General features: G+C 46.4%; 3 protein-coding genes across 4 annotated transcripts; 2 read left to right on the top strand and 1 right to left on the bottom strand.

Moving 5' to 3' along the window:
• Positions 1-6,185: 6,185 nt before the first annotated feature.
• Positions 6,186-48,883, top strand: TMC7 (transmembrane channel like 7). Of its 2 annotated transcripts, XM_066576249.1 has the most exons (16): positions 6,189-6,268; positions 22,868-23,099; positions 24,285-24,433; positions 26,452-26,613; positions 27,095-27,177; positions 31,085-31,230; positions 33,197-33,344; positions 36,083-36,256; positions 37,870-38,027; positions 39,661-39,778; positions 40,662-40,759; positions 42,927-43,110; positions 44,161-44,291; positions 44,374-44,529; positions 45,593-45,671; positions 45,768-48,883. In XM_066576249.1, the coding sequence occupies exons 1-16, from the start codon at positions 6,247-6,249 to the stop codon at positions 45,828-45,830; spliced, it is 2,103 nt and encodes a 700-aa protein (XP_066432346.1). In that variant the 5' UTR covers positions 6,189-6,246; the 3' UTR covers positions 45,831-48,883. The 2 variants fall into 2 exon arrangements, with proteins under 2 accessions (XP_066432347.1, XP_066432346.1); XM_066576250.1 differs by lacking the exon at positions 22,868-23,099 and having other exon boundaries at positions 6,186-6,268.
• A 3,538-nt stretch (positions 48,884-52,421) lies between these two features.
• LOC136576717 (uncharacterized) lies at positions 52,422-80,038 on the bottom strand. The gene is made up of 14 exons (XM_066576248.1): positions 79,882-80,038; positions 77,335-77,425; positions 76,244-76,438; positions 74,281-74,333; positions 72,067-72,175; positions 70,657-70,696; positions 70,447-70,589; positions 68,190-68,363; positions 64,457-64,529; positions 63,657-63,812; positions 61,599-62,752; positions 59,665-59,813; positions 53,547-53,616; positions 52,422-52,889 (listed from the first exon to the last, which is right to left on the bottom strand). Exons 1-14 carry the CDS (start codon positions 79,932-79,934, stop codon positions 52,677-52,679), a joined length of 2,673 nt encoding a protein of 890 aa, XP_066432345.1. The 5' UTR covers positions 79,935-80,038; the 3' UTR covers positions 52,422-52,676.
• Positions 80,039-80,211: 173 nt separating this feature from the next.
• COQ7 (coenzyme Q7, hydroxylase) lies at positions 80,212-87,810 on the top strand. The gene is made up of 6 exons (XM_066576247.1): positions 80,212-80,500; positions 82,722-82,918; positions 84,667-84,781; positions 85,179-85,318; positions 85,465-85,533; positions 87,105-87,810. Exons 1-6 carry the CDS (start codon positions 80,428-80,430, stop codon positions 87,180-87,182), a joined length of 672 nt encoding a protein of 223 aa, XP_066432344.1. The 5' UTR covers positions 80,212-80,427; the 3' UTR covers positions 87,183-87,810.
• Positions 87,811-118,788: the final 30,978 nt, after the last annotated feature.

Here is a 118,788-nt window from a genome sequence, read left to right as displayed (position 1 = left end):
CTTATTTTTCTCTTAATGCACCCATGATTGTCAATGGAAATTAACGGAAAACGCCGCGAAAAAGGTGTGAAAAACGCAGCGAAAAAGGTGCGGAAAACGCGCGAAAAAGGCTGCGTTTTTCACGCATGAAAATCGGCAACGCCAGTGGGTAGGCGCCCTAAGGGTGCCTACCCACTTGCGATTTTTTTTCCTGTGATGTTTTGCGTTTTTTCTCAAGAGCAATTAGTATAGAATGTGTTCTTGTCCATCTGGGGGTTTTTTTCCGTTTCGTGGGGTTTTTTCACATAGGAACTGTCAGTTGCATATGTCTCCTTATTTTTCTCTTAATGCACGCATGATTGTCAATGGAGGGGTGCAAAAAACGCTGTGAAAAACGCGCAAAAAACGCAGCCGAAAACACGCGAAAACGCCGCGTTTTTCAAGCGCGAAAATCGGCAACGCAAGTGGGTAGGCGCCCTAAGGGTGACTACCCACTAGCGTTTTTTTTCACTACGAAATTCGCAGTGTTTTTTTTTCTGCATGGGGTCTATGGGACTTGTAATGTTAAAATCGCGATCGCGCAAAATCGCGATTTACCGCGTTATCGCAATTTTGCGCAATCGCGATTTTAGCTTTACATGCACCATAGCCCAAAGACCCCTGCAGAAAAAAAAATGCTGCGAATTTCGCAGTAAAAAAAACGCTAGTGGGTAAATTGAAAGATCGCGATTTTAACATTGCAAGTCCCATAGACGCCTGCAGAGAAAAAAATGCTGCGAATTTCGCAGGGAAAAAAAACTCCAGTGGGTAGTCACCCTAAGGGCGCCCACCCACTGGCGATTTTTTTTCCTTTGCGTTTTGCGTTTTTTCTCAAGAGCAATTAGTATTGAATGTGTTCCTGTCCACTGGCGTTTTTTTTTCTCGGTCCGTTGCAATTTTTAACATAGGAACTGTCAGTTGCATATGTGTCCTTATTTTTCTCTTAATGCACCCATGAATGTCAATGGAAATTAACGAAAAAGGCACGAAAAAGGCACGAAAAAGGCGTGGAAAACGTGCGAAAAACGCTGCGTTTTTCACGCACGAAAATCGGCAACGCCAGTGGGTAGGCGCCCTTAGTCAAATGTAAAGTATGAAAACCCCTACAAACACTGCATTTATTTTATTGTTTTTTTCCCCACTTTTGCTGCGTTTTAGGACTTCTTTACCTGACTGAATTTACGAATGTTTTCGCGTGCATAAAATGCAGGAGAGCAGGAATTTGAACAGCTCTGAACAATAATTGTCCCATGTAAATGGGCCAGGAACCGGGTTGTTTATTATTTTTTTTCCGACTATTTAAACTCCATGCTAATGCGCGCAAGTTTGAAAAAGAAAAAAAGCACGAAGATAGATACAGTAAGAATACCCTGCCGGACGTCTTACGACAACGGAGCTGTACAGCCTTCAATCAGAATGTCTTTAGACATCAGACAGTGGATTGGAAAGGGTTAGGTATACATCTACAGTCCCAAATTTTGCTGCATCTTTAGGCGTGTCTAGAAGAAAAATTCTGCAAGTATGAAAAGTCCCTGAGCCTGGGTTCTCACATGCCGGATTCCCGGCGGAAATCTCACGGTGTGGCCGCAGCGAAAAAAACACGAGATTTCCGCCGGGAGAAGCGCTGCTTCAAAACCCACGGCACTTAGCTGCGGATTTTGAAGCGGCCTGGCCGCTTGCTCTTCCACTGCGTCCGGCGCTCCCATAGAGGAGAGTGCGGCCGCAGTGGAAGAAGAAAAAAAATTAATATGCTGCGGCTGACGAATCCGCGCCCCAGCGCCGGCTTCTGCCGGCTGTGCCGCGGCGGATTCGCTGTCCCATGTGGATGAGATTTCTGAGAAATCTCGTTCATATGGCTGGCTAATCCCGGGATTAGCAGCCGCAGGTGGATTTGCCGCTGCGAAAATCCGGACGGAATTTCCGTGGTAAATGTGCCCCGTGTGAACCCAGCCTTAAGGTGCCTTCACACTTTTTTGAGCGATGCGAGAGTGAGTGAAAACGCAGAATTATGAAACCAATGTTTTTCAATGGTTTCCTTCCCATTTGCGATGTTTTCACAAAAATCGCAGCATGTCCTATCTTTTAACTTTTTTTCCCCTCCATGTTTCCCTACGAAGCTTTTTTTTTAATCACATTGCAAAGCACAAACTTGCGATTTTCATGTGATGCGATGCGTTTTGAACATTCAAAATTCCTATTGACTTTTGCGTTAAAAAAATCACGTGAAAAAAATGTGCAAGAAAATCGCAAGTGGCAGTGATGTTTTTGCGAAAAAAGGCAACACTGATGCTCAAATATCACGGGTAAATAGTCGCGATTTTGACGCAATTTTTTGCAGCGATATCGCGATCGCCAGTGTGAAGGAGCCCTTAGGGTATATTTATGCATTCTGCATATGAAACGGATTTTGATGAGGAAATCTGTGTTAAAACCTATTACAATCCGCCTTCAGTGCACGCAGGTAGCGATCCTACAACTTGTTCATATGTATTGCATTTTAGGGCTCATGTCCACGGGGAAAATATGATTTAGGATCCGCAGCGGATCTCCCGCACGCAGATCCGCACCCCATAGGGATGCATTGACCACCCGCGGGTACATAAATACCCGCGGATCGTCAATAAAAGTGATTTAAAAAAAAATGGAGCATGAAAAAATCTGGACCATGCTCCATTTTCGTGCGGGGCTCCCGCGGGCTTCTATTGAAGCCTATGGAAGCCGTCCGGATCCGCGGGAGACCTAAAATAGGAATTTAAAGCATTTACTCACCCGCAGCGGGCCGCGAAGCTCTGCTCTTCCTTACCGCCGCATCTCCCTTGCTTCGGCTCGGCGGATGTGCCCGGCGCATGCGCGCGGCACGTCGACGACGTGCCGGCGACGTGCCGCCGGCGTCAGGAATTCATCCGCCGGCCGAAAATGAAGATCCGGCCGTGAGGAACAGCTGATCTTCGTCGCCCGCGCCGGATAGGTAAATTCTTTTAAATTGCTATTTTCGGCGCTCATGTCCGCGGGGCAGGAGGGACCCGCTGCAGATTCTACATGGAGAATCTGCAGCGGATCTGATTTTCCCCGTGGACATGAGGCCTTAATCTGTGATGCGGAAAAAAAGGAGTGACATGTCACTTATTAGTCATGGAATCGCCAAGGACAAGTGCCACGGATGATAATACAGCTAATCCTTGTGCAAATCTAGGGCAGAAATCCAAGCGTTAGCCTCAGATTTCTGCTGCGGCTTCTTCTAAAAAAAATTACGCCAGATTTACTTAAGGTACTCTTTATTGCGTCTTTAACCATTTATTACTTTCTGGAAGGTGGTTTATTAGGGCTCTTTCTGGATGATACTATTCATCGGGGTACTCTCTGGAAGCACTGTTTATATAGGTGCTCGTTGGAAGGTGTTGTTTAGTGACATACTCTCTGGAAAGTATTCTTTATGGGGAAACCCTAGAAAGACCCTCGAAGGAACTGCTTGAAGGCATTGATAATGTAGGTGCACTCTGGAAAGTGCTATTCATTGGAGCACTTTCTGGAAGGTACTCTTTATTGGGATGGTTTCGGCATACTGTCTAGACGGTGGTGTTTATGGCGGCACCCTCAGGAAGGCATTGTTTATGATGGTGTTAGAACTGTTCATATGGGTGCTCTTTGGAAGGCACTGTTAATGAGTTGTCTTAGAGCCCACTCACACAGGCGAATGCAAGTTGTGCCCAGAATTCTTGGTGCGACTTGCATTGGACAATACACGGGCACACTGTAACAATCCTGTTCTGGGTTGGAGACTCTTTGTCGTAACTGGTGCAGATTGGTAGCGTGTTTAGGGAAAGCCAGAGGTTGGTACATGGGTAATATCGGTTGCGGTACAAGAGGAGCAGGCAGGTAGCGGAGTCAGGGGGAAGCCAGAGGTTAGTACATGGGTAATATTGGTTGCGGTACAAGAGGAGCAGGCAGGTAGCCGAGGTCAGGGGGAAGCCAGAGGTTGGTACATGGGTAATATTGGTTGTGGTACAAGAGGAGCAGGCAGGTGGCATCATCAGTGGAAGCCAAAGGTCAGTGCATGGGTAGTATCTGTTCACAGTACAAGAGGAGCAGGTGGGTATCGGAGTCGGAGGAAGCCAAAAGTCAGTACACAGAACATTGGAGCAAGAAGATGAGGAGCTTGATTACAGACTGGGAGCTCAATAATCACACAAAGTAGGTAGGTACAGGGTCAGGCTTAACTAGGAAGTCCAATTAGAAACAGGTTGAAATTAACCAGGAATTGGGTTGTGGAAAGAAGGAACTGGGCCATGATTGAGCAGAGGAGCTGTTCAGCAGGCGCTCCTGAGTTTGAGTCCCGATACACACATTTGTGCGCTGTCCAATACCCGCGGGCAGTAGATATACACTCATTGTCAAAAAAATATCTACCATTGAAACTTCATGTGTGATTGTAATGTTGACAATACATTGTGTGCTACAATATCAGAGCAAATATGGTGGAAAACTAAACAGGGCCAGGTTTACATTGGAACAGGGGGGAGCTAATCGGGACCTAATAGGAAGCTCAGCTCTAATCCCCTGTTGGGCCGCCTCTAGCTTAGATGGGATAGAGGCAGCCATTCTATTGGTCCACACTTGCTGGAACTAAGCCTCTAGATTGTGCAAACTCCTAGGCTTTCAGCGTTGGGACGTCCCATACATGTTCTATTGGCAATAAATCTGGTGACCGGGCAGCTACAGAAGTGTGACAATGTCGTGGGGACATTCCTGTGACCCCCTTGTGTGCGGCCGAGCATTATCCTGCTGGAAGATGCCTCCTGGAAGCCGCCATGAGAGGAACACACGTGGCTGTAGGATGTCCTGAACATATCGCTGAGCTGTCATTGTCCCTCGTACCACTACTAAGGGGGCCGACTGTCGTATGCGATGGCCTCCAGACCATCACACCAGCAGGGGGCAGTGTGCTGCTTCACAGCAAAGGCAGGGTTGAGGCGCTCAACCCTAGATCTCCAGACATGAACTTAAAGGGGTTGTCCTGAGCCAAAACCTCAAAATTTACTATTAGCCCATTCCCCCTGTCACCCCCCGGCATAAAGCAGCCCTTTAAAGCGGTTATAAACCGCTTTCCTACTTACCGTTTTGAAGAAAGAATAACTTATAAAGTTCTTCTTCCAAGATGGCGCCTGTGATGTCCCAGGGTGCGTTCCACGGTGCACCGCGCTTCCAGGAGGCTTTCATGTGCGCTCCCGAGACGCCGGTCACGTGAGCAGGTGACTGATGTCATTGGTGGAGGCGTGCACTTGTACTGAATGAAACGGCGCTCCCGTGCAGTGATAGCTCGTCTGCGCATGCGCAGACGAGCTGTATCGCACGGGCACGCTGGAGCGGCTCGTTCACAGCGGGGAGAGGACAGTCTGCGCAAGCGCGTCTAAAACAGACTGCTGAGGAAGAAATTAGACGGCTCCATGGCGACGGGGATGCAGAGACAGCGCGAGGACGGAGCAGGTAAGTGAATAACTTCTGTATGGCTCATATTTAATGCACGATGTATATTACAAAGTGCATTAATATGGCCATACAGAAGTGTATAACCCCACTTGCTTTCTCGGGACAACCCCTTTAAGACATTGTCAGTACCCAAACTACAGCCGGATTCGTTGCTGAATACAACCCGCTTCCACTTCATAGCAGTGCAGATACGGCACCACTGCAGGCAGGTGTCAGCGGCTATTCACAATACAATATGCTGCCATTTTTTAATGACAGAGACAATAAGTCTATCTGATAACGTGTATATCTAAGGTGCTATAATGGGTCTGCGAGGAGAAACCCAGGAACAGCACACGGATGGCAATGTGGCCGCGGGAGCCGGCCCTACCAGGTGTGAGGTAATAACAGTATGCTGTAGGACTACCAGCGCTGGGCTGCAGGCTGTACTCCCTACTGCCAGCCCTCCGCTGTACATCAGTACAGTCCTGTCACATGTATCACATCCGCTCCCCTCAGGTGCTCGCTGCACGGTCACGTGCTTTATACTCCGGGCTTAGAACTTCTAACAACTCCTCCCCCACCTGGACTAGGACCCGCCCTCTCAGGAATCTCAACCAATCAGACCGCTCACCGATCGCTATGGCAACTAAGGTGTGGGAAGGGGAGCGGAGCGCGGGAGGGGCTCAGTGGAGTCCCGCCTCCTCCGCCTGGAACAAGTGTGGAGTCCCCAACAAGTGTGCAGCGCACAGCCCGGACACGATGGACAGCGAGGCTGATAACGGTAGGTGGCCGCGCCTCACTGTACGTCTGCGGTGTCACACGCCGGTACTGTATATACCGGGGCTGTGGCGGACTCCTTACGAAGCTTCATACAGTTTCCTATAACGTCCCCTTTGAGATTAGTTTTGAGGGGTTCATATGAAGCCCCCCCCCTCCATGTGCTGGGGGCCGCAGCGTTATGTCTGTATCTCCCCCCCCCCCCGCACATGGTGGCCTCTGGGGGGGCTGCACCATCCTACTGTATACCAGCTGGCCGCGCTGTAATGCTGGGGGTGACGCTGTAAATGGGGCGAATGTGGAAAGCAAACTAAGCCGCATTTGTTTGATTGTGAATTGGCGCAGAATTTAAAGGGGTTGTCTCGCGAAACCAAGTGGGTCTATACACTTCCGTATGGCCATATTAATGCACTTTGTAATGTACATTGTGCATTAAATATGAGCCATACAGAAGTTATTCACTTACCTGCTCCGTTGCTAGCGTCCTCGTCTCCATGGCTCCGTCTAAATTCGCTGGCAGCTTGCTTTTTTAGACGCGCTTGCGCAGTCCGGTCTTCTCCATTCAGCACGAGCCGCTTCAGTGTGCTCCCCGCTACAGCTCTTCTGCGCATGCGCAGACGAGCTGTCACTGCTCGGGAGCGCGCTGGAGCGGCCATTCTGCACCATCCTCTGTTAGAGGAAGGTGCAGAAACTGGAGCTGCCCAGCGGAGAAGCCCAGCCCAGCCCAGCAGCCCCGAGAAGCCTCCCAGGTAAGTGATGGGTCGGGGGGGGCTGCCGCTGCGCCGGGGGGGGCTGCCGCTGCGCCGGGGGGGGCTGCCGCTGCGCCGGGGGGGCTGTCGCTAGGCCGGGGGGGGGCTGCCGCTGCGCCGGGGGGGGCTGTCGCTAGGCCGGGGGGGGCTGCCGCTGTGATGGGGGGGCTGTCGCTAGGCCGGGGGGGGCTGCCGCTGCGCCGGGGGGGCTGTCGCTAGGCCGGGGGGGGGCTGCCGCTGTGAGGGGGGGGGCTGTCACTAGGCCGGGGGGGGCTGCCGCTGCGCCGGGGGGGGCTGTCGCTAGGCCGGGGGGGGCTGCCGCTGTAATGGGGGGGCTGTCGCTAGGCCGGGGGGGGGGCTGCCGCTGCGCCGGGGGGGCTGTCGCTAGGCCGGGGGGGGGCTGCCGCTAGGCCGGGGGAACTAGCGCTGGGCTCCGGGGCCTTCACCTGGGCTGAGGGTCTAGCGCTGGGGAGCCGGGGGCTAGCGCCGGTTACCTGCTGTCTGGTCGGCGGCTGCGGGGCGTCTGGTCGGCGGCTGCGATGCGTCCGGTTGCCATGGAGACACAGCTGGCGGCGTCTCGGGAGCGCGCACGTCGGGCTGCAGCGAGCGACGGGGAAAGAGCCGGCGGCCATCTTGAGGAAACTTTTATAAGTTGCTGAAACGCTGGAACGGTAAGTACGAACCAGCTAGAAATGTCATTTACAGGGGGGCTTTGTAATGTATGTTTAATGGGGGGGACTGGGCAAAAAAAAAAAATTAACTGCTTCCTCGAGACATCTCCTTTAACTCTGAGGAATTCTGACTGATCGGCGCAGTTACATCACCGACAGAACGGCGGCCGAGGACGGGGCGCTGCTCATCCATCAGTCTGCTTCTGCACGCAAAAAACTGAATGACTGATCGGTCCGTGTGAACAGGCAGAATCCATGATGGCGGACCGCCTGCTCATTGTGAGGGGAGGGATGGCTGAATGACCCCCGGCTCCGCCGCCAGCACTAGCGATGCTCGCTCCGTGTAAACAAGCAGAATCCATGATGGCGGACCGCCTGCTCACTGTGAGGGGAGGGATGGCTGAATGACCCCCGGCTCCGCCGCCAGCACTAGCGATGCTCGCTCCGTGTATACAGGCAGAATCCATGATGGCGGACCGCCTGCTCACTGTGAGGGGAGGGGTGGCTGAATGACCCCCGGCCGCTCCGCCGCCAGCGATTGCGATGCTCATCCCTGTGTAAATGCGTAGGGCCGATTATTGCCGCGCCCGACAAGTGGCCCTCTGTGAAGCGGCCCGATGTCACGTGGGCCATTGTGCATTTTTCACGCGAGGCTCTCCTCCATGGCGACCTTCTTTCTTCTGCTTGGCGGATGTGCCCGGGGCGCCGGTGGCGTGCTACGCACATGCGCCATGCTGTATTTTATTTAAACTCCAGCTCGTCCACAGCACAAGCGCAGTGACCGCTCCGTCTGTGCCGCGGATCCGGACGGCTTCCATTGGCTTCAACAGAAGCCGCAGGAGGCGTCTGTGCAGGAAAGCCGCATAAAAATGGAGCATGCTGCGGTTTGCAGACCATGCAGAACAGTCTGGGGAGCAGCACCCCATCCAGACTGTCTGCACCCTCTGCTTGTTTTTCTAGGCTCCTCCTCCACAGGAAGAAGGCGGAGTTTGGTGCAAATTTTACCAAAAAATCTGCATCTCATTCACTTGAAATCCACATTGTAGATCAGGGAGAAGGGACGTCCTTTTTAAGGTAGACTCGCATGGAATCCCACTTAGAATTTCCGCACGTGGATTTTGCCCCTTTACGAGGACTAAATCCGTGTGACGATGCGCAGCAGTAACGCTACATTCACGGGCGAGAATCTCACAAATGTACAAAACTCGCATAAATATGAACTTCATTTTTTTGTATGCTGTCACTTTCAGAGAAGTTATGCATTTTTGCATGAAAACCGCCTGGCATCTGCTGGTAAAACGCACGTTGACAATTGCGATATCGCGCTCGCCCGTGTGACGGTAGCCTCAGTCTCTCTTTCTTTTTCCCAGCTGGAATTCCGGCTTTTCTTTCTGGTCTCCTAGCAAGTGGTACACGATTACGCCGCCATACGCAATGTCAATTGCCAAGGACTGCGGGTCGCACGCATCCATAGGCGTCAATGGAGCCCATCCGCGCGGAATCCATGATGAAATAGAGCTTGCTGCATTTTTATCTTTCTTCCGTTCATGGAACATGTGTCGGCGTATCACCACGGACACCGCTCACCGGAACCCACACTTCAAATCCGGACGTATGACACCGGCCTCACACTACATATTTGGACACGGCGTATTTTATTGTACTTTTTGTGCGCGCAAACAACACACAGCCGTGCTCGCAATCATAGACAATTAGTGTAATTAGTCCGTTGCGTGCTCTTCCCCTTCAGAAATGCGCAGGACAATAGAGCTGAGTGTTTTTGGTTTTTTGCGTGCACAATATGTACGTGCAGAATCCGCTCATGTGAATGAAGCCACTGGAATCCATAGGTTCTATTCACTGCGTATTGTGCGCAGATGTTTCATGTGATTCTGGCCTAATGGCTCTATTTTACATAAGAGATTTTTTTTTCGCTCGTAGTGATGCTGCAAAGCGCAAAAAATTGTAACATGTCCTTTTTTTTTGTGTAAATCTTGCCTGATAATGGCAGTTGCACATGTGCGATGTACCGCACATTACACACTTGATTTCCATGTTCGGTGCAATGCGAGTTGCGCCCGAGAATCTCGGGCTTGGCTTGCTATCGGCCATGTAAATATGGAATGTTTCCAATTATTGAATGAGAGCGTCCACCAGACAGCATTTTTACGCCTCTTTCACACAAGCGTTGCGATTTTCCGCCCACCCGCATCGCGGCCGATAATCGCATGAACGAGAGAAAGGCATGACCAAATTGCGACTGAATATTACATTTTCTCGCCCATTCAGATGGCCAGGTATGGCGTATATATGCTGCAGGCCGTAATTCTGTCAGCAGCGATGCTAAACTCTCTCCCCCTCCCTTTGCTGACTGATTGCGGCAATAGAAGCGACCATAGAAACATATGGGAGCTGCCGGCAAAGGGAAGTGTGTGTGTGTGTGTGTGTGTGTGTGTGTGTGTGTGTGTGTGTGTGGTTTAGCAGTGTGAGCCCCTCTCTCTCTTGCCCGCAGCTCTCATAGGCTTCTATGGTTGCTGCCAGATGATCGTGGCCAATAGACAGGGAAAGACCTATTTTTTCTGGCGCTGCGTTAAGTGGCCGTCCGGAATCTGTAGCACATGTGCTATCTTGGCTGGCCGAATTTCTTTTTTTTTTTTTGTGCCAGAAAATCGCCCATCTGAACAAATGCATTAGAATCCGATGCTTTAGATGGTCGTAATTTGGCAGAGGTTTTATCGTGGAAAAATGGCCGCGATAAAACATTTGTGTGCATAAGGCCTTAAAGTGACAGGTTGGCTTTCCACAAGCTTGGTGGAGGGCAGTCACAACCTGTGAACTCTAGCCTTCCGGACAGCCATTATGTATGAGCATACATCATCTGAGTTGCTCAGATCTATGTGTGATGACTCAGTGCACCCAGACAAATAATGGATTAGGCTAATTCAATAGGTTTAAGGCATATTGAAAACCAATGTCATAATAACCCTGAATGCCTTACATAATCCGTCTCCACAGAAGTAACAAGAGATTATACAAGCACAGTTCCAGAGAAGTTGGGCTGCCGTATAAAATGGAATGCAATGATTTGGAGATCCCACATAACCGTATTATATTTACAATAGAACACGAACACGCATCACAAGGTGAAAGGGAGACGTCTTTCATTTCATTAAAAAAATTAACTTCTTTAGAAATTGATGGCAGCAACACCTCTCACAAAAGCTGGGACGGGGTTACCAAAAGGCTGGAACAGTAAATGGTATTACCGAAAAGCAGCTGGAGGGTCCATTTTCTACCGAGTCACATGACTGTATAAAAAGAGCATGTTAGAGAGGCAGAGTCTCTCATACGCACAGATGGTCAAAGGTTCGGTATTATGTCACCACCAGAAGTTAGGGGTGGCGACATAATACAGCACTGTCAAAAAATGTTAACGCCCCCAGCTTTGGATTGGCTAGGGACGTGTTTTGTCCACGAAGTGCCGTCCTGAGGACTGCGGCACCAGGAGCGTCTGCGGCGCGGGCGGATTGCCACAACCTGTGAGTGGGGGATCGGCATTGGCTGAGCACAGAGATGGCGGCAGACTGGACCGAGCAGGCAGCCACCGCTTGGCATGCACCACACAGGTGGCAGATGGGACGGAAGCCTCATCCGCTGGGCGGCCGGCACCCATCACACACAAGTGGCGCAGGACCCAGCACAGCAGCGGCGCAAGGGACAGAGCACAGGCATGACAGGTGGGAGCTTGCCGCCTGCCTCACCTAGGGGGAGACAGCAGGAGCTGAGGGGAGAGAGCTGCAGCAGATTTCACTGGGCTGGGGCGAAAGCAGGAGCCGAGGGCAGAGAGCTGCAGCCAATTTTCATAGTGCCGGGGCGATGCCGTAAGGGGAGACACCAGGAACCCAAGGGACACAGCAGCAGCGCCAGGGCTGCGACCGTAAGGCAAAACACCAGGAGCTGATGGAAGACACAGCAGCGGAAGGGTGAGCTAATCAGACACCGGGGGCATGACCTTGTGTCAAGCCCTAACACTTAGCTACACCCACCGCATCCGGTGGTGTCAAGAAACAATACCCAGAGGTTCACCAATCCGTGAAAATCACGTTGCCATCCCAACAGTAGATGATGTGGGAGAGCTGGTATTTATCATTTACCACCAGCTTAAAAAAATAAAACAAAACACCATTTCGAGCCTTTTCTGGCACCGGAGGGTGTATGGAATGGGCCCAAGAGCCAAAGTCTACTCTAAACCAAGTGGGAGACGGCTCCGTGTCGGGTGCCGATGGCTGCCTTGAGCCAAGTGAAGGCTCCTATGTCTGCCATGGAATCAAGGCTATTAAGCCTTGCCTGTGGCTGGATTTAATAGGCTTATGGTAAGACAATACATGTCTTACCATACAGAAGTGTTGCAGTATGTTATACCAGCGATCAGATGATCGCAAGTTTAAGTCTCCTATGGGGCTATATGTAAGTTTAAAAATTTTAAAAACTCAAAACTTCCCTTTTTGACATTAAAAGAAATAAACGTAATTGTCATTGCCCCATCCATTCAGGTCCTCACTGTAAACCTGTTTTTTTTTCTGGTCAGTGATCGTTGTACATTAAAGAGAACAAAATTCCGCAATGCCAGATTTGTAGCTTGTCTTTGTCACACCATCTGTTAATAAACATGTCAAGAGCGAACAAAAAGTCACATGTACTCCATCATGGTGCCAATATAAACTACTGCTTGCCCTGCACAAAACTAGCCCATAGGCCGCCTGCAGACGGCCGGGTCGGATCCAGCGGGATGCGGACCTGTGCCCCTGCTCAGCTCTGCGGCTTACCCGCTCCCGGCATCTTCTCTGCTCTCTGATGCGCTGGCTACCTCCCAGCCGGTGCATGCACAGAGCGGAGCCGGCAAGTCTCTGACATTTCTGTGCGGGCCTTGCGAGACCCGCACAGAAATAGAGCATGCTCCGACTTGTTTTCTGAACGTGTTTGCACGCGGACAAATCATGGATGTGTGCATCGGATTGCATTATCTAATGCAAGCGGGCTCGGGCGGTAATTCTGCGGGAAATCCTGTTGCGGAATTCCTGCCCGTGTGCAGGGGCCTTACACAGCCCACCGACAGAAAAATAAATACTTTGTCTAGCAAGTGGCAACAAAGTAACTTTGTTTAAAAGTAGTGAAAAATCAAAAGTTATATAAATGTGTGCGACTGTTTTTGTATTGACCTGCATAATAAAACTAATGTAATTTTAATTGCACCATAAGCACTGTAAGTGAAACCCACAGACCAGTGACACAATTATATATTTTCCATTTTACCTGTGCTTAAAATTGTAAAGTTTTCTAGTATGTTAAATGGTATCATTTATAATACCACATGCTAAAATATTATAGCACTTGGAAGGTGAAGACAAAAAAAAACAATGGAAAATGGCTCGGGAGTGAAGGGGTTAAATACTTAGACGAAAATGATTAGTTTTAACCGATAATTCCTGCACTGTTTCATCTATATTATAGCTGTAATACGCTAAATAATTTACAGTGTTTCTGTAAATGCTTTATAGAAGGTTTGATGGTGGTCTGGCTCATCCCTGAGCCTCTTACAGAGAGGAGGGCATTGCTGCCCCCGGTGGGGTTTTCATTCAGAATGGTTATGATGGTCACATTTGCTGGGGCCTGGCAATTGTCATGTTCTGATCTTATGCTGCAATGTGGACTTTCTAAGCCACGATCTGTTCGATGCAGGCTAGATGGGGTTGTGGAGTCTATGGAATCCCAGGGTCTTAATTTTTAACCCCTGAGAAGAGGTGTGAACAGTGTGCAGTCCCCCAAATAATCATGGATTGGTGGCAGTAGCCCTATCATAGCGAGGTGTGGTCTGAAGCAGAGCCAGGGGTTATCACCAGGAAAGCAGGTGGGAGTCAGGACCAGAAGTAGTGCCTTAGGTGCCTGGTATGGTAACTAACAAGCAAGACAGAAATGTTGATCAGACCAGGAGTAACACTACGGGTCAAAAACAGGAGCAAAAGCCAAAATGGCAATCCAGATGTACAGGAACAAGGAGCCTGGAAGTAGAGTCCGATCAATGGTTCTTATCACCATGGAGCGGTACCATAAACTGTTCTGGTGCTGCTCAGTGAGGTAATGGGGAGCTGGGGGATGTATCTTTTTACATTTTATACTTGACCGCTCCACCAGTGTCTTTAAAAAAAAAAAAAAAGACACCCCCTCCGCCTCGTCGCCTCACCAAACAGCACCGTAACTTAATCACTAGGTAACGTGATAGGGTAGTTACCTGTTAATTATGCTGCCAGACCTGACCTCATCCTTAGGTGCCAGCTGCGTTGACAGAATTTAGGCAAGGTGCTGCAGTCTCCTACTGAGAAACTGCGCTAGACCTAGGTGAGGTGACAGTAGCACCCCCTCTTACAGCCCATGCCCAAACTGATTTCATGAGGCTTGAGAGGACACTTCATATGGAACCTCTTGTTGGAGCATTATCATCCTCTCTAGGAATCCAAGATCTTTCTTCCAGGCCATATCCTTTCTAATCAATCAAATAATAGTTTCCAGCGAGCCCTCTAACTATCCAAGATTTGCTTTACCTTGAGATCAGAGTTTTCACTAACCTCTGGATCTTGGTGGAAAATCTGTCGACCAGAGAACATGAGACAGATGGAAAGTGTGGCAAACATTGCCTGAAATGTCCTAATGGAACGTGGAGCGCGCTTATATGACAGAACCTTTTAGATGCTCCTCATTGAGAGCCAAACTCGGTCTCCTGAAAAACAAACAAAATTCTGAGACCCGGCTGTCAGTCTCTATCAGCACTCATGACTGAAGCCTCATTTAGACACAGAGATTATCGCTCGAAATTCGTTATAACGATAAAAGTTTTTTGCTTTTAAAGACGGACGTTTTTTTCCTAACGAAAAGTGTCAGAAAATGTCAAGCTTTTCAGTCATTGTATTATCGTTGTGTTTGCATTGAACACTCCCCTAAAATCGCTTAACGATGTCATTTTAACCAAACGAAAAACAAATGACGGAACAATGAAATTTCAGTGGACTGAAAGATGAACGAATCTTTAAAGAAAACTTTACGACGGGCGCAAGATGGGCAAGATGGACACAATGATTATCACTTAAACGATGGCTTTTGAGTGAATTTCAAGCAATAATTGTTGCGTCTAAAAGGTCCTCAGACGAATTAGAGGCAAGATTAGGAGCACACTCTGTCCAGGGTAGCGGTTCCCGCCAGTTGTCTTCATGGAGGCTTACTTGGATCAAGAGAAACTCTTAAAGGCTGGGTTCACACAGGGCGGATTTGCCGCGGCAAATCCGCCCGCGACCGCTAATCTCGGGATTAGCCAGCCATGTGGACGAGATTTCTCAGAAATCTCGTCCACACGGGACGGCCAATCCGCTGCGGTAAGGCCGCCTGCACACGAGCGTTCCGGATTCCACTCGCGGATTTTCACGCGCGTATGGTACCTAAATGTGCTTGCGGATAGCTGCGGATGCGTGAAAAATCACGCGCGGATATACGCGGATGTGTTGCGGAAAAAAACGCGCAGAAAAATCCGGAAGACACCCTTATTGTAAACCCAACCCCTAGAGAATTGCCCATTCCCTGGAAAACAGCTTAAAAACCAACACCCAGATTCTGTTTTGTCCCTCTTGCTTGTGCGAGCACCGTTAAATTATTCTGGCAACATGCTTTCACCCGGTGAGCAGATGTCTTTGTGGGCATGGTTGATCCATGTAACTTTTTTCGGACGTACTGCGGTAACGGAGGAGGAAGAGCCCCCCAGGAAAAAAAGGAGGTACTGGGTGCACCCTGGCTGGTGTCTGCTGGCTGCTCTCTGCTAGATGAGGGGACTGAAAGGACAGATCTGCAGTTGAAATGTGCCTGTGAAGCTCTGTGCTGTGTGCTGGGACGCCTCCTACCATGCCTACTTCCTGTAGTCATAGCAACCAGTGACTCCATCTGCAGCTGCACTCCGGATGTACTGAGTGAAAAAACGCACCCATTCACTTGTATTGGAGGCTTCACGCGCATGATCCGACCAAAATTAGCACAGGTCGCAGATTTTTTCACTCGCGTGAAAAAACGCGATACACATCCGTCCGTCTGGGGACAACTGCGGATCCTCATAGGAGTATATTGGCTGCGGTCTGGGGCGGATTATGTGCCTAAAATCACGCGCTTGAAATTCTGCTCGTGTGCAGGCACCCTAAGTCCGGCTGAAGCCGCGGCTGCCGCAGCCGCGGTTTCAGAAGATGCAGCATGTCTATTTACCTTTCTTTATTTATTTTCGTTGCGGCCGCGCTCTCCTCTATGAAGCGCCAGCCGCAACGGAAAAGCGAGCGGCCGAGCCGCTTCAAAGCCGCTGCGGCTTAAGCTGCGGCGGTTCTCCCGGCAGAAATCTCGCGGTTTTTGCTGCGGCCAAGCCGCGAGATTTCCGACGGGAATACGCCCCGTGTGAACCCAGCCTAAAGATCTGGTTGAGTTGTTTGGTCTGACCATTAATTTGGAGGTGATAAATGGTGGAAAACTCCGGGGATGTTTTTAAGGCTTTGCAGAATTTTGACACAAGCAAATTGCCACTATATGAGACAATATGATGTGGGACGCTGTGAATATGAAATTCCTCCTTGAAGACATTCTGAGCCAGCTCTTGTGCTGATGGTACTCTAGACAGCGGTACAAAATGTATCATTGTAGAAAATCTGTCTACAGTCACCAAAAAAGTTGTAAAAGCATCGTCGGGAAGTAAATTGGTAAAGTCCATAGAGACTTTTATCCATGGCTCAGACAGAACAGACGAGGGCTGTTTGAAGACCCAAAGGTGCTTCTCTGGAGCGGTTTAAACTGGGTACGTACGGTGCAAGATGAAACAAAGTCCTTGATGTCATGTCTGCAATGGGGCCATCAGCGGAAATGGGAGCAGAGTTCGCAGTTGTGCTTGGCTCCAGAATGGCCAGACAATAAAGATGAATGAGCCCTTGTTGTGAAGACCAGGAGACAAGGGATACTTCTGGAGAGATATTGGTCGGGACAGGATCCTTGGGAAAGGAGTCTGAGGTATTTAAAAGAAAAAAAAAACTCTCTTGCCCAACAGTTCTTTAATGCCACACAATAGGTGAGGATGAAATGGGGCCCAATTAAGTTTGAGGATTAACTCTGTGGGCAAACTGAAGCTATTCCAGGATTTTATGGTCAATGTGATGTTCGCAGTAAACTTGGCACTCCAACAGCTATATATAATGTGAATGTCAGTATATGCAAATATCATGGCTTTGATTGGTCTCTTGTTATATATTTGCAAGTGATGTTTCATTTTTTTCATGCTGGCTAGAAACGAGCCGGAAGCTTTTTTTTTTTGGGGGGGGGGGGGGGGGGGGGCAGGGGACGACGACCTATTTTGTTTTTTAATCAGTTAAAGGAGAATTTTAATTTTATCCTTGGATGTGCGTGACTTCCTTTATTTTCTGAGAAGTTCTGCATAAATTGACACTAGTTTGCAAAATTGAGGAGACTGAAGAGCCTTAAGAACTACAAAATGCAGATAGGTTTTCAGAAATCTCGCAAAGTCTCTCATAAGAAATAATGTAACTCCATAAGGGTAGTTCTTGCTTGAATAGGCACTTTTCAGTTTGGTGTATAGGGAAGTCAAGAAGCCATACTGACTCCAAACCCACATACAAAGTTATCGGAAAAAACCTATATGGCCAAGATACACCAGAACATATTGGCAAAGGATATTTCAGAAGATGCCATTAACAAAGTGCTGGAAGACCAAATGGGCTGCAGAAGCCAACTGGCATCACCACATATTTGTAGCTTTTGAAGTTGGTCTTCCATTCGTCTCCCTCTTTGACCCAGATCAGGTAGAAGGCTTCCTGAAGATCTAATTTGGAGAAAATAACAAGACTCATTAATGTGATCATACTTCTCTGAGACGGGTGAAAAAGGACAGCAATACTTTTATTCTGATTATGCTGTAATCTTATTCATGCATCGATAGCCAACACAAGGTCTTGGGTAACAGTCTTTTTCCTAACAAAAAAAACATCAGGTGAGAACTGTTTCTGGATGATCCCTCTCTTGAAATTTGCTTTTGTGTTGGTGGACATCGCCTCAGACAAGGACAGAGGGTAACCTTTACATTTGGGGGTATCCTCACCTGAAGTGATAGAGAGGGTACAATCATAGCTGTGATGCTCTGGAAGGGTCTCAGGCTCGTGTTTTGGAGAACACATCCGTAGAGTCGTGTTATGGTAGAAGAACTTGGTTGGTAGGTAACTAACCTGAGTGGAAATAAGAGTGGCTGAGATCAGTAAGCCAGTGCTGAAGACCGTAGGGGCTCGAGCAAGCGATGTGACCTGGCAACTAGCCTATTAAAGGAAAATTTCGAACACACAATGGGATGAGGTTCAATGCAAAGGTCATATTCTCTGCTAAGCCGGTAAGTTAACAATGATGAACAAAATGCCCTACTTTTCACAGCATATCACTTTACTCTCACAGCAGAAACTGAAGCAATGTTGTTCTGTGTTTTGTAATTCACAGAAGTAGTTTTGTATTACACATCATTGTTGTACTAGTTAATTTTTTGTTTTCCGACAGTTTTTTTTTACTTTTAAGAAAACCTTTCATGTCCTATAAGCTAAGGTGCTTCTAGGACAGGGAACATTGGGCCTGGAGGTGTACTTTTTAGACTTGCCTGGCTCCCTGTTCCCAAGCTGTTAGCTCTTGGTGTGCGATACGTGACTCCTTCAGTCCGCATGCGAACGCACGAGCTGTTCTTTAAATGAATACACACACTGTAGTATTCACACTGAGTCGAGGGTCATGCTTGGTGACCGTAAGGGAACGGGCAGCCAGGAAAGTGTAAACAGAAGACCTCTAGGCTCCAAGCAGCAGAAGGGCAGGCTCACAGAAGCGTAACTTAATAGCGTGATACGTGGTAAATGGAGTTAATGAAAGTAGATTGATTTTCATTAATCCATTAACACTTGCGTATGTACATTGTGTATAATGCATGCGTAACAAAAAATGCAGCCTGTTCTATTTTACAGTGTATTATATGCAACAGAGCCCTATTCTCTATGGGCACATAATAAACACTGTACATATACAATCACATTGTGTGGTTTTTTTTTTTTTTTTTTTGGTTTTTTTTAATTGTCATGTTATTTATCTCTCACAGTGAACACCATTAAAAAAAGCTAAAAATTCATGCCAGAATTCCTAACTCTTTTTGTTCATTCTACCTCTCCCAAAAAAGTAATCAAAAGGATGTATGTATTCCAAAATGTTGCCAGGGAAAACTACAGCTCCTCCTGCAAAAAAACAAGCCTTCTTAGAGCCGACCTCTGACTACAGTGAGAGAGAAAATATTTTCTAAACAAAGAAAAATGCGCCGTACAAAGGTAGTAAATTATGAAGAAAAAAAATATATAAATTTGGCCTCATGCCCACGGCTGTGGCGGATTCCGCTAGTGGAATATCCCAGCAGAGTCTGCCACAGCACCTCCTAAAAACCCTCCTACTCGCCTCCCGGATCCGCCGCATTAGTCCTGTCCCTCGAGCTGGCGCGCATGCACAGTACAGCGCATGACACACTGGCAGCGCGGGATGATGTAGGGGGGTGATGGCCGGCTTTCATTGACTACAGTGGATGCTGGCCGTGCGTTTTTCCGCGGCAATTAGAACATGCCGCAGTTTCTTTCACGCCGTGGAATTTTGCAGCATGAACATTGAAAGGCGGAAGGCTATTAGGTTCAGTAGAACCTAATCGCTGTGTCATAGCGAAATGGAGTTCCGCCGCGTGAAACACGGCAAAAATCCGTCCATGAGCATTAGGCCTTTGGCATTATTGACACAACGTTATGTTTATACCGCAAAATGAATGTAGTAAAGATAAAACTCCCTCCCCCTCCCCCCCCCCCAAAAAGGTGTTTAAAAAAATAAACCTCTTGCACCCAGAAAAGTGCTTCTGTATATTGTATATCCCAAAATAGTGCTAGTAAAAATACGACTCTTCTCACAAAAACATAAGCCCTTACATGACTACATTAATGCAAAAAAGAGTTATGACTCTTGAAACGCAGATGAGAAAAATTACCGTCCCTGTTAGTCCTGAATTAGACTGTGACCGTTAAATGGGTAAATACAGTGTAGGATTTAATTAAGTAATTTCATATTAGAATGTTTTTAACCATTTTGCAAGTTGTATTTCTGCCCCTGTTGGTATGTTCACAAAGGGAGGTTTCCTGCTCCCATCTGCCCCATGTGAGAGCCCTTCTCTATAGGTAACCTCTCCGCTCCCTGGCATCTGTATGTTGGCATGCATTGGATCCTTCTGAGAGCAGGAAGATACTAAGTTCCTATCTCAAGGCCATTCTGACAAGTAGCAGCAAGTCTCTGCTCAGGTTCCTACTTCCAGGCTTTGGAAGACTATTCTGTAAGGGATGTGTCACTGAGATTACTTCTACAAGAGAAGGCCAGTTAACACATTGCTGGGAATTGGCATTTCGTCTGACAACAACCTTTTTCTATGTAAACTATAAGGGCATACAGTCAGAGTTTGGTTCCTCAGTGTGCCATAACAGATGGCATGCCACACGTTACATAGGCAGTCATTGAATAGCCACCGTGTAATATTACACTTCCTCTGCAGCAGTCCCTCTAGGGCTAGTGTGTGCCCGGACATGGCTGCCTCCTGCAGGGGATAGGAAGGCCTGAGCTGCCCGACTCTTTGGCTGCATTTAAAAAACGTATCTTTATGGGAAAACCCCTTTTTAATGTCTTTCCAGACAACCAAGTGTTACTATTTTCTTTTCCACTTGATTGTCCCACTAAACTGACCACTGAGTGTGTAGAGCTTGTGCAAATGTGCATAAAGTGGGTGTTTCCATGTGTTGTGGGCGGACCCTGGTAGATGGGCAGTGGGGCTCAAGAAAGCGTGCCACCCAATGCGGGATGCAATGGTTGAGAGAATGCCTTTGTGCATATTTTTTCTACTGCATGGAACCAAATGTTTATTGAAATAGACCATTTTATGAAAGTGCTAAAAGATGGGACTCAGTTTGGTTGTCCCAGTTTACCTCCACTACCTGAAGGTACCTTCACAAAGGGTCCTGCATAACGTTGACACTGTTTTCAGGTAGTCCAGACCCTGCCCTGGGCCTTAACCCCTTAGTGATGGCCCAATAGTGTTTTTACATCCTGCTGTTGCAGGACGTGTATGGAGAGAGATAGCTCCGCTATCTCCCTCCATACAGCGCGGGCGTCAGCTGTTTACTACAGCTGACACCCGCGGGCAATAGCCGCGATTGGCCGTATTGCAGATCGCGGCTACTAACCCTTTAAATGCCGCTGTCAATTCTGTCAGCGGAATTTAAATCCCCTAACGATGTTCGGGGGTAAAAAATTAAAGGGGTTGTCCCGCGCCGAAACGGGTTTTTTTTTTTCAACCCCCCCCCCCCCGTTCGGCGCGAGACAACCCCGATGCAGGGACTGAAAAAAAGAACAGCACAGCGCTTACCTGAATCCCGGCGCTCCGGTGACTTCTATACTTACCGGTGAAGATGGCCGCCGGGATCCTCTACCTCCGTGGACCGCAGCTCTTCTGTGCGGTCCATTGCCGATTCCAGCCTCCTGATTGGCTGGAATCGGCATGTGACGGGGCGGAGCTACACGGAGCCCCATAGAGAACAGAAGACCCGGACTGCGCAAGCGCGGCTAATTTGGCCATCGGAGGGCGAAAATTAGTCGGCTCCATGGGAACGAGGACGCTAGCAACGGAGCAGGTAAGTAAAAAACTTTTTATAACTTCTGTATGGCTCATAATTAATGCACAATGTATATTACAAAGTGCATTATTATGGCCATACAGAAGTGTACAGAGGCACTTGCTGCCGCAGGACAACCCCTTTAAATATCTTAAAAAAATTGTACTAAAAAGTACTACCGCAAAAAAAAAAAACTACAAGTTTGGTATCGTAGTAATCGTACTGACCCATAGAATAAAGATGATCGGGTCATTTTTTTGTAGTTTGTGCGCTGTAGAAACAAAACTTAGAATTTTTTTTTTTTTAAAGGTGTTTTTTTTTTTTTTTTTTTTTTTTAGTACATTATTTGGTATAATAATACAACTGAAAACTACAACTCGTCCCACAAAAAACAAGCCCGCATACAGCTACGTCGATGGATAAATAAAGGAGTTACGATTTTTTTAAAAAGGGTGGAGGAAAAAACGAAAATGGAAAAAAGCCAAAAAGCTCCGTCACTAAGGGGTTAAATGGTTAACCTGCCAAGTAACATGATTGGGCATAATCTGGCCAGCAACCAGCCTATTTTCATTGGCTGCCAGCAGTCCTAATTCTTATTGACCAACCCTGACCAAGAGGAGAATTTTAGCATTGGCTAGCAGACAGTTGTGTGAGAGATGAGAGGAAGCCTGTGATTGGAGGAGAAAAAGAGCAAAGGGAAAGTCCCACGGGAAGAGGCAGTTAGAGGAGTGTTAGCTAGTGGACGGAGAGCAGCGGTGAAGAGAACATGAGGAATGGACGGCAGAGAGATCCCGGAGCCGGTGAGCAGCTGTGAGGAACCCTTCTTCCAGTCAGAGCCCCAAAGTGAGCCTGTAACCGGGAGGTGAAGCTCCTGGTGTCGGGTATAGTTACCTTAGGTGAGGGAGTTAGCGCAGCATCAAGTGCCTAGTTCTGACAGAAGTGTTACTGCAGAAGCCAGCATCATCGTCAGTACTACTGCGGAAAACCTATTAATAAAGGCTGTCGCCTCACCACCATTTCCTTAATTGATCCTCTCACCACACCGCCATCTACCCCCCAGTGATCACTACTAACTATTGTGCTGTGGAGCACTGGTGTCACGCCGATTACCATCACAAGGCAATAGCCATTTACTCCACTGCAGATGCTGTTATATGGGAAGCACTGTAGGTAGTCGCAGTGATACCAGTTTAGCTAACTCCCACATACCATTCACATCCCCCATCTGGCACGCTGCATATGGAGGTACCTTAACCCATGTGAATTGTTCCTATATGTGAGTACAGTGGCCAGAGTCTGCTTTTATGCTATGAGATACTTGGTCAAACAACCTGGAAGAATTCAGAAATGAAGAAAACTTTTTTTTTTTTGTTTGTTTCTTTTACAGATGTTTTTCTCCCAGAAGGAAGCAGTGTTACCCCTAACCAGTTCTTACATGAGTTACCAAGTTACCAGTCCCTGGTGCGAAGGAAGCCATTAAATTATGGAACTATGGAATCCAGAAGAAGCACGGGGAAGAAGCGGTCACTGTCGCGTGAGCTTAGCCATCTGGAGGTGGTGGATGCTAATACTCCTCCGCGAGAGTTTGCCCTCAGTATGCAGCAAAAAAGAAAATTAAGGTTATTAAGGCTGTTTGTTAGTACATTCATATGAGGCTACTATCTAGACCAAGAAGCCATTCTGCATCTGAATTAGTTTCACAATTTAGTTTTATAATTGTACTTCCGTAGGAGGTTGATCACTGGTTTGACCCTCATGGTTGATGGTAAATTCTCCCTAAGATATTCCCTGATGATTGAATTTAACCCACTGATGGGTTGGAGTCAGACAATCCCCAACTGGCACGGGCCTTAAACCTTTGCTGCTGACAGGTCACTATGGTGCCAGATCAGGGCCTCCAAGATCACATTGCGGGGTTCTGATGGGTGAGAGGAAGCCTCCCTTCCTCTATCAGTCTTTTAAATGCCGCGGTCACATTAAACAGCTGGGATCATTGGTTTCGCCAGTCCCCGTTGTTAAAGCTGATGCCCAGCTGTCAATGGACAGCTAAACCTCCACTCCCTTTGGCATGGGTGACCTGTGCCAGGCTCCCTACTCAGCGCTGTAAAAAGGTGTATGCATCGGAATAAACCCCCTTAACGACCGCTGCAAAAAGGCTTATGGGCAACGGGGTTTCCTTTTAATGACAAAACCCCTTTAAACCTACTTTTTTCTGTGTGGTCAGAGGAGTTGATGGTAAATAATCTTACACAAGTTACGTCATTTTGGCATGAGTGCTGTATAGTTATAAAAGTAGTCAGAAGGCAGGAAGAAAGAAGACAAGATCAGATCCAGCATTTAGTGCCAGATACATGGTGGCAGTCATGCCTGTGTATGCCTCCTACTGTATATGGGTTGCTACCACAATGTGGATTACTAAGCCAATAGACCCGACACTATATGATATGTAATCGGCTTGTTCTCATTACAACAGACTGTCTTCTAATCCCATGTCTTTGGTTTCAATTGTTCTCTGATCGGCAGCTCTACCATAAATTAGAGCTTTGTGTGTACAACAAGGTTTCTTTGTGCCGTAGAGGAGTACAGCAGAGTCACGTCTGCAGAAAAAAGGCCATTTGTCTTCAAAATCGTCAGGCCTCTCAGAGGCCGGGCCTTAAGTGACTGTAATGGTATAGCCTGTCCTAGCAACTTACCATAGCATTACAAGAAGGGCAAACCTAATGACGAGGTTGGATAGAATTAACCACCACCTGCTGACACAGATAACAACATTTGGTAATTATTTTATATACGTTTTCCTTTAGGGATGAACAGGCGATGCATTCCCAGCATACCAAAGGCTGGGATCATTGGAAGGACAACACGAGAAATTTTAGAAGAAAACTCAAGCATGATACTTTTGGTTTCCTCAAACATCTGTGGCTCTGGCGGTCCAATATTAATGATATTGAGGGTATGTATGTGTCCGAGAGGCCTTGATCAGTAATATGAGCGTACGTCGGACTATTACCTCCGGTAACAAGACACTGACTTGTTTCTGAAGAATGCATTCTGCAGCTTGTTGCTGCCACCCCCCTCACTCGCTCATGTTACAAGGCCTCTTAGAAAGTTGGAGATTGAGTTAGGGAATGTTACCTGCTAATAGGTGGCACTGCAGAGAAAGTCAAAGCTAAGGCCAAATAGTTTACTGTAAAGCTGCGTATCAAGTGTGCTTAACGCCTTTCTCTATAGCAAGATGCTGGTCGGCCAGGCAGCGAGGTCTAAACTGTGCTGTAAGCGAACTTAGCGAAAACTCAACAGTCCAGCCACATACACAAATCTATTGAGACCTAGGGCTCATTCACACCACCCAAAAACTCCTACGAGTTCATATGATGCGCACAAATATGACATCTATTCTTTTAAGTGGATTTATTCACATGAGCGTTTTTGTTTTCTTTCTTTTTTTTTTTGGGTACTCACTCAGATCATATTGCCCAATGTTTTCAGTGGGACCTTGAAAGAAATTGCAGGACACTCGCGATGTGGTTTAAGAAAAAAAACAAAAAAAAAACAGCATTGAAGTCAATGGAAAGCAGTCGCCATGTTTTCAGCGATATGTTTTTGTATAAAATTCGCATCACCTTGTCGTGAAATCGCAACCTGAGTTTCTGGGCCCGATATCTCACTCACCCGTGTAAATGGAGCCTTAGACTACATTTTCTATATACATGGGCCAACAGTCATTTGAACGACGGTACGAGCGCTGATGTCACCACTAAGGTCGCCAGCACTAGTGCAGAGCATTTAGACTGAAAGACCTTGCTGAGCGAGGAGCGTTTACATGCAACAAGAGGCCAGTGATAGTTGTTTTGTTTTTTTTTTGGTGAGAGGGTGGGGGGGTTTCCTGACTGGAAGCCGGAGATAAACACTGAATAGATGCTGAGCGTTGTGTTTTTGTTTGTTTTTTGGATGATAACTACCCTAAGTTTATTGCCAGCCTTTCTTAAAGGGGTTTTCCAGGAGTTAAAAAAAAAACGAAAAACTGGGCCCAAATTGTAAATCATTAAAAGCCATGCTCACTGGTTAGATGTCATCTCAGTTCACTGCAGGACCCCAGTTCCAAAGTGAGTACTCACTCAACCAATCACTGGCTTCAGCAATTATCTGCCGTTCATGGCTATCAGCTAAGTGATTGGCTGAGCGCATGTACATTGTTAGGCTAGCTTCACACAGGTGAGCGCTTTATGGAGCCGTCCAGCATAATAATAACCCAGCTTCCTTCTTGGTTCCTCTCCACATGCAGCTTTCTGCAGTGAGGAAAGAACCTGCGCTGGTTTATTAAAATGCAATGTGAAAGCAGCCTAAGGCCTCATGTCCACTGGCGAGTCGGATTCCGCATGCGGGAGTCGGCAGCGGCGTCTGTGCGTATCTCACATTTTCTGTACTGCGAATGGTCCACGCGGCTCGCTGTCAGGCATGCGCAGTACAGATTTTTAAATCTGCTTTTCCTGCGGAATCCGCAATGTTAATTGTGGACGGGCTGCAAATTGGACGGCTTCCATTGACTTCAATGGAAGCTATCCGACGGAATTCATGCTAAAATAGAGCATTCTGTGATTTGTTTTCCGCACGTGGAATCCGTAAAACAAATCCGCATGTGCTAATTAAGGTGTGGACGCCCATGCTTTCCTATGGGTGGGTTGAACTGCGGATCTCCCAAATCAAATCCGCCCGTGCACATTGGACCTAACCAGGAAGGACGAGAACAGATAACTCCTTCTCTCATCAGCTTCTGAGACCTCCGTAGAAATGACTTGAGGGGGCTTGAAGTCTAATCTGAATTTATAGTTTTGGGGTGGAGTCCTGATTTAAATGCCATCTTATAAGTTATTGTATTTGTACTGTTCATACATGCCGATATTTTTGATAAAATCTAATGTGAACATTTTTTTCCCATCCGTTTAAACAATCATTAATGCCTCTTTTCAGGTAAATTCGGCACAGGCATTGGGTCTTACTTCTCGTTTCTGAGATTTGTGGTCCTGCTGAACCTTGTCATTTTCCTTTTGATGTTCTGTTTTGTAACCCTGCCACTTGTCATTTCTAAAATGGAAGTTTTCAACAGCACCCAAGTAGTTTCATCCAGTTTTGGTAAGAAACCCTTTTCTATTCTATACACTGTATATGAATGAAAGGAGCGCTCTTGGGCTAGATTAACCCTTTCCAATCCACTGTCAGAAGACATTCTGATTGAAGGCTGTACAGCTCTGATGTCAGAAGACATCCAGCAGGGTATTCTTACTGTAGGTTACTGGCTGCTCTGTTGTCGGGGGGGCCTCTCCAGCATGTCCCATACCACAGTACTGGCTCTAGCCAGCAGATGGTGCCATTGTATAATGGCAGAAAGAGAAAGCCCCCTAGGAAACCCTGAATCCAAAATTGGATTGCAAAGGGTTAATGTGGCTTACTATACTGCAAAGCACTATAAAGCAATATATTATCGGAGCCCTCATGTACATACTCCAAAGCCTGGCCCAACTGTATGGACTCGATTGGCCTGTTTCTAGAGAACCCTTTAGAATGTGATGTTTCAAAAACTTTTGGTCTATTGTTTCTCTTTTTCAATTTACAGAGCCTGCATGCTCGAAATACTCCCTGCCTAGCCAAGTACTGAAATACTTCTACTCTAATATCATAGATCTGCTCTCTGGAACGGTATGTCTTGGTTGTTGGAAGACGTTCATTTTCAGTGTGTACATTGAAGATTTATTTACTTTATGATTCAGTGTAAAATAAAGTGTATGTCCTGCCCAAATATTCTGTATTGTTAGCTACTTTGTAGCACCATGTCCTTGGCACTTCCTGACATAAAGAACCTGATATGCCAGGCAAGTTCTAGTTCAGTGTACATTTGCCATCTTGTTCCGTGTTATAGTTGGGCTTTCTCAATTTATTCATAAATTTCATAGAGGAATAATGGGATCGGCACAGAGCAGAGATATGAGAACTGATTCGCCAGAATTGCTATATTATTGGAAATGCAAGTATTTACTAAATCAGATATATAAGGGGATCTGATAGGTCTTCTTTGAATAGCCTTTCATTGACCCAGTCATCACATATTTTTACATTGAGCTACTAATATACCATTACCAATTTTTAAAAAACGTTATAATGTAAAGGGGTTGTCCAGTTGTAAACTATGAATGGCCCATCCACAGGATTAGCCATCAGTAGTAGATTGGCAAGGGTCCATTGCACACAGCTCCCGCCAATCAGCTATTCTCAGGGATAATGCACTGGTGCACTGAGCTGATACCTGCAAGAAGCAGAGCGCTCTATTGCCACTTCAGTGGCCAGATTTCATATTGCAGGCAAGATTTCTATTCATTGCAATGGCCTGCAATGCCAAGCCTGGCCACTGCAGAGAGAACGGTGCTCTCTGCTTAGTGCAGAAATCGGCTCCGTGCCAAAGTGCATTCACCCGAAGAAACACTCATAGCCAGAGGCCCGTGGCGCTGAACGCCCCCCCCCCCCTCCCTACCAATCTGCTATCAATGATCTATCCTGCAGATAGGTCATCAATCGTTTACAAATGTACATCCCCTTAAAGTTACAATGTAGAAAGTGGTAGGAACTACAAGGTGTGAATAAGCGCTTCTGGGTAGCAATCAGTGGCATACCGCTAGGGACGCAATTGTGACACAGTCCCTTAGCAGACGGGGGCCCATGGGCCCCCTGCCATATGCCGTTTCATTGCTGCAAGCTGGTTGTGGGTGGTACTAAAAGAGGGTGGGGTGTTACTGGGGAGCCCGCAGCCGATTACAGGCTGCAGACTCCCTGGGCGCATGCTCCTCCCTTCCACTGATAGACTGCAGCTGTGACCAATCACAATTGCAGTCTATCATCGCACTGTTGGCTGTGTGAGTGTCTGAGAGCGGAGGAGGAGACCGGGGAAGAGTACACGCGGTGGTAAGTATAGTACATCAAATTATGTATAGCTGGTATAACTTATACCAGCTATACCTATATAATTATATACAGATCTCCAGGCTATACAGGCATGGTCCATATCACTATATACGGAGGGATGAACCTCCGTATACACTGATATGGACCATGCTCACATAAGGCTAACTTCACACGATCAGGTGTGATATCGGATCATGAATCGCAGCCCGATATCGTGCTCGCCAGCATGTGACTTCCAGCAGGTACGAGGCGTCTTTATATCAAAACCACCTCGCATTACGTCGGGGAAATGGCGATCATCTGTGGTGAAGGATCGCGGAGCTTCTCCCATTACCTTCAATGGGGAAAACTCACACTGCGCGCACCTAACACTTGGTGCGTAGCTGCCACCACACGCATTGAAAACAGTGGGTGATGTGAGGGCATACCCAAAGATGTTTCCACCCTCGAGGTGCGATACAGGGAAAAAAAATCGCTCATGTGTATTCAAAAGAATGTGGTTCATACGTGGGAAAGATTTGTGTGTCTCGTAACGCACAAATCTTGCACAATTTTCTCTGCTGTGTGCAAATGGCCTAACCTGGATATCTCCTGTATATAATTATGTGTACAGCTGGTATAAGCTATGCATCCTGTATATAGTGATATGGAGCATGCTGGGGAAACCTGGCCCAGGGTATACCAGCATGGCTGATCTCCCTATATACAGGATGTATAGCTTACTAGCTTGTTACCCACCACTTCATCCGCATGGAATGTTCTTATCTAATCTGTGTTTTGCTGCACATTGAAACATAAAAAAGAAAGCTGCGCTGTGATTGGTTGGTATTGCTTATACTATGGTAAAATGAAAGCTGTGCTGTGATTGCTTGCTCTGGGCAGCACAGGTTTTCTTTAAAATCGCAATTCCTGTTAATGTGTCTTCGGTTCAAGTTTAAATCCCGGGCAACGCGTGGTATCCCTGCTAGCTTAGTAATTGCACACGTGTGCAATGTCGTCTGCCCGTTTGTGTAGGCACAGCTTATGATGTTCACTCTATTCCCCTCGCTGCTGAATCTGCGCATCACCAAATCTGTTTTGTCGCGCTCCCTAGAAAACTCTATAAATTGTCAGGATAAAACCTAGCCAATTTCACCAAAATCGGTTCAGCCATGAAACGGTAACAGACGGATATGCATTTCTACCGTAGTATTAGTATGGATGGCAGCTGTACACATATATACATTAGATATCCAGGTTGGGCTGTCTTCACACCTGCGTTGGGCATTATACTTTTCTGCTCCATTCGGAGAACAGGAAAGGGGAATCCCCACAGTCAAACAGCTCCGTCTCTACGTAACCGGACAGCGCTGGGCGGACTCCATTGACTATAATGGGGTCTGCCTGCTTTTGGATGGAGGAAGAAGCGCTGCATGCAATGCTTTGGGACGGATCTGTGACGGAATCTCTGGCCGGTGGTTCCAACACAGATGTGAAGCAGGCCTTACCCCAGCATGGTCAATAACCCTGTATACAGGAGATGTTTTATAGTGATATTGCCATGCTGGTATAACCTGGGTATTTCCAGTAAAGGTTTGCACCCTTTACACGCAAAAAACATGCATGTAGTTTAAAATAAAAAAACAAAACACATGTATTGTTTAAATCCACATGCGTTTTTAATGTTATTTTAAGGCCGCTCTCACACCGACTAGTTTTTACCGCGATTAGCGTGCTGTCCTAAGCGCCGCACTAATCGCGATACAACAATCCCATTAAACTTCAACTTCAGGCCTTGTAGACCTGCGCTCGAACGGTCTGTTTTATTTTTCTGCGTTTTCCCTTTTTTTTTTTTTTTTTTTTTTTTTATGGTTCAAAATGTATTTTATTCAATTTTCATTTTAACAAAGATAAAGCATGTATCATCAGGGGCCAGCAACTCTGGCCGCATTACAGCATCAAATCACTTTTGTATTATTAACAATGAACTGTTATTAACTACCTTCTGTCTGGTTCTTGGTTGCAATCAATACAATACACCTTTGAGATTTTCTATGAACCATTTAGTATTGTCAACTTAATATAAAAGGTGGTATAATTGTCAAGTATGACTCTAGCAGAATCTAGAGTAAGGTAACGAGTAAGAGAGAAGTAGAGTTAGAAGAGTAGTATAAGATGGATAGGCAGGGGGAGGAGAGGGGGGGGGGGAAGACTGACCTGGCAATCCTTTCCATTCAAATTTGTTCTGTTTGCCTCTAGTTATCCTGGGGTGTGTGGGTCCTGGTTTTTTATTTATTTTTTATTTTTTTTAATGCACTTCATCACCCAATGCTGTGGTTTCGTGTGGAACACGTGTGAGAGTGGCCTAATTGTGGTTCAAAAATGCAACAAAAACCATGAACCCAGCCTAAGGGGCTTCAAACAAATTTTCACGTAGTCCAGGAAATTAGTCCTGTTTAGAAAGCTTACGCCAAGAGGCTAGATCGTGTATGTAAATGTATTTTGCAGCTGTTTGCAGTGCGGTTTAGGTATGTGTACGGGTACAAATGGAGGGCAAGGGACCCCAGCTGAACTTGTGCACCCGGGCCCCTGAGCCTTTCTTTAGTTACGCCCCTGGTAACCGTCTGACAACTAGTAGTAATTTCACTCTGCCAATCTTCTTGTCTTTCAGGGTTTCCTTGAGCTCACTTACCTGTTCTATGGATTTTACACCATAGACTCCGTCACTGTATACAGCTTTAAGTATAGTCTCCCACTGGCCTATGTTCTAGTCACCATTGTCTACTTGCTGTTAAGCATCTTCTGGATCGTAAAAAGGTAACGTTTTATTAATGTATTCATTTTGATGTTTTGTAGAAGACATTCAATCCGTTTTTATGTATCAATGCTGGGCCGCAGTTAAGGTGTGGCCAGACATGGCGAATCGGGGAAATCTGCAGCGGCAAAAACGGCACCAATTGCTGTCATTTTCTGTTGTGGATTTTGGTGCAGAAGTGCAGTATAATTGCACCAGATATCACCCTCAGGGCTTAAACACATGACAGTGTTTGCAGAGCTTTTTGCAGCTGTAATTTTCAATCGCTTCGTTCTCACGGGCGTGATATTCCACGTGCAAGAAAAATTGGGACTTGCCTTATCTTTCTGCCACAGATGTTTTATATGTGCGAGAAAAGATGGGTCTTGCCCTATCTTTCGGCTTTTTTTTTCTTTTGCGCAATTAAAAAAACAAAAACGCTTCACTGGTTCATGCGCAGGTACACTGCAGGGAGCGTATTTTGCGTATGCACCTGTGTGTTTAAGCCCTTAGTATTGCTTGTGGTGGAAAATTGGCATTTACGCTACTTCTGGACATGCCCTTTTAGCAGTTCTGCCTCCATTGAAAGGTTGCCCCTGTCCACAAGATAGGGAAAAAGGGATTTGACTGCTGGGATCCCCACCGATCCTGAGAACGGAAGTCCAGAAAGTGACAGAATGAATGGAATGCCGCACCGTTCATTTCAGTGGGACTGCCAGAAATATGGGGCTTTACCTCCCCGATCTCTGGTAGTCCCTTTGGAATGAATGGAGGGGTAGCATGCATGCATGCTTGACCGCCGCTCCTTTTATTCTGGGACTTTCGGGGGGGGAAGGGGGGGCAGGTAGCTTACTGCACACAGAGTTGTTGTTGAGTAACTAGCTGTGATCCCTCTACAGACTGCACGTAATCTGAATGTAGAGCTGTGTTTTCTATAAACTGTTCAGTCCAGAGGGAGACTAATATACCGCTAAGGTCATCAGCGCTTGTGCAGAGCATTTAGACTAAAAGACATCGCTGACTTCTTGCTCAGCGCTTCACCTTTTATGTGTAGTGGGGAGTGTTTACATACAACAAGAAGCCAACAATAGTCAGAGGAAAACTATCAGTCAGCTATAAACTACCGCAAACTAATAGTGAGGTTTTTTTTGTTTTGTTTTTTTGCATTTGCACTTAATGAGCAGCTCTCTAATTCATTTGTTTGAATGAATTTTGATTGATAATTAGGTGTAAAGCCCCATTTACATGCAAAGATGACCACTCAAAATGTGTCCAAAAGATAGAGTGACAATTTGAGCGATCATTTTGCCTAAGCTGCTAATGGGCGCTAATGCCCATTAGTAGCTTATTGGCTTCATTTGCATGTAAATGAGCCTCCCTGAGCTGTATGCAGAGAACAGTGTGTGGTGTGTTATCTGCATACAGCTCCATTGTTCTCCAGCAGCTGAAAACCACGTTAGCAGGGACCGCTATTTCTGTGAGCACTGATATCAGCTGGCCGGCCGAACTATGGATCTTAAAATCAACATAAAATTCTTTACATGCAACGATTATCGCTCAAAAGACATTGTTTGAGCGGACTTTGAGCGATAAACGTTTCATGTAAATGGGGCTAAAATGGGTCTTTAGACCATGACAAGATGCTGGGAGATGGAGGTTCTGCTGTTTTACAGATGGGTCATATTTTACCTTTGAGATCAGACCACTTTTTGCCCTGCACGACCTTAACCCACTGAACAGCTGCTCTTCTTCTCTTCACACATGAAGCCCATTGTAAAGTAATTCACAGTGTACATTACGCACCCGGATGGCACGGCCCACTGCCAGATCACATCGCTAAAGGAAAAACTCCTCTCTACTTCTGGCTTCTGGCAGATAGTCCATGATTCAGTGCGGTACCAAACCCCTTTTTTTCGTTTTGGGTGAGTGGTACACAGAGGTGGATTAAAATGACTACATGTAGATTTTGACACTTTGCGTTCTTTCCAGGGCGGTGGAAGGTTTTAAGCATAACCTTGTCAGTGATGAAGAGAGATTTCAGAGCTTCTGCAATAAAGTATTTGCTGGCTGGGATTTCTGTATTAAGGACCAGTACTACGCCCGACTGAAGCACAGCAGTCTGCTGCATGAGCTGAAGGTGAGCGGCTTGTAGCCATCCAGCCTCTATGTGCTGATAGACTGCATCGTGGTCTCATTTAGAGATGAGCGAGCATACTCGATAAGGCAAACTGCTCGAGCGAGTAGTGCCTTATGTGAGTACCTGCCCGCTTGTCTTTAAAGATGCGGGTGCCGGCGGGGGAGAGCGGTGAGTTGCGGTGGTGAGCAGGGGGGAGCGGGGGGGGGGGGGGGGGGAGAGGGTGAGAGAGATCTCCCCGCCCCCTGCAGGTACTCGAATAAGGCACTACTTGCTCGAGTGGTTTGCCTTAGCGAGTACGCTCGCTCATCTCTAGTCTCATTACATTTTGACATGCTAAACCATGGCTACATGGTAACTGACTTTTCAAACAACTGTTTTTTTTTTTTTTTGTTTTTATATAATGGTCGGTGTTATAATTAGAGATGAGCGAGCGTACTCGGAAAAGCACTACTCGCTCGAGTAATGTGCTTTATCCGAGTATCGCTGTGCTCGGGTCTGAAGATTCGGGTGCCGCTGCGGCTGACAGGTGAGTCGCAGCGGGGAGCAGGGGAGAGCGGGCGGGAGAGAGGAAGAGAAAGATCTTACCTCCGTTCCTCCCCGCTCTCCCCTGCAGCTCCCCGCTCCGTGCCGGCACCCGAATCTTCAGGGACGAGCACAGCGATACTCGGATAAAGCAAATTACTCGAGCGAGTAGTGCTTATCCGAGTACGCTCGCTCATCTCTAGTAATAACTATTACAACTGCTATTTACTTTCTTGACTAAATAACCTTTATGTGCTGGAAAATCCCTCAGGCTCTGGCCACTGGCAGCCTCCCTTCGTCTTAGTTTGCGATCCACTCCCTGTTGCCACGTGTTGCTGATGACGGCAAAACAGGAAAATATTATTTACAGTTACATCCAGCCCATAATTAAAAACCTTGTTTGTATTTCCACTTATTACAGAAAAGTTTCTATCCCCAGATATTCCAGGACTGGTATTAGAATAGCGCCACCTGCTGTATCTATTAAAGAGCCGTTCTGTATCTGGTCCACCTTGGTAAATGATCCAAGTTGGTCACCCCAACTCTGTCTTGCTTCTCGGCAGTAACGCTGCCTCTCTTACACTCGCTCAGCATCTCTTCCGACATCAGAGGAGATCCTGCCACGTATCCAGTGAAGCAGAGAGGGAAGCAAAACAGAGCAACTGTGGCCTCCTTAGAACCATTACTGAGGTGGACACAGTAGAAGCAGCAGGTGGCGCTATTTTAACATTTTGGCCTGGAATATCTGTGGATAGAAGCAGTTTTTTGTAATAGGTGTAAATACTAAAATGTTGTAATTTATGTGCTGCATGTAAGTATAATATTTTTCTGGGACAACCCATTAAGTAAAATGCATGGATTGCTTGGGAGGGGGCAAAAAATATATATAGACGTGTATTTTTAACTATATTTATCCTTCCACTACAACCTAAATACTTGCCTGCAAATCTTCACCGTGACGGTCACCATTAGGGCCTGTTTACACAGAGCAGTTATCATGTTCAAAATTGTTTTTGATCGATAATCCTTCAGTGTAAACAGGCCAACCAATCAACGACAGACGATAATTCACACGGTGCTTATTTTTCACAGACCTAAAAATCATTGTTCACTCCCTCTTAAGTCGATAAATGTAAACCATGATCGTTCAGTTGTTCACATTCACTGGTACACTGCCAACCATCGAGTGAGCAAGCATATGATCAAAAATGTAAACTATTTTAACACTTTCCAATCCACTGTCTGACGTCTGAAGACATTAGGATTTAAGGCTGTACAGCTCTGATGTTGGAAGACGTCTGTCAGGGTTCTCTTACTGTATATTGCCAGCCTCTCTGCTGTCGGAGCCTATCCAACGTGTCACCTCATGCAGTACTGGCTTTAGCCAACAGATAGCGCCGTTGTATAACGGCAGAAAAAGAGTAAGCCCCCTAGGAAAACCAGGATACAAATTGGATTGGCAGGCCAGGAAGCGCTCTCCCACCACTGGCCTCCGTTCACAGTAAGCAGACAGCCGTGAACAGGATCATGGGAATTTGAACAATTCTGAACGACAATCATCCTGATTAAATGACCCCTAACTTTTGCCAAAAAAATAAATCTAAATCTGTATCAACTGCTTCCAAGGAAATGTTTAAAGGGATGTTGCCAAGTTATAAAGTTGTCTCCTATCCACAGGATGACTTTATGATTAGTGGAGGTCTGATCGCTGTTTCCCACCAATCCTGAGACCGAGGACCCTGGATGTCTTAGTACAAATGGGCCGGAGGTTGCACTTGCAGGCCCCAGCTCCATTCATTTCCAGGAGCTTTGGAGATTGCTGACACTCCCATTGACATGACTGGAGCAGCATGCATGCATTACCTCCACTACATTCATGTGGGGACCTTCAGGACCCCTATTCTTGGCATCATTGGGGGTCCCACTAATTATAAATTTATTCTGATGATAGGGGATATCTTTATAACTCGCCACAACCCCTTTTTATCCATCAACCCAGTTCTCTCAGTGGCAGTGAAGCCGCAATGTGTGGCTGCTCACTGCAGCCAAACCATGCACACCCATGCCACCAATGAGTGACCGTACAATTGGTCACAGCAGGCAGGCAGGATTTGGGATGCTTGTGGCACCAGACAGTGTTTCCCTTGCCCTAATGCAACTGTCCAATTAAATAATTATAGATATTTAGAAAATTGTCTTGTTTTTTTCCCCTACAGACTGATTTGGCAGAAGAAAGATTGCGGCACCGGAAGGAGAAGCGAACGCAGCGAGAAACAATCAGAATCTATTTATTGAGAATTTTCCTAAACCTGATTGTCATTTCAGTTTTGGGGTGCTGCTTCTATGCGGTCTACTTGGCTACAAGCTATTCACAAGACTATAGCATTACTGTGAGTATCCAGGCACGGCTGCTAGGATAATGAAGAGTGATCAGATGTCGTGCCCTACTCTGATTAGAGCTTGTGCTCACGGGATTGATGCCATGTTTACTCCATTCATGTAGCCCCTTCAAGCATCACACACAACTAATCCATGGGCTGTACCCATCAATTGTGTAGTCTTTCTACCCTTCGTGGGGTCCATACTGGATAGGCTAAATATCATGTCCAACTAGTTAGCTTGATGATGGTGGTGCAGGAAATACACTGAATGGTCTCTTGATTAGAGACCCCCCCCCTCTTTGAACCTCCTTTGGCCTTTAGAACTGCAGCAATTCGTCATTAAACAAATTCCATCAGGTGTTGAAATTGTTCTGCAGGAATATTGGCCCCTGCGGACAGGAAACATCTTGTAGTTGCTGAAAATTAGATGGAGGTGCTGACATGCTCTGACCAGCTGACAGCAAGGGTTCATCAATTCATGCTGCTTGTGCCAATTTATGACCTCCCATCAGCACTGTGCAACAAATCTGGATTCATCCGACCAGGAGATGTTTTTCTACTACTTGCTCATACAATTTTTGCGCCTTTTTTTTTTTTTTTTTTTACCCCACTGCAGCCTTTTCTCTTTCTGTTTTTCTTAGACAGCAGTCATGCTGGAAATGGTCCTCTGCTGTTTATAGCCAATCCGTGCTAAGGAACAACAGTTTGTGTGTTTCAGATATCCAAATAGATTTAAATAGCAAAAAAGTACCCCCGCGCTCCAGAACCAAGACACCGATAATAAACTAATATTTTACTTTATTGCAACGCGTTTCGGCAGTACATAGCCGCCTTTCTCAAGCAATACATCAATTTACAAACATACATCTTTATAAACACAAACAAATTAGTCTTACTTACAAACACACGATCATGGAGGACGACGTATCTTGGCATCATGAGGTCATCATGTGATGCTATATGAAGCTTATAGCGTTACATGATGACCTCATGATGCCAAGATGGCGCCGAGATACGGCGTCCTCCGTGATCGTGTGTTTATAAACACAAACAAATTAGTCTTACTTGAAAAAGATGTATGTTTGTAAATTGATGTATTGCTTGAGAAAGGCGGCTATGTACCGCCGAAATGCGTTGCAATAAAGTAAAATATTAGTTTATTATCGGTGTCTTGGTTCTGGAGCGTGGGGGTACTTTTTTGCTATTTAAATCTATTTGGATATTCATAGCCCTACGAGGGCTTTAACCCCGGGACGTCCCTCCAAATACTTGGGATTGTGGACCAGGAGACCTATCAGTGTAAACGCAACAGTAAAGGACCATTTACACAGGACGACTGGCGCTCAAAATTCATTCAAACGCACAAAATAAAGTGATAGTTGTCCCGTGTAAACGCAAAAAAGTTGTTGATCATTTGTCCACTTCTCGTTATTGCTAACTTGAAGCTTCACATAGAAGGTGAGCGAGAAGCCCGCGATCCAGTCCTGTTCTCTGCCTGTAAACTCTCTGCGCGAGTGCTAACGACCTTAGCGGTGATGCGAGCGCAGTCGTTTATACAAGGTATACAGCCCTCAGAATGAGACGACATTAACAAGTATATTTCTCTTGTGCCCTATTTCTAGATGAACGCTCAGATGGATGACAGGCTCAGTCTTGTAGTGGAGTATCTTCCATCTATTGTAATCACAATTGCAAACTTTATCACTCCAATCGTCTTTGAAAATATTGTACGATATGAAGACTATTCTCCTGCGTTTGAGATCCGCTTTACTCTTATCAGGTGCGTGAACCTCTTCCTTTTATGATGACATGACACCAGTAACACAACTGTGTTACCAGCCATCCAACATCCACCATGCAATTTCTTCCAAAATAGTTTTTATTTGATTTTCAAGAAAAATCATACAAGTATAATGCAAAATAGGTGATCTTCATTACCATTGCAATAACATCATGTTTCACTCATAACATTTTCCAGTTATACAGATATGGAAACATAAAAACAAGCATCAAGATAAAACTTATATATCCACCATGCAATTTGAGTGATAGTGCTGTACTGCAGTTCCCTGAGCAGCCACTAAACCAGTGTTGGAGCCCCTTAATCCGCAGGGTCCCTGCAGATCCCAGCATATATTAGTTATATACGATCACCTTAAGAGATGACGAAAACCCCTTAAAAGGTGAGACTGCTCTGGGGTCTGCAACTTCACCTCGTGGAATATATGGCCAAAAGTTTTGAGACTGACACAAATTTAGGTTTTAACAAAGTTGCTGTTTCACTGCTTTTTAGATCTTTTAGTCAGATGTTTAGTCAGTACAATTATAGGCATTTCATAAGTTCTTAAACTTTTAGTGACAAATGCATCAAGTTTAGGCAAAGACTCAACAATTACAGAGTTGACTTCCTTTTTTCCAAGACCAATGCAATTCGCCCTGCCATGCTGGATCTGGGCTTCTGGGCCAAATCTTACTGATGTCAGCCCATTATTGCCTGATTGGTGCTTGGAGTTTATCTCAGTCTGTGTTTTTGTTTCAGACCACTTTTTGAGGATTGATCATTTGAGGAAATCCCTTTACCCCAGTGCTCTGCAGTCCAATCCCTGTACTTTCTGCAGAATGTCAGTCTGTTCTTAATGATTTTCTCGGAGAAAGCGGCTTCTTTGCTGCCCTTCTTGACCCCAGGCAGCCTCCACAAGGCTTCATCTCGCTGTGTGTGCGGCTGCACTGTCACTTGCCTGCTGCCATTCCTGAGGGACCTCTGTACTGGTGTTGAACCAAACCTGTAGCTGAATCCTCTTTAGGAAATGGTCCTGGCATTTTCTGGCCTTGTTTTGGGTGCACTGAAGTCTTCTTCACAGCAATTGAACCTCTTTCCTGAAAGTTCTTTTATGATCCAATAAATAATTGCTTTAGTGGCAATCTTTCAAGCCACAATGTTCTTGCCTGTAAAGTCCTTTTGATGCAAAGCAGTGATGACTGCATGTGTTTCCTTGGAGGTAACCATGGTTAGCAGAAGACAACTATGATTTCAAGCACCATCCCCATTTTAAAGCAACCAGTCTGCTCTTATAATTCAGAGTGATGTCAGCCGCCTTGTCCTCCATTAAAACTTTCTACCTAAGCTAATGAGAAGATCACTGAAATAATGTTAGCGGGTCATTTTGTGCAAAGGCTGAAATTCGGTGGTAATGGGGTTTTTGTGATTTAAGTTATTTTCATGGCAGGAATAATTGCAATTCATTGTTTTTTGTCTGATCATTCTTCATAAACAATCTAGAACTAATGTAAATTGCCACAAACGGAAGCCGACAACTTTGTGAAAACTATCATTTGCATCGGGCTCAAAACGTTTGACCAGGACTGTATGATCGGTAGCTAATATTGTTGTACCTGGTTTGTGACTCTTTCAGGTGTGTGTTTGTTCGGTTGGCCAGCATTGCTGTACTGCTTGTCTCTCTATGGACTAAAATTGCTCTCTGCTCAAGACAGTCTTGTGAGCCTTGTGGATATAACCATAAAGACTATGCGGTAAGTCCTCCTCTAACTATATAATATGTGGTGCATGTGCTTTTCATGATTCACGGGGATCTGAGCGCTGGGATTACGGACACTGTACAGCTTTAGGCTGGGTTCATACAGGGCGGATTTGCCGCGGATTGCCGTTGCATATCCGCACTGCGGCAAAACCACTGCGTTTGCAGTGCAATGCAGCACAAATGAGTTTTGCCAAACAGCTGTTCTCAGAGGACGGATTTTTTTTCCCGCACAGCCGCAGTGCGGAAATGCAACTGCAGCGCGATTTTAAAAGATGCAGCATGTCCATTCTTTGGTCTTTTCCGCAGCACTTTTTTGTCCATAGACCTCTATGGACGCAGCCAAGACTGCACCAAATACACGGCAAAAAGTAAAAAAGCGCTGCGGAAAAAAACGCTTGCGGATTTTTCCGCAGCAAAATCCACAAGCCCAAATTAACCTTTGAAGCGGTTTTGCCACAGAAGCAGTTCTTCTGCGGCAAAACCGCAACGGAAAACCCGCGGCAAATCCGCCCTGTGTGAACCCAGCCTTAGTCCGGGAGCTTTGCTTGGTGTTGAATTCAACCCCATTCAGAAAATCTCTGCAGACTGGAGATAAGCAAATTGCTTTGCCAGTAAAATTGAGTGTCGACGCTGACAAATCTACCCTCCATAATGCATCTACTCGCAGGTTGGTTTTACTCCAACCAGACCAGGTCCCCAGAGAGCCGACTGCTAAACTGCATCTGCTTATTGACTGTGCCATACTTCAGCACTGATCTCTTCTTAGCATAGTTTTGTATAAGAGGACATTTCTTGTTGGTCCTTTTTTAATGTGTGAGTATGTACTAATGTTATACCTCTCGCTAGATCTGAATTATTTTTGTCTTTTTGCACAGTGTTGGGAAACCAATGTTGGACAGGAAATGTACAAGCTGATGATCTTTGACTTTTTAATAATTTTGGCAGTGACCATATTTGTAGAGTTTCCAAGAAAGTAAGTCTTTTTTTCTTTTATTCAATTCATCTGCTTCTTCACTTATGCTTTTACTTAAGCTGACCATGCACCTTGGATAGCTGTTGGTCGAACACTCGGTCAAGCATACAAGTGTTTTCATTGAGAAGAGGAGAATAAGCCACTGCCTGACTCCTCCGACAGAGGATTGATTATCCCTCTCGGGAACAAAGGAATGGGCATGATAACCTCCAGTATGCCCCTTATTTCTCTGGACACTTGCCATTGGGTGAGAATCTGGACACCCACATACACACTATAAAGTTGGTTGGTTCCGCCAACTTACATCTAAGGCTCTGTTCGTATCTACATCAGTGCTTCCATGGCAGATTTTGGTGTGTGTGTGTTTCTTTTTTTCACGAGCTAAACAGAACTGCACGCAGTGATTTATTTTCCCATCAAAGAACCCATAAAACCCCTCATAAGACAGTGTGGCCCATTAGTTGCCTTTGGGGCCAACGTTGTGGCTTCTGTTATAATCGGCAACCACGACAGAGATGTGAATGTAGACTATTGCGCATGAGCACCTTCAGGATACCTGCATGTTTATTACCATAGAATGAAGGGACGGGCAGCTGCCAGTCACTTCCTGTATGGCCGAAATGCTTGGTCTTCGTTTCTGTTAACATCATTCAGCATATAGACTTGTTAAGACCTTTACCAAGATGGCATCAGTGGTTGTCTGCGAGTCAAGACCCTAGGTTAACTGACTGCGCTATTATATCCAGTGTAAGGCCTAATGTCCACGGGGTTAAAATCCGCAGCGTTTTTCCCGCACTCGGATCTGCGCCCCATAGGGATGCATTGGACACCCGCATGTAGTTAAGTACCTGCGGACGTCATTTTTCCCCTCAGGCACGGATCCGCGTGCGGGAAAAAAAATGGACATGCTCCATTTTAGTGTGGGGCTCCCGCGGTGACGGCTCCCTCAGGCTTCTATTGAGGCCTATGGAAGCCGTCCGGATCCGCAGGAGACCCGTACCATAATTAAACTCACCTGTCCTTGACGCTGTGTGTCTCCCCTCCGTCGCGGCCGGATCATCTTTCTTCAGCCCGGCGGATGTGCCCGGCGCATGCGTGCGGCACGCTGCCCGCGGGCCGAGCACATCCACTGGGCTGAAGAAAGAAGATCTGGCCGCGATGGAGGGGAGACACACAGCGTCAAGGACAGGTGAGTTTATTCCTATTTTCAGGCCTCATGTTCCCGGGAAAGGAGGGACCCGCTGCGGGATTCTGCATGGAGAATCCGCGGCGGGCCTGATTTTCTCCGTGGATATGAGGCCTTAGGCTGGGCTCACACGAGCGTAACATCACCGTGTATTACACACACAATGTTCGTGCATGTGATACGCAGGTGGTCAAATACATTGCCATACGCTGTATCGCTTACATTTGCGTGAAAGCATTGTGTAATATGAGAGCACAATTAAAGGAGGCAGCATGATCTATTTTGTAGCCTACTACGCGCAAGAAAGCCCAATGTTCCCTGAGGTCACATAATCCGCCCATATGCAATTACATTGTGTGTGGGCGCCGTATATACGCGCTGTTGCAAAGCGACAGTGCAGGAAGCGTTAAACTAAAAAGAATAACCAGGAAGACTGCGTGTGATGGTGTGCGTGAGATATGCTGTAATGCGCAGTACAGTATCTGCAATATGCAGCGATAGGCCGGCTCCATAACAGCTAAACCCTTCTGTGACTCCTGCAGGGTTTTATGCATATGGCCTTGTGAGCTCGGCCTAAAAGACAGGAACGGCAACTATGTGAGACTGGGATCTCTTATATTCACCCTATGGTGCCATCCAAATACCATTCCTGGTTTCTGCTCCGATGTGCTTTTCTGCATGGCGGCCGGAAGACTGGACAAAACCAGTGCTGGTTTGACTAAATGTGTTCTGGAACCAGTCTTGGGACCTCGGCACATTGAGAACGTTTATTGCCTTTTGAACTTACGACAGTGATTTACATATATTACAAGCACACAAAGTTTTATCCTCTAGCCCCAACCAAGAACACAAGGGAGAACTGGTAAAAAGCTTTGTCCTCAGGGGCCATGCGGCTGCTGTCTCTGCACAGATGAGGAGAGGGCTGCAAGCCTACAACCTGATGACCGCCTGATGGAGTCCTAACTGCTCTCTATCTTTTAGGTTACTGGTGACCAATCTGTCATGGAAGCCATTAAAGTGGTGGGGTCAGCAGGAGTTTGAGATCCCTCAGAATGTACTGGAGCTTGTGTACGGACAAACAATCTGCTGGATCGGAGCTTTCTACTCCCCACTCCTTCCAGCTATAGCAACTATGAAATATTTTATAATATTCTATGTTAAAAAGGTAAGTGATCAAAACGGCAAAACCTGGGGATTACGTACAGTGTATCCTTAAATGGATCGTCTGGTTATTTAAAGCCCAGCTTTCTTCCCCACGCCCTCTCTTAGGGTGGTCTCTCCTCCCCTCGTATGCCAGTGCCCCTTTTTTTTGTATCTGTGGGACAGTTCCTAATACGGTGCACTTCTCCAGCCGGTTTCCTATATATTTTATTTTTTCCTTCAGGCCGCGTGGTTTTACTGAACCAGTCATCCAGACTGTGATAAAAGCTAGGTTTTCATCCCATGCACTTTTTTCTCCAGGAAGGTTTTGACATGGGCTTCAGCCTCAGTTGCCTGAATGGTCAGGAAACTCGTCATTCTTTTGCCAGCTTCCTGTGGCATTGAAAGGGGCCACCCCCATTTCATTTTCATAAAGGTCTTTGCCCTCTTACTTTTATCCTCTTTTTCTGTGTATTCTATTTGCCCTATTTTTATTAGTAATGTATTATATTCTCCATTATTTGGTACACACCCCCATCCCAGATGGAACGCAGACGCTACTTCCACCCTTAGGCCACTCTCACATATCCATTTTTTACCGCAATTACTGCAGCGTTTTGAACGTCCTTTTCATGCAAATTCCAGGGTGTGAATGCTGCTTGCTCTGTCCTGGGCACACAGCATCTAATACCGCGCATGCGCCAACTGCCAAATGAACTAGAGAGTAATGGGCAGAATTATATGGCATAGTTGAAGAGGGACTAGGACATCTCTTGCGCTGGAAGAAAAGCCAGCATAAGGGCTCATGAGTTGTAAACGGGAGAGGAAGTGGAAACCACCACGATCAGAAGCTGCCGCTGTAAGTAAAGCGGTTGAGTGGTGGCGAACAGAGGAGGACGAGTAATGTGATTAAAAAGGTACATCGTTGGCTTTGTGAGTGGCGGAGTGGTCTGGAGAAGGTTGTGTTAATCATTTAGTTTGATTTAGTAAACTCCTTAAACACGGATGGATTTCTACAGAATGGCTGTTGGTTATTTTTTGTGTTCACTCTTCCCCATCACTTCCGTCACCACAGATTACTTTGATGGAAAACTGTAGACCCGCGACAAGACCTTTCCGTGCTTCGAGCTCCAACTTCTTTTTCCTGGTGATACTACTGATCGGCCTCATCCTTGCCTGCATTCCTGTGGGTGTTGGCATAGCCTAGTAAGTAGGACCTTTTACTTCCACACCTGCAGACTATGTCCATGCAGTACGTGAAACAAAACGTATGTCTTCTATCCCGCAGTTTAAACGCATCGAAAGCATGCGGCCCCTTCATCAATTACAACACCTCCTGGGATATCGTACCGGATACTGTGAAAACCTTTCCACATGGCCTGAAGACCACCATTTACATCCTTTCCTCCGAGTCTTTTGCCGTTCCATTTTTCCTGCTCACATGGTAGGTTTTCCAAAGCGTTTTTACCTGTATGTTACTTCTAGGATGCTGGATTCAAAACTTTTCTTTTTTCATTGTGTGCAAAAGAATTGTAAAAGTTTACATTCTCAGGACTGCAATATCTCATGAACAAAGTGTCAATTTATTGGAGATTCATCCATAGAGAGCCTCCAGGTATAAAACTGCCGTTTTGGCTGGAGAATTTCTTTGATAGGCGTTTTCTGGGACGAGGCTGTAGTTAACCTCCTGTACTGTGCCGGCCAAGGTGGAAGAGTATATCCATTGAGTCCATGCTTTGGACAGAAAAATGTCTGTTTATGCAGTTGCACTCTGGGTTTCATGGCCAAAGCACTGCACAATGTCCTCTAATCTCCACCCTGCTGACAGTGACACTCTCGCGATGAACCGGCTGCATCCCCAGCGAAACGTTTAGTCCATAATGGGGGATGCGGCATTAGACAGGGCGGTCCTGGTAACACATAGGGATCTGTAGGAATGGTCTTGGGTGTTGTGCGCATTGTGTGATATTGCATCTCCCAACGCTGATTATATATTTCAGCGAGAGGAGACCAGTAGCTTGTGACTGTCATTTAACCCTTTCCAATCCAATTTGTATCCTGGTTTTCCTAGGGGGCTTACTCTTTTTCTGATGTTATACAACGGCGCTACATGCTGGCTAAAGCCAGTACTGCATGAGGTGACATGTTGGATAGGCTCCGACAGCAGGGAGGCTGGCAATCTACAGTAAGAGAACCCCCAATGGATGTCTTCCAACATCGGAGCTGTACAGCCTTAAACCACAATGTCTTTGGAGGTCAGACAGTGGATTGGAAAGGGTTAATGGTTGCATTAGTTCTGCACCCCTCACTGCTGGCATCCCACTGGCCCGTGTTATGACTAGCGCACTGTAACACCTCGTCTATAGCGTTGACTACAATGTCCGATGGCAGCCATGACATGGTACATCACTAAGTCGCAGCAATGGCCATAGCATAATGGTAGTCTAGAACAGAGGAAGAATATGAGTAGTAAGTGTACTAGAAGATCCTGTGTTCTTTCTCTACAGCTTGGTCATGTTCTACTTCATCGCTCTGGCTGGTGCCCATAAGAAAGCGGTGGAGCAGTTGCAGGAGCAGCTGGCCATGGTAAGCAATGGCTATGTATGAAGTACAATGATGACGATGTAACGATCATCTCTGTGTTGTGCACTAAGTAGTTTTCTGTGTTTTTTGGTCTTTTAGGCAAGCAGAGATAAAATGTTTCTAATCCGACGCCTAGCGGAAGCTCACAGCATCAGTATCTAGCAACGACCTGGGGAATACACCCAACAAAACGGTTACTGCTGGTACAAGAGGCCACGATGTTATGGAAGGATGCACTTTATAAAGTGTATTATTATCTAACAACTGTATCCTCCATGAGTACAACATTTACGTGTTTACACATCAAGACTGCATGTCAAATCACACTATCTCTGACTATTTACAATGGAAACTAAATCCCCCTGGCCTTACGTTGTACGCAGCCTGTGCTGTAGAGCTGGGACAGCGGGAGTTAAGAAGGGGATCTCGCTGCTGTAACCTGTGCGGGAACCCATGCATACTCCTGCAGCTCCACCACCGGTAATGCCTAAATACTTTTATTTCAAAGTAGGTTTTTGTAAGCGACCTCTTCAATGAGACGTTATGTAAAGCAGTACCTAACTGTTGGCCTACAGTTTTGTGTATTTTTAAAGTAATATTTTAAGCACTTGTCCTTTTTTAAGCAATTTTCTTTTTATGGATTTTGTTTACTTTTGTACCTTCTTTCCAACACGAAACCATCCGATGGGAAAAAAAATCTGCATGTCAGTGTAGCGCTGGAGCTAGGCTTCTCACTAAATAGTAAGAGACGGCACTTCTAGCAATTTTCTACTATAATTGCATTAGTATTGACTTTTTCTGGACACCCTCTCGAGGTATAGATCTTACCGCTTATATGTGGTCAGGGGCACATAGACCCCCTACAGACTACTGCAAAACGCAGCCAGTAGTTGGCCGGAAGTGTTAGAATCCTGCTGCTCATTTCTTGCCTTTAGCTCCGGTTCTTAAAGGGGTTTTCTGGTTTACAAAAGTCTTTCTCCAATACCCTATAAAGGACTTCTGGGTTAAGAGGGGTCACCTGTTCAGGATCCTCATCTCTTGGGCAGAGCATCTGGAGCTCCGGAGAAGCCGTTCTGTCCTGCATTACACATAACCCATTGATGTGAATGAGCACTTTGTAAGGCTCCGGTCTAAATTGTTTCCATGAGGCTGTTTATACATGCAGATAAACTGCTTACATTGCGTTTGCTCGATCATTCACTGTAATGGTGAATGCGAATGACTGAAAGATCGCTGTTTACATGCGAGCAATGATTTTCATTCCTGCATAAAATAAACGATAAGCGAACAAATTATCGTTTGTCACTCAATCGTTGGCCATGTTTACGGTAAACTATATTCACACAAGCCAACAACTTTTTATTTTTATTTTTTTTATTTTTTAGAATGGTTCCATGTAAAAGGCCCTAGCGTATGATTTTGTCCTGTGGGGGCACTGCAGGGAAACTGAACACTTACTGCCATGTTTCCTCACAGATCATAGCTGATCCCTGGAGGGTCCCAGCAGGGGATGCTTTTTGATTAGTCTATTATCAATGAACCCGTCTAGCAAGTAAAGGCTGTCTAGAGAGGACAACCCTTTTAAAGACCTCTACTGAAGTTCTCTTTCTCAAGAGGCCATTAAGTTGGCTATACGTTGCCCAATTCAGCTAGTCATCTATGTTGTGGTTGAGAATTTCTTCTTTTTATTCAAATGGACATTTTTCAGTATTCTAGATGATACATCAGTATGTGGAATAAATGTGGTCACTGCTCCGTATATACCTGAGATATCTCTGGTTGCAGAAGAGCATCTGAGCACAGGCAGATGTGGTTTGCGGCGAGAGACCTTTGTCCATAGCATCCCTTCAGCTAGACCTACATGATGGTGGGACAGCCAGTATTACAGCCTATGCGCCAGTGTGTGAGAAAGATGGCTAATCTGAATAGCCTCATAGGCAATAGAGTGTCTGTCTATAAAATACATGCACCCATTATACAGACTTCTGAATAAGGCCTAAGACTTACTTTGGGCTTGTTGAGAGTACTCCTCCCCCCCCCCCCCCCCAAAAGAAAAAAAAAAACACGGGTAAAAGAACTCCCATCTTCTACTTGTCCCACCAACCTCTAGCTGGGAACTAACAGGAATGGGACTTGGCTTGCCTGGTCTCCACTGCAGACAAAGTTGTTCGGAAAGGCTCCTGATAAAGTGGCCCACTCCCTGCCAACTTTTACTTTTAAAGGTCCTTTTAAGAACTTTTTTCTTTTTTGTAGGTAATGATATCAACACTGCCTGATTGATGGGGGTCCGCTACTCGGCAAGCTTACCCATCAGCTGATTGAAGGGGCTTTTGCACTCGTGCTGCAACTTTTTCAGTGTTTAGATCTGAGCACGATCCTGTTCATTCTCAAAACGCTGTATTATTTGTAGTGTCCGTTCAGAGTACTGCAGGCGCATCCCATTCACTCCATAAGGACGAGCCTGTAGTTTGTACTCAGAATGTTGTATTATTTGTAGCGGCCGTTCTATGAACGGCATCCTGCTCCGATGTAAACCGTGAAGGGGATGCTACACTCGCACAAGCACTGTTGTTCCTTCAGTCAGCTAATCAGTGGGGGTCCCAAGTAGGGAACCCACACTGATTTAGATATTGACAGCTTATTCTTAGGGTAGGCCATCAATTTTTAAAGGCTGGATAACTTCTTTTAACTATTGAACGGCATTAACCTTTTACGTGCCAATGTTCCTAAATTGGATCAATAGTTTACAAAAACAACAAAAAAATAATTGGTCTGTGAAAGGTTAATAAGCCAGCTGTTACACTTATTGCACTAACCTGAGATTAGTTATCGGCTTTTATGGATTTTAATGGATTTTCCACTTGACTGAAAATATTCAGCTTTAACTGTTTTGTCCAATTTACTGGGAAATGCACACTTGTGAATACGGGGCACTTTATGTAGTGTGTGTTGTGTTTTCTATGTCTCTGCTATATGTAATGTACATTAATGTTTTCCCAAAACACTGAGAGAGCCAATTTGCACAAAGTAACAACACTGGAAGCTTAAGAATAAGTCATTATTACAGTTTTTCTTAGGGTAGGGGTTGTTTTAAAGAACTTGTTGTGTTATTTTTTAACTGTTTGTGTCGCTAAAATATATCTGGATAAAAGATACTTACCACTGAATGCCAAAGAACATTATTGTTATGGAATAAAATCTATTAGACATTGTCATGTCCTTGTTATTTATGTGAAGTGATAATCCAGTCACAAGGCTACGGTTTCATTCAGAGCCCCGTCACTGATTTCTGTTAACATCCAGGAACCAATAACCCCGCATGCAGTGTGGTTGCATCCTGGAAAGTGCCTGACGTTATAACGGGAGCTGAATGGACGACGCTAAAGCCAATGGGGTCTGCACAGCACCATTAGATACCATTATAGCACTGATGATTTGGCTCCAATGATGCTCACATATGAGTTATGGATCCTGTTTTTAGGATCCGGGCTTGCAGGAATCAGCTGATCACCAGAGATTCTTCCCTTGTGGAAGAATACTTTAGAAAGGGTTCACCTTCTACGGGACTGAGTGCTCTATATAAGAACTCCACCAAGGAAATTAAACATTGCTGTATTAGGGCTCATGCCCACATCCATGACTAGCTCCGCAAGCAGAATACTGCAGCAGAGTCCATCACGGCGCTCCCCCAAAGACCCCATACTCGCCTCCCAATCCGCTGCGCAGCTCCAACATGACGCTCCGGCAACGTCATATGACGCGGTGGGCGGGGCACTTATTCTTGCTATACTTTCGCTGTGCTACAGCGGAAGCATAGTGTGATGGCTGGCTTCTATTGACTACAATGGAAGCCGTCCACGCGTATTCCTGCAGCAAATAGGACATGCTGCGGGTAATTTCACGCTGTGAACATTCAGCTATTAGGTTCAATAGAACCTAATAGCTGCGGTGAAGTGCCGCTGAACTCCTCCGGCCGTGGGCATTAGAGCTTAAAAAGTAAAGTAACATTCCACAGCACACCAGTGTCTAAACTTTAAACTAACATCCCCTTCTCTCCCCCCCCCCCCCCCCTCTCCAAAAAAAAAAGTGGTGCCCATATTATTTGCTAGGGACATCATCTCCACAATTTTCTCTGAACTTCAATTTCTTTCAAAAAACCCTTTAAAAAAACGATGTTACAATAATATATTTCTGCCAAGAGAGTCCAATATTTACAGCTGTCACAGTTGGGAAGCCATTGCTGGAAACGAGAAAGCCTCCCAACCCCCCCGGTTGGGGAGCATTTATTATTTATCTAAAGCATAACTGAAGGGCCATTTACACAGGATGATTATCACTCAAAATTCGTTCAAATTAATGCATTTAAACAATAATTGTCCAGTGTAAATGCAACAAATTAATCATTTACTATTCGTTATCAGTGACTTTTAGTCAGCATTAAAAAAAATTGGTGGATCGCAGGATTCTTTACCAGGAGGTGAAGCGCTGAGTGAGAAATCCACGATCCAGCGGTTAAGTATGTCAGTCTAGATGCTCTTCACGAATGCTAATTACCTTAGCGGTGACATCAGCGCTCATGCAGTCGTTTAGATGACTGTCATCACATCTAAATTGGACAGGAGACTGATAATGTGACCCCACTATCCATGCTGTAGGATGGCCAAGCCAGCAGTCACTCATATTATAGATCCTTCTTGTAAACCACTCATCCCTAGAATGGTTTTGTAGGAAGCAATGAAAATCACAAAAATGTTACACACGTCGCACTTTTATTTACTATGCATACAATCTTCACTGCATTGACCAAATACTGTTTCCCCAAAACTAAAACCGGGTCTTATAATAATTTTTGCCCCAAAAGAGGCGCTAGGACTTATTTTCAGAGAATGTCTTATTTACCCTGCAGGCTCTATTCAGGTCTTTTCTGTTGCTTTTTTCAGAGCCCCGACGTGATTTCCGCAGTTCTTGGCCACCCACACAGGATTACTTCCTGGCTAGGGAATACATAAATCCCACCTCCTCAAAGCAATGGCTGTGATTCGTTCTTTGAGCGCTGCTCAGCGCTCAACACTATTCAAAGCCATTGTTTCGTGGCGGCGGGATTAATGATTATCAGAAAGTGATCCTGTGTGGGTGGTCAAGGACTGCAGGAACCACTCTGGAGAGCAGCGCAAAGGACCTGGACCAAGTCTGCTGGGTAATGTATTCCTATTGACTTTTTTTAAATGAAATGTAACTAGGACCTATTTCTGGGGTAGGGCCTACATTTCAAGACTCCCTGCAAAGAATGAAAAATCAGACTAAGTCTTATTTTTGGGGAAACTAAGGCAAAGGATGCAACATGGCTTGTTTTGAAGCAGGTACTAAAATTGTAGTTTATCATTCATCATGCTAATAAAGGGAGAAAACATAATACAGAAATGTTTTATCCGGTTTAGGCTAGCTTCACCCTGGCGAGAAAATTGCATGAGGGTCATTCCATGTCAGTTCAACCAACGCTCCCGGTCGACCATCTCAGATTTCAATGAAACTTTGCACAAAGATAGACCCTGACCCTAAACTAAGATAGCCAGAATATTAGGCTTCAAAGTGCTTTGGTTCACGAGCTACAGGTCTTAATCTAGGGGGTTGTCATGTGATTACAGCGCGCAACCTGAAAAAAGTGGCGATTTCAATCCATTGCCAAGCCAGTTCCAATGACTCTAGAGCAATGAAACTTCACACACTAGGAGAACTTTTGGTGCTGAATCCAGCTCAGCTCCTCAGACTGCCACTCTTATCATCATTCTGCCACCATTGCATGTCAAAGTAGCTGAAAAATTCTATCGCGCAAAATAAAACTCATATTTTAAGCAGTAATAACTCATAATCAATGCAATCCAACTCAGCTCTGAATTTATCAATGTGTACTCCATAGAAATGTTTCTCATTATTCCCATTATGGACCCAAAAGGATGCATAGCTCTTAAGATACCATGAGTCAAAAATGGCAAAAAACACTTTTTTGCAAATTTTTCCCTTTTTCAAAGGCGAAAATCGGAATGTACTCCATTTTTATTTTTTTTTCATTTTTGTTCTATTTGGAAGAGAATTTTTTGCTCTACAAGATTCGATGTTTTTCATTTTGTTCCCAGACCTTCTAGATGGGAAAATATCAATGCCTGTGAAGGTCCTATGCACTCGCGGAGGTCAAATAATAAAATAAGTGTAAGTTTTGCATGGATGTATAATTAGTTTAGAAATCATGAGAAGGTAAATTATTTTTGGAATGAGACAACTTTTTGTGCTGAAGAAACTTATGTGATCAAAAATTGCAGGGCGAGTTCAGGTGAGCCACAAGCTTTGGGCTAAGATGGTCAGAATATCATTGAGTGTTGCATAATGATTGTGGTAGATTACAGTGATGCATCAATTTTGGCAGGACTGGGCAACTTATCACATATATGGGGGAGTCCAGACTTTTACCTGATAGATTGTGAGGGAATGGGAGATCATGTTGTCCCTGGGGATAAGTTGTCGCTACCAGAGCGGTTTGATAGCAGCTTTTTCCACTTTCCCCATAGAAAACAGATGAGTGCTCAGCGAACCAAGCGCTCGTAGATGGAGGGGTTTGGAGAAATGGCTGTCAGCCAAACAAGCGCTCATCCACCAGCTATTGAAGATACTGACATCTTGCATTTCTCATAGGGGATTATACACAATAAGACAAAATGTTCCATATGATAACCTGATTTGTAATTAGAACCCGAATGCTTTAAAATAAATGCTTTTATTTAGGCTACATAGTTTTACAAGGGTGTGCTGTGTAGTATGAGTAGTTACATATACATTAAAGGCTGATAACACATTTCATGGGCTTATAAGTAAAATCTCTTTAGAATTTGACTACAGATGTAGCAAACATTAACTTTACATTAAACTTGCAATAACCTCCCTAACAGCATTGCAGTTCAGCTATCACGAGGTGGCAGTCATAGTAATGGTTGCTACATCAATACTTCTAGAATTTCATCCTGTAACTACTGGACTTGAACTTTTTGAAAGACCAATGTCCAAAGCTATCTTGGACTTTTTGTCTGGAATTTCCTCTTTTGAACCATTGTGGAGAAGAATCTTTATAGTTTTTGGATTTCCTTTTTCTACAGCGTAATGTAAAGCGGTCTTTCCAAACTGATCCTGCTGGTCTATGTTCACCAGCCCAATGTTTGTATCCAGGAGCACCTGTATGATACAGTAGACAAAGTGTGGTTATTCAGGTAGCTGTAGTTCATACGGTTATACTAATGTTAAATACCAATACTTGTGTTTTTCTACTCTACCTTATATATTGCCTTCCTGTGGTATAATCACAATAGTCTAGGCTCACTCTTGTGATAAACTGAAGCCCCGATTTGGAGAAAAGACTTAAAACAGACCCCAACAAGAGGCGCACAGTCCCTGCAGCTCTGTATTACAGACCTATATACAAGCTGTGTGCTGCTGTATAGTAAAACATGGCTACATTCTGAAATAATGCTGCCTTTAAGACCAAAAGTCCTAATAGTTATTATATAGGAGGAGTTACCACAGCCTGCAGGATACATTGAGTAGCTGTGCCACAATAACTAAACGCACAAGGTCTACATTAGGGGTTATCCCACCTCAGCAAGTGACAACATAGCATTAGTATATGCTATTACTTGCTCATTGATGAAGGTACAAAAGCTGGGTTCTCCACCAACTGCTGGAATTAAGGTACCCTCCAGAATTTTTTTGCTACTTGGTATCGCCCGCTTCCAACTGCTGTGCAAGTACTGCATCTGCATTTGCTGTAGTCAGACTCGACCACTTACTGGCATATACTATTAATATGACATCAGAACTAAAATGTCTTTGTACCTGACAAATAGTTGGATTTTCCTGTGCAGCTGCATGATGTAAAAGTGTTTTCCCTTCTTCATCTGTTACACTGTAAGTAATTAGGAGAAATATAGACTTGAATGCATTCAGAAGAATTAATATTTCAATAATGAAACTACTTGTGTGTGAGCGATTCTTGTGCTCAAGCCCTGGTAATGTCATCGAAGGTCCTACAACATGTATAAAACGGAGTCTGACCAACAGAAGAACAACAGTTAGGGCTCTTGAAAAGGGCAGGACAAAAATAACAAATTGAGAATACAACAAAGCCGTTATTATTTCAGACATAACTCAGCAGTCCTGACAGAACACACTGACCTACCACGACCACAGAGATCCAGAGGGCTGAAGGACCTGTGATGTCACTGCTGTGGGAGGAGCCAAGCTGTGTTTGTCTTGTGTGGTATCAAGCTGCTGTGTGTGTGAGAGTGATGTGTGGGGATCATAATGCTCATTGCGCCACCAGAAACACTGGTACTATAATTTCCTAATAAGTACTGGTTGTATTATATATTTTGTACATTTCTGTCATTAGTAAACAGATATTGTGCCATTTTAAAAATGTGTTTTCCTGCACTTTACTGCTCCTGGGGTTAGCAATAGTTGATTGGTGGGGGTCCACCGCTCACGATCAGCTGACTGAAGTGCCAGCAGCACTAGAGTGGGCGCCACAGCCGCTTAAGTCCATACCAGGCACAGTGCTGTACATTGTATAGTGTCTGTGCCTAGAATACCAGCTAAATCTCATTTACTTGAATGGGCTGAGGTACTCTCAGGCTATGTGATCGATGAAAACATGGACACATGCCTAAGAAGAGGCCACAGCACTTACCGGATTGGCAAGGTTTCCAAGCGGCAGACCTAACCCTAAACTATAAATGACGGAACCGAAGAATGGATCATCAGCAAGTCCTGGAAAACCCCTTTAACTGGCAGATGTATTCATCCGTGCTTTTATACACTTTATTTTTTTTTTATATGAAGAAACCACTAGAAGGAGTTGTTTTTTTTTTTTGCTGCAAAACCTGGCATGCCATTACATCTCAGACAGATATGCAAATTATTAGATTTGTAGTGCGAATAGATGAACGGTCTTGTCACCTGAGGCACTAAAAGTGGTTCCCCCCTTGGCCTATAAAAGGCTCTGAGAGGCTCCTTGTGTATAGTGACCTCTTCCGCTTGTGTGGGGCTTGTTGACCACTAGACGCCTCTACGATGCAGAGAAGAGATGTCACCCCTTACCAGAGTCTGAGAGGGGCGCATTACTGGGATGTGAGAAACTGGATGGCCGTAGCAATGTTCTGCCTTTAACTCTGACCCACTGTCACTCCTGTTTGCAGTGGTGTTGTGGACGATGAAACTGCACTGCTACGGAGTGGAATCGGATTGCCTTCAGCAATGAAGTCAGGTTTAGTTTGGGCACCAACGACAGCCGTGTTTGTGGCTGGAGACCGAGGGGTGAGCACCTCAATTCTGCCTTTGCTGTGGAGCATCCATCCCCTCCCGTACCACATCTTGCATACAAGCTAGAGGCGGTACAACAGGGTACTGGAGCCTCCATGCCTGGCTATATCTCATATATCCAAGCTCTAATGGAGCTCAGCAGGGTACTAGAGCCTCCATGTTCGCCTGTATCACATCTTGTATCCAAGCTAGAGGCAGCCCAACAGGGTACTAGAGCCTCCATGCCCACCTGTATCACATCTTGTATCCAAGCTAGAGGCGGTACAACAGGGTACTAGAGCCTCCATGCCCACCCGTATCACATCTTGTATCCAAGCTAGAGGCAGTACAACAGGGTACTAGAGGCTCCATACCTGTCCGTATCACATCTTGTTTCCAAGCTAGAGGTGGTACAACAGGTTACTAGAACCTTCATGCCTGCCTGTATCACATCTTGTATCCAAGCTAGAGGCGGTACAACAGGGTACTAGAGCCTCTATGCCTGTCCGTATCACATCTTGTATCCAAGCTAGAGGTGGTACAACAGGTTACTAGAGCCTTCATGCCTGCCTGTATCACATCTTGCATCCAAGCTAGAGGCGGTACAACAGCGTACTGGAGCCTCCATGCCCGGCTATATCTCATCATATATCTAAGCTCTAATGGGGCTCAGCAGGGTACTAGAGCCTCCATGTTCGCCTGTATCACATCTTGTATCCAAGCTAGAGGCGGCCCAAGAGGGTACTAGTTTCCATGCCTGCCTTCATCACATCTTGTATCCAAGCTAGAGGTGGTACAACAGGGTACTAGAGCCTCTATGCCTGTCCGTATCACATCTTGTATCCAAGCTAGAGGTGGTACAACAGGTTACTAGAGCCTCCATGCCCACCCATATCACATCTTGTATCCAAGCTAGAGGGGGTACAACAGGTTACTAGAGCCTTCATGCCTGCCTGTAGCACATCTTGTATCTAAGCTAGAGGCGGTACAACAGGGTACTAGAGCCTCCATGCCCGCCCGTATCACATTTTGTAAACAAGTTAGAGGCGGTTTAACAGGGTACTAGAGCCTCCATGCCTGTCCATATCACATCTTGTACCCAAGCTAGAGGCAGTACAACAGGGTACTAGAGCCTCTATGCCTGTCCGTATTACATCTTGTATCTAAGCTAGAGGCGGTACAACAGGGTACTAGAGCCTCCATGCCCGCCCGTATCACATCTTGTATCCAAGCTAGAGGCGGTACAACAGGGTACTAGATCCTCTATGCCCACCCGTATCACATTTTGTAAACAAGTTAGAGGCGGTTTAACAGGGTACTAGGGCCTCCATGCCTGTCCATATCACATCTTGTATCCAAGCTAGAGGCAGTACAACAGGGTATTAGAGACTCCCGTCAAGTGCTCAGTTTGCTGTAATAAATTATCCCTTTTGCTCTGATATTGTAATCATCTACTTACATGAACGTTGTGATATTATTTTATCTTGTCACCACCAGGAAATAGGGGTGGAGACAAGATTGACAGGGCGGTGACGCCCCCTGTTCCTGATTGTCTGGCGGCTGCCTTCCCTTCCTCAGCCTCACAGGTCCTGCTAGTCACTGAGAATGTTGTCCGGGCGGCCGGCAGGGAAGATACTTTGGCGGGAAAGCTACTCAGCTCCCCATGTGCCTCTCAGCAGTGGGGGCGGTGAAAGGTGCTGAAGGCAGAGGAGGCAGGGGAGCAGTACCAGACACCGGCCTCCCATATCCCATTTAGTGGCCTCGCTGTCACTCTTCACAGCGGCTGTAGTCTCGCACCTCCACTTCCCTTACTGGCGTGGAGGAAGGTGATCGGCCGGCTCCTGAAGCAGTAGGGCTGAGGAGGGAGCGCGCAGGGAGGCTTCAGTGAAGGGGGTAGCTGAGCTCTGCTGCATCAGCGCTCCCCTGTCACAGCAGAAAGAGAGACACTCAGAAGCCACAATACACAGCTGTGGGTGACGCCTGCTCCGGGGACACTGAGAGCAGCAGCATCTGTAGTGGTGTTTGCCTGCCCTTAAGGGTCAGGGATGTGTTCCTGTTAGGCTTACATTATTACCTCTAAATGCTTCCATGTTACAGCTGTAGGAGGAGAGGCCCCCAGTACCGCAGAGTACTACAGCTGTAGGAGGAGAGGCCCCCAGTACCGCAGAGTACTACAGCTGTAGGAGGAGAGGCCCCCAGTACCGCAGAGTACTACAGCTGTAGGAGGAGAGGCCCCCAGTACCGCAGAGTACTACAGCTGTAGGAGGAGAGGCCCCCAGTACCGCAGAGTACTACAGCTGTAGGAAGAGAGGCCCCCAGTACTGCATAGTACTACAGCTGTAGGAGGAGAGGTCCCCAGTACTGCAGAGTATTACAGCTGTAGGAGGAGAGGCCCCCAGTACTGCAGAGTACTACAGCTGTAGGAGGAGAGGCCCCCAGTACTGCATAGTACTACAGCTGTAGGAGGAGAGGTCCCCAGTACTGCATAGTACTACAGCTGTAGGAGGAGAGGCCCCCAGTACTGCATAGTACTACAGCTGTAGGAGGAGAGGCCCCCCAGTACTGCATAGTACTACAGCTGTAGGAGGAGAGAGCCCAGTACTGCAGAGTACTACAGCTGTACGAGGAGAGGCCCCCAGTACTGCAGAGTACTACAGCTGTACGAGGAGAGGCCCCCAGTACTGCAGAGTACTACAGCTGTACGAGGAGAGGCCCCCAGTACTGCAGAGTACTACAGCTGTACGAGGAGAGGCCCCCAGTACTGCATAGTACTACAGCTGTAGGAGGAGAGGCCCCCAGTACCGCAGAGTACTACAGCTGTACGAGGAGAGGCCCCCAGTACCGCAGAGTACTACAGCTGTAGGAGGAGAGGTCCCCAGTACCGCAGAGTACTACAGCTGTAGGAGGAGAGGCCCCCAGTACCGCAGAGTACTACAGCTGTACGAGGAGAGGTCCCCAGTACTGCATAGTACTACAGCTGTACGAGGAGAGGTCCCCAGTACTGCATAGTACTACAGCTGTAGGAGGAGAGGCCCCCAGTACTGCATAGTACTACAGCTGTACAAGGAGAGGTCCCCAGTACTGCAGAGTATTACAGCTGTACGAGGAGAGGCCCCCAGTACTGCAGAGTATTACAGCTGTAGGAGGAGAGGCCCCCTGTACCGCAGAGTACTACAGCTGTAGGAGGAGAGGCCCCCAGTACCGCAGAGTACTACAGCTGTACGAGGAGAGGTCCCCAGTACTGCATAGTACTACAGCTGTAGGAGGAGAGGCCCCCAGTACTGCATAGTACTACAGCTGTACAAGGAGAGGCCCCCAGTACTGCAGAGTATTACAGCTGTAGGAGGAGAGGCCCCCTGTACCGCAGAGTACTACAGCTGTACGAGGAGAGGTCCCCAGTACCGCAGAGTATTACAACTGTACGAGGAGAGGCCCCCAGTACTGCAGAGTATTACAGCTGTACGAGGAGAGGCCCCCAGTACTGCATAGTACTACAGCTGTACAAGGAGAGGTCCCCAGTACTGCAGAGTATTACAGCTGTACGAGGAGAGGCCCCCAGTACTGCAGAGTATTACAGCTGTACGAGGAGAGGCCCCCAGTACTGCATAGTACTACAGCTGTAGGAGGAGAGGCCCCCAGTACTGCATAGTACTACAGCTGTACGAGGAGAGGCCCCCAGTACTGCATAGTACTACAGCTGTACGAGGAGAGGTCCCCAGTACTGCAGAGTATTAAGGCTGTACGAGGAGAGGCCCCCAGTACTGCATAGTACTACAGCTGTAGGAGGAGAGGCCCCCAGTACTGCATAGTACTACAGCTGTACAAGGAGAGGCCCCCAGTACTGGATAGTACTACAGCTGTATGAGGAGAGGTCCCCAGTACTGCAGAGTATTACAGCTGTATGAGGAGAGGTCCCCAGTACTGCAGAGTATTACAGCTGTACGAGGAGAGGCCCCCAGTACTGCATAGTACTACAGCTGTACGAGGAGAGGCCCCCAGTACTGCAGAGTACTACAGCTGTACGAGGAGAAGCCCCCAATACTGCAGAGTACTACAGCTGTACGAGGAGAGGTCCCCAGTACCGCAGAATATTACAGCTGTAGGAGGAGAGGCCCCCAGTACTTCATAGTACTACAGCTGTACGAGGAGAGGCCCCCAGTACTGCAGAGTACTACAGCTGTACGAGGAGAGGTCCCCAGTACCGCAGAGTACTACAGCTGTACGAGGAGAGGCCCCCAGTACTGCATAGTACTACAGCTGTAAGAGGAGAGGCCCCCAGTACCGCAGAGTATTACGCCTGTAGGATGAAAGTCCCCCAGTACTGCAGAGTATTACAGCTGTAACATGGAAGCATTTACAGCTAATAATGTAAGCCTAACAGGAAAACGAACTATAACCCTAATCGTCCTGCCCAGGCAAAAATCACTACAGACACTGCAAAGACCTTCAGGAATTCAGCCAATCGGGAGCTAGGGGTGTGACGTGCGTGTCTTCCATGTAAGCCCTGTCAAACCACTAGCTTTCTGGTGGTGACAAGATACAATAATACCAAACGTTACAATCACACAGAGAAAGTTCATTTAATATCAACAACTCCTTCTAGGGAAGGGCTTTGACTCTGTAGCCTGTACACATGCAGCAACACATACTGTACCTGGGTAAGAAGAAATTGGATTGGCACAGCGTTCTTAGCGTTCTGTCATCTCCGTTGCGTACTGCAGCTAATGAGCGCTGAAAAACACTTGAATTCTCACTGCACGATTCCACTCTTCTCTGCCTTTGAACTTGGTACTTGGATGTTTTCTAGAATATAGAAATAAACCATTAGGTGACATAGAAGTTTTGGTTAAAGATTAATAAAAGGCATGTATTTAAAGGGGTATTTCCATCTTACACATTTATGGCACTATCAGCTATGCACAGGAACAGTGCTCACCCCACCCGGCCTTCCAGCTGTACTATGTGTTCTCCAGCTTGTCACTAAATAGGCTTCGTGCCTCGAAATGCAGTTTTTGTTTTTGCTGATTGTTAATAATTTCCAGTCTCTCCTCTCTCTTCACTTGGAAAAGGTTACCCCATTACTTGCTTTTTCGCCCCCCATTGCTTCACTTGACACCAACGACTTTTTACCATGGCCTCCTCACCAGCTGGCAGCACCTTTCTTTAATGTATGCCCATATATTTAGCCTTGGGCCCAGATACTTGTAATCCCCACAAGAGGCCTTCTCTGGTATACGCGGGCGCAACACCTTTTCTTGCTTTTTATTCAACTCATCCCAAAATCTCGAACAGACAACATTTTTTATGTACACAATGGAAAAACCATAGTGAATGATAGAGATTATACGCAATACAGGTCTGATGCCGAAACTGTAAAAGATGATACTTACAATCATAACCCGCTCAAGTACCATCAGCTAATTCACACACACCTAATATTTTTAGTGGATTTTTATGGGCTGTCCACGAATTTCTGGACGGTCAGCAAGACTGCTGTGGATATACGGTAAATATGTAAGCTGGGAATCTTTCTAGCAGGGAAGGAGATCCTTTAGAAGGGTTTTCTTAAAATTATAACATGATTTTTGTATGAGTGTTTTATCTATAGAGCAAAAGGAGGTGGTGGAGCTGCTCCAAAACACCGTCGATCCTCTTTCCACCCTCTGAATACTTTGAATACTTTCTATATGGACTACTACCTCCTTGTTGTATGAAGAGGATTTATGGGCATCCACTAAATGTGGAGATGATCTTATACTACCCATAGTTATACGTAATATGAATATACTGAGTGTATGTATGTATAATTTTATATATATATATATATATATATATATATATATACACATACACACACACACACACACACACACACACGGCATAATAGGATTCAGGCCATATGTACACGGACAGCAAAAAAGTTCTATGCAATTCATTGCAGAATATGCAGAACTTGGCTGTTGTAAAAGGCCATTATTTACAATGGGTGTATTTACGTGGGCGATTTTTCTTTCACAGTGATGCTGCAAGATAGAAAACCTGCAGCATGTCCTATTTTTTTTGGGATGATATCACCAATTTTTTGCTATGGGAGCAAAAAGCAAATTGCACCACACTCACATGCCGATGCAATTTTCATGCAAGTGGATGGGATTTTTTATTTTTCCTATTGAAACATGCAATTTCTTGTAAAACGAATAGCGATCGCACAGAAAATCTCCTGTTCGCAAGCGCAATATCACTCAGAGGTTCTTGGACAGATATCACGCCTGCCCATGTTAAATAGATATATTTATGCAATAGAAAATGTTGTCTGTGCTGTGATTACTACCATTGGATGTAGCTGCACTGGGTGCACCGCTACACCAACCTTTCCAACCTCCTCGCTGCTCTGTAGTGCATACTACAGGAGCGGTCTTGTCCTTCCCCTTCTCCCCATTAGCACAGCAATAGCAGTAAAGTGCTAGGTTCTAGAATGGTGTCAAAATGACAACAAGCCATATTACATATTTGTATGTCGGTTACTAATTAATAACTGACTATCAACTGGATACCAGAATATCCTGATGTTGGTTGTTTTAAACATACCATCCTATGAACATTGTGTTTTTCTTGGTTGTGCTCTAGTCTTTTCCTAAAAACATCAAATTTGGAAGAGGAGTCAAAATCGTCATCTTCTGAGAGGCTTAGATCCAGCGGTGTATCTGAGAAGATGTATTCTTCATCTAGGGTAGAGTCCGTCTCATAGCTGCTGCACTCTCCACATGAACGCCCGTTACCGGATCTTTTTATGGCTTCACAATCTACCTGAGAGCACAGTTTATCGTAGTCATTGATGTGCTTAAGGTGTCCATGACCTTCACGGATGACATCGTCATCTGCTCTAAGCGGAGTTCTTCTTTCTTCAATATTCTCACGGCTGGAGAATGGCTGAGAATCGGGAGCACCAGAAGTCACGTTATTCTTCGACTCAGAGAGAATTTCTCGTAGTAAAGCAAGTTCTGAAGATCCTTTCTGAAACCTAACATAGTTTTTGTTCTCACCAGAACACGGTACCCCAATGTTTGCATGCTCACAGGATCTTCTTTTTAGGAATCTTGACTTTGCACCAGTAGAACCGCCTTGTGTGTGCCTTTTGGTACATTTATTCACTTTGACAGTGACTGATGTCTCTTTGTTTTCAACAGCGAAGAACACATAGCTGGCTGGACTGCTTGCTCTTCTGTGTTTTGGAGGCTGTATTTTATTCTGCATTGTCAGATCTCTGACTGAACTTGTATCACCAGATGTTCCGTCATCCTTGTTCTCACCAAGTAGAGGATGTTCCTTGCTATTATCTGAAGTTAGGGTGTTGGAGTGTTTATCTGCCATCAGAGTGACTTGATTACGTTTGTCTCTGCTTGTCTCGGTCTTTCCTGAAGATACAAGAACTTTGGCTGTGTTGGAGTTGGCAATGCCCCGAGGTCTTCTCCCTGATGAACCATATTTTCTTATCAGTGTTCCTGTACTCAGTGATGTGTTTCCTTCAGCTGTTCTATCGGACTGGGATGACTTCTTGTTATTGAACTTAGAACTATATGAATCACCGTTATTCTCTTTCCTAGAAGTTTCTTCTTTTCCATCTTTTGTTTGTGGAAACTCCAGTTTCTCAGAAGATACCACCCAGGTTGGGTTCTGGTCATGCCGTGGTTTAGATGTGGTCGGTCTACACTTAACCTTTTTCATCTGACAGCTTTTGGTATCTGAAAATACAGAAGAACCTGTTACAATACACAGCATCCTGTATAAAAGGCCTTGGATGTTCAGGTTGGTGAGGGGTCCGACGAGGCATGGCTGGTTACATGTATCTATTCTACGCACCACACATTACAAACTTACAATAACTAAACATATTAGGGCAAATGTACTATTGAAAATTAGAGTTTTCTGGTACAAATTGTGCCAGAAAACTTTCCTACATACTTTGCACCATGTTTATTGTGATTTAGGTACTTTCGGATACTTTTTTTTTTTGCTGGGTCTCACAGAGGAAAGTGGTGTAAATGGGACGTTGTAATTTGCATAGAGCATGTGCCGCTGAAAAATTGCACCTTTGGAGTCATGCCAGCACTGTCTGAAAAAAGAGGCATATTGATGCTTCTATTCATATCGTCCAGCTATAGTGAGGATTAGTTTATGTTGGAAAATGCTGGCGAAGCTGGTGGGATCAGAAAAGAGGAAGCCCCAAGATCTGCATATTATGGGAACCCAAATAAGGGCTCATTGAGATGGGCGTATGGTCATTGCATATTACGCACGCTAAAGTCCATTGATTTCTATTGGCACTTACACGTGCATTTTTTTCATGTGTGTGAATACGCACCAATATAGATGGAAGATTTAACATACACAGTAAATGCACGTGTTACATGCATATTTACTGAATACTGCATATCTCATGTGTGAAAACTACACGCATAATGCCCAATGACAATACGCCCGTGGGAATGAGCCCGTAGAAAGATTCTGTAACTGCGTGATGGCACATATCAAAGCAAAAACTATACTTTTATCTATTATGTCCAGACAGTCACTTTAACGGTTTTGCTTTTCCGGCAAGGGCTTGATTATAAGGCCATCCATGTCTTTCCCATAGCTAGTAGTTACCTCTGTAGGTTGCTGTTTGTGCTCTGACGGCTGCAGAAACGTGTCCCGTTACTTGTGCCTTAATGGTCTTACATGGCGAGAGCCAATTCTTATATGGAAATATGTACATTGTTGTCCCCTTCTTCACAGTAACCTTCTTGCAATACCAAATGTAGGCTGGTAGAAAAATAAATAATTGCCTGTTATCTTATGTTAGTATGTAAGTGATAGTATATCAACATATTGTATTTAACATTATCACTCCTTGTTTGGGATGTTAAATGATCAAGTATCTAAACAAGGCCACAACCAATTCCAGATATGATGATGTCATCAGAATTTCCTGTCCAGAAATCTAGCTCATGGGTCTCTCTAGTATAACTCCTATACAGCTATTTCCAGACAGGCATAGGATATAGAACAATAGGAAATTGCTGCATTCCCATAGAATATGCTAGGGAGGCCGGGTCATTTACGTCAGCAGCATTACTAAGGAAGAAGCCCTTTAATCCAAGGGCTGCATCCTGCTGGTCCATGATTCTTCATTGTTGCCTGGAAAGTCTAGAAACGACCAATAGTGAAGCCAACATGGATGACCAACGTTTCCATAAATATCATATCAGGTTTCTGCCTTAAACATGGCTGTCTATAAGAAAATAGTCCCCCAATGGTTGACTGCAAAATAAGGCCCTGTGCCCATATCGGTACTACAGGTTCATCTTGTTTGGATCTGTAGCACATATTGTATCCGGTAGAGGTTGTGGGCATGAGTAATACATTAGGCTGTGCTGAAGGTTAATTGTAGGATTACGTAGACCTACCTTTATCTCTTGTTCTTATAGATAAAGCAGTCAGTTCTCCAACATCCCTTGTCTTGACATGATAAATAAAGGCCTTTAAGAGAAATAATATTGTTACAGTATCGGGCATACAAGATTTCTATAGAACAAATTTCCAAATGGAGGTGTCAAAATAATCCCTAATTATATTCACTTTGCCAACTTTCTACATGTACTTCACCGCTCATTCTCACAAAGGGTGGGGCAGGGGTCTGCGATAATATTCCTGGAATATTATGTGTGGTTTAATAGTGAATACCTAGTAGTGGTGGTGGTCCAGGTGATAAAAGCCTTAACCCTTTCCAATCCACTGTCTGACCTCTGAAGACATTATGATTTAAGGCTGTACAGCTCCTATGTTGAAGACATCCGTCAGGGTTCTCTTACTGTATATTGCCAGCCTCTCTGCTGTCGGAGCCTATCCAACGTGTCACCTCATGCAGTACTGGCTTTAGCCAGCAGATAGCGCTGTTGTATAATGTCAGAAAAAGAGTAAGCCCCCTAGGAAAACCAGGATATAAATTTGATTGGAAAGGGTTAATACTGATACCCATTATAAATTCATCATAAGTTAAAAGGGTTTTCTGAGAGTAAAACTAAAATTTCTAGGCAGGGAATGAGCTACAATAAAAAAAAAAGCTCACATTAAAACTGGGTTCACACAGGGTGGATTTGCCATGGAAATTCCGTGTGGAATTTCGCTGCGGCCGCTAATCCCGGGATTAGCCAGCCATGTGGACAAGATTTGTCAAAAATCTTGTCCACATAGGACGGGCCAATCTGTCGCGGCAGAGCCAGCATTAGCCGACACTGCGACGCGGATTCCCCAGCTGCAGCATGTCTATTTTTTTTCCATAGTGGCTGCGCTCCTCTCTATGGAGGAGCCAGCCGCAACGGAAAAGCATGTGGCCAAGCCACTCCAAAACTGGTGGCTGAGCGATACGGGTTTTGAAGCTGCACTTTCTCTGCGGAAATCTTGTGGTTTTTCACTGCGGCAAAACCGTGAGATTTTCGCTGAGAATACGTCCCGTGGTAACCCCACACTAAATGGACCCCAGATCTCATGGCTCCAGTCCCAGTCCTTGCTGCAGCAGTCACATGATGTTCATTATGCAGCATTGGTACTGCTCAGGTCCGTGATTGGCTGCAGTGGGCATGTGTTTAACATATAATCATGCTACCTGGAATCTAGAGGAGAACAGTGGGATCGGGAGCAACAGGGGGACAAGGCAGGTGAATATAGGTTTATTTATTATTTTAGGAGTTGTCACTGAGGCTGTCACAAACGTTTTAGTCCCTGGACAACCCCTTTAATACCAAATATCTCTGGAGGTCTAGGGTGTTTTAATGATTAACACTAGTATTTTATAACATTAAAGGGGTTTTCCGGGCACTAGGAGGTAATGCTAAATAGCGGCTATCTGTATGTTTTATCTGCCACTCTGGACCCTCTTCTTCATCCTGTGCAGCCGCCAATCTGCCGCTGTGTTTACATGCATCACTTCCATAGTAAACACAGCAACAGACTACAATTCCCAGCATGCATGGAGCTTGTCTTGCCGGCAGCACAGTAGCTCCGCCCACGGCTGACAGGTCCTACAACTTACCAGCACCAAGCTCCCTCACTCAGAGTGCCGGAGAAAGCTGTTGAAGCAGACCGGACTACCAACACTGAACTGCAGTAATACAGCGCAGTACTTCAGTCCCCATCCTCCCATCATGCACTGCTCACAGGATGTTGGGAGTCTATTGGCAGGGGAGGAAGTAGCAAATGTGGACAAGATGTCAGAGGAAGTGGAGAGATTTTTCAGGATAGGGGGTCATGTGACATCCATAGAAAATGAAGAAAGTAGCTACACCAGGTCCAGTGAACCTATTACATAATGACTTATTGTGATGATTAGAGATGAGCGAGCATACTCGAAAAGGCAAATTACTCGAGCGAGTAGTGCCTTATGCGAGTACCTGCCCGCTCATCTCTAAAGATTCGGGTGCCGGAAGGGGCGGGGAGCGGCGGGGGAGAGCGGGGAGGAACGGGGGGGGGGGGGGGGGGGGAGATCTCTTTATCCCTCTCTCCCCCCCCCCCCCCCCACTCCCCCCTGCTCACCGCCGCAGCTCACCTGTCACCCGCGCCGGCAGCCGAATCTTTAGAGATGAGCGGGCAGCTACTCGAATAAGGCACTACTCGCTTGAGTAGTTTGCCTTATCGAGTATGCTCGCTCATCTCTAGTGATGATGTACATTAGATTTTAAAATGTTTGTCAGAGCCCGGAAAACCCCATTAAGACCCACCTCTATGAGCCAGAGCAGCCCACAAACCCAGAATGTCCATGTATTACACAGTCATCTATCCACTTGGATGGCCAATATGTAATATTACATTTAGGGCTCGTTCACACGAGCACTGTGGGCATGCAGTATGGGCGTGTGCAGAAATCACTCTTATAGGAACCAATGGTTTCCTTTAGAAGCGTTCACATTAAAGAATGTTAGACTCGCTAAATTCGCCCTCCTAACAAAGATAGGACATAGACTGCAAGGTCGCATCTAAGCTCCGTGGTGCTAGAAAAGATAGGACCTGATCTATCTTTGGTGTGAGATTTTCATAGACTCCTATGGGAGCTGGATTACACGCACCTCACACCTGGGATCGTGTGAACAGGCTAATTCAAACAGCTGGAATTAACCCGTTCACACGATCTTGAGTGCGATCTTTGCACGCGGCTATACTGTGTGCCCACGGCACTCATCTGAATGAGGCCTTAGGGTGCCTTTACACTTACGATAAAATCATGAGTTTTACGCGATGCGAGAGTGAGTAAAAGCGCAGAATTATGAAACCCATGCTTTTTAATGGTTTCCTTCACATTTGCAATGTTTTCACTCATGCGATGTTGCGTAAAAAAAAATAAATGGTGGCATGCCCCATCTTTATGCATTTTGCTTTTTTTTTATCTCCCATGTTTCCTTATGGAGCCTCCTTTTTATCGCAAGCACGAAGTTGCGATTTTCATACAATTAAAATTTTTAACATTTTAACATTAGAAAGGCCTACTGGCTTTTGCGCAAGAAAATCACAAGCGGCAGCGATGTTTATGAGAGAAAAAGCAGCGCTGACGCTCAGAAAAAAAGAATCACAGGGAAAAAAAGACACAATTTTCTTGCAGCAAAATCGCGATCGCCGGTGTGAAGGAGCCCTTAGGCCTCATGTCCACGGGGAAAATTAGATCCGCTGCGGATTTGTAACGCGGATTTGGGCTGCGGATGCACTGTAATTGTCTTTTATTTTTCATGCGGAAGATCAATTGAGCTATGTGCTCTATGAGCTCCCGCACGCGTGATCCGCACTAAAATAGAGCATGTCCATTTTTTTTCATGCTCCAGAAATTTTTTAATTACCATCTGCTGGTATTTATCTACCCGCAGGTGGTCAATGCATCCCTATGGGGCACGGATCCGCGTGCGGGAAAAACGCTGCGGATTTTAATTCTTATTTTCCGCGTGGACATGAGGCCTTACTGTATACTTCAGTAGGGAAAATATACAGCTGATCGCAGCTTCAACAGCAATAAAATCTGATGGCCAGACCTATGACTATGAGCTGATCCTTGGGACAACCCTTTAAACTGAGTGGCCGGGGGTCCAGGTACTAGGAAACCCCCTCGTACATCTGCAATTATTGGCTCCTTTATCGTAAGCAGAGCCCGTCTCTCACCTGCCCTGTGCCGCATGTAGTGGTGTTAGCCGATGGATTTTGAAGGTAAACTGTATCTGATCCCCCATTTCCTCCATATAGTTGTATATACAAGGAAGGTGCCGTTTCTTCTTCAGATTTGACCATGATGTGGACAACAATTTCATAATCTATGTTCTGACTTGTTGCTGGCACCTGCAGTGTACACAGAGATTATACATGTATCCGTGGTTGCAAATCCCAGCGGGATAATTATAAATCCTCAACCAGCAAGAAACAATGCGAACTGACAGGCTGGATTATTCGGACTTATGTTGCGAATCCGGTAAAACAAGGAGATCCCTCTAAACCATAGAAACACTTGATATACCATGTATCTATATATGATGATACATAGCAGTTTCCTAGTACACCGCATATTCAGGATGACGATTGCTTCCTTTATGATGGCCGCACTGACATGACAATAGACATGACGACTAATTGCTTAATCAGTGGATCACTTCTGGGTAACGATGAAGGGATTATGATGATATAGGTACAGAGGCAAGTAAAACTAATTGGTGGAATTCCCTGGATTTCCTCATGGATTATTCATAAACGGTGGTCTGATTGTTATCCAAGTCACAACTGTAGACAAACATAATCCAACTAAACGAAACTAAACAGTTGTATCGTTCACACCTTGTTTGATGACCTTGAGTAAACATCCACAGTGTAGAAAAAGTAAATGAACCACTAGATTAATGATTTTGCAAAAGGAGTTTCAATTAAGATGAGATTGGAAGTGTGGGTTTCACAGGTGCTTTTCCCATTAAAGCGACTCTTCAGGCCTGGAAAAACCTATTGTCAGGATAGGTCATCAATAGTCGATCAGCACTCAGGATGCCTGCTGATCAGCTGAGCCAATTGTCATTGTGGACAGAGCTGGAAGCAGACAATGCTGTCAACATTGCAGCGACCTGGTTAATTCAGTGGGAGCTGTGCCGGCAATACCAAACGGAGCTGATGGAATACAGACTGCACTATCTACTTCCAGCGCTGTCCACACTGACAGCAGGCCTGGAGATCAGCTGATCCAAGGGGATCCCAAGTGGTGGACCCCCGCCAGAGCTACTGATGAACTGAAACACATTTACAGGGAATGATCAGTCCAAAATTCCTCCCCAACATTTGTTCAAGAAGCTCTTTTCTAAAGGGAGATCTAAGGCTGCCTGTCCACGGACGAGTTGCCATTGCGAGATCTGTGGCAATAAATCCTCCTGTGGACCTCACATGACACGCTTTCCACGGGCTAACTATGGAAAGCGCAGCCTGACGTCTACGAACGGAGAATCATAACAATTCTCCGCTCGTGGGATTCAAATTGCGGCATGCTGTGATTTGCCACAATTTTCCATGGTAAGCCTATTTATTAGATAGGCTCACCGCGGTGACCTGTCAGTTCTCCCTCCTGCTTCCAAGCGGCGGAATATCGCTAGTGATATTCCGCCTCGGGCCTTAGGCAGGCAGCCTAAGGCACCCTGCACACGGGTGGAAATTCCACGGCGGGATTTCCCACAGAATTTTCACCTGTGCCCGCCTGCATAGGATTGCATTAGATAAAGCAATCCTAGGCAGACGGCCATGATTTGTCCGCGTGAAAACACACGCGGAAAAGAAATCCCGGCATGTTCTATTTCTGTGCGGGTCTGGCAGAGGCCCGCACAGAAATGTCAGTGGTGACGGGCCGGCTCCGTTCTGCGCATGTGCCAGCTAGCCGGCACACAGCCCAGAGAGGAGACGCCGGGAGCGGGTAAGACGCAGGCCTCTGCAGGGGCACTGGACCGCATCCCGCTGCGAGGAGTCTTGCAGCGGGATCCGACCTGGCCGTCTGCAGGCGGCCTAAAGGTTATTAAATTGCTCGGTTTAAACACATAGATAGTACAATACTTTGTGTGTTATTAGTTTAGCTAGATTATGTTTGTTCATAATTTGGACTTGAATAACAATCACACCACATTTTATTACTAACCAGTGCAGAAATTCAGGTAATTCCATGGGGTGCACTTACTTTTTCTTGCAACTGTATATTGCTGAATATGAAATTCACTAATATGCAAATGCGGATTCATCAATAGTTTATTTGTAAACAGAGTCAAATTTTAAAAAGGTATACAAGATTAGAAAAAAAGCATCTGCTTATATCTGCAATACCAGAAATGGCCAAATGGACAAAGGTGGTGCTGTTTTTTTTTTTTTTACAGTGTGCGATACTATAGAGAAGGCAGTAACATACTGTCTGATTCTTCCGTACGCCCAGCTTTACTCTCTGACTGCCTGTATCCAGAAATGAGGTTTCTGTATTGGAAGAAGCAGTTGGAACATTCACATGTACGGAGGTAAGTGATCGCTGCCCACTTGGTTTTAAAGGGGATTCTCCTATGAAGAAAAGTTATGTTACTTGTTTCCTATAGCAGATTACCCCCTCTCCTCAAGTGAAACTTACTCCTGTGTTGCTGAGGATCTTGTAAATCATGTTCTGAAGTCTAAAATAAAAAAAAAATAAAAAAAGTTAAAATATTATATTACGTAGGACAACACATTACATGTTCTTGCAAACAGCCATAATAGGGCATTTTGACATAATAAAGGGATGCCCCCTTTATTTATAGGGGCATCCAATGGAAAGGTAAGGTGACCCATTGATTTAATCAAATCATATGTTATTGTATTCTCTGCAGGACTGATTGTTTTGTTTGCCCTTTATGGACGGACCACCAATGGTCCCCACATATCCAATACTGCACACACTACGCCTGGGGGCCAGCAGCCATCTTTTCCTGCAAGAGCTGAAGTGCTGGTGCCAGGGGCATGTAGATCAAGTGTTCTTACACCAATTAGGGTGCTTTTTGAGCACTGCCAGCTATGGTTTGCAGTTGCATGGAGTATTCCATAGGGAACCTGTATAACCGAATTTATTCAATGGGAAACTGGCTTTTAATGCAAAAACCTTATAAAATGAAACGCTAACGTTTACCTTATTAAGTTGTCACGTGTGGACAAAATGTGTTTTTTCTCAATGATGAGCTAATCACAGGGTGTCCTTCTACTGCAACCCCGTTGATTAACTAATACGAGTGTGGGTATCCAGCAACAGGTGGTCATTTCCACTGCAGCACGATCACAGGGGAAATGTAGTATTACCTAATGTTTACAGATACCCATGAGCTGTCCATGGAATACATGGACATGTATGGGCCATAGATAAGGGTCTTAAAGAGTTGACCACCTCTGTATGAAAGGGGTATTCCCTTCTCAACCAAATATGGCTGAGAATACCGTTCGCCGCAGCCAGAGGTAGGATTACAGAAACAGCCAAGCAGACTGTTCTATGCTGTTTCTGTAAGCCTCCCTTCACATGAGCGCGTGTGTATTCGAGCGTGCGTGTATTCCAGCATGCCTCAGCACTGCGTATTTGTGGAATGAACATTGCTTTTTTGCGCATATGTCAGCGTATTTTACTGTACTTTTTCCATGCACAAGGCATGTTAATTTGCGAGCGGCAAAGACACACCAATTTGAATGGCTAATAAGCCTAATGATTTCCAGATGTGTTCTTTTTCCTGCGCAATTATGCATGTTTCAGCATCTCCTACGTATTTTGTGTGCATTTACGCAACCCCATTGACCTCTTTAGGAATTACGGAAACAACGTAGACTAGCCAGTTTAGTTGTCTCTGTAATCCCAGCCAGCAGTGGGTGCTTTGATGAGGTCAGTGGACCCCTGTTCTGGTGCACCTATGGATATGCTGTAAATGTACACAATGAGAATACGCCTCTAATTCAGAATTCCCCAATATGCTTTTTGAAAGTATGTTTCATAGAGCAATCACATGAAGAATGATTTGCTACTTACAATGGCCACAATTAGATTTGCAGCAGATGAAATGAGCCTTTTAAATTCTCCATGTGATACGGCTTGTCTGGGTCTTCGGTCAATACCAAAACAGTGGACTGTCCAGTCACTAGAAAACAAATACACGGTATCAATGGTTAATAATGAGCCTCTCAAAATCATATGGAAGGTTACAGCATGGCATAAAAGTACACCCAGAGATGCCCCTTAACAGTTCTGAACAGGCATAATGCATATATAGTCATCTTTCGATTGGACCTGCAAACACTCATCTATGCATGAACAGCTAATATTTTATACTGGTATACTATGAGTGTTAAAGGGGTTGTCCAGTTGTAAACTACTGATGGCCTATCCCTAGGACACGTTATCAATAGTAGATTGTTGGGGGGTCCACTGCCCAGCTGTTCAATAGACCCGTGTGCTCATGCAATGAGCTGATTTCTGCAGGAAGTGAGGCTTGGTATTACACACAAATTTCTCATTCACTTCACTGTGATCTTTGCCTGTAATACCAAACCTGGCCACTGCAGTGGGAACAGAGTTGTCTGTTTCCTGCAGAAATCGGCTCAGTGCACAAGTGCAATAGGATCAGAGGGAGATCCTGGACAGCAGGCGCCTGCTTATCTGCTATGGATGGCCTATTGTAAATTATTTATGGCCTAGCCTTACAACTAGACAGCCCCTTTAAGCGGATGATAAACATTAAAGAGACTCTGTCAGCTACTTTAAGCCCTATAAGCTAAGCATAGAATGGGAGGACTACTTAGTGTGCACCTCAATGCAATTAGCAGTGGGTTTCAGCTCTGATAATGGGGAACTGCAGGGAAGTCTAAAACTTCCATCCCTGAACTCCGCACTCATTTACTTGAGCTTAGCTTATAGGGCTCAAATTAGCTGACAGATTCCCTTTAAAGATCGCTGAACTTGCTGATGTTAGTGACATTGTCCAACTTTCTAATATATACGGGGGTCTCCCAACCATCCTTCAACAGCAGCTGACGGAGGACAAAGATCTGGTAGATCTGATTATTTTGCTGTATCCTTTGTTTTTGCCTTTTGGGGTCTGGCAGCAGTAAAGGTTCTGGAGTTTCCAGGTATTCAGTAGGTAACACCCAGCTGTCAGAGTTGCTGGGTGGAAATTAGACAACGTGATACCAAGTATCTCTTGGGGTCAAGTGGCATAAAAAGTGATGTAACAAACTTGAGTCATAAAAGGGTAAGTCTTGGCAATGCTACAGTCTCTTATTCTGGTGGCACAGCAACCAGGCCATTTGAGGTAACTAGCATGCACGCACTTAGCACGGCTTGGCACTTCTTCTCCTGTCTCCAGGGAGTCTCTCCTCTGGAGGCCACTGATGGCCACCTGGATCTGCTGGTACTCCTCAGGGATTACGTCCACAATACCAGCACTTGTCAACTGCTCGTCTCATACAAAGCGCTTGTGTAAGACCTGCCGATCACACAGCTGCTCAACCAACAACACGGTTGGGCTGGAACCCATTACAGACTCATACCACAGCCGCCTGATGCCATCAGCGAGACTCCGCCCATTGAAGAAGTATGCAAGCTCCGCCTCACCCCTACGTATCAGGGTTTTACTGGTGGTCAGCTGTGTGCTGCACTATTCTTCTTGTCTAATATGATGGCGTCTCCTGATGTACAAAGACAGTCTTACATCTGCACAGTTCGAATGACAAATAGCAGTGAAGATGAAACGCCTTAGCGCCTTTTCAGGTCTCGTTATTGGCGCCACCCAAGAATTCCATCCTACTTTCTGTTTAAAATGATGAAAATGACACCTCTGGATGGGACCTGTCTTGGCCTTTAATAAAGACTGCTAAACCAGAAACCCGATAGGACCATTTGTGCTGGTAAGAATAACGTGCTGGACTGCGCTATTCTTTCCGACACAAAATTCCAGAAATTAACAGAAACCTGCGAAATGGAAACGTATTGTTTTCTGTTTCAGCAGTTTTTATTAATTGCGAAGATAGGTGCCATTCAGGTGCAGTTTTGGTGATTAAAATGGAAACAACGACAGGACCCCTGGAGGAGCCAATAACCATGTCTGAACAGGGTGTTCGCTTAATGATATGTTACAGAATGTATTCAGGTGTATGCTACTAGAAATTCATGAAAACAAATGACATGAGATTATTTCACCTTTACTGAGCTACAACAGATAATCCTCCAACTAGAAGGAACAATTACCCATCTTTCCAGTTCAGGTCTCTGAGAAATACATCATTTCTGGCAAAACTTTCCTGCAAAAACAGATAATAAATATAAATAGTTGATGTAACACAGAAAACAAATGTTTAAGAGAAATGTAACAATTCATTTTCATAGGTTTGCATACTTGTACTTTACATGGTGCTCCGATTTTACATAGGCAATGGTGGCATTGGATGATGTATTCTGGGGGGAGAATATGTGCCTCAAGGATGAACTGTAAGGCATTGTTACATGGGGTCCCTAGAGGACTCTAATATGAATTCGTAGAGACTATGGCAGAAAATTACTAAGTCCAGCATTTCTAATTCCAGTTTTAGGGCTTATTTACACGTCCGTATATCGGCTGGGTTTTTACGCCCGGCCGATATACAGTGTCTGTTTCTGCAGGGGGAGGAGGTGTGCCAGGCCAGGAGCAGTGCACTGAGCTCCCGCCCCCTGCCACTGTTTACAATGGGAGGGGCGGGGCTAAGTGCTGCCCCCTCCCATAGCAAATAGTCGCGAAGGGCGGAGAGGGGGCAGGAGCTCAGAGCACTGCTCCCGACTCTTCCAGTCTCCTCCCCCTGCAGAGAGAGACGCCGTATATCAGCCGGGCGTGAAAACCCAGCGGATATCTGGACGTGTGAATAAGCTTTTAGTATAATTTCTCCTAACACATAATGCATGCAGTACATGAAGAGGTGCACATCTCTTCACCTCCATGCACCTACACAGAAATACATGCAAGGCCCAATCTGGTGTACATTTCTGGCATAATTTGGTTTCTGGAGTAAATTATACAGAAATCTGTCGGTTCAGGGTTGGCCTCACCCTCTCCTGACAAACCTCTGCCCACTTCTACAAAAGTGTCAAGGCCAGCACAAAAAAAAAGGATTGCTAATTTTTGCGCAAATCCCCTTGCGGAAAGAATTATGGCTTTTTATGACAGAATCTGAATTTATATATGTCCCCCTATGTGTGCTGCCCTACAGGGTTCAGGGACATAGAAATACATGCCAGAATTACCATTTAATGACTGATGAATGAGTGGATGTCCTGATTTATCCCTAAGACATGAAACCATGGATGTAGGTGTAGGTTCAATAGGATCTGCCACCAATCTACTATCTATAGACTGCTTTCTGGAGGTCCAACAGACTGGGTTTTGGAGATGTTTGCAGCTGCTTATCCCCCCTACCCCCTATTGTAATAATTTTCATGTTTGTCTGATATTGCCGGTTGATGGCATAGTAAGCAGCCAGACACATGATGTAGTGCACATTTATGGCCAGCATCATTTTATTTTTGCCTAAAGCATGGCAGCACAACTGACTATAAGGGTACATCTGCTGGAGCCCCCTGATCAGCCACTACTTCTGATTAGGGCTGCTGGTGCAAACATATCTCCTCTGCAGCATCATCATACTAGGCTGGGTTCATACTAATGATTGTGCATGCTGTTGTATGGCTCTGCGCTAGGAGCCAAGCACTTGAAAAACATGGCACATGCCAGACCCAAATGGCACCAGATGGACCCCATTCACTCTAAAGGGGTCCGCCCAGCTTCTGGCGTGCCCTCCAGTACTTTACCAGACAGGACAGTACAGCATGCTGCTCTATTCTGTGCTGGATAGGCACTGGAGGCTCTGTGTGCGCAAACATACCCGAATATGGGTACACTCAGTCTGAGTGGTGGAGCCCTCACTATGATGCAAGGCAGTGAAAGATGGCAGCATGTAGGTAGCTAGATGGCTGAACTGACTTGTAACATGAGGCACTGGCACCTTGCTGAGCTCACCTGTCCTACTGAGCTCTATGAGGCTGTCAGACCTAATATGGGGAGTGATAAGCCAGGTGGGGGTACAGCCCCTAGGAGTGTAATATGCTGATCCCGTGCTAGTATTTGTTACTGAATCCCCTGCAGATCACTATATGAAGTGCATGCTGTGCGGCTTTAACATACGGGGACGGTGAACGAGGACATCTTCTCTTGGATTCGCCTCTGCACTTGTTGCCTGTGGCCTGGATTTACGTCCCCCTTCTTGTTCCATCCGGCTCCACATCTCCAGGCGTAGGACCTGAGGGAGGCTTCCAATTTGTTATCCAGAGAGTTTTCCTTCAGTCTCCGAGGTGGGGGCCGGGTATGTCGTCCTGCGGACTGTAATAAAATGACCTATTATCTCTTCTGACGCGTCTCTTTTAGTAAATACTGGTATTCTCTGTGAAAGAAGAACCCTTGAGCTCTGCATTGCTCTTTTCCTCTGTTATTCCTCATGGAAATGTTTGATTACATTGACAAGTAGGCGTTACCATTCCCCTTGAAAACAGGGTGTGGTCATGACTGATTGTACAGTGGCAGGGTTACTAGTTACCAATAATACCTTTATTGTATCTTTTGTATGACATACAGTAACTGATTTTGTGTCTTACCTCTTCATGAAATGTAAGTTATGCCGTTACTGTATTTTTCAGAGGCCCCAGCAGTAATAGTAACCCCTGTACCTCCGGCTGGGCAGGCACCCCACCAGGAAGTGCTTTACCTCAGTCTGTAGCACCAGTCTGACTGCCACTGATATAACAGACTTTGACTCCTGTCCGCTTTCCCCGACATCGGTGTTACTCTACGTCCGTACAGAGCACAGACACTGGCAGAAGGGGTCAGAGGTTACAGTCTCTGATAATCAGCGGTGGGACCGCAGGGAGGAGTGAATACTTCCTGATGGTCCTAATAATTAATTACAGTGTAAAAGCATTATATCTGATCATTATGGCAGCGGTCAGAGGGGTCTGGTGCTGTCAGACCCTCCTGAAAGTAGCCCAAAAAATGCACAAACTTCTTAGCAAGATTTTTGCTTCCTAGAAAGTGCCTCTTTTAGTCCGAAAAATATGGTAATAAGAAAAATGTAACTTTTAAAACTGGTTTTGAGCTTCTTTTCTCTTGCATTGCAAAAACATCTGCCATGTGTTATATGTCCTGTAATGAAAATGACTCTTATACAAAGGTGTTATGTGATAGAATGTACCTCCACATTACTACACGATTTCTATACTTACCTGATACAATCGAAGTTTTCCGTTTGAGTCCTTTTGATTAACAGATAAATCAAACCCGGCTTCTTTTCTCTCTACATCAAGATAATACTTTCTGCAATTGAAGACATTTTATAATTAGCATAAATGACAAGTCTCTAATATCTTAAAGTTACAACGAAATACAAATTCTAAATCAAGAATTCAAACAGTGCTCCCTTATTTAAATATTCCACAAATGGAAAATGAAAAGGAGGAGTCATCTGGTGCCAAGTGGGCACACCTGTAATAAGGAGACCCACGTAAGCCTGTAATTATAATCCCCATCCGCGATCCAGCAGGTCACCGGAGAGCCAGCTGACATCCAACAAGATTTCTCCCAACAAGAGATCTTCGCTTAACCAGAGACATGTAAAAACAGATACAACGCTCACGGGATCCGGGATACAAAGCTCAATGATCCAAAGAAAGGGCGGTATATCAAATACCGTCTTTAATGCTACGCGTTTCCGCATAAGCCTTTTTCAAGCAATACAATAATTTAAAATTGTGCACACATATATATATATATATATATATATATATATATATATATATTTATACACACACACAATAATTACTCCTACCTAGCCGGACACCAACTCCATGTGGGATCCAGCGGGAGGAGTTTGATCGATGACATCACTACGTGTATCACATGTTACCATGGAGCGCAGCGTGCGCTCCGATATTGAATGATATGGAGCGCTACACCTGCGTTCCACCGTTACTATCACTGAGACAACCGTGCCCATTTATAAAAGTCATTCATGAATGATACTGAAAACACATTGTAGAATACATGATCATCTTATATACGATGTTTGGTTTTTCATTAAAAGCAACCGATTATAATAAAAACATTTTTATACAATGATCATAAATTACATTAATATCAAAAAAGAGAAAATAAAACAAAAACATCAAGTGTTGGCTGTGATTGGCTAAGCGTCAGCCAATCACAGCCAGCGCTTACAGGAGGCGGGGATTTTTGAATCCCTGGCCAGAAGAGAAGAAGATGATCACTGATAAGGACCCGGGGAAAAGATGCGGCCGGGCTGACAGTGAGGGACAGGTGATGTATGTGTGTGGTTTTTTTTCTGCAGCCAGGGCTTAAATTTTAGCTTTGACAGCAGGATTTCTTACTGTCAAAGTTGCATCGCACCGCACGAAAATCGTGTTTTCGTGCACTGCAATGCAACAGGGAGGAAGGCTCCCATCTCACCTCCTGGCGCCCTGCTGTCACTCTCCTCCCCCTGCTGCTGGTTGGCTTCCATGTCTGCTCCCGATCCCGCTGCCACTCTTCCCAGTGGCAGCAGCGGGGGGTGGCTACCATCTGGAGGGGCCGGGGCTGAAGGCGGGACAGCCCACAAAACAGCAGCAGCCGATTGTCAACCAGCAATTAACTGGCCGTCCAGGAGGAATAGAGTGCCGACTGTGGCACACTGCCAGCCAACTGGAGGGAGTGGCATGTGGGAGCTGAGGGTCCGGGTGTGAAGACGGCACAGCTGCACAAAGCAGGAGCCTGTCACCCGATGCAAATAACAGTGGGGATGGGGAAAAGCACAGACGAGGAGCCAATCAGCAGCTAGGGGCGTGACCAGGGCATTACTTCCAGCTCTGCCCGGTCACCCCTAGCGCTCGGTGTCGACATATGACACCAGTACCAGCAAAGGCAGGATTGAGGCGCTCATCCCGAGGTCTCCAGACATGAACACGATCATCACTGCCCAAACTAAACCTGGATTCGTCACTGAAGACAACCCGCTTCCAGTCTGCAGCAGTGCAGATTCATCGTTCACGACACCACTGCAAATAGAGGCGATGATGGATGGGTGATAAAGGCCGTACATGTAATGGGGGTCGTAAGACCAAATGTCCTTCAGCCAAGTGCCTGGGAATGGTTCTGATAGACACAGGGCTGTAACAATGGCGCCCCCTGTGTCTAAGTAGTGGACATGGAAACAGTTGGAGCTGCTTGTGGTTGTCAGATGCTCCTCTCTACTGGTGGTCTGTAGGGGGCGTCCTGAGCCCAGTCGCCTTGTGTGCCCTCACACATCCACTGGTCCCGACACCTCCTAACAGTCTGGTCAGAACGGCCTGGTGGGGGACAATTCATCGATACGACCATCCAGCTTCTCACATCCCAATAATGCGCCCCTCTCAGAATCTCTTCTCTGCGTCGTAGAGGCGTCTAGTGGTCAACAAGCTCTACACAAGTGGAAGAAGAGGTCACTGCACACAAGGAGCCTCTGAGAGCCTCTTATAGGCCGGGGGGGGGGGGGGGGGGGGGGGGGGGGGGGACGACAAAAGTGTTCATCCAATCACATCACAACTCTCATCATTTGTAGATCTGCCTGAGATGGAACTGCATGCCGAATTTTACAGCAATACTACAACTTCTTGTAGGGGTGTTTTGTTTTTTTTTGTTTGTTTTTTTTACAAAGAGTGTAATTCCTATAATACTGCCCCCTACTACTGCTCTCTACTACAGCTCCTATAGTATATATCAGTCATCATACAGCCACTCACAGCCTGGCAGCCACCTCCGTGATGATGGAACTGCTGGGGACTTTGCAATCCATGCTCCTCGCTCGCAGCCTCCCGTCTTCTGCGGATGGATGTTTCCTGCTGCCATAGTAACAGGGTGTGGACCAGGCGGCAAGCTTGATTCATCAGCCAGGTAAAGAAGCTGTCTTCAACAAAATGGCGCATACTCTGCAGACACAGAGGATAAGCGGAGTTTTATCTCTCGAATCTGGAACACGGCGGGAAGGTTTGGCAGTATCCTGGCAACGGGGCGCAGAGTAGATGACGTCAGAGGGGAGCGACCAATGTTATCTGACAGGTCACACTGCCCCCATGTGCTTTTTCAACTTCCCCACCGCCTCCAGACCTTCTCTTTGCCGCCAGTGCCTACTCCACAGCTCTGGAATCACACAGCCTGGTTCTGCTTTAGAGTCATGTGACCGGAAAATGTCACCTGACCGTCTGACGTCACATCTCTTTCCAGCAACTCCACTCTAACCTCTAGTATGGCAGGTCTGTGGAGAGGGAAGGTCGAAGACAGAAAGTAATATGGAGAGGACTGTGGGGCTGTGGAGGCTCCGGCGAGTGTGCTGCAGTCTGTCCAGGAGTCCGGGTCACTACGGTAGTACCGTATATATCTATGTATACAGCCCTCTTATGTGCAGCTCCTGCCAGCAGTGGCGCTGTGCTTGCTCTACTCTGCTAGCACTACAACTCCCAGCATTCTGACATTGTAAGCGGGGCAGGTTGTTGCTTGGAGATGTATTACACATCACTGGTTTGCGTCTATGGGGGGCCATATAGCTGCAGGAAGGAGACGTATGGGGTTTCTGGCTGCTACATGAGCTGTAGGGGGCGGTGTGCACACATCTATGGACCATAGGGGGCGGTGTGCACACATCTATGGACCAGGGATTACTGGGCTCTATAGGGATGCTGTCTAAGGCCGGTCTCACACAACCACATAGCGGTAATGCGCTGCTCAGTCAAATGCATTGAATTACGCACTTTCGCTCACATTAGCGGGTCAGAATTGCGTAATCCACTTGCAGAAAACAGAACGCAGCAGGTTCGATTTTACCGCGGATATCTGCAACATAGAGCCCATTGTGCTCCATGATCACGGATATATCCGCAGCCCATACGTAACTACATTGTGTACGGGCTGCGGGTATCTGCGTCATCGCTAAGCGACGGTGCGGGAAATACAAACAAAAGACCTTGTACTGCGCATGACCGCCTGTGTGAGTATGCGGTCATACGCAATACAATTACATGGCTGTACAATTACATGGCCGTAGGCAGGGCCACGGCCGGGCTCACAGCTGGAATGCACTGCAGAATGCCCACCGTGGATTCCGCATACAGCCAGTCTATAGGGCCTCCCACCCCCTATTGTGTCTGCTTGCCAAGACCGCCGCCCCTGGATGAAATGTCAGCTGTAATATAAGGCTGAAGATTAGCAGCTACAGCATTATTACTAGAGATGAGCGAGCATACTCGCTAAGGGCAATTGCTCGAGCGAGCATTGCCCTTAGAGGGTACCTGCCCGCTCGAGAAACAAGGTTCAGGTGCCGGCGCGGGGGAGCGGTGAGTTGCGGCAGTCAGCAGGGGAGAGCGGGGAGGAGAGAGGGAGAGAGAGATCTCCCCGCTCTCCCCCCGCAGCTCCCCGCCCGCCGAGCAGGTAGGTACTCGCTAAGGGCAATGCTCGCTCGAGCAATTGCCCTTAGTGAGTATGCTCGCTCATCTCTAGTTATTACACCTCCAGCCGGATACTCCTGGTGAGCCCTTTAAAGGGGCTGTCCCACGTTAAAAAAATTAAATAGTTGACATGACCTAATTAACAAAACTCTCTTTTATCTCCCCTAGAAAGCAATGCAGCGGGCCCCATGACTCTGCCCATCCGTGCTTGCATTATTTCTCCACGTATCAAATGCAGCGGCATTGCCAAGGGGGAGTGTTTTGATGCGCATCCGGAGAATTTGGGGAAAAAACTTTTTGCATGTCCGTGACGCCACCTTCCTCGGCATTCGCATTGCCACCTCCTATTTGCTGCAGGTATACACATGGACGGCTTCCATTGTAGTCAATGGAAGCCGCCCGTCACGCTATACTTCTGCTGTAGCACAGCGGAAGTATAGCGTGAATCACGCCGACCGCGTTATATGACGCTGCCGGCGCGTCATAGGACGTATGCGCGCCGGAGCGTGATGCGGAACTTCGCGCAGCGGATCCGGAGGTAAGTATGGGGTCTTTGGGGGGCGCCGTGATGGACTCCGCTACGGTATTCTGCTTGCGGAGCCCGTCACGGCCGTGGGCATGAGACCTTACAGTCGGGATTTCCTGCCTTAAAGCCCTTTTACTTGGAACCATTATTGTGCAGTTTATCGCTGGATCGCGGGAATCTGAACTATAATAGTTCAATGTAAATACTGTCAGCGACTGACCGGCGACTGATACTTCATTTGCTTATCGGTTGTTCAATTGCTGCAAGCATAAAATCAAACAATGATTGGCCGGTGTAAACAGGCAGTCACTCATCTGTGAATGGAGGTGGGCGGCCGGAAGTGATCTTCATGCGCTGCGCCTCCATTCACTGAGCGATCATCGATCATGGGGTCATATGCCCAACAATTGTCTTGTGTAAAACCCTCCCTCCCTCTGATTGGCTGCTCCACCCCCCCCCCCCCCCCCCCCCCACACACACACACACAAACTCTGAATAATAGGGTAGATGTGTCCATTATGTTACATACTTTGGTACTTGTGTATAGTAGTTACTGCTGTTGTGAAAACCCTGCATATTACGTGTTTATAATACTTGTTTCTCTTCTCATTAATAGGAATAAAGGGCCAATATTGTGCGGCCGGCCATGCTGGGTCCATCAGACATCACAGCTCTGGGCTCTACACTGATGAAGAAAAGGCCTTGCTGGACCGAATAATCCGAGTAGACCATGCTGGGGAATATGGCGCTAACCGTATATATGCTGGACAGATGGCTGTGTTGGGCCGCTCGTCAGTAGGACCCATCATTCAGGTGACTCGGTACATAGGCATTGGATGCAGTTGGTGCCGGGGGTCATATATCCCTGTAGCCTTGTGCTATCTTCTTTCCACCGCCCTACAGACAGTATTTGAAGGGGCAGTTGGAAGTCAGTAATACCCGACCGCAGGATCAGACATGGGGGAATTTATAACGCAGTTTGCACCTCATGCTGGAGAAAAGGTCTCAAACTGTTGCGCAGGTTATGTTTGTAATTTCACAATTTTGAGGGTTTTAGTTTTTTATGGCTTTCGCCATAAAGTATAAATGACATGCTGACTTAATACATTACGTCAACACCAAATTTATACATCTAATATAAAGAAGCCTACGGGTTTTTCCTTGCACCGCACTTTGATCCCTTTACGTAACCTTTGGTGGATGATTTGTGACACCATCCCCACCGCCATAAAATCATAAAATGTGAGTGTGATACATGGAGTGACTGTCAGGCCGGGGCAAAGTTCCTATGTTAAGTCTAGCTGCGCCGTTGTGCTTCAGCCAACAGCACTGCTAGGGAGAGTCAAGTTACCAAGCAACGTTCATATGAAGTTGATATAAAGAAAAGTGCTACCAGTCTGACTGTTGCCATGTCCCTAAAACGTGGAAGACCGGGCTGTGGACGGTGCACTGTTCAAGTTGAAACCTCGGCTGGACATGGTAGAGCCGATAATCACAAGCGACTTTTTGATCACTTTTTAGGGGAAGTGACGAGAGCAAAAACAGGTGTTCTGGTGTAGTTGGGGTTCTTTTGTGTTCTTTTTTTCCTTGGTGTTCACCATGCGGGGTAAATAATACATTACTTTAATCGTACGGATTGTTACAGTTGTAATACCAATTTATGTATTTATTAGAGATGAGCGAGCGTACTCGCTAAGGCAAACTACTCGAGCGAGTAGTGCCTTATGTGAGTACCTGCCCGCTCGTCTCTAAAGATTCGGGTGCCGGCGGGGGGCGGGGAGCGGCGTGGAGGAAAGGGGGGGGGGGGTGGAGATCTCTCTCTCACTCTCTCTCCCCCCTGCTCACTCCCGCTGCTCCCCGCCGGCACCCGAATCTTTAGAGACGAGCAGGGAGGTACTCACATAAGGCACTACTCGCTCGAGTAGTTTGCCTTAGCGAGTACGCTCGCTCATCTCTAGTATTTATATATTTTATTACATGATATCTCCTATAACAAAACATTTTATATGGGAAAAAATGTATTTTTATGCTATCAATAGAATCATTTATTCACATTTTCCTAAAGCTTTTTTGTTTCAGTCCCACTATGGGGGAGCTGATCAAGTAATCTCTTAATAGGACTTTTAAAAAAAAGTTTTGTTTTTTTTTTATTAATTTAAAAAAAATATAAACCCAGAATAAAATGCAACAATAATGCCTTTCTCCTGCACAAAATGTTTTATGTGGCAAAAATGAAATGGAGAGCTAGCTATTAGGCACTCTGCTGCCCTGGAAACCCATTGATACCCTGGAATGGTGTTGTGAGAGCTCTGATGGGGTAACAGGAATCCCTCTGCCTAACCTCACATACTGTGATCATTATTGACCGCAGTATGTAAGGTATTAAAACGATCGTGATCAGAGTTATTCGTCATCCTGAGCAGGTAGAATGAACAGCTGACATCCTCTGCGGCCCCATTCCCACACTATATGTCTACGACCTCGCACCAGTCCTGGAAATATATCACTGGGAAGTTCCGGCAGCGCTCTTATAATGCGCATTTGTGTCTTTGTTGTTACAGCACATGTGGGATCAGGAGAAGGAACATTTGAAGAAGTTTAATGAGTTAATGGTTTCGAACAGAGTGCGGCCGACGGCGCTGCTGCCATTCTGGAACGTGGCGGGATTTGCTTTGGGTGAGCGCTTTTGCAACTTTGTAATGGACCTGGGGAATAATGTAGAAGGAGAGGTAATTCCTGTAATAAGTAGGATGGAGTAGGATGCCTACTAGCAGATTGTACTGCCCTGCCTGCAGTGACAGATGCTCCACAATCCTATGGAGCCATGGTTTACTCTTTTTAGGGCGATCACAGCTTTATCTTTATATATAGACACCTGTCAGTCATGGCTGATCTGGGGAGGGGGCATATATTTGTTAGGGGAAAACACCACCATGTCTATGGCCAACTGTCCTTCGGCATTCAAGGATGATTTTTTTTTTCTTTCTTCTGATACTTTTAAGATTAAACTAGTTATAGAAATGCTTTTCCAACCTACATACTAACCCATACAGTGAATTTCATATTTTATCAGGGTTTGGGACTGCGCTACTGGGGAGGAAAGGTGCAATGGCCTGTACTGTGGCCGTAGAGGAGACCATATCTAATCATTACAACAACCAGATCAGAGCACTTATGGAGACGGATCCTGAGAAGCACAAGGAGTTACTACAGGTAGACGGGAGTGCAGCCGGGAATCTGTGGGGCCAAGGCTTCCTGAAGTAACCTATGGGATTACATAGTCTCCCAGCTATTGTTCATTATCTGTTCATGAATGCAGCATAACATTTTCTTGTATCGATTTGACTTTTAATCCATAGACTATAAAGACATTTCGGGATGAAGAAATGGAGCACCACGATACTGGACTGGAACATGATGCAGAACTGGTAAGAAACTGAATGGTTTCCGGGAACCTTTTCTAAGTTATGTCCATATTTACAACTGTATCTTTTCGTTTTGTTCCAATGCCTATAGATGAACAGGGAAGCAACTTTACAACTAGTCTTAAAGGGTTTTGTCCAAGATAGCTTTGAGGGAAAAAAAAGTGTGCTCTTCTCTGTAAGAACATACAGGCATATTCACACCTCTCTGGCTCCCCGCAGCGCCTCTTCAGGTTTCCCTTGTGATGTCATTTTACAGGCTACAGCAGCCGGTTTAAGGAATGTCCAAGGCTGTTGTAGCGAATGACAGAACTTGGTGCACGATTGCTAAGCTCTGACATTGGCTGCAGCAGCCTATAACGTTTCATAAACAGGTTGACTGTAGCCTGTAAACAACGGGCACGGAGGACAAAGTGGCTGCATGGAGCGAAAATTATATATAATTTTTTTTTTTTTTTTTTGCAGGGGAAGCATAGTTTCTCTACCATCTCCTCCCCTGGGGGGTAGCTCAGAACCCTACCATACCACTGCTGGGGGAGGTCACAGGGGTTGTAGCTGGGGGTTACCTTAAATTCAGTTGTCACTCGTGACGCCACCGTTCCCTCTTCTGCTACAGATACTTGGAGTAAATGCACAAAAGAGTTCTTTTTCTGGACAGAAACGGGAACGGTCAGTAATGTCCGTTTGCTTCAAACTCTTGAATTTAATTCTGAACAAAACCATCTCCGTACAAATACAACAGGCCAAAGTGGTGCAGTTTACTGCAGCTTGCAGTGTGTTGCGTGGCTTATTTTGTCCCCTCTACGATCACTACTTTATTTTTGTCACAAATGTTAGTTTTTCCCTTTTGTGCCCCAAAAAGCAATCGTGCTGGCGAAGCGTAACAATTCCCCTATAGTGCCAACTACAAGAGGTAATGCCTCCTTTGTGCCATACAGTATTAGTGCCCTTCTCCACAGACTTAAAATTCCTCTTTTTGCGCCCCTTCTTAAAAAGTAATACTGCCTACTTTGTGCCCTTCAGAAACCAATAGGAGCCCCTCTATGCCAACACATTCTAAAAGCGCTCTATTTGTGCCTCCACATCCTAATAGGGCCCGCTCCTTGTGCCCTCACAACCTCCAAAGACACCCTCCGCGTTCCTCCACCCCAAAACTTCGACGATCATTTCCCCTTGTACCCCGGCTCTCGGAGTACTGCATGAGCTCTGACATGGGGGAAGGAGTTTGGCCATTCTATACACGCTGTACGATTTCTCAGACGGGAGCACAATGGGAGTAGGAAGAAAGGCTTGTTTGGGTATCACCGGAGTTTTGGGGTGGGGGGAACCAGAAACGTCAGCCCAGGTTGCCAATGAGGGGAGGTAGGCCTTGGACTTCCCAGGCAGAGGAGCTGAGTCCTAACTGCAACCACTGTGACCCCCCCCCCCCCCTATAGCCACTGGTTGTCACCCTCTTAGACACATGTATCTAATAAACTATTTTTTATGGATGAGGAAAGAAATTATATTTGCTGATGACTTTTGTATTCTAGTGACTGCCTATCTGAAATAGTAAAAGTCTGCTATCTTGTTTGCAGGCTCCAGCATACTTCCTGCTGAAGAACACCATACAAGTGGGATGTCGGGCCGCTGTGTATTTATCAGAACGCATATAAGGAAAGGAGATGTTAGAAGAAAAACACCATATAACTGAGAAGAAAAGATTATTTCTGTTCTACAAAGTTAAAACGTTTTTTTTTTACTACTGCTTTTGTGAGATGACCCAGCCGTTTTGTAGTCGGGAGAATCAGGAGTGCTTTTTAAATGGCCACTAGATGGCAGTGTGGATTTCTGCTAGGAAGGCCTTGTGGTATAAGTGTATTAACAATGAAAACACTTATTAAAGTGGTTCTTTTATCTCTATAAAACGAGACAACCATTTAGTAAACAGACCATGCTTAAAGGGATTTTACGAAGATTGTAAGTTATTCTCCTATCCACAGAAGAGGGAATAACCACCTAATCGGAGGGGGTGCAGTCGCCAGACCTCCCAAACATAATAATTGGAGTGCCAAGTACCCCTGAATGAACCTAATGGCAGTTGACCATGTGTTCTGCCACTCCAGTCATTTCGGTGTGACTGCCATTGACAGTCAAGCGCTTGTACTTTACTATCTCTGGAAGTCCACTTGAAATATTGGGGTAAAGCTTCTCAGTTCACTAGGAAACAATTCTAATACTGGCATCTTTTTATTATGTTTATGTGATAAATCTCTATGGTGCCATTAAAACCTATTGCTTTAAGTTGTTTGGGTGTTTTTGGTTTGAGTTGCTTATAGAATGCCAACATATACTAAGACACTGCAATCGCTCACATCAGACTTTGTTCCCAGTGAAGAACAAAGTCATTTCTCTATCTCAGCGAAGCATGGAACTCGGGCCGATATACTGTGTTTGAGGGACCCACACAATGACGAGGAGAATATACAAATTCCATGCATATATTGGCCATGGGGAGTATCTAAACCAGGATCTCAAGGCAACAGTGACACACCACTCCGCTTTTTATTTCTTTTCAGATACTTTTGCTCCTTACTAGAGATGAGCAAGTATACTCGCTAAAGGCAATTGATCGAGCGAGCATTGCCTTAGTGAGTATCTCCTCGCTCGAGACAGAAGGTTCGGGTGCCGGCGCGGGGGAGCGGTGAGTAGCGGCTGTCAGCAGGAGGGAGCGGGGGGGAGAGAGGGAGAGAGAGATCTCCTCTCCGTTCCGCCCTGCTCTCCCCCGCAGCTCCGTGCCCGCTGCCGGCACCCGAACCTTCCGTCTCGAGCCGGGAGATACTCGCTAAAGGCAATGCTCGCTCGAGTAATTGCCTTTAGCGAGTATACTTGCTCATCTATAATGCTTACCACTTTCCAAAAGTGTCTAGAAAATGGGTGTAACAAATCAGTTCTAAAATGTGCTAAATTTATTAACTTGTAATTTTGACAAAACATGCTTGTCTAAAGTAAGTCAACCAAGAGGCTGCGTAAATAAGAGAAAAGTGTCTATAAAGTCTATAAAGATGCGCAAAATGTATTGCATAGCGTGAACAATTGCCATAAACCTGGTTCATCTTCGGCCTGTCTACTCATTCATGTTAGCCAGTATTGATAAAGCCGCCCCTGTGAGCTCGCAGCTCTTCTAGAACCAGGCGTGCAACTCCTAAAGGTTTTCGAGTAGTTGTAGACAGATGCTCGTTAATATGATGGTTCATCCCCTATATACCTTCATCACTATTGGCTGAAGATCCCACATTCATGCAGGTAAAGGTGCTGCCAACAACAATGAGGTTTCCAGAAGAACAAAGGGCGATCAGCCGACACACGAGCTTTTGCTCATTTGTTGAATGATCCCTGTCCTGTTTAAATGGAGAAATGTTCGTGAGAACAAAGCTTCTGACAAATGTTTATTCTCAATCACCGTGTGAAAGAACCTTTAGGGCTCATGTCCACGGGCAAAATGACATTTAAAATCCGCAGCGGATCTCCCGCGCGCGGATCCGCACCCCATAGGGATGCATTGACCACCCGCGGGTAGATAAATACCCGCGGATCGTCAATAAAAGTGATTTTAAAAAAAATGGAGCATGAAAAAATCTGGACCATGCTCCATTTTCATGCGGGTCTCCCGCGGGGACGGCTCCCGCGGGCTTCTATTGAAGCCTATGGAAGCCGTCCGGATCCGCGGGAGACCTAAAATAGGAATTTAAAGCATTTACTCACCCGCAGCGGGCCGCGAAGCTCTGCTCTTCCTCACGGCTGCATCTCCCTTGCTTCGGCTCGGCGGATGTGCCCGGCGCATGCGCGCGGCACGTCGACGACGTGCCGGCGATGTGCCGCCGGCGTCAGGAATTCATCCGCCGGCCGAAAATGAAGATCCGGCCATGAGGAACAGCTGATCTTCGCCGCCCGCTACGGAAAGGTAAATTCTTTTAAATTGCTATTTTCGGCGCTCATGTCCGCGGGGCAGGAGGGACCCGCTGCAGATTCTACATGGAGAATCTGCAGCGGATCTGATTTTCCCCGTGGACATGAGGCCTTAGTGTCACCTATAGCGCCTAATCAGATTCCAGACCTTGTATTTTCACTGCAGTAATCTGATTGGTTGTTATAGACAAATTATCTACTTTTTTTTTGTATGTACTAGTTTATATAATTGTGGCTCCGTTACCATCAGTAAGTGGTGCCACCATGTATGAGGCCTCCTGGTATATCCTGTTAATGGATGGATGAGGGGCCGTGCTGTTGGGCATTATTTAGCTGTTGGCAGGGGACAGCTCGCACATACACCTAGCAAAGTGTAACTTAACAGTTAAGGGCGTTCTCCAGGGAGAATACTATTGATGACCTATCCTTGATTTCAATCAGAGCTGCACTTGCAGTTCCAAACGCTGGCCCCTTCACAGAGGTCTGATGCATTGGATTCCAATGCATCAGATCACATGGCCGTATTCCTGAGATGTAAAAGCACCCGGACAGCCTAATATAGCGCCAGGCATTTTTACGTTAGGCCCAAAAGATAGTCCTGGGACTATCTTTTGGGTCAGAATATGTGGGCTGCTGCATGGGCTCCTATGGGAGCCCATGGCAGCAGCCGGAGGTGGGAGGGAGTTTGGGCAGCGTGGCTGCTAAACTCCCTCCCTCTGCTCTCCCCCCCCCCGTGCAGGCTTACCATTCTTCTCCCCCACCCCCGCTGGCTCTCTGCAATGGGAGGGGGCAGGACAGTGCAGAGCTAAGCGCCGGCCCATCCCACCACCTCCCATTCCTGGCTGTGGACAAGGGATGGGAGGTGGGCGGAGCTAAACTCCCCCACCCCTTGTCCATAACCATCAATGGGAGGAGGCAGGGCGGGACAATGCTTAGCCTTGCCCCTCCCAAAGAATGAGAGCGGGGAGCAGAAGAATGGACAGCCTGCAATGGAGAGGGAGATAAAAGGGGCGACGGCATGGTAGTCTCGGCGCATATGCACTTGGATCCATGCCGTCTGAACGGGCGTACAAACATTTGATTTGTGCGCAGCAGTTCACCAATTTTATCTCTCCCAACATAGCGTATATCGTCCGTCCGTGAAAACGGACGGCCGATATACACTCGTGGGATAGGGTGGCTTCAGATGCCATTTGTGCAAATACGCTTGCCTCGGCGCAACATATTTGCGCGGTAAACTGAGTTGATTTGCACACATGTCAGCACATAGAACTGTACTTTTTTGCACACACAAGGTCAATTCATATGGGCAAGTGACCCCCTCCCCCCAGCGGCTCTGATTTAACATTTTTTTTTTTAGTCTAATGAGGTCCAGAAGTGTTCTCTTTGTCACGGAATAATGCGCATGTTCCTGTGTGTTCATGCACCCCCCCCCCCCCCCCCATAGACTTCTTTGTGGCCTAGAAATCAATGGGTTCTATTGTTTTGCGCATTGTGTAGGCAAATTTGGTAAGAAACGGCTCCTTTGGCCGGGTTTACATGAACATATTGTAAAATGCAGCATTTTACTGTGGTGTAGAACAGCAAATCGCCATGAATTGTTGCGTATTTTGCGCATGACAGCATATCTGACGCACTGTCAAGTGTAAGTGGAAGAGCGAAAATCAATGTGTTTGAATTGCCGCAATTTACCGCGCATTATATGCGCATACGTTGCGTGCGTAATACGCAATTCAAATCCACTCGTGTGAGCCCGGCCTTAGGGTGCTGTTATATGAGCACTAGCGGCTACCACTATTTTCTGACAATTGCTGGCATCTGTGGCTTCTAGCGCTCGTGTAATAGTAGCCTTAGAAAGCCTAAATGATTGTGAATTAATTTCTCCTGTTTTGGTGCAAATAAAAGTAAGAGCAGGCATATCGGAGAGGAGCCTCAAGACAAGCCCCAAGGGGTAGAGCTGGTGGCCACAGACAATTACACTCTCTGTCCTTCCTGGCTCACTCTTCTAGTGTAGTGGCCAGAAATACCTATATTTGGCCCCTTCATAATTGTCTATAATTGTACTAAATGTCATGTCTTCACTGTATATGCTCTGGTCAAACTGTCTTGTCACTAGTTATGTGTATTGCACAGCTGCAGCATGTAAGAGGTTAATGTCTGGGTTAAGTCTGGAAAGGTAACAATTAGAGATGAGTGAGCGCACTCGTCCGAGCTTGATGCTCGTTCAAGTATTAGGGTGTTTGAGATGCTCGTTACTTGTGACGAACACCACGCGGTACTCGAGTCAATTCCATTTCCTTCCCTGCATGTTTAGCGCCATTTTCTAGCCAATAGACATGCAGGGAAGGCATTAAAACTTCCTCCTCTGACGTCCCAGCCCTATCCCACCCCCCTGCAGTGAGTGGCTGGGGAGATCAAGTGACCGCCGAGTACTTAAAGGGGTTGTCCCGAGAAAGCAAGTGGGGTTATACACTTCTGTATGGCCATATTAATGCACTTTGTAATGTACATTGTGCATTAATTATGAGCCATACAGAAGTTATTCACTTACCTGTTCCGTTGCTAGCGTCCCCGTCTCCATGGTGCCGTCTAATCTTCAGCGTCTAATCGCCGGATTAGACGCGCTTGCGCAGTCCTGTCTTCTGTCTTCTGAATGGGGCCGCTCGTGCCAGAGAGCAGCTCCTCGTAGCTCCGCCCCGTCACGAGTGCCGATTCCAGCCAATCAGGAGGCTGGAATCGGCAATGGACCGCACAGAAGACCTGCGGTCCACCGAGGGTGAAGATCCCGGCGGCCATCTTCACAAGGTAAGTAAGAAGTCACCGGAGCGCGGGGATTCGGGTAAGTACTATCCGGGTTTTTTTTTTATCCCTGCATCGGGTTTGTCTCGCGCCGAACGGGGGGGGCTATTGTGAAAAAAAAAAAAAAAACGTTTCGGCGCGGGACAACCCCTTTAAAGCGGGCTCGCCTCAGACACACACTAGGAGAGATTAGGGAAAGTGCTGCTGCTATAGAGAGAGTGTTAGTGTAGGATCCTGTCTACAAGAACCCCAACGGTCCTTCTTAGGGCCACATCTGACCATGTTCATTACTGTTGTGGCTGCTGGGAGCAGTTTTGCACAATTTTTTGTTTCATTTCGGGCTGTGCAGGCTATTACAGCTATAGCGTTCTAAGCCTGCTGTCTGTAATATATAGTATAGGGAAAGTGCTGGTGAGTTAGGGACAGTCTTAGTGTAGGATCCTGTCTACAAGAACCCCAACAGTTCTTCTTAGGGCTACATCTGACCGTGTGCATTTTACTGGGTGGCTGCTGGGAGTTGTAGTGCTTCCATTATACTACTGCGCAGCTAGGCCTGTTTGCAGCCTTCCGTAACAATTTTTTCTGCCTGCAGTGTGCGTTAAGATACTGCTCTCAGCGTGAAAGTGTACGCAAATAATTCCATACTTATTTATACCGTTCTGTGTCTGCAGTCAATTAGACGCACAGCGTACTGCCGCAGCCGCCTCTAGAGGGAAAATGATAGCCTCTATCCTCTATCCAAAAAAAACAAAAGCTCCTTCGTTGGGCTACATCTGACCGTGTGCATTTTACTGGGTGGCTGCTGCTGTAGTGCTTGCATTTTACTATTACGCAGCTAGGCCTGTTTGCAGCCTACCATAACAATTTTTTCTGCCTGGAGTGTGCGTTAAAATACCGCTCTCAGCGTGAAAGTGTACGCAAATAATTCCTAGCCTGCAGCTGTGACCTAACTTATTAATACCGTTCTGTGTCTGCAGTGAATTAGACCGCGGTCTCACCACTAAACAGTACTGTCATATTACCGGGGCCACTGCAAAGTATTTCAGCTCAGCCGCTGTGCAGAGTGTCCTACAATACCATTTCCGTTGATGGGGTTGAGATCGCCGCAGTTACCAGCACTATCCACTGGCTTTACAGTCTTCTCCCACTCCACACAGCCTCTATAATCTACAAGTCTCTGCGAGCAGTAAATTACCCCTAGGCATCAGCGCAAGACAGCGGGTTACTTTTTCCTAGTCACAGCATAGAGCCTCCACTATCTAAGTCTCTGTGTGCGGTGAATTAAGCCACAGTTGTCAGCGCTGTACAGTGGGGTAATTTATTTGGCCCCTGCTCTATTCATAATCCGCCATGATGAGGGGTAGGGGTAAGGGTCGCGGACGTCCAAGTGAAGGTGTGGGCACAGCCCTAGTTCCTGGTCCAGGTGAATCACAGCCAGCTGCTGCGGGATTAGGAGAGAGGCAAGTTTCTGGGGTCCCCAGCTTCATATCACAATTTATGGGTCCACGTGGGAGGCCTTTATTACAAACAGAGCAGTGTGAGCAGGTCCTGTCGTGGATGGCAGAAAATGCATCCAGCGATGTATCGACCACCCAATCTTCTACGCCGTCCACTTCTCCTGGCTTAGGGATTGCAACTCTGAATCCTCTGACTGCTGCTCCTCCTTCCTCCCAGCCTCCTCACTCCATGAAAATGACATATTCTGATGAGCAGGCAGACTCCCAGGAACTGTTCTCGGGTCTTTGCCGTGAGTGGGAAAAAATGCTTCCTCTCTCACCTGAGGAGTTTGTCGTGACCGATGCCCAACCTTTGGAGAGTTCCCGAAGTCTGGGTGATGAGGCTGGGGACTTCTGGCAACTGTCTCAAGAGTTTTTAGTGGGTGAGGAGCATGATGAGACACAGTTGTCTATCAGTGAGGTAGTAGTAAGGGCAGTAAGTCCGAGGGAGGAGCGCACAGAGGATTCGGAGGAAGAGCAGCTGGACGATGGGGTCACTGACCCCACCTGGTTTGCTAAGCCTACTGAGGACAGGTCTTCAGAGGGGGAGGCAAGTGCAGCAGCAGGACAGGTTGGAAGAGGCAGTGGGGTGGCCAGGGGTAGAGGCAGGGCCTGAGCAAAGAATCCCCCAACTGTTTCCCAAAGCACACCCTCGCGCCAAGCCACCATGCAGAGGGCTAGGTGTTCAAAGGTGTGGATGTTTTTCAGTGAGAGCGCGGACGAACAACGAACAGTGGTGTGCAACCTGTGTCGCACCAAGATCAGCCGGGGAGCCACCACTACCAGCCTCACCACCACCAGCATGCGCAGGCATATGATGGCCAAGCACCCCAGAAGGTGGGACGAAGGCCGTTCACCGCCTCTGGGTCACACCACTGCCTCCCCCTGTGCCCGAACCTGCCACTCAGATCCAACCCCCCCTCTCAGGACACAGGCACGAGCGCCTCCCAGCCTGCACCTCCACTGTCCTCGACCCCATCCAGCAATGTCTCTCAACGCAGCGTTCAGCTGTCGCTAGCGCAAGCGTTGGAGCGAGAGCGCAAATACGCCGCCACGCACCTGCACGCACAAGCTTTAAATGTGCACATTGCCAAATTAATCAGCCTGGAGATGCTTCCATACAGGCTTGTGGAAATGGAAGCTTTCAAAAACATGATGGTGGCGGCGGTCCCGCGCTACTCAGTCCCCAGTCGCCACTATTTTTCCCGGTGTGCCGTCCCAGCCCTACACCAGCACGTCTCCCGCAACATTAATCGTGACCTCACCAACGCGGTTACTGGGATGGTCCACTTAACCACGGACACGTGGACAAGTACTCGCGGTCAGGGCCACTATATCTCCCTGACGGCACATTGGGTGAATTTGGTGGAGGCTGGGACCGAGTCAGAGCCTGGGACCGCTCACGTCCTACCCACACCCAGAATAGCGGGTCCTACCTCGGTGCTGGTATCTGCAGCGGTCTATGCCACCTCCTCTAAACCCTCCTCCTACGCAACCTCTACCTCTCAATTAGGAAGTGTGAGCAGCACGTCGCCAGCAGTCGGTGTGGCGCGGCAGCACAGCGGTGGGCAAGCGTCAGCAGGCCGTGCTGAAACTACTCAGCTTAGGTGACAAGAGACACACGGCCCGCGAACTGTTGCAGGGCCTGACAGAGCAGACCGACCACTGGCTTTCGCCGCTGAGCCTCCAACCGGGCATGGTCGTGTGTGACAACGGCCATAACCTGGTGGCGGCTCTGCAGCTCGGCAGCCTCACACACGTGCCATGCCTGGCCCACATCATCAATCTGGTAGTTCAGCGGTTTCTTAAAAACTACCCTCACCTGTCTGACCTGCTCGGCAAGGCGCGCTGCGTCTGCACACATTTCCGCAAGTCCACCACGGACGCTGTCACCCTGAGGACCCTGCAACATCGGTTTAATCCGCCAGAGCACCGGCTGCTGTGCGACGTGCCCACACGGTGGAACTCTACGCTGCACATGTTGGCCAGGTTCTATGAGCAGCGTAGAGCAATAGTGGAATACCAACTCCAACATGGGCGGCGTAGTGGTAGTCAGCCTCCCCAATTCTTTACCGAGGAGTGGGCCTGGATGGCAGACATCTGCCAGGTCCTCAGAAACTTTGAGGAGTCTACCCAGATGGTGAGCGGCGATGCTGCAATCATTAGCATTACCATCCCGCTGCTATGCCTGCTGAGAAGTTCGCTGCAAGGCATAAAGGCCGACACTTTGCGGTTGGAACAGGAGACGGGGGATGACAATGACAGTATGTCGCTTGATAGCCAGACTACCCTCATGTCTATATCTCAGCGCGTTTTGGAGGAGGAGGAGGAGCAGGAAGAGGGGGAAGAGACAGCTGGGCACGCTGCAGAGGGTGCCCATGCTGCTTGCCTCTTATCTGTTCAGCGTGTATGGGCTGTGGAGGAGGAGGAGGATCCTGAAAGTCATCTTCCTAGTGAGGACAGCCATGTTTTGCTTACTGGCACACTGGCACACATGGCTGATTTCATGTTAGGCTGCCTTTCTCGTGCCCCTCGCGTTAGACGCATTCTGGCCAACACGGATTACTGGGTGTACCCCCTTCTCGACCCACGGTATAAGGAGAACCTTTCCACTCTCATTCCTGGAGAGGAAAGGGGTACGAGAGTGATGCAATACCACAGGGCCCTGGTGGAAAAAGTGATGCTAAACTTCCCATCTGACAGCGCTAGCGGCAGAAGGCGCAGTTCCGAGGGCCAAGTAGCAGGGGAGGCGCGGAGATCAGGCAGCATGTACAGCGCAGGTAGGGGAACACTCTCCAAGGCCTTTGCCAGCTTTATGGCTCCCCAGCAAGACTGTGTCACCACTCCTCAGTCAAGGCTAAGTCGGAGGGAGCACGTAGCCGATCGTACCACCGTCCTACGTGATGTCTCTGCTCCATACAACACTCATAAAGATAAACAAAGCCTGGATTTCCCCAGACTTCTCTTCTCCACCAGCGGAAAGCAGCGGTACCTAAAGATTCTTTTAGCTGCAACCGGATAAATAAGCATTCTCTATCACCGGAAAAAAAGGGGGAATTAGCTTTGTCAATCACTCTCTGATATTAGTCCTCCTCTTCCTACTCCTCCTCCTGAAACAATATGTCCTCACACTGAACTGCCAATTTTTCTGCAGCCCAAAAGGCTCTGCTTACAATTTTTTTACAATTTTTCAAAGTTTCAAAAGTATTGATACTTTACCAGAAACCAGTTTTTTTCACTGGGCTGCCTCCAGGCTCTGTTACAAATTAAGCAACAGCGAGCTGTATCTTTAAAAAATATTTCGGGGTTTCACCTGCCCTCTCGGTTGATAAATTTTTCAGAGGTACACTTGTACTCTTGGTACACTAATTTTTATGGCCCTCGCCTATACTGTTATCTAACTAATTTTTCCGGACTTCGCCTTAACTAACGGTACACCAATGTTTCAGGGGTTCATCTATACTCTTGCTACAGAAATGTTACAGGGGTCTGCCTATACTTCTGCTACAGAAATGTTACAGAGGTCTGCCTATACTTCTACTACAGAAATGTTACTGGAGTCTGCCTATACTGCAGCTACAGAAATGTTACAGGGGTCTGCCTATACTGCAGCTACAGAAATGTTTCAGGGGTCTGCCTATACTGCTGCTACAGAAATGTTACAGGGGTCTGCCTATACTTCTTCTACAGAAATGTTACATGGGTCTGCCTATACTTCTGCTACAGAAATGTTACTGGGGTCTGCCTATAATGTTACTACAGAAATGTTACTGGGGTCTGCCTATTCTTCTACTACAGAAATGGTACTGGGGTCTGACTATACTTCTGCTACAGAAATGTTACAGGGGTCTGCCGATACTTCTGCTACAGAAATGTTACAGGGGTCTGCCTATACCTTTGCTACAGAAATGTTACAGGGGTCTGCCTATACTTGTGCTACAGAAATGTTACTGGGGTCTGCCTATACTTCTGCTACAGAAATGTTACAGGGGTCTGCCTATGCTTCTGCTACAGAAATGTTACAGGGGCCTGCCTATACTTGTGCTACAGAAATGTTACTGGGGTCTGTTTATACCTTTGCTACAGGAATGTTACAGGGGTCTGTCTTTACTATGGGTGCACTAAGTCTTCCCATCGCGGTGTTTTACCTATCTGGCACAAATAATACAGTGACTGACTAGGCCAGAATTGTGGGCCGAGGCCAAGGTCCTTGGCGGGGTGAAACTCTCCCATGGTTGGGCACTCTGATTTCTTCCTGTGTAATAGCCCAAGGAACTCAAAGACTTCCCCTTGCAGTGTTGAGCTATCTTTGTTGGGACACATGGATTTCCCATTGCTATGTAACTCAGGGCTCCTTGGGTCACACAAGGTGGAGGCTGGGACCGAGCCTGACCCTGGGCCCGCTAATGTGCTTCCCACACAGACTATAGCGGGTCCTGGTCATGGTGTCTTGGCCTTGTAATGCCACCTCTTCCTCCTGCTTGGGGTCATGGGATCAGCACTGGCAACATGTATTTTCTCTCGTGTTACCACAGTTATCCGTGGCACTGGTTTGGGCCAAACAAGAGGAGCATTACTGCATTAATGAGACGTTCACAGCTGTACTAGCATCGGAGTCCGCTCTATGCCCGCGATTGCTAAGGGTGTGGGCAGAGGCCTATGTCCTGGGGGAAATGTAACTGCGCCACGTTGGGCCTGTGGAACTTCTTCCTGGTTAATCCAGTCTTTGGAGCGGTGGAAGCAACTGCAAATAATTAAATGAGACGTTCACAGCTGTACTAGCATCGAAGACCGCTTTATGCCCACGATTGCTGAGGGTGTGGGCCGAGGTCCTTGGCGGGGTGAAACTTTGCCATGTTCGGGCGCTGTGATTTCTTTATGCGTAATACCATCTTTAAGTTCCTGGGGCTCGCCTATGCTGTGGGTGCACAAAGACTTCCCATTGCAGTGTTTTACTTGTCTGACACAAACCCACTGACTGACTAGGGCAGAAAAGTAGGCCGAGGCCCTTCGCAGGGTGAAACTCTGCCATGTTTGGGCACTCTGATTTCCTCATGTGTAATACCATGCTTGAGTTTCTTGGGCTAGTCTATGCTGTGAGTGCACAATGAGTTCCCATTGCGTTGCTTTACCTGTCTGGCACAAATACACTGACTGACTAGGGTAGAAATGTGGGCCGAGGTCCTTAGCGGGGTGAGAGTCTGCCATGTTTGGGCGCTCTGATTTCTTCTTGTGTAATACCATCTTTGTGCACCGACAGCATAGGCAAGCCCAAGGAACTCGAAGACTTTCCATTGCGGTGTTGAGCTATCTAACACCTACACAGAATGAATTGTGTGTGGACACATGGATTTCCCATTGCTATGTAACTCGCGGCACCTTGGGTCACACAAGATGGAGGCTAGGACCGAGCCTGACCCTGGGCCCGCTTACGTGCTTCCCACACAGAGTATTGCTGCATTGTGGAGATGTGTAGAAGTGCTGGGCTGGCATCTGAGTCCCATTTATTCCCACGTGACAATTTTGCGATGGAGGTGGCATGGGACTGGAATGATGATCGTACGTCAATTTATCATCGATTCTCAACAGCATTGTGGGCTATCGCCCCCCCCCCCCCACACCTTTCAAAAAGGGTCGCTGCCTGGCCCTGCCAACCCTCTGCAGTGTGTGCCTCCGGTTCCTCCTCATCGCAGACGCACTTAGACATGAGGGTGGTGTAGCTATGAAGCAAGTGTGTGGCATGAGGGCAGCTGAAGGCTGCGCAGGGAAACTTTTGTGTGTGCTGTGGACGCAGGGTCGTGCAGGGGGTTGGGCAGCATGTAACCCAGGAGAAGAGGCAGCGGTTCGACCCGCAGGCAGTGATTGTGGTTGGTTGCAGGTAGTGTGTTGCTTAGCTAAGGTGTGCCTTGCTAATGAGGGTTTGTCCGAAGTAAAAATTGTGGCTTAATAGTGGGACCTGGGAGCCTGAGATGCAGCCCTGCATGCTGCCCCTGCCCTATCCATTTCTGTGGTGTTTCCATGACTTTCTGATGTTTTCCAGAGTTTCACAAGTGAAGACCTATGCGGAGCATCGGTCATATACAAAAATGCTCGAGTCTCCCATTGACTGACTGCAATGGGGTTCGTTACTCGAAACGAGCTCTCGAGCATCACGAAAAGTACAACTCGAGCAACGAGCACCTGAGCATTTTGGTGCTCGCTCATCTCTAGTAACAATTTGTAATGTCACGTGATTTGATATATGTGAATGCAAGGTGCAAATGAAGAGAGAACCTGCTTGACTAGGTCGGAGAGAGGAGGAGTGAGTGCCGGCCACATGGGGGTACCTTCAACCCTCATGTGGTGAAGAATGGAAGTGGAAGAGAGGTATTCTGGAGATCTATTCCTAGTACACCTACCCACAGAAGGGAGTGAGAGTATGGAAGAAGGAGAAACAAGGAGTCCGCCATGCGGGGTCTAGAATCGTACAGAACTGAGTGTTCAGTGGAGTGTTCTTGTCCTCCTCAGGAGTGTGTCCAGAAGCGGAGTCATACAGATAACTAGACGGTAGGCCCAGTTTCATCCTGTGTTTCCTCCCTGACCTCTTTAATTGTTTCCTGCACTGGTGTGTGAATTTATCTATAATTTATAAGCCCATGTCAAGATATTTATTGCAAGTAAACTTCCGATTGTTGACTGCTCCTAACAACTGAGTGTTATTAGGTTAACCCATGTGTGGACTTTCTTATTTCCTGTCGGATATCCCGCGGAGCAGGGAACGCTGGCGTCACCCGTGACAAAACTCTACAAGTCTACGACACAACTTATTCAGGTACCCTCTGCACCAGCTTTGCCTGGAAAGGCCTGTCAGGGCCTTGGCCAAGGGTCGCACGCGTCCGTCAGGGGAGGAGTTGGTAGTACCACTGTGAAACCCCTAAACAGCTACCCCGCCATCTTCTCAGTGGTATGCCTTGCACCTCGGTCGCTGCACTAGGTTTGGGTTTTGCTGGTGTCCTTGTCACTACTGGTAGCATGAGGAGGTACCTGCAGCCCAGGTTGCACAAGTAGTCTGGCTCCTCCAAGATGGCACATCCATAAATGCTATTGCAAGAAATTTTGCTGTGTCTCCCAACAAATCTCAAGAGCATGGAGCCCGTACCAGGACATGGGTCATTACATAAAAAGAGCTGGACGGGGCAGTAATACCGCATTTACCCAGCATCAGGACCAGTATCTGCTCTGTTGCACCAGGAGGAGAAATGCCAAAGTCCTACAAAGTGACCTCCAGAAGAGAACTGGTCTGCAGGTTCCTGACCAAACTGTCAAAAACAGAGCCCAGCTCAGAACCACGCAACTTGATTGGCATTCGCTAGAGGACATGGATAGGTCCGCCATCGGCACCCCGTTATCTCCATAGGTTCACACTCAGCACGTCTTTCATTCACTCAAATCTGATGTGTGAATTTTTAAGTGTTCCCTTTATTTTTTAGAGAGAGTAGATTGCAGGAACTGCTGCCTGCATTTTGCAGTAAGGTTTGCAAAAAATTATAAAAGCCCCCAAAAGTAGAGGCTTATTATTTATTGCATGCTTCCACAGTATAAAGAGGATGATATCAAAAGGAACTTTTCTATATAACTGTACATTTTCGGATTGTTGATAGCAGATAATAGACTTACATGTAAAACCTTCAGGACAAAATATGTCCAACATAACTTACTGAGCGTCCAAGTTTTCTTGTTCTATCAAACCATCAATGGGATATCTGTAATGATCTGAACAGAGCTTGGGTGAGTAAAACAAGATAACCAGATTTACAATGTAACTGTCATTTAAGCGTTTTTTATCAATTGTACAAAATAGGCGATTCTAAGCATTTTTGCAATATGTGTTATTAGCCGATTCTGTACATTTTGCCCCTCTTCTGCTATGCAGCTAGGTGAAGATGTTGCTAGGAAGTTCAAGTCCACCTCTATGTCTGGCTTTACACCGTTACTGTATGAGTGTCCTTGATTTTATGGATGAAGCAATAAAGGATTGAAGGATTTTAATACAATGCCAGCTCCGGATTTTTTTTCCCTTTATTTCTACTGTGAAGTATTTAATTCCTGGACATGTCTTGGGTGAGCAGGTTACCTGTTTGTGCTGTGAAAAAATATAATATACTGCAATACTGAAGTATTTCAGTATATTGTAGAAGCGATCAAACGACTGCAAATTCAAGTCCCCTAAGGGGACTAAAAAAGTAATGTATTTAGGCAAAATAAAACTTTAAAAAGATTAAAAGATATAAAAAAATCAAATTTTTCCGACAAAATGATTTATGAAAAAGCCTAAACTATCTAAGTAGCAGATTATTTATCTCACACAGTGAACACTGTCAAAAAAAAAAACAAGCACAAAGCCAGAATTGCATTTTTGGTCACCCTGTCTCTCAATAAAAATTGAATAAAAAGTGATCTGAAGGTCATATGTTAGCAAAAATGGTAGCACTAAAAACTACAGCTCGCACCACAAAAAACACTCTCCCACACACCCCCATTGACAGAAAAATAAAATAAAAGGTAAAGGGCTCAGAATATGATGACAAAGAGTGTTTTGTTTTTTTAAAAAAAAAAGGGGGTTTCATTTTTTTAAGTAGTAAAACTAAACAAAAAAATCCATAAACATAGTATACGTATATGTAAAAATGATATGTTAACGTCATTCCATGTGTCATTATCTGCGGCTCTAAGAGTTTTGTCGATTTTTAATTCTGGCCCCCACCTACTACCAAGTTGTGCAGGCCTGTAATAGATGAAAAAATATCCTCATTCCCGTCCACCACATTATTTGTTTGTGGCCCGCAAGGTCCAGACACCTCTTCTAGATCAATGCTAGGAAGACCCTCTGGAGCACTGTGAATTCGTACCGGGATTGCAGTGGCCATCTTGGTCCTAAACGCAGACGTCAGGTACATGGGGACTGAGCGCTATGGCTGTTACTGCAGTCCCTGGAGCCTTTGTATGTGCACTCCCATATCTGCTTCTCCCACTGAGCCCATCTTGCAGTACAGTGGTGCTAGCCAGAGCTCAGACCTTGAGGCGGCTTGTACGTCCCAGCTGGTCCTTGCTACCATCCTGCAGAGGACAGTCTTTTCCAGCCTGCCGGTCCATATCCTGTGAGCCTGCTGCACGGATCAGAGAGGATATTATGTTATACTGCTGCGTAACCCAGTAACTGTTCTACCCTAAGGCTGGTCTCACATGAACGGATTTGAATTATCAATTCTGCAATCAGTGTCTGTGCGTATGATACACAGGCATTGAGATGCATTGACTCTCGCCATTTGTCTCACACTTGTGAGTGGGAATTGCGAATTCCGCAAGCAGAAGAAAATCGCAGCATGCTCTATTTTACCATGGATTCCACATGTATGAGCTCCATTGATCTCTAAGGATGCATTCGATCCACAGTGCATACACAATTACATTGCGTATGGGTGCGGATTTGTATGCACATTGCAAGACCAGATAAATGGTATAAAGAAAGCAGGAATTTGTGGACAGACAATGCAGGACAGAGTCTGAGAAGCAACACAACCATCCTGACTGCTGTTTGCAACCTCTGCTTGTTCTACTGGGCTCCTGCTCCACAAGAATAGGTGTTTTTTTTAAGTGGTTTATACTACTTCCAAAAAAAGTAGTGTAAACCAGCCAAGCCAAGAGAGCAGTATTCTGTTCTGAAGACATGGTTCTCAGAACAGCTTTCACCATGACAGCCTGGGCGGTAGATGAGTGTTTCCAGGGGGTTGGGCAACTTTCTGGTGTCACTCCCTGCTTGCGTTCGTTCTTTCATGCGAATGATATGCCGTCCTTGAATGTATATCCGCACGGAAAACCGCACATATACGTGACTGTACGCAATTCGTTTCCGCGATCATATGCAGGTTTTCAGCTGTGGATAACTGCAAGCGGAATCTGAGCCGTGCATGTGAGCCCAGCCGAAGGAATTTTTTGGAACTCTTTCACCAGGTTCTACTAACTTCCATCATTTTCCCTTTTCTCTGATTACCTGGCAGTTTAGAGTCAAGTGTCTGTATTGGGGGACTTGTGCCCCACATTTTCTGGACTAGAACCTTGCTCTGGTCCATCCATCCCCTCTTCCTCTTTCCATTTTTAATTTATGCTTTAAAATACAGTCACAATTACAAACAACCCTTTGGACGGCAACCATAATGCTGATGTGGCCCTCAGTGAGAATGAGTTTGACACCCCTGTCATAAAGTATAATGCCCTGGCACTTCTGAAATACACAGTAGTTGTAAAATATCCACTTAAAGGCATCACCACCTGCAATTGTTTGTTTATCAACATGACCAACGCTGCACTTAGCACTTTGTAGTGGATTCTGCAATGAGAAACATTTAACATATTGTCAGGCTGTTCAGTGGAGGTGAAAAGCCCGATATCAAAGTTGAAAGTCAGATTATCATAGTGATGACAGCTTTACAGCGTCAGCCACATTCGCCAGCAACATACATGTCAGGATGAAGCCATTGCACTTGTTATTATATTTTAGCTTAACCCCCGCAGCGTTCACATATATAGCCGGTATCATTTTATAAATAGACTCCCTTGAAGTGATCATTATAATGGCTGAAGAATGTGCCAGTTGTCTGCCCATTTGTTTACAATACTAGCGACCCGGCTGCCGAGCATCAAACACATTCACAGTGCAGTTGAAGATTACCTGGATTGCGAAAAAAGATTTACAAGGAGTACTTTGATGTGAATGTATCCATTACAGCAGATGTATCAGCAAGGGAAAGTTTGTACAGTACAAAGGAATATTTCTTTTATGTTTTATATAGGTACAAAGCGGCTGTGGAATAAGACTTTCATCTCGCTATTTCTAATGCAGTTTATATAGACATAGTTCCATTACACATCCCAACAGTAGGGATATAGGCATTATTTAAAGAATATGTCCACCTTTGAACAACATTTTAAAGTTTATATATAGATATTGTTGCCAAAAAAGAAAGCAAACCATTTGGGATTACCTGCACGTCTGCATTCATTACTAATTAAAGGTAATCTGAATGTTATCTTATTCACAATTATACGCAATGTGTATATTTACTCAATGTGCTCAATAAAATACATAAATGATAGAGTTGTTTGTGTGTACCTTTTCTGATTTGAGTCGTTCACTTTTACTTTTCCTCTCCATCCAGCCCAGACCAGCATGACAATGTCTTTTAGCCATGACTCATCTCTGCAGAAATTAACACCAATTTGGCTCCTCACTATTTCAGTACATCTTCGTCTCTGCACAATCTCTCAATCCCAATGCATCAAATGGTAATTGTCAGGGAACTGGGGTCCGAGTACTGGTAGTCCCTAAAAGCTACCTGCAACCGCTGTCCCTACCTACTTGCCCCCCTGGGCTAGGCCTCTGGGCAACGGTCCATATACTCTCTAGGGAAGTGAAGCAAGGGGTCAGGCTTACAAACAGATACAGAAACAAACAAACACAGAGGCAAGTTAGGAAGTCCAGGTTGGCAACAGGAGAATATGCGGTACCATGGATCAGGCGAGGTCAAAGTCGGGTCCAAAAGCAGAGAGTCACAACAAGGAATCAAATTAGAATAACGCGGGTGTAGCCTGGAGACAAACATACACTGGCAATCTTAATAAGGAACTGAGCAGTTTAAATGCTCTTAGAACTCCTGCCCCAGCAGCTGATTGGGGCGGGGAGCCTGACAGCAGCAAGATCCAGGCATAAGGCACCGAGTGCAGAGACCCAGACATCCAGTAGCGAGTGCAGAGCATGCTAATCAGGGTGTCATGGCAACGAGGACGCGGCGCGGGACAGCATCCACCGTGTCCCCAGCAACCCGATTACCCAGGCACCGACTCCTGAGCACGGGAGCGCGCGCCCAGAGCCGGCATCCGGGACCCCGGCGGCCAGGGGACATCACCAGCACCCTGCACCGCACTTTCGCCACCCAGGTGATAGGACCAGCGGTGCGGGCACGGAGGGCCCAGGAGCCGCTGGTCCTGACAGTATCCCCCTTCTACGGGGGGACACTGGACCCCCATGGCCAAGAGTGGGTTTGAGAGGGAAAGATCTGTGCAAATCTCAGACTAGGCATGGTGCGTGAACATCCCTAGCAGGGACCCACGTCCTATCCTCAGGGCCAAACCCTCTCCAATGGACCAGGTGCTGCATGGAGCCCCGAACCCCCCTGGCATCAATGATCTTCTCTACTTCATATTCAAATTCCCCATGCACAAGTGTAGGAGAGGGCGGGTCACAGGCAGGCAAAACCGGGGTAACATACTTCTTTAACAAAGATTTATGGAACACATTGTGGACCTTCCAAGACACGGGAAGGGACAATTTATACACCACAGGTTTGATAACCTGAGAGATGGTAAATGGACCAATAAACCGGGGAGCCAGCTTTAAGGATGGAACCTTCAGTCTCAAATTTTTCAAAGCCAGTAATACCTGCTCCCCAACCACAAAGGGTGCAGAGATCGTGCGTTTCTTATTAGCCTGACCAAGAAGTCTCTCCTGGGAACCCTGAAGGTTCCTACGAACCTGGGCTCAAACTGTGCACAGTTCATCGATGGCTGCATCCGCAGACGGAGTATCCGAAACAGAGGAAGCAGAGAAAGTAAATCGAGGATGGAACCCATAATTACAGAAAAATGGCGAGACTTGAGATGACGAATTAACATGATTATTTATGGCAAATTCCGCGAGAGATAAGAACATAACCCACTGATACTGATTATCTGAAGCAAAATGCCGTAGGTATTGAATTAATTCTTTAGTCATTCGTTCAGTTTACCCGTTGGATACAGGATGGAATGCAGACGAAAAAGACAAATTAATATTTAGGTTTTTGCAGAAAGCGCGCCAGAAGCAAGCAACAAATTGTACCCCTCTATCCAAGACAATATCCTTAGGAATCCCATGCAGCCGAACAACCTCCTTGATAAATATCTCAAATAATAATTTGGTGTTAGGTAGCTTGCACAGAGGAATGAAGTGTGACATTTTAGAGAAACAATCCACAAGGACCAAAATGTTTCCCCGTGAGGGCGGCAAATCGGTTAGGAAGTCCATGGACAGATGTGACCAAGGCTTGGATGGAATGGGCAAGGGGAGAAGACCCAGTCCTTAAGGGCAAGCCCCTTAAGGACTTCTCCTGACACTCTTCCCCGTGGCGCAAAACGGACAAGCAGTCACAAATGCCCAAACATCCTTAGCCATATGAGGCCACCAATAAATTCTGGAAAGTAGTTCCTAGGTTCCCTGGATACCTGGGTGACCAGCTAGGACCGAGGCATGCGTCTCCTCTAACACCTCCACCCTCAGTCTATACAGGATCTGAGACCCCCGTATCTCTTCTTAACAAAGAAAAACCCGGCGCCCACAGGGGACTCCAAGGGTTGGATGTGCCTCTTGGCCAAACTGTCCTGGATATAGTCCTTCATGGACTCCCTCTCCGGGACCATTACGTTGTAGATCTGACTCTTTGGGAGTTTGGCACCAGGGATCAAATCAATCTTACAGTCCCATTCCCTATGAGGAGGCAAAACTTCTGATAACTGTTTGGAGAAAACATCAGAAAACTCAGAGAGGTAATCTGGCAACTCAATCCCCTCACAAGTGGAGGTATCCACCTCCACAGGACACACGTGATTGGCACAGCGGGAACCCCACCTGACCAGTTCCAATGTGTCCCAATTAATAACGGGGTTGTGTTCCCTTAGCCAGGGTAGCCCTAACACTATGTCCACGGACTGGTCTTTCATGACGAGAAAGTGCAGGACTCAGCATGTAAGGCTCCCACCGTAAACCTTAACTCTGGGGTAACAAGATTGATGAGGCCAGCACACAATGGAGTGGAGTCTACCCGGAAACCTGAATGGGAGGATCTAAACGTAGCAAGGAATCTGATATCTGAGCCACAAAATGAAAATTAACAAAATTTGCTGCGGCCCCGGAATCAACAAAAGCTTGCCTGTACGAGAGAAAGAACGAAAATCTATGGCACAGGGCAAGAACATTTTAGACACAACTGGAAGTACCTGAGCTCCTAGACAGTCCCCCCGACAACTGACTAGCAGTGGAAGTTTCTCCTGCCGAGCCTTCTTCCCGCAAATTGAGATCCGTTGACCAGACTCTCCACAATACAAACACAGGTTCTTCTTTAACCAGTATTCCCTTCGCTGTTTAGGTGACATCGTCCCCAATTCCATGGGTTCAGTGGAGGAAGGTGAAGTTGTCGGTCTTACAGGGGAAGTTGCCATGGAGGCCGGGTGGACTGGACCGAACGGATTGTCTGGCCCTCAGGCGACGGTGGGCTCCGATGGCTAACAACATAAACTGCTCCAGGGTATTAGGCTTCGGCTGGGTCACCAGCAGATCTTTTAGGTCCTTGAGGGCTGAATCGTTCCACCCTAACTCAGTGCAGTGATGTCTGAATTGAGAGCAAAAGTCCTCCACCACCTTCCGACCCTGGCGCATGGTTAGCAGTTTCGAAGCCGCACAGGCTGTCTGGTCAGGTTTGTCATAAAGTTGGCCCAGAGCAGAAAAAAAAGGCATCAAGAGACTGTCGTGTGGGAGAGTAAGAAGGTAAAGAGAAGGCCCAATTCTGAGGGTCTCCTCTCAGGCGGGTAATCACAATTCCCACTTTCTGGTACTCCTTGCAGGAGGAGTTTGGTCGAAGGTCAAAGTAAAGCTTTCTCCTCTCTGAAGGCAAAAAACTGGCTTCTCTCCCCGGAAAGGAAATCCAGGAAGCATAGCCCGAGGCTCCGAAACTGTCCCTGGAACAGAGGGGGGCAGCACCGAAGCCGTAGACATCGCCTGTTCTTGATGCTGCTGACGAGTGATTAGGTCCTAAACCAGGTTTGTTAGGGCCTGGATCTGGTTAGCTAATAGAAGGGGTCAAAGTATCCGGTCGGATGCAAAAATCTGACCTCTTTGGGCCAGTGTAACTGTCAAGGAACTGGGGTACTGGTAGTCTCTAAAAGCTGTCCACGACCCCTGTCCCTACCTACTTGTCCCCCTGAGCTAGGCCCCAGGCAGACAACTGGACGACGGTCCCTATACTCTCTAGTGAAGCGGGACAAGGGGTCAGACTTACAAACAGATACAGAGACAAACAAACACAGAGGCAAGTCAGGAAGGCCTGGTCGGCAACAGGAGAATACGCGGGTGTAGCCTGGAGACAAACATACACTGGCAATCTTAATAAGGAACTGAGCAGTTTAAATACTGTCAGAACTCCTGCCCCAGCAGCTGATTTGGGCGGGGAGCCTGACAGCAGCAAGACCCAGACATAAGGCAGTGAGTGCAGAGACCCAGACATCCAACAGCGACTGCAGAGCATGCTAATCAGGGTGTCATGGCAACGGGGACGCGGCACGGGATGCCGTGGTGGATGTCATCACGTTCCGCGTCCCCAGCAACCCGATTACTCAGGCGCCGCCCCCTGAGCACGGGAGCACGCGCCTGGAGCCAGCGTCCAGGACCCCGATGGCCAGGGGAGGTCACTAGCATCAGGGCTCCCCTGCACCGCACCCCAGCCGCCCCGGTGATAGGACCAGCAATGCGGGCACGGAGGCCCCTGGAGCCGCTGGTCCTGACAGTAATAATACCTTCCTTGGTGCTCCACAAAGTAATAGTGCCACCAAAATAGTAATAGTACGCTCTTTGTGCCTCCACACAATACCAGTGCCCCCTCTATTCCTCCATACAGCAGTAGGGTCCCTTTGTGTCCACATACAGTGATAGTGCCACTATACAGAAATAGTGTTCCCAAGCGGTTATAGTAGCTGCAATATATTATTAGTAACCCACATTGTGCCCTCAAATAGTAATAGTGCTTTTATATACTCATAGTGGCCTCTGTACTGTAATATATTGGTGCCCCAATAAAATAATATTAGCCACCATAGTGCTCCCATAGGGTTATAATGCCCCCCATAATGTCCTCCTTTTCTGCCTACAGCCTGGCAAAGGTCACACAGTGAAATAACATAATTGTGTTACCTGAACCGAAAGCCTGACAGTTCTTGAGTCCAGGCCAATGTAAGTGTCGGGGCAAGGAGCTGAAGACTCAGCAGCCGACACTTAACTTTCAACTGAATTGATGCCCTTAGGAGCTTACCCAGAGATCCAGGTGGATCCCGTTACCATATGGGCCTGGTGGTAGTTCTGGTCGAGCACTCACAATTATTATGCCCAAGTGTTCACCTCCATCCCCCTCTCCACTGTGCTCTGATTGGTTGCAGAAAGAGATTTAAAGGCAGTATATTGGTTTACTTTATAAACCATACCCCTACATCCCCCCACCCCCATGGTGTCTGAGGTCCCTCTGTGTTGTCCCCATTAGTGGATAAATACTATTTTGACCTGTGATATCTCCAGTTTAAGAGTTTGACACTATGGCGGTGCTACAGTGTTTACATCTTGTGACTTGACCTTTATAGTTATACTGTGAGGGAAGGCGTATGATCTAATCATTTTGGCAAGCCAACCGAACCCGGTGATTGAGGCTGGAGGTTTCAATTCATTTGTCAGTTTTAAGAACTCCTAGTAAATACCAACAGCTGCATTCTGTCAAGATCTCATAAGCCGAGGAAGAATTAATGGCTTTGAGGCAGTCACGCAGATGCTGGTGGTAAACTCCTGCAAATGGCATTGACATTGCTACAGGTTGATGAGTGTTTGTTCTCAACAGAGCAAAATGTATAAAAAAAACAGATTTGTTTAACCATTCAGTGAGCAAAGCAAAATATATATAAAAAGGCATAACTCGAACTCCTGAGCAGTAATACAAGGTCTGTAACAGAACTCACTACCTATCATGTGCTACATGGCTCAGGGTTCCTTCACACGAGCGTATGCGCGATTGTGCATGCTTGCGCTATAAATGAGGTAGATTTGCACACATATCAGCGTATTTTTAGGTACTTTTTGCGTGTGCAGGGCAGGGTTTTTGGTGCATGGGACACTTCCACACCCTGGTTTAAAAAGCTATTTAGTCTAATGAGGTCCAGATGTATTTTTTTTTTCATGGAATTGCGCAATGTATTGTGCATTTGCGTGCAAATATAGAACATGCTGCATTTTTTTCTGCACGCTTGCAATTTGTAGAGGCCCCTCTCAGACTCTGGTAACGAGGTGAGATCTCTTCTCTACATCGTAGAAGCGTCTAGTGGTCAACAAGCTCTACACAAGCGGAAGAAGAGGTCACTACACACAAGGAGCCTCCGAGAGCCTTTTTATAGGCCAAGGGGGAACCACTTTTAGGGCCTCAGGTGACAAGACCGTTCATCTAATCACACCACAACTCTCATCATTTGTAGATCTGCTCAGATGGAACTGCACAGAATTATAGATCTAAATGGAATAATGGATACATGTGCTTCCAAAGTGTCCTACTTAAATAATGCCTATATCCCTACTGTTGGGATGTGTAATGGAACTATGTCTATATAAACTGCATTAGAAATAGCGAGATGAAAGTCTTATTCCACAGCCGCTTTGTACCTATATAAAACATAAAAGAAATATTCCTTTGTACTGTACAAACTTTCCCTTGCTGATACATCTGCTGTAATGGATACATTCACATCAAAGTACTCCTTGTAAATCTTTTTCTTTGCAATCCCGGTAATTAGAGATGAGCGAGCATACTCGATAAGGCAAACTACTCGAGCGAGTAGTGCCTTATGCGAGTACCTGCCTGCTCGTCTCTGAAGATTCGGGTGCTGGCAGGGGGCGGGGAGCGGCGGGGGAGAGCGGGGAGGAACAGAGGGGAGATCTCTCTCTCCCTCTCTCCCCCCTCTCCCCCCTGCTCACCGCCGCAACTCACCTCTCACCCGCGCCGGCAGCCGAATCTTTAGAGACGAGCGGGCAGGTACTCGAATAAGGCACTACTCGCTCGAGTAGTTTGCCTTATCGAGTATGCTCGCTCATCTCTACAGGTAATCTTTTATCAGTTTTTGCATGCACCAGATGCCCTTTTCTGGATATATGCGAAGTGATTTGCTTGTCTCTCCCAATAGTGTTGTGGTTGATGGATTGTCCCTGAGCTCCCTTGTTCTCCATTTGCAACCACTGTCTACAGTAGCCAGCTGGCTCTGACACTCCATTGCTCTTCACTGAAACCATGAGGCTGTATCTTCTTCTGTGGTTTTAGTTCTGCACTCTGGCTGCTCTGGTAACTTCATTCTGGCTCTGATTGTTTTGCTCATCTGTCTCTCCTCTCAATTGCATTGACTGCAACTACTCTGCACATTCCCTTTCTGCCCGGTCCAAATCTTTCCTCTGGACTCTGGCACCATTTGCTGTGAGATACAGGTATTGCCTGATTTACATACCTGTGATACATCTCCATAATTAAATGTTATTTTTGTTAAAGGGGTTAATCAAGATTAGAAAAATTTGACTGCTTTTCAAGAAATAGTGCCCCATCTATCTATAGGTTTTGTCTGGTATTGCAGCTTAGCTCCATTGAAATTAATGAGGCTGAGCTACAATGCCAGACACAATTTGTGCAGAATGGTAGACAAATGGCATAGCGACCCCAGTAGAAAAAATGGAAACAAGGAATAATGCCTTCTTTTTAGAGGGTAATAGTGTAGAGAGTCTTATAGAAACAAAGGGAGAGAATCCCTATGTGTAGTAGGTACAGCCAACCCCAAGTCTCATTATACCCAACTGGGTCAACGTTTAAATGTAGGTAAATAGCGCAACCTACATAATTTGGTTATTGGCCAAACGTCTCTATTTATTAAGCCAGCGTGTATATGTGTTTGAGGTTAGTAGACCTCTTCTTGCTGAGGACAGACGTCTGACCGCTTATGGTATGTCCTTGGGAGCGGTTTGGCATTGCCAAGCATGCTGGTTTAATAAATAAGCAGAAGTTTGGCAAATAACCAACTCATGTAATATTATTACGCCTGTAGGTTGCACCATATACATTTTTTTTTTCTGGAGCATGAGCCACAACTTGTTGACAGGTATGGCGCTGCTTTTGGAAGAAAGCAACCATGTTTTATAATCCTAGATAAAACCTTTAAGGTCCATCCAGGGTAAAGTATGAAGATTAAAATACAGTGTGTTGTGGTTGCTTCCCAACAATCAGACCATAGCAGTTTCTCTGATCCTTTCCTAACATACAACTGGATTCAGAAGGAAGCTGAACCTGCTCCATATGGGCTGGGTGCCAGCTGTGCTACATAAAGGCTCATGTCCACGGGGAAAATAGGATTTAGGATCCGCAGCGGATCTCCCGCGCGCGGATCCGCACCCCATAGGGATGCATTGACCACCCGCGGGTACATAAATACCCGCGGATCGTCAATAAAAGTGATTTTAAAAAAAATGGAGCATGAAAAAATCTGGACCATGCTCCATTTTCATGCGGGTCTCCCGCGGGGACGGCTCCCGCGGGCTTCTATTGAAGCCTATGGAAGCCGTCCGGATCCGCGGGAGACTTAAAATAGGAATTTAAAGCATTTACTCACCCGCAGCGGACCGCGAAGCTCTTCTCTTCCTCACCGCCGCATCTCCCTTGCTTCGGCTCGGCGGATGTGCCCGGCGCATGCGCGCGGCACGTCGACGACGTGCCGGCGATGTGCCGCCGGCGTCAGGAATTCATCCGCCGGCCGAAAATGAAGATCCGGCCGTGAGGAACAGCTGACCTTCGTCGCCCGCGCCGGATAGGTAAATTCTTTTAAATTGCTATTTTCGGCGCTCATGTCCGCGGGGCAGGAGGGACCCGCTGCAGATTCTCCATGGAGAATCTGCAGCGGATCTGATTTTCCCCGTGGACATGAGGCCTTACTGTCACTTAATGCCAAATGGGTCAATAGACTTTATTCTCCTAATATACAGGTGATCCAGACATGGCTACACAGTGCGCCTTTAGTACTTGTCCTAATTTATGGGGGACCTAGACATGGCTACACAGTGCACCCTTAGTACTGGTCCTAATATATAGGAGACCCAGACATGGCTACACAGTGCACCCTTAATACTTGTCCTAATATATAGGAGACCCAGACATGGCTACACAGTGCACCCTTAGTACTTGTCCTAATATATAGGGGACCCAGGCATTGCTACACAGTGCACCCTTAGTACTTGTCCTAATATATAGGAAAGCCAGACATGGCTACACAATGCACCCTTAGTACTTGTTCTAATATATAAGGGACCCAGACATGGCTACACAGTGCACCCTTAGTACTTGTCCTAATATTTTGGGGACCCAGACATGCCTACACAGTGCACCTTCAGTACTTGTCCTAATATGAAGAGGGACCGGACATGCCTACACAGTGCGTCCTTAGTACTTGTCCTAATATATAGGAGACCCAGACATGGCTACACAGTGCGTACTTAGTACTTGTCCTAATATATAGGAGACCCAGACATGGCTACACAGTGCACCCTTAGGACATGTCCTATTATATAGGAGACCCAGACATGGCTACACAGTGCACCCTTAGGACATGTCCTATTATATAGGAGACCCAGACTTGGCAACACAGTGCACCCTTAGTACTTGTCCTAATATATAGGAGACCCAGACATGGCTATACAGTGCGTACTTAGTACTTGTCCTAATATATAGGGGACCCAGACATGCCTACACAGTGTACCCTTAGTATTTGTCCTAATATATAGGGGACCTAGACATGGTTACACAGTGCACCCATCCCTAGTGGGTATACAGTGATACCTCCTGCTCCTGACCTACGGCTTACATTTAGTACGCTTCCGTCTCATGCATTTGTACCGTATACCGTGACTTCCCGATAACGACTCACAGCTATTCTGACTACTCTCCAGTGACCGGCTCGGCAACTACATCTGCGACTCCAATCCAGCCTTGGTAAGACGCAACAAGATAATCACGCCCCCTTTATGCTGCGGGAAAATTCCCATCTAAACTGATGCATTGTAAACTAATGCATCAAATGGGCAGCGTATATTCGCCGGCTGTGAAAGCACGGCTGATATACGTTCGTGTGAATGAAGCCTCAGACTACATTCACACGAGCGCGAATCTTGCACGAGTTTTGAGCATTGCAAGACTCTCAAATCTCGCGTGAATATGAACTCCATTCCTTTGAATGAAGTCCTATACACAAGCGATATTTTTCCTCACCACATCGTGACGCGCATTAAACAAGCACCAAAGGATCGGAATTTCACAGAAGTGATGCAGGGCATTTTTGCATGAAAACCGCCTCGCATCCACAGGTAAAATGCACGTTGACAAGCACAATATTGGGCCGCATTTCTTGGCCTAATATCACACCCGCCGTGTGAATGTAGCCCTAGTCTGCGGCCGCATGAGGCAGAGCTACCACGGATTTGTTACACCAGAAATCTACAGCATCAAAATACACCAAATAACGTGATTTTTGTTGCAAATTTCCTTTTAGAAACCCTACTGATTTTCTACAGATTTCATCCTTCGCACTGCAAAATGTGAAATCTGTAGTGAAAATCTGAAGCATAAATTGAGGTACTGCAGGTTTTAAATCAGCAGCACAATCTCCTCTGTTGATTTTTTTCTGCAGTGTGACCACTCAGAGTATATTAAAATGCTAATGAAAACAGAATTAAAGTTGTAAACTATTGATAGCCTATCAGCAGAATAGGCCATCAATACTAGATCAGTGGGAGTCAACTGCCCAGAACCCCTGCTGATCACTGGGCCAGTGTGCTTGTGCACTGAACTGATTACCACAGGAAGCAGACAGCTCCGTCTGCACAACAGTGGCAAGGCATGGTATTACAGGCAAATTTCCCAATGAAATGAATGGCCTGTAATACCTAGGATAGCCACTGTATTGAGAAGGGAGCGAACAGCTAATCAAAAGGGGTCCTGGGCGGATGACCACTGCCGATCTATTATTGGTGGCCTATCAAAAGAATAGGCCATCAACAGTTTACAACTGAGCATTCCATTAAAAAAAATCCCATTAAATTATAAAAACGAGCAACACAGCACTAATAGGCACAAATAGGCTTTGTGGAACTTGTTTGTTCTTCCTTTGATTAGATGGTACGTGATATAGACATGTTGAGCAGCGCTGCCATATAACATGAAGATACAGTAGGAACGTGTTGTAAGTTACATTTTCAAAAGCCAACCTAAGCCCCTGTTGGCTTTTCTAAGCTTCATATATGTTGACCTACGTGTTTCAAAGCCTGCCAAAAACGACATTCTTCCGATGTCACTGTGATCAGATATGCAATTCCTGTGATAAAACATCAACTGGGCCGTTTGCTTCTGTCTGACCATTCTTACTGCAGCTGTTCCCAAGCTAATTCTCTTGCCTTCACTCCGTCCCTTGAAGTATTCATTTTCAAACCAAACTTTTTTATTATCATTCAGAAACAATGCAACTTAACACATAAACATCATTAAAAGTCTTAATATTCATTTACATCCGCAATATAGATATGAAGCCTATAAAAAAAAACTCCTTACCACCATGGACTAAAGTAACGCCATATGGGGCAGGCACCGGCCGGCTGAAGACCGCAATGATCAGCATGTATGTGTGCTTTTTCAAATTCATAGTTAATAACTGTGTTCTTTTTTTCTGGTCAAACTGCTGTTTACATGCAAAATCGTGAGACCCTTAACCCTTTGCAATCCAATTTTGGATTCAATGTTTCCTACGGGGCTTTTTCTTTCTCCCATTATACAATGGCGCCATCTGCTGGCTAGAGCCAGTACTGTGGTATAGGACATGCTGGAGAGGCCCCTGACAACAGAGTAATCTACAGTAAGAATACCCTACCGGACATCGTCCGACATCGGAGCTGTACAGCCTTCAATCATAATGTCTTTAGACGTCAGACAGTGGATTGGAAAGGGTTAAAACCATGCCAACATGCAAAATTGAATTATTGTGGATTTAATTAAGCCCTGTTGATTAGCCTGGGTTGGACTCCCTGTAGATAAGTTCATCACCTTTTGCATAGAAACATAATTTTTGCAGTTATGTCCCAGAACCTGGATAATGCATGCAATGATATCCCACAACAGGGGTAATAAAACCATGATGTCAACCTACAGCGGAATAATCAGCTATGTCTCTATACAGGGATAATGAGGATAGTGATGTCACTGTACATGGATAGTGACCATAGCAGAGTAACAGTGCAGGAATAGTCACAGGAATGTCACAATGCAGGGATAAAGCACGGTCATCTGACAGTATACAGATGAAATAATGCGCAGTGATGTCACAATACAGAGATAATAAACAGTTTTGGTCTCACACAGCCATAAAAAGTATTATAACAATGTAGGGATAATGGTGAGTGATGTCACATAACAACTGCAAAGTCATAGGAAAGGGTTATTTGACCCAAAGATGTCTCAGTAAATGGATAATAAATAGAGATGAGCGAGCACTAAAATGCTCGGGTGCTCGTTACTCGGGACGAAATTATCGCGATGCTCGAGGGTTCGTTTCGAGTAACGAACCCCATTGAAGTCAATGGGCGACCCGAGCATTTTTGTATATCGCCGATGCTCGCTAAGGTTTCTATTTGTGAAAATCTGGGCAATTCAAGAAAGTGATGGGAACGACACAGAAACGGATAGGGCAGGCGAGGGGCTACATGTTGGGCTGCATCTCAAGTTCCCAGGTCCCACTATTAAGCCACAATAGCGGCAAGAGTGCCCCCCCCTCCCAACAACTTTTACATCTGAAAAGCCCTCATTAGCAATGCATACCTTAGCTAAGCACCACACTACCTCCAACAAAGCACAATCACTGCCTGCATGACACTCCGCTGCCACTTCTCCTGGGTTACATGCTGCCCAACCCCCCCCCCCCTCCCGCACGACCCAGTGTCCACAGCGCACACCAAAGTGTCCCTGCGCAGCCTTCAGCTGCATTCCTGCCACACGCTGGCCTCATAGCCACACCACCCTCATGTCTATTTATCAGTGCGTCTGCCATGAGGAGGAACCGCAGGCACACACTGCAGAGGGTTGGCACGGCTAGGCAGCGACCCTCTTTAAAAGGGGCGGGGCGATAGCCCACAATGCTGTACAGAAGCAATGAGAAATATAATCCTGTGCCACCGCCATCAGGAGCGGCACACGTGGGCATAGCAATGGGAAACCAATGTTCCACACACTATTCATTCTGTCAAGGTGTCTGCATGCCCCAGTCAGACCGCGGTTTTTTATAAATAGTCACAGGCAGGTACAACTCCGCAATGGGAATTCCGTGTGCACCCACAGCATGGGTGGCTCCCTGGAACCCACCGGCTGTACATAAATGTATCCCATTGCAGTGCCCATCACAGCTGAGGTAACATCCGATTAAATGCAGGTGGGCTTCGGCCCACACTGCATGCCCCAGTCAGACTGGGGTTCTTTAGAAGTGGACACATGCAGTTATAACTCACTGTGGACCCACAGCATGGGTGGCTCCCTGGAACCCACCGGCTGTACATAAATGTATCCCATTGCAGTGCCCATCACAGCTGAGGTAACATCCGATTAAATGCAGGTGGGCTTCGGCCCACACTGCATGCCCCAGTCAGACTGGGGTTCTTTAGAAGTAGACACATGCAGTTACAACTCCCTGTGGACCCACAGCATGGGTGGCTCCCTGGAACCCACCGGCGGTACATAAATATATCCCATTGCAGTGCCCAGAACAGCTGATGTAACGTCAGCTTTAATGCAGGTGGGCAAAACATTAATTGGATTACACTGTAGGCGAGGGCCCCAAAAAATTGGTGTACCAACAGTACTAATGAACCTCAGAAAAATTGCCCATGCCCAACCAAGAGGGCAGGTGAAACCCATTAATCGCTTTGGTTAATGTGGCTTAATTGGTAACTAGGCCTGGAGGCAGCCCAGTTAAAATAAAAATTGGTTCAGGTGAAAGTTTCAACGCTTTAATGAGCATTGAAACGTATAAACATTTTTTACAAAAATTATATGACTGAGCCTTGTGGGCCTAAGAAAAATTG

This window comes from Eleutherodactylus coqui, chromosome 8 (genome assembly GCF_035609145.1).
Source record: "Eleutherodactylus coqui strain aEleCoq1 chromosome 8, aEleCoq1.hap1, whole genome shotgun sequence".
NCBI lineage: Eukaryota > Metazoa > Chordata > Amphibia > Anura > Eleutherodactylidae > Eleutherodactylus > Eleutherodactylus coqui.
This window is presented reverse-complemented; position numbering and strand designations above follow the sequence as displayed.

Bases quoted from the DNA above. Each gene is read 5' to 3' on its own strand.
- LOC136576717 (XM_066576248.1), bottom strand. From the start codon at position 79,934: ATGGATTGCAAAGTCCCCAGCAGTTCCATCATCACGGAGGTGGCTGCC. The intron at 70,697-72,066 runs GTAAGTAGCAAA...TTTTTATTTTAG, and splicing joins CAAATCTAATTGTGGCCATT to ACTTCAGAACATGATTTACA. The intron at 64,530-68,189 runs GTGAGAGACGGG...TTTCTCTTAAAG, and splicing joins CTACATGCGGCACAGGGCAG to GCCTTTATTTATCATGTCAA.
- COQ7 (XM_066576247.1), top strand. From the start codon at position 80,428: ATGGAGAGGACTGTGGGGCTGTGGAGGCTCCGGCGAGTGTGCTGCAGT. The intron at 80,501-82,721 runs GTAGTACCGTAT...TCTCATTAATAG, and splicing joins CAGGAGTCCGGGTCACTACG to GAATAAAGGGCCAATATTGT. The intron at 84,782-85,178 runs GTGAGCGCTTTT...ATATTTTATCAG, and splicing joins CGTGGCGGGATTTGCTTTGG to GGTTTGGGACTGCGCTACTG.
- TMC7 (XM_066576249.1), top strand. From the start codon at position 6,247: ATGGACAGCGAGGCTGATAACG. The intron at 6,269-22,867 runs GTAGGTGGCCGC...TTTCTTTTACAG, and splicing joins GGACAGCGAGGCTGATAACG to ATGTTTTTCTCCCAGAAGGA. The intron at 36,257-37,869 runs GTGAGTATCCAG...CCCTATTTCTAG, and splicing joins CACAAGACTATAGCATTACT to ATGAACGCTCAGATGGATGA.